General features: G+C 44.5%; 2 protein-coding genes across 12 annotated transcripts; one reads left to right on the top strand and one right to left on the bottom strand.

Moving 5' to 3' along the window:
• Nucleotides 1-21,208: 21,208 nt before the first annotated feature.
• Nucleotides 21,209-24,202, bottom strand: LOC142775135 (heat shock factor protein 5-like). The gene is made up of 2 exons (XM_075876483.1): nt 24,080-24,202; nt 21,209-22,298 (listed from the first exon to the last, which is right to left on the bottom strand). Exon 2 carries the CDS (start codon nt 21,992-21,994, stop codon nt 21,209-21,211), a length of 786 nt encoding a protein of 261 aa, XP_075732598.1. The 5' UTR covers nt 21,995-22,298; nt 24,080-24,202.
• Nucleotides 24,203-24,376: 174 nt separating this feature from the next.
• On the top strand, nt 24,377-88,105 carry LOC119177372 (uncharacterized). Of its 11 annotated transcripts, XM_075878133.1 has the most exons (7): nt 24,377-24,862; nt 24,929-24,992; nt 26,537-26,630; nt 30,630-31,888; nt 32,869-32,925; nt 33,274-33,336; nt 80,395-85,485. In XM_075878133.1, the coding sequence occupies exon 7, from the start codon at nt 83,972-83,974 to the stop codon at nt 84,692-84,694; it is 723 nt and encodes a 240-aa protein (XP_075734248.1). In that variant the 5' UTR covers nt 24,377-24,862; nt 24,929-24,992; nt 26,537-26,630; nt 30,630-31,888; nt 32,869-32,925; nt 33,274-33,336; nt 80,395-83,971; the 3' UTR covers nt 84,695-85,485. The 11 variants fall into 11 exon arrangements, 10 of the variants coding, with proteins under 10 accessions (XP_075734248.1, XP_075734247.1, XP_075734246.1 ...); XM_075878132.1 differs by having other exon boundaries at nt 24,378-24,862; nt 30,630-32,925; XM_075878131.1 differs by having other exon boundaries at nt 24,378-24,862; nt 30,630-33,202.
• Nucleotides 88,106-121,896: the final 33,791 nt, after the last annotated feature.

Genomic DNA, 121,896 nt, shown 5'->3' with positions numbered 1-121,896 from the left:
ACATGGAGGTAATGTGTTCATTTAACTTTAAGTGGAGCTTTGTGGCAGTGGAAATTTCTTCTGAATAAATGTTTTCACTGCCTAACATTTTTTTCCTGCAGTAAAATTATTATTACAGAAGGTTACATATGATAATTAAAATATAATGGACAAATGCTTTCACGGCTTAGCACTTCTTTAATATGGTGGAACCACCTTTACAAGAATTTACATGTGGATTAAGATACACCTATTAGTTTATTTTGAATACTTTGAACTTTTTAATATTTTAAACTTGAATCAAAGTGACTTTGAATACTCTAATATTAGCTCAAATATTTGAAGCATTCAAGTATTCGCCCAAACCTACATAATTTATAACAAAATAAAAACAGATTTTCCACTCTTTGGCCAGAAACAAACAGGCAAGAAATGCATTCTGCAGGATCAACCGAGAAAAAATATAACACATTCGTTAACATTTTGCAAGCACACGGGACGGTTGGAGAGACACCAATCACTGTTACTAAGTCTAATTTCAAATACACACCATGAATAACTGCTGGTCTTTTGCACTCCTTGAAGAACATGTATAAATTGTTGAAGCATTAACAGCATAAGATCAGTCTCGAAGCAAAATACATGCGATAAAATGGCCACCTTAACAAAGTTTTGGGAATTTCCAAGCGGGGCTATTTCAGTTCGAAAATAGCTCAAGCTAATAAGGACAGTAAGGTGATGTGGAAATTTATTGATTAAGCCCCAACAAAGAAACAGTGAATATATTCCAGGGATTATTAATGGTGATAATAATATGGTTAAAACTATCCTTATAAGCAATGTTTTCAATAATCACTTTGGATATGTAGGCACAGCAAGCAACACAATATGATGCCACAACATTAGTGCCTTCATGGCTGGCACAAAAAGCTTGAAATGAAGTTTTGTTATCCAGCAACGAAGAACGAAATTAAATAAGCAATTCTGTCACTAAAAACACCAAGTCGGTTGAAGACGATGGCGTATAGGTTCAAAATATAAAACACTTATCTACACCATTAGCTGAGCCTTTAATATATAGTATATGTCATCAATGATATATATGAAACAGGTTAGAATTGAAAGTCGCCAAAATAATGCCCATGTTTATGAAACATGACAAGATGAAAGCTGCAAACTATTGTCCAACCACTATATTGCGAGCATTGACCAAAGTTGTTGAAAGGGCAATGTACTGAATACCCAACAATTTTTTGCTGAATACCCAACAATATTAAGGGGCCTAACACACTACCTTGTGGCATACCAGAAGAAACACGTAGAGAGCTCAACCTCTGGCCTCAACAAATTGGCCTAATGTTTTTTCAATATGCATGAATCTACCAAACAATACCTGAAGAAAGTGCAATATTTTTTATTTTAAACAAGCTAGCTATAAGTTTCTTTATCAGGTACCTTGTGAAAAACCTTACCAAAATCTAAAAGGAATATGTCAGTCTGCCCAGATATATCTAGAATTTGTGCGAATTCATGCACTTCACACACCAAGCTGAGTTACTAGCTGAGTTACTAGCTGAGTTAGTAGACATATTTCTTCAGAAACCATGTTGACATGACGACGAAAGATTTTTTTCAGATAAAATGTGTTGACATAATTGGCAACAACATGCTCTAGCATTTTACAGCAGCTGCTAGTGATAGAAACAAAACGATAGTTTGACAAGGAATGGCGAACATATTTTTAAATATCGGCACAACACGAGTTGTCTGCCAACGAGCTGGTATTTCACCACACTCGAGTGATGCATTGGAGTGATAACTCATGAAGGAACTCAGTAATTTGTACAGCATAGCATTGTAGGAATGAATTACTAATGCTGTCAGGCCCTGATGATTAAGCTTACGTAATATTTGTAGAACACCTTCATGAGTTATCAGGACATCATCTGAGATCGCAGGTATCAGGCCACACAGTTCGTAATACTGTGGTTAAAGAAAAAACACTTTAAAAGCATTTATTAAAATGATTAGCAATTAGTACCAGAGCTGTTATCATGACCTGCTCAACTAGTATTTTATAAACTTTGTGATTACTTTGTTTAAGGTATTGCCAAAATTTATCTGGATCTGACTTGATGGACTCAGGTAGTGTGTCATTAAAAATTGATGGCTAGCATTACTAACAATCTCTAACAATTTTTCTTTGATTTTGAAAAAATGCTGTGTACTGGTCTTGTATTTTTTTTTTAATTTGCATAATCTCACAGTTTACGCATGGGTGATGGGAACACTCGCATATTCTCTTAAGAGGCACAACGTCTTTTGTGCAGAAGTCCACATTACCACAGAACTGTTGCCAAGTGCTATCAACATCACTAACAGAAGTGGTAAGATGTGTTTTAAATAATCAATTACTGCAACATCATCCTCTCGACTGAAATCTTTTGCTACACTTTCCTTTGGTGTTGTCACTGATCTACATTGACCATACGTATCCCAAACAAATTATATTATACTATAATCAGAAATACCGGTTTCAACAGCGATAGTGGTTCTGGTAAAGAGTTCCATTGTAAATAGCAGATCAAGTATCGGACTTCTCTTGTGGGGTGTTTTTACCAATTTCTCAAGACCAAAGGAAAACACTATGTCTAGAAGTGCGTCCGATGAAGAAGTACCATAATTTATATCATCTCAAATAATGGCTAGAAAGAAACCTTGAGACTTCCATGAAAATAATATTTTTTTGCACAGACATAGCAGTTCATCTTCACAGACATAGCAGTTCATCATTCAAGGTACTCACAAAATAATCCTCAACATTGGGACATCAATATACCACACAGTGGAAAAAATGACGGCAAAAAATGAAAGCTTCAAAAGCAGACTCTACTCTCACTGGAAAACGCTCAGCAATAGGTATATCAATGCTATGCTTGATGATGAAAGCCACTTCACCACCACGAGAACTGCAATCACATCGACAAAGTTGGTAGTTAGGTAGAGCTAACTCAAACCTCGATATAACGAGTACAGATATAACAAAATCCTGGTTTTTGACAAACTAAATGAAAAAGATTCTTAGATACAGTCTTAGGAATATACCTTTATCACAAATTTTCGGATATAATGAACTTAGTTTTGTGTAAGGTGAAACTTTGTTATAAATGAACTTTGAGTGTATATCTATTGCCAATGGCTTGGACTATGCTCCAAGGAAAAGGAGAAGGAATAAACTTTATTATAAAAAACCAGCAGGTTTAGGTAGCCGGGCCTAAGCCTCCCATGACAAATCAATTTTTTTTCCTTCTAAAACCTAAGCTGTGTCTTCTTTCCATGGCCTCTCACAGCAAATGTAGCAAATGTACTCAAATATATTTCTACAGATTTTTTACAGCGAAAGCTGTTATGAGATCCCAACAAGAGTCGCTTGTGCAATAGCCTGCTATTGCCAGTGTCTGTAACCACTATCATGCAAAATAAGAAAAATTCAAGTAAATAAAAAACACCAAGGACACAGTGGTATTCCAACCTGGGTCTTCTGCGTACCAACCCAGTATTCTACCACTAAACCACGACGCCAGTGCTTGAAACTCCGTTGCAAAGGGGCCTTAGACAGGTTTGATGTCAGAAAAATGATCGCGTTAATATGGGTCATAAAGCGTTTTATAACAGCAAAGGACCAAACAGGTGTCAAACAATGCAAATTGCACAACGATTGGGTCATTGTATGCTCCAAATTATTACAAAAACTTGAGGCAATATAATTCTTCATCATTCTCAGCTACAGCATGAAAAAATTGCACAAAATTTCTTACAAGTGTATAGCGGGTACCACGATTCTTCAAAAAAAATGACAAAGGATGACATGGTGAATGCCTCTCTACTATACACAAAGAATGATGGGTCATAGCATAATGGGGGCAGTGAAAGTGCGGTTGTAGAAAATACCCAAAGAGTGTTTAAAAAAAGGCTCTGAAAAGCCTCTCTCTCAGCTTTTGCTGTGACTGTGATGTGCGTACCGCGCAGGCCTCGCCGCTTTCTTTCATTTCATTACCCAAGGAAACTGAACCAATAGTCGAGCCACTGTTTTTCTCGCCACATGCACGCATCAAAGTGCTGTGTAATCGCCATGTCAACTCGGCAATAGCTTATGACTGAAAAGAGTGAGCAAAGAAGAATGATCATTTCATGTTTTGTTTGGAAGAATGAAATCATTCAGGAGTAGGATGGGTTACGATAAAGATCACTCGTGAAGAAGGTTTAATACTGTCGTGGAGATAATTCAAAAGTAGGTGTTGTTGATGGTGCACAGTAACACACGATAGTATATGATAAAACCTTTTGAATGAAAGTAAGGCTAAAGTAATTGATTACATTTCTGTAATTGCTCATTAATTTTGCTGAGGCTATACATAATGTCTTTAATCAGTTACAATTTAAAGAAATTGTAATAGCAATTCGTTACTTGTTTTCTGTGACGTATACCTGTCTGATTTTGACAGGCCCTGAATTATAGGGATAGAATTGAGCATCTTTTCATGATTTCAATAGGATGTGTATCTTTAAATAAAATTTGAGAGAGAGAGATGGTATGAATGAAAGCAGGGAGGTTAACCAGAAAGCAAGTGTCTGGTTTGCTACCGTGCTCTGGGGAAAGAAAAATGGGTGACAGAAAAGTAAGGAAAAGGGAATGAGAGAAAGATAGTGGGATGGAAGTGAAAGCACACAAACACGCTAAACGTCACAAACGTTCGACGAGGCGGGTTGATCGCAGAAACTTCAGAAGGTTAAATGAAGTTTGATTTGCTGTGCTTTTTTTAAAATAGAGTTTGAAAATCACAGCAAATACAATGTGATGTCATCTGGTGCAGAAGCCTTCAAACTAAATTTTGGAGTCATTTTACTGTTGTATCTTGCCTGCCTCCACTCAGACAACTATTAATCAGGCTTAAGATCATGGCTGGTATACACAGGCGCATCGCCATTTTCTCCTTTGTTTACTGCACAGTAATAGAAGTTGTTACTGAGAAGTGGCCCTTTCATCACTTAAAACTTAGTTTAACCGTAATGCATAAATACGGTGCCTCTTAGGTGTTTCGTGCATGTGCTTAGACATGGCAGAATCTGGTGCCAATACACCGAGTGGTTATCAGCTACTGTTTCAGCATGTGATGCTATGTATAAGACTCCATTGGCAACAAATCTTTATATAAAGTGTTTCATTGCCTTTTCCCTGCTGCTTGTATGATTTGCATTGCATTAAAAAACAAAACAAGTACATTAAGTCGGTGGTCGGACTCGGGAAGGTACTGCAAAGACTCCTAGAAATTTTATAAGCAAAAGTATGGCATTTGTAAGAAATGACAAGGCTATTCAAAATCTAAGAACTCTTAGGAAATGGTAATTAATTAATGTACAGCTAGGAAAGTCCTGTTCCTAGAGTAAAGTAGTCAGCCGCGCACTACATAAGCTCTCATGTCTTTTTTGATAATGTGCCAGCTGGGATGCAATGTATCATGCTGTTGAATAAGTAGTCTATTCATTTCAGAGCACTTAACATTTTGAAACATCAGGGAACTATTAAAAAATATTCACTTTTACAAATAATTTGTACTGAATAGAATATATCAGCATTCAATTTGATATGCTAAATCAGTAATCAGTAATCAGTTTTTTCTTATTCAAACTCCTTTCCATTCATAGTCAGGTTTGACACGCGGAAGCACTTTCGGCGGTCCCTCACTTATCATTGTGTTCGTCCAGTCCACTCTGCGAAAAGCTTGACGACACGCATTTACAAGGCTCGTACCTGAGTTACTCCTACCTGAGCTTTTGCGCTCTTTGTATGCCCTAAGAAATGCAGGTATAGGCTACAAAAACGCAGCAACGAGCTCTACGATCCGAGTTTAGGCCATGCAACACAGATATCTGTATTCTTTCAAAGGTGAACATTCAGGGGAACTCTGCTTTGTTTGAATAATGGAGGAGTGGAGAAAACATAAATTTCTCGCCTATATTTATATTAAGAAACCCTATGTTTTGAAGCCTTATCGGCTTTTTCCTTCAGGGGTGAGAAGGCCGGAGATGTTTGCCGCGACTCGTCGCAAGCCCTGGAAGTAGATAGAAGGCAGTGTGCTCGACGTGCGGCTGTTGTCTCCCACTGTCTGTGCCAGGACTCAAAGAAGAGCCGCCAGCGAAGGTTTCTTTCTGTTTAGAAGATCACCGCGCCGTCGGGACTGGTATGGTGGACAACGCGCTTACAGTGTTCTGCCTCTGCGCTCCGTTCACTGCTCATTTGACGGAAGTCGATCCTGTGTTGCCGCATTTCGTCATGGAAGTTCTTGGTTTAGCCAGCGCGCGCGATCCTGCACACGACGCCCGGCGCTCTTCCCGCAGATGCAAGGTCTTCGGGTCAGCGAATGAAGCTAGCGAGGGTAGTGGAAGGCTTGTGGGCAACGTTGACTCCGGCCTTTTAACTTCGCTGGCGCCTACGATGTAAGGGATCGACACGTGGCGCTGTTGCGTCGCGGTTGGTGTCACATTTTTTTTTCTTTTCTCTTACGGAAAGCTCTGCGAATTAACGCCTTTGTCAATAACCGTTGGTGTCGAAGTCACGGATTATTTTTCTCCTCTCCGCCGTTGTGGTGACGAATGGTGTTTGGATAATTGGTATACTTTGGTTCGAGTTTTCACCTTTGTTCAGATTTCTTTATTCTTGTCCAAGAAAGGTGACTTCGAAGATTTTGCTCATGGGAATGATCGTAGATATGTACGTATATGGTTGCTTTTCAGGGGAAGCTTGCAGTAATTGATCTGGGAGGCTGGTGGGATTAGCTGAAATTCGCCTCACCCACAGCTGGCGAGCACAAAACGAAGCCTTGCGGGGTGGTCTTGAGAAGGCATGACGATAGCACAGCAAGATGAAAAGAGAGGATCTTTTTTGTGCAATGGAGCGTTGCTAAAGCCTTTGCGCCAACCATTTAATTTACGACCATCCCCACTTCCAGTCGTACACTACGCCTTAGTTCCCCACCCCCTCTCCTCTCCAACACACTGATAGAGGATAAGAGTGGTGTGCGTCATAAATAGCCCCTATTTTTTGGACTCCATGAGCAAAAGATCACTCACGCAAAAAAATGTAGCATTTTGTTTTTGCAACAGGCAGCTAACAAGCCATGGCCGTAAAGCTCGTTGGCTGGAGCGCGCGATGTTAATTGTCGAAGTCTTGGTTCCACAAAGTGCCGAGTGAGGCGGGACCCAGAGGGGTTTTCCCATAGAGGAAATGAATCGTGGGTTTTCGTGCAAAGCTAACTGGCTAGGTGAACACACAAAACCGCGTGCACGTGAATCACCATGTCGAAAGTCTTTTCAATGAAGGTTTCGTCGGCATTGCTGCGATCTCCTCTCCGGCGTTGTAAATATGCGTGACCCCTTCAAAAAGTGCTGCTGGTGCTCGAACACTACCCTTTGTATTCCCGTACAAGTCTCTCCCTCTTACTGTTGAAATAGTCCGCCAGGAGAGAGTGGCAGCCAACATAAAATTCGTGACGCAGGAGGTGGTTGGTTATTTACCCTAATAATGAAGGCTCAGAATACAACCAACCACTATACACAGCCTTCATAGATTACGACAAGGCGTTTGAATCAGTAGAAATATCAGCAGTCATCCATACACTGCGGAATCAGGGCGTCCACGAGACATATATAAGCATCCTGAAAGAAATATGCAGGGGATCAAGTGCCACCCTAGAGCTCCCTAAAGAAAGCAACAAAATACCAATCAAGAAGGGTGCAAAGCAGGGGGACACAATCTCGTCAATGCTATTTACGGCGCGTTTACAGGAGGTTTTCTGAGGCCTTGAGTGGGAAAAGTTAGAAATAAGAGTTAACAGAGAGTACCTTAGTAACCTGCGCTTTGCAGATGACATTGCATTGCTGAGTAACTCAGGAGGCGAATTGCAACTCATGATTACGGAGTTAGAGAAGGAGAGCAGAAAAGTAGGTCTTAAAATTAATCTGCAGAAAACGAAAGTAATGTACAACAACCTCGAAAAAGAGCAGCGCTTCGAGATATGTAATAGTGCACTTCAAGTTGTAAAAGAGTATGTCTACTTAGGGCAGGTAATAACCGCGGAGCCGAACCACGAGATTGAACTAACTAGAAGAATAAGAATAGGGTGTAGCACATTTGGCAAGCACTCTCAAATTATGACAGGTAGATTACCACTATACCTCAAGAGAAAGGTATATAACAGCTGTATCTTGCCGGTACTTAGCTACGGAGCAGAAACCTGGAGACTTACAAAGAGGGTTCAGCTTAAATTGAGGACGACGCAGCGAGCAATGGAAAGAAAAATGGTAGGTGTAACCTTAAGAGACAAGAAGAGAGCAGAGTGGATTAGGGAACAAACCGGCGTTAAGGATATCATATTTGAAATAAAGAAAAGGAAATGAACATGGGCCGCTCATGCAGCGCGTAGACAGGATAACCGCTGGACATTAAGGGTAACTAACTGGATTCTCAGAGAAGGCAAGCAGGTTAGGGGAAGACAGAAGGTCAGGTGGGCAGATGAGATTAGAAGTTTGCGGGTATAAAGTGGCAGCCGCAAGCACAGGACCGGGTTAACTGGCGGAACATGGGAGAGGCATTTGTCCTGCAGTGGACGTAGTCAGGCTGCTGCTGCTTATGATGATGATGATGATGATTTAGTAAGCCGTAGGGTGACAAGCAATAAAAATTGAAAATAAATCCATTCTGGGCGGCAATATATGTTCATACGTCGTAGATTATGTGTCTGTGTACACCAATATAACTGACAAATTATTTTGCATTCAAAATTTTTGTTTCAGTATTAAGGGAAAGAAAGAGGGAGGGAGTAATGGCCGGTATGAAAATGAAGAGCAGTCTCAGAAACAAAGGAGATTTAAGCACTGTTACCCCCCCCCCCTTCTCGCACCTACTTGCGTCTTTCACGAATGTTGTCTTTGAAAAAAGAAAAAAAAGAAAACAGCGCATGTCTTATATAAATTTCATTCCTTTTGTATTCTTTGTAGCACTTGCATCATAAGTCGCTGAGCGTTGTCTCCTCATGGGAGAAGAATTAGCGCCTTTCTCGTGTGTACCATGAATCACTATATGTCATTGTGACCTCCGTAAATTGCCCACCTGTCTGTTACTCAAAAAAAGCAGTACATAATGCACGAAGGCTTCAAGCTCCGCTTGTACCCACTTACCCGTTGAGAAGAGGCTCCTCTATCATTCATTTCTTTATTGGTAGCCTCAAGGCAGGAAGACATTACAAGGGCAAGTGGTACATTTGATAATAAATAGGAGGTTAACAATTACTTGGAAGTAAAAACAGTACAAAGTGCAAGTTAAAGGGGAATAATACCTGGCAGTTATAGCAGCATCACTCTGAGAGTAAAAATAAATAAAATTTCTTGTGATACAGTGTTAGCAAACGTTGCGAACAAACGGGGCATGCTGAAAGAACATATATTCAATATGTATGCTCAAAAACGAAACATTTAGTAAACGTTTGCCAGCACTCTTACATCTCTATGCTGTTCTCTCAGGCATTACTGTTAAAAGTACTGAATTTCAGCTAAATAAGCAGAGAAGACACAGTAAACAAGCTTTTTTTTTTTTTTGAAACTGTAGTTTCGGTTTCCACGCCGCCGCCGATAATTTTGCCAGGCGTGCGCCGTCGACGGCGCCGCCACCGACTCTGAACGACCCCCACGCCGCCGCCAGTCGACACCGTCTCGGCGCACACCTCTAGTTAGAACACATTGCGAAGAATTTAGCATCACGTGATATAACAGTTAAAATTAATCTTCAAAGCGCAATCAAAAGCGTATAAAGGCTTATTGATGTATGGCAAGTTTCATCATTGCAATTTTATTTTAGGCAAAATAATTGAATCTTCAAAGTTATGATTCTCTAGAATACAATCGGGAAAAACGGCAAATACGGAGAATGGCGAACTTCACTCTTCGGATAAGGTTCCTGAGCGTTGGTTCCTCTTAACTATGAGTGGACTACTTATTTTTTGCGTTTGATGTTTCGTGTTCATCTTATTATTTCGCGCTGTACCTCAGAAGCACGTAATTTCTACCCCCCCCCCCCTGTACAAAACTAGCGAAATAGTTGTTTGCGCTTATTTAAAATTTAAATAGGCCCTGCAACACTTTTTTCTGCCGATCAGCGGCCCATGAGAAGACGCGAGCCAAACATTAACTATAGCGCAGCACGCGGCCTGGACTTTACATTTCAATATTAGTTGTCCAAGTCATCTAAAATCATTCTCTCTAATGACCACGCCATGCACCCAAATTCACGGCCATTGACTGATTTGAGCCATAGAGTTTCCTAATACTCACTGGAGGGGACTTGGCACTGCGATCGTTCAGCCACCATAGGAATAGTAGGTATAGTACACAAATGGACCCAGTGTTCGTGCTCGCGGGCTTCAAACGCACATGTGGCTTTGTTTATTGTTGTGTTTTGGTTTTGTTTGTAATAAAAAACGAACTATCGTGCACTTCATGACCCGATTTGAATTAGTGAGTATAAAAGATTAAGGTGATGCGGTTTGACTGCTAAACATTTGCCAATCTTAATGAAGGAAGGAAACAACTGTGGCTGATTGTAGTCTCGCGATAAATCGGCGTCAAGCCCCATGAATCCAAACGAAGCCTAAAAAACAAATTATAGAAAAATTTGTGTCCTACCCATCATTAAAATGCTGGCTAAAGTGCCGTGCATTGCAGGTCCCATACACTCCATGAAGTAAAGGAGGAAAAGGGGTATTGAGGTTGCTCCTTTAGAGAAGTAACTAACTTGCCACACTCAATGCACCATTTTGAGAGTAACTGCGTAAGAGTAACCACGCTCTCGTGGTTACTCCTTAAAGGAGGAACAGTTAGCAAAAAAGAAATTGCGTTTTGGTTGGCCTAACCACCCTTTCGAAGTGCATGCTGGCATTTTATTATATGTACAATCAATGATCAAGAATCACATTCAGAACTAAATTTTGGAAAATTTGCAGCAAATACACGGCATTTGAACTCACGACCACTCAACCAGCATGCACGTACACTAACCACTACACCACACCACGCTACGGCACCGTCTGAAAGGAAACAGGCTTGCGTAGGCGCTGATGGGTCGTTTGGTCGTTTGCACACTGCGTGAACATTCCTGCAGTTACTCTAAAAACGGGTGCTTTACTCCAAAATGAGAAAAGTGCCCTTTCTTGCCGCGCCATGTGCAATCTTTTGCGCACATTCACTCTTTAGGAGGAAAAAAGAGCCCTTTTCGGGGGTAACCACGTAGATCCTCCACAAAACTTTTTAGAGTGTATAGACATTAGCACCTGAGTTCCCTCTAGTGCATTTACAGAAAACCTATGATTTGAACCTCGTGAGCTGCATAGTTACCGTGGCTGCCGGAAGAGACCACCACGTACCCACGCGCTTAAGTCACTAGAACAAGAAAAGTACCGCAACCATCCAGCCCGCAATTGCGGCGAGATCGGGCTATAGGGGGCAGCACCGTCCCGCGAAAGTGTGGATAGGTGGTCGGCGGCGCGTGTACAAATACACGTAGCGGCATTTTGTTGCACGTGGTCTGAGCCGATTGTCAGCGGATAAAATGCGTTCACTACAGTTTACAGTTATACCATACATTTACTGTTGATATCTACGCTATTCTGTACTGAATCAGTGCACGACGCCTATGCAACGTTAATATTGCCCGCAAGTAGAGCGCATCTCTTTCGCACGATATATAAGTAAATGTCGCCTTTGCTTTTTTGTTTGTACGTGGTTAGTTTGTATTCCGCCTCTTACGCACGGCTGTAGCGTGACTGAACTATTTATTTATCTTTCTCATCTGCATACTACAAAAAAAAGAGAGAAAAATAGTAGAAATCTCGCATATCTGTGCGATTCGTTCAGTACCATTGTTCGCACTTTATACTCATATATATATATATATATATATATATATATATATATATATATATATATATATATATATATATATATATATATATATATATATATATATATATATATATATATATATATATATGTGTGTGTGTGCAAAAAAGAGACGACGAAACTTTCGTGGAAGCGTCTTTACTTAACGTTTTCAGCTGGTGGACCAGCCTTCGTCAGAGTAATGTGACAAGCGTTCATACATGGCTTTAAAAGCTCCTTTCAATAACAGGTCAGCGCCATCTGCTCTGGTTAGCATTACAATGCGCATCTTAAAATGTGAAGTGCTTCAGAAAAAAAGAAAAACAGCCAAAAAATACGAAAACCAGAAGGGTACATACATACTGAAGACATAGTTAAAGATTCCCTTACATGTACTGTGATGTGATACCATGCTTATACATAGTTAAGAGATGTAGAAGTGCAGTGTGTAATGACATTGCTTGGCAGCATAAGAACAATCTAGTGATATGTGAACATATAATGGAAGCCACTGTGAAATAATTGAAGATAAATAAAAAAATAAAAATAAAAAGGGCAGACACAAAAGGCGTGATTTTGGTGGTACAATTTGAAACCAGTGCATCATCGCTCTTAATCTAGTGAAAGACAGGTCAGTTTTCCTTTGTTTTCGTTGATTCCAGCTGAAACAGTGTGAAATTTATGAATGAGATATGATTCGCGCAGTTCACGATCATGGCTGGTGCGGAATCCCGATTCTAGTATCGTGACTTTGAGGTTACTAAATGAGTGGCCGGGCATGTTCACATGCTTTGATAATGGAAGGTTTGGTTGGGTTTTAGCATGCGATCTGTGATTGTTGAAACGTATTCTGAATGGGGTTTCAGTGTGGCCTATGTATTGCATTTGGCAGGTGCCACACTCAAGCAAATACACTAAATTGGATGAATCACAATTAAAGCTTCCCCTAATTGTGAAAATGAATTGGTTAGATGTGCTGGTGGCTGTTAATGACGGTTCTATATGAGGACAAACTTTACAACGGGGTTTGTTGTCACGGCTACAACCTGTACGGTTAGTGGTAGCAATTTTAGATGACGTCAGGATGTCACCTATGTTTTTTGAGCGCCTATACACTACTCGAGGGGGCTCAGGAAAGACCACTTTTAGTATGTCGCTTTGGGTGAGGATGCTGTAATGGTTACGCAGTATACCTTGAACTTTGGGGATGGACGCTGAGTGTGTTAGTACTAAATTGGCTGACTGAAGCCTGTTGCTTTTTATGCTACGTTTTAAACAGTCCATTTGGTCGCGTCCTCTGGCTCGGTGTATCGCGTCGTCAATAAGTTTTTCCGGATATTTTCGCTTAAGAAGCTTCTTTTTCAGATCATGGCAGCAAAAATTGAAATCTTGATCTTCAGAGCATATGCGCCTAAAGCGCTGTGCCTAGCTATATGGAATTCCAGTCTTCCAATGGCGCACGTGGCTACATTCAAAATGAAGAAACTGGTGATTATCGGTTGGCTTTTTAAAAAGATTCGTAATTAGGCGTCCATGGGAAATAGTAATCCTGACGTCGAGAAAGGCTACAGACAAGGGTGAGTAAGTATGGGAGAATGTTATAGCGGGATGTACCTGGTTAAATTTCGCTATAAAGTTTAGAAGTTCTGTTTCACCATGTGTCCAAATAAAAAATATGTCATCGATGTAGCGTTTGAAATGCTCAGGCTTTAGTGGCACACTCTTAAGAAACGAGTCTTCGAGCACTCCCATGAAGATGTTTGCGTATGTAGGGCCTATTTTTGTACCCATCGATGTTCCACTGATCTGTACGTAATGAGAGCCATTGAATTCGAAGTTATTCCACTCGAGAATGAGCTTCAGCAGTGTTTCGAGAGTTGACGTGTCAATTAGTCTGTCAGATTTGGAGTGGTCATATGAATCTAAAACAGCCTGTATACCGTCATTGTGGGGTATGTTAGTGTAGAGGGAGGTGACGTCCATCGTCACCAGAAGCGAACCATCAGGCACTGTTAGGTGTGATATTCCATTGAGAAAATCGTTGGTATCCTTAACAAAGGAAGCGAATGTGGGCGGAAGAAATTTTATCAAACTCTCAGTGTAACGAGATATCTTTTCTGTTACTGTGCGAATGCCCGAAACAATAGGACGGCCTGGATTTCCTGACTTGTGTATCTTTGGGAGCAGGTAAAATCTTCCGGCAACAGGGCTAAGCGGAATGAGGCTGCGTGCTGTCTTATCGTCAACCCTTTTCTTTTTTACTAATGCCTTAATGGTGTCTTTTATGATGACAAGAATGTCAGTGGTAGGATCAGCGGGAAGTCGTTTGTAAAAAGCAGTGTCAGATAACTGTCGTACGGCTTCTTTTATGTAACTTTCCTTGCCCATTATCACAATCGAGCCGCCCTTGTCTGCTGGTTTTATGATAATATCACGTGCATTTAAACTTTTAAGAGCGTCAAATTCACTGGCAGAAAGGTTTTTTTGGAACGGGCTACGCGTTTTGTAAGCTAACTAGTCGCCAGGGCTACGCTGTCGTCGTCGTAGGGGACCGGTGGCTGGATGTGGCGTAGGACCAACCCAGTCGGCCAGAGCTGCGCTGTCGTCGGAGATCGCGAGGGCACAACCGGTCGGCACGGAATCCAGCGAGAGGGGGCCGCAGCTACCGCGCTGTTCGTATTTCTTATGATGGTTTCGGTACATACTAGAATACGTGACGTGGATACAAAAGCGTGCAAAAGTAATAATATCAGAAGCTTTACGTCCCAACACCACGATGTTATTATGAGAGACGCCATAGTGGAGGGCTCCGGAAAGTTGAGCCATCTGTGTTTTAATAATATTAGGAAATAAAAGAGCGGTTACCCTTGTTTCGTCACGTCTTTATTATGCACACACATGACACCATACTCGGGCTTCCAGCATTTCACCTCCACTGAAATTCGAGTGACGCGTAGCAAAGATTAAGTGCGCGACCTTCAGGTCCGCATCCGAACACAGGAAGTAAGTCACGTCACGCAATACGAATATTGGTATACAAAAAGCTTTACAGCCGACTACGAGTGCATTATGACCGTGGCAAGCATATCATGCCGCTAATGCCAGCTATGTCATGATATTTGCGCTACCAACTGTCATTTATGTTCCTCATACAGGAGTGTCAATCAGTATTACTTTTATTGTTTGTGAAACAAGTGAGACGACCGCATGCAAGCACGCATATATAAAAAAATATTTGCACATAAAAAACCTTACCAAAAATCAAAAGCGAACCCAACGGAAAGGAATTGCAGTGGATATGTAGCAGTCAGCTTTCATGACGCACTCAACGCCAAGTGTGAGCCCTGATGCGTATATTGTACGGCAAACTTAAAAGACGGCAATGACATTGCTAATAAACCTCCTCGGCACCTGCGCACAATACACTGCTCTAGCACCAGGCAAAGGCAATCGTTTCCCGAAACAACATTTGCCAATTCTCAATGAGGTGCTTACCTCAGAAAGGCGGGTATGAGCTGTGGGAGGGAACTTTCCCGCCATATTCTGCACAGCCGCACAGCCCGTCGCTTGGCGTCATTTTTTGCGCTGAGAATAGCAAAAAGGCTTTACGCGTTTCCAGCTGGTTGCTGCTTCCGAAAGCGCAGCACCCGGACATATTTTGATGGCTGAACAAGCGTGCGAATAAGTGTGCATACGAATTTAACTGTGTGAAAGTTCCTGAATGCATGCTTTATTGAGGCTATAAAAATAATTTGCCGCCAACGCACTGAACTCCAGTGGCCAGGAAAGATTGGCGAACCAAGCGAGTTGGCCCATTTCGGTGGCGAAGCTCAACGACTGCACGTGGCGGTGAAAAGAAAAGCATGGCGGTGCTTTCCCAGTATACCAGTGACTAACAAGCGCTTGCGATCGCACCGAGTGTAAGCCGCGCTTTCAAAGAGAGACAGAAAAAGTGCTCAAAATCATCACTTGAGCGTGGCGTAACCTTTTTTCTCTGTTGACGTCCCTCCGTGCTGAACTTCCAGCGCGCTCGTCGGGCCCAGAGAAGAGAGGAAGCAATTACAGCGTGTGGTACATCTCAAACTCCACTCGCATACTTATTCTAAAAAGTTTTTATTGCGAAAGCAATTATAGGGACACTCTCGGCTTGGTTCTGTGGCTGGCGTCAGCGTCGCCGTCACTCACCGTCTCTGTAAAGGTACCTCTACATATGAAAATGCAAGAAAGAAAAAAAAATCCAGAAAAAGAGACTCCAACGCGCGGAATCGAACTAGGGTCTTTTGAATAGAGAATGCAGGTGCTAGCCACTGAGCCACAGAGGAGCATGTCCAGAATGGCCCAAAAAGCAACATATTTATAACTACTACTTACCGCTGCCGACGGGCCTCTCGGGAGGGGGGAGGTGACTATCGTGTTTTAAGCAATAAAAGCAAGATGACGCAATGAGCACGCGTAGCAACATTGTCACTACGCGGCGGCCACGCTCTCATCTCCCATAGGCACTCTGCCCCGCAAAGAGCAGGGGATCGACGCTCCTCGCGCTCCCTTATCTCTTGGTAGAGAGGATCGTATACGTCTTCGCTGGCATTCGGCTTTTACCGGAACGAGTTTGCGAAAAGAGCGCGCTTTTAAGACACAACGAAGTAACAACTGAGACGCTTACTCGAAGTTTATCTGTGCCTGAGAGTACATTTCATGCGTCATTTGTGCGTGATAAACGTGAGGCACGTTTCGATCTCCTAGCGATTCTGCGCGCGACATTCCAATGTGTTGCTATAGCGTCCATTGCTTCGCCTTTGCGGCAAAGCTGTGACTTTTTTTGTGGCAGTCAATTTGTAAGGCAAAAACTCAGGCAATGAAGCCATTTGATGTTTACATGAAAAAGATTGGCAGGGTCTTTTAAAAAAGAAAAATACTACGGACAGGTGTGGAGGCGCTGAAGCTTCTCCGTAATCACGAATGCCTATACTTAACTAAACCATTGGTGTCTTCTAATGGTGGTGGCCAAGAGTAGACGAAACTTGCTCCAGGTCACAGCCTTTGTTTCCACGAGGATTACATGTTTTAAGGAAACATTGCGGCTTATATCAGGACTATATAAACAAAATCGGGGACGCATCTTGTAAAAATGAGCATTCAAATACCCAATGTATAAAAGTGAATATAAAAATCTCAAAGAAACCGCGGTGTCATATGTTATAGCTTATGAAAGTTGTTTACTGCCAAAACAATGTACACTGAACTATATTCACAAAAGCACACAACAGCGAGACCAAGTAAAATGTTTGTAAAAATGTAAGCGACCGACAGAAAAAAACGGGAACGGAGTTGTACTTGGAGTTGTAGAAGAGATTGGATGGAAACTTAGTTTTTTACCATGCACTTGCCAAATGGAAGTCAGATAGCATTGTTACAGACAGTTGTAGGCACTGGTCATGCAGGTGCTCATCTTGACTGTTCATGAAGTATAGATTTCAGCTGCTACCATTTCAGAAACATCAAGGTCGGCTCCATGTAGCCGCTCCACCAGGGCTGGGGATGTACGCTGCTGCGGCTGGCTCGACCACATCAATGGAGACGTCCTCGGTTGCGAAGATGCAGCCGAGGCTGCCGATGTCTGTTGTTTCAGCGTCACGGACGTGGTCATTAAGCAAGAATAAATCCTCGATCGGTGGTGTGCGGACAAGCTCCTCATCACGCCCCATGTGGCGCAGCACTACCATAGGTGACTCGTTGGGGTCAAGCAAGGTGTTAATATCCAAGGTGGGCGTCATGGTGTCCTCAGGTTGGATGACAGGACTCACACGTCGCCGCCGCCGCCGCTGCGGTGGCGGCTTTGTCGACGCCGCCGAGTACTCTAGCAACCAGGCCAACGCTGTGGATGCTGGTCGCGGCGGAGCGGAGACAGTGGCAGGAGCCGCGGGAGGCGGTGGAGGTAGGACACATCGCCGATTGTCACCATCGGAGCCTTTCTTATAGGCGTCATTGGCTGTGCAGTTGTTATCGCTGGTAGTCAGGTCATTGGTGGAATCCGGCGAGTTTAAGAATGCGTCCTCCCTCCTGATATCACTGCAGTGGCACGTATTGTCAGTGCAACTCTCCGGTAGTTCAGCGCTTAGGGAAGAGTGAGCGAGTGATGATTTCTCCGGGCTGACTGTCTCCTCGCGGTATTCGTGACGCGGCACCTTGTTGCGACACTGCGGGCACCCCTGCATAGACATTTGAGCCTTATGACTTAATGATTACAAAGTGTGTCGTTTAAACTTTTCTGTGGTCTGGGGCAAGGGTGCAGCTAGGGTATGATTTTGAGGGGGGGGGGCATTGTCGTACTCTCTTTCGCGCCGCCTACCCCGCGACCGGGGCTCACCGGTAGAAAGCATGCACGCGTCAAGAATCAATTAGCTTGTGGTTTCATACCGGTGTCATCTCTGCGATATTGCTCAAACATTCATTATGGTGATGTGAGCCATATAATATACCTCTACTCAATGGAATACAACAATGAGTTCTTATGACCTGCTCAAACCTCGAATTAGAAACGTTGAAGGTTTTTTTTTTATTTTGGTGACATATCATGGTTGACGGAGCGGATAGGAATTAATGAGCGAAAGTGAATTCTGCAGTCAAAGCTCAAGACATGTTTACTTGGAATTCTTAGACTAGGATGACGATTATGCCACGAATTTAAAATCCTAGGAATACAGGGTGTTGCTCGAGCCGCCACTTCGACAGGCTGGCTTGGCTTCTTCGAGGCTGCAACTGTTTTTGCAGCCTCGAAGAAGCAAAGTCCACTTCTCGAACCATTGGTTCCAGTGACACCCCGTGTTCCAAAGATTTTTCACCTCTACAAGGTTTTATGTTCCCCTCAACTTCTTCCAGTATAGATAGTATTTCTCTGAGGAAGCGCTTGAAAGCAGAGAAATGACGTCTCAAGAAGGTACGGCACCACAAAATTCAATGAGCATCAAGCAGGGAGTTTATTGCATTTCTTTAGTTCAGGTTTGTTCATCGAAGGCGCGTGCAAGGTGTGCATCTTCCAGAGGATCTGAATTTCTGTGTGGAAGGAGGTATTAACAGCGGCTGATATAAGCGAGAGGCGTTTACAGGAAGATATTAGTAGGGCCGGAGTCTTTTAACGGCACATCATGGGAAAAAAGAAGACTTGTTTTAAGAAAGAACGGAGAAAAAATAAGTGAAAATAATTAAAAAGAAGTAGTATGCTTGTGTGCTACAAGCATAACACGTTATCCACAGTTTCGCCGCAAGGGTGACGCAACAAGTGCGATAGCAACATATTGCTGGTATACTATGTCATTTAATATGGTGTAACTCAATAGAGTGCTCATCCAGGGGATTACGATCACGCTAGCGAGCGAAGCGGTTTACGTCATGTCTCTCACTTCAACATGATGCAAACGATGGGAGCACAGCACGTAACTACAACGGTATAGGCCATCTTCTAATCTCATACCCCTGTCACACGGCCACCACTAAACTCTGTTGAACACCGTCAACGTAAATCTCCCCTAGGTGGTTAGACGGAGAAGGAGTTGTGGCAGTGCACACGGCAATGAAAAGGTTGTAACAGTTGGCGCGCGGGGGCTCAGCCGGCGCTGTTTGATTTTCGCAAAAGTATTCTAATTTCATCTCTATTGATTTTTTTTTTGTGAATCCTCGTTCCAGGGTTTTTACAAAAAACCACTATTAAGGAGGTAAGAGGCTAACAAACCATAAAAATATTTTCAAAGAAAAACGAATTCGCTAAATGTAGCGATGCTGCTAGTGACGCTGGCCATATTGTGCTTTTAGTTGTTTTGTTGCCTGTGTTCATGTTTGTGTACGAAAGTTCTTGTGCTTCCTTACCTCGTGAGCGCACATTTTGTGTTCTTCAGCCAAGAGTGACACAGCGACGACCACAACCACAGGCATGGACGAAATACTTTTCAATGGCGCCGGCCGGCCCGACTCGCGAGGCACCACGTGCGAGGCACGGAGTGTAGCAACGTTTTTGTAGAGCATCGGTGTTGAGAGTAAGTGAACTCTTGCGGGCATAAATATATGTAAACAAACACGCGTTGTGAATGAGTACTGCAATGAAAGAACGTTTAAGATTGCCAAAATGTATTATTCTTTCACTGCGGCCACTTAGTGCTCGAAATTTTTCTCTGACCTCTAGACTGCTGGGGACGAGAGTACCTCGTTTCGCTGCGAAGGGAGATCGTTGAACGTTTTTTGCGAAACGCTCCGTTTACCTTCGTTTGGGTAAGGGTGGCCGTGTGACACGGACCGCATCTTCGTTGTCGTAAGGACGAGGGAGTTAAACGGTCTTCGCGGGTGCCCGTGTGACAGGGGCACCCGCGAAGACCGTTTAACTCCCTCGTCCCTACGACAACGGAGATGCGGTCCGTGTCACACGGCCACCCTTACCCAAACGAAGGTAAACGGAGCGTTTCGCTAAGGACGTTCAACGATCTCCCTTCGCAGCGAAACGAGGTACTCTCATCCCCAGCAGTCTAGAGGTCAGAGAAAAATTTCGAGCACTAAGTGGCCGCAGTGAAAGAATAATACATTTTGGCAATCTTAAACGTTCTTTCGTTGCAGTACTCATTCACAACGCGTGTTTGTTCACATATATTTACGCCCGCAAGAGTTCACTTACTCTCAACACCGATGCTCTACACTCCGTGCCTCGCACGTGGTGCCTCGCGAGTGGGGCCGGCCGGCGCCATTGAAAAATATTTCGTCCATGCGTGTGGTTGTGGTCGTCGCTGTGTCACTCTTGGCTGAAGAACACAAAATGTGCGCTCACGAGGCAAGGAAGCAAAAGAACTTTCGTACACAAACATGAACACAAGCAACAAAACAATTAAAAGCACAATGTGGCCAGCGTCACTAGCAGCATCGCTACATTTAGCGAATTTGTTTTTTTTAAATATTTTTATGATTTCTTAGCCTCTTACCTCCTTAATAGTGGTTTTTTGTAAAAACCCTAGAACGAGAATTCACAAAAAAATCAATAGAGATGAAATTAGAATACTTTTGCGAAAATCAAACAGCGCCAGCTGAGCCCCCTCGCGCCAACTGTTACAACCTTTTCATTGCCGTGTACACTGCCACAACTCCTTCTCCGTCGAACCACCTAGGAGAGATTTACGTTGACGGTGTTCAACGGAGTTTAGTGGTGGCCGTGTGACAGGGGTATTAGTCGGCGACACACCGAGTGCCTTAACCGCTGACGCGCCTAGCGGTATGAACATGTCGCCGCCGTGAGACATGAATGCTCCCGACATACGTGCTGACCAGGTAATGAGGCAGCACTCACCTGGTATTGCATGATCCCGCAGTTGCAGTTTTGGAAGGCTGCCTTGTACAAGGATTCATGGTGCTTCTTCGCCTTGGACCACAGCTCCACACTCTTGCGATTCACTTCTGGCAGCAAGTCTGGCCGCCCCTTTGCAAACGATCTGTTCCTAAAGTAGTGAAGGCCAGTCTTCTCGCTGTCGAGACTGCAAGGGGGACTGATCTTCTTAAATCCATACATGTTGAGCTGTCTGAGGAAACTTGAGATGTTTTTCGTCTTGAAGATATCGGGGCGATTTTTGAGATAGCCAACCTGGAACTTCATGTAGTCAATCGCTATGGCCGAGCCATCCACGGACCAGGAGATAGCGTCCGATTTGCAATCATTGACGATCATCCACAGTTTTTCAGGAAATCGTAACGGGAGCAGAGGCGGATCCTTGGAAGCAGAAGAGTCTGGTGCCTTCTTGCCGCGCCCCCTCTTCAGAGAAGAGCCCCTCTTTTTCTTCTGGACGTCCTTAGGAGGCATGGCAAGCCGAACGCTTTGTTCTCGACCCCTAGCGATCACGTGCTTCACTGCCTTCTTCGAACGTTCTACGTTCGGCACGAGCACTTGATGAGCTGGACTCTCGTGCCGAGATTTCAACCGTGAGCTCTGCAGCGCCACGTACAGGCGCAATAAAATATTGCCAACCGAGATACAATAATAAATAAAAATAATCGGCATTCTATATGAAGAAAGACGGAGAGAAAATAAAAAAGACACACAAGAAGCCCTCCCAGCATCTCCGCTGGTACCACAATTGGTTTCAATATTTTTTGTTTGACTGTGTGCTTACGGTTTATTCTGCGCGCTTTATGCGTCTGGACACTTCCATCTGAGCACTTTTCGAGACCATTCGCCCTGGTGGCGCTCTGAATGGGCTGGTTGTTATCGGAATGCAAGAAGCAGTAGTGACGTGTCAACGGCGGTTGGGGCCACAATTACAGGGATGGTCCCCACTTGATACGAACATGCTTCCGAGGGCTTCCTGTAATAATAATAATAATAATAATAATAATAATAATAATAATAATAATAATAATAATAATAATAATAATAATAATAATAATAATAATAATAATAATAATAATAATAATAATAATAATAATCCAGGGTCTCTTATGCATTAATTCACGTAAGACAACTCGAAGGCGATAGCCATCTCTTTCTTTTTTCCAATCAGTTGATGTGTTCACCCTGCTGCCCTTCGAAAACTTTCTGCAACTAATGTGGTTATGCATTGCCTCCACGGTTAATGACACCGTTTTGCGTAGCGAATCAGCCAGCCAGCCTTTGGACAAGCTATGATGGGATTGTGTGCGATGTAATGACTTTATCATGTGGCGCTATAATGACACGTCATCTCATGGTGATTACTTTTTGCATGCATCTATCGTTCCCTACATTGCAGGATGCGAGACGCTGCCAACGGTCAAATTTTACTTTTAATGAGGCATCTAAGGCTTGTGATTTCATTAGTAATCAATGATTTATTATTTACTTATCCATGTAGCGTGCCCAGAAACAATTATAAGGTTGTACATGTGCATCTAAAACAACAACAACAACAACAATAATAATAATAATAATAATAATAATAATAATAATAATAATAATAATAATAATAATAATAATAATAATAATAATAATAATAATTATTATTATTATTATTATTATTATTATTATTATTATTATTATTATTGATGATGATGAGATATTCGTGCCAGAAGCGCGATGTGGAGGCAAACTTTACTGAGGCATTCAGGGGTGCTTTCGACCACCTTGCGCGCATAAATTTTGAATATGTATTTAAATCTAACAAGCATAGCGTCGATCGCTTACGCTAAAGCGGTACCCCAAACAGTTGCATAGACGTGCCAATTTGCCATTTGCATGGAGGGAGATGGTTCCATTAGCCGACCAGTGGACACCGATGATTGATTGATTTGTGGGGTTTAACGTCCCAAAACCACGTTATGATTACGAGAGACGCCGTAGTGGAGGGTTCCGGAAATTTCGACCACCTGGGGCTCTTTAACCAAATCTGAGCACACGGGCCTACAACATTTCCGCCTCCATCGAAAATGAAGCCGCCGCTGCCGGGATTCAATCCCGCGACCTGCGGGTTTGCAACCGAGTACCTTAGCCTCTAGACCACCACGGTGGGGCTCAGTGGGCACCGAGGGCAGCACAGGAGATAAACTCATCCTATCGTTGTAGTGAGCATATGAAAGCGTATTTAAATATCAGTCATACTTTTACAACAAAAATATGACTGGGAGCGGCAGCTGCCAAATGTGTGCCCCTCTCCCCCCCCCCCCCCCACCGGTAGGTGGTGGAGAGCGAAGGCGTGATGGAGAGGAAGAGAGAAGTTTTAATGCGCATTCATGCCTCTCACCCCGCCACTGTTTTGCTGTCACAACGCTAGCTGTCACGTAGAGACAGCGGCGTAGATAAAAAAACAAAAAAAAAACAAGGGAGGGTAAGGAAAGGAATCCCTCGTTGATCTCGGGAAGGATGGGAGGGGGGGGGGAGCAGGCGAATAGTCATTTTGCTCTATGTATACCACGCTAAAAAAAAAAAAAAAATCACCCGAAAGACGCGGGGAGTGGGGGGGGGGGGAGAGAAAGGGGTAACGGACTCAATGTGCCGACCCCTAGCTACAGTGTACTAGAATGTACAAAACAGCGCACCAACACCACCAGCGAATGTACAGTGTAGAGACACCACTGCGTAGAGACGTAAAGGAACGGACACCCGGTCAGATACCTGTCTTCTCTGTAGAGCAGGAATGCATGCCATTCATTCTTTTCTGCACACGAACAAAGCCCCTGCTGCAAAAGCATTGCCCTTGAGATCTGCACTTATTGGCATTGTGTTGCAGAGATGGCCATTGCTGTTGACATGAGTTGTGAAACCTTTTTTTTTTGTTATGCAAAACAAAATACAAACAACTGCATAATACACATAATGCAAACTAATAATTAAGAAGGCTTCATTTGGCTTGAAAAGTTATAAATATGTTTCATTGTTATTTTAAAATTATTATATTGTGGTTTGTTAGTGCTGCCACCTGCACACTTATTTTGGTTAAGCTTGTAAATCAGCAGTTGCAACAGGCCTAGTTGTACTGCGGACTTACCACCAGCTTCGTGAATAAACAAGTGCAACAAGTCCGCGGTTGCATAATTGCCGTGTTGATAGATATTGCGTGAAATGTATACTGATCCTCCTTTGGAATTCATCTACGGAATAGTTTCCGCGTGTCGGGAAGTTCTGCTGCTTTGATCGAGTGGCGGACGAAGACTCGCCGTACGTTGCCTGCTCCACGCAGCCACATCGGACGCGTGCCTTCGTGTTCGCTCTGAAAAGCGATTTCTTCCTCCATTTATCGATTACTCGTGTTGTTTGCGTGATTCCGTGATTCAATGTCGAGTGTGCTTCCGAAGACAGTGCTCGACCCCTGGTGTGACAAGCAGTGACTGATGTTATGCGAGAGCGTGAGCTTTTTGACGGGCGACTGAAGAGTGCACAGCCTATGCCAAAACTTCGGTAAGTTGGAGAAAGTCGCTGAACTACGTAGCTGGATTACTTCATTGCGTGACAAATGGTATGCAGGAATCGATGGCCCGGGCGGTTTGTTGGCAAAGCGGGGATGACAAACCAGAGACCAGATAGGCAGGTATGTTTTGAGGTGGCTTATTTTATATCAGCGTAAGAAACAGTCGCTCCGTGCGTTGATTGCATGTTTTAGATTCGCGTTGCGCTGCGTGATCTATCGTTCGGTCATGCAAGCCTCTTGTCGTGCTGTCATTTCTTGGCTGTTTACTGCACGTGATTATCCTTTAATCCCTTGTCGCCCTGTAAAAGTGTCTGCTTTTAAACATACTGGTGTCGCGAGAGCAGTTCACGTTCACCCAACTCGATAGTTTGTGCGTTTTTACGCGCAAAACAATCACACGACTTGGCACGTAGATAGAAAAACGCACAACCCTGTCAAGCACACATGAATGTTTTCGTGGCTGCGCTCCGAATCCTTGTGGCAGAAATCCTTGTAATTTCTCTATGGTTAGAATTTCACCCCAGCTGCCTCATAAATATTTTAAGAGAGCTAACTTGAAGTATACGTATTTCAGTTCTCTACATTATGTGCTAAAACTAATAGTACACTCCTACCGCTGCATTGAAGATATGTTGATATCGAGTGTTAGTAGAAGAATATGGGAATTCAATTTACTTAATTAAGCTAACACATGACACCCTTTGTTGCAATATTTGTGTGAACTTTTGTTAGCTATATAAATCTTTGTTTTTTCCTTGAGGCATACGAGGTGCTTCAAGTTGTATTTCTGTGCTTTATTTTTTACATCAGTGTTGTACTGATATTGCCTACTTGCTTGTGTGACGAGGATGTATAACCTATGTATAGCATTCAGGGATTTAGTATTTATTTTGTTTTGTGAGGCTATAAATTAGAAGCAAAAAGACCTTATTCCTATGTTTCCAGATGTTGACAGAGAGTTTTAGAATATTAATATTTTTCAAAGGGCTTATGTAATAAAAGAAATCCTACAGATAGCTTGTGTGAACAAAAGTCAAACTACATGGTAATTTGCTTCAGAGTACCAACAGTTTGTTTCCTGAATAGCTTACATTTATGATGTAATACAATATATGTAGCTGGTTCTTACACATGGCATGTGCGCATACACCATGCACTCTTTGCAAATATTGTTTTCATCATTTAGATCACCCACACACGTGCATGCTCTGCATAGTGTTATTACGTAGTTTTGTGAATGCGAAACATTCATTGGCACTCTGTCAATTGTCAGCAAGAAGGGGCTAGTCCAATATTGCCTGTTTTGATTGTGCCATGATCCCTTTATTCAAGGATTTACCCTTTAATGTATCAGTATGCCGGGTCCCGCGCAACAGGTTGAGAGTCCTCCAAACAGAGTAAGCTTCACCACTGGGGCGACGCGTCACAGCCCATCGAAGCCGCGTCTACCCTGTTTAGCTACCGGTGGGTAGCCGGCTGGCACTGGGGATCGAACCCCGTACCTCCCGTAGCTGAAACAGACGCATACGTGCAATGCCACAGCTACGGTTAATGTATCAGTATACACTTTGCTAAGACATGTTTGGTACTCGCTATCTGTGTGTGATATAACTTTTGTTGTTCATGAAAGTAATATTTTGTGGTATCTTTTATGTATGTATCAGCGAAGGCAGCTGTTCATGGTCCCGACACAGAGGACAGGTTGCAGTGCGCAATTGGAGCGGTCTTCGTGCAAGCCCTAACGAGCCTTATTAAGTGGTAGGCATTTCTTTTTGTTACCACAGAGCGATATTTCGGACACATAGCACCTATTGAGGTATAGCATACACTGTCTTTTAGCTTAGGTGGGGGAAGCCTATGTCCTGCACTTCAGTGCAAGATTCCTTGGACATGGAACATGCATCATTTGGTTTGTAATCCTTGAACATGGAATGTTGCTGGTGCCAACGTTGTGACACTTGGAGGCGTCTTGATAATGGGAACAGCTGTTCCTTGTCACTGCTGTCTTGAGCAAGGCAAGAGTTCTTGTTAAAGGGTTGCACAAGGAAAAACATTCAGCATTGTTTGTTGAACATTAGGTAATATTTAGCTCAATATAACACAGAAATGAGACCGGTGCACCTAAAACAAAATGGATTATTGCAATGGAAGCACAAAATTTTACGGCATGATGCTTACCCTGTGTTTTTTAGTACTTCGGTTGCAATTAACCATTTATATAAAGTTGGGGCACGTGCTGCGTCCTCTCTCATGGTCTTTGTGTTACATTGTGCTAAATATCACATGAGTTGGAAAGTTGGCTGCAGTGACATTCCCTCTTATAGGATTTGTTGGTCTTTTCAAGTTTCCTCCATCAACATCTATTTTGTTTGGACTGTCGAGAAATTGTGTGCAGTGAAATCTTACTTATAATCATGTTTCGCTTATTGTCGTTATGATTGCTTTTACCTTAAATTTTTTTAGTGGAAATAAAATATTGTTTTAACTAAGTTCTTTTTTTTACAAGTAGAAGTCTCTTTCAATTTTTGTGCTTTTTAAAGATACTGCAAACAACAGTGAAGTCTAAAAATTTAATAAATATAAATAGGCACACTTTTGCTATGTGCACATTCTGCCGCAAGAATTCGGCGAATTCAAGTTCAAGGAAGTAACAGGGGTTGTTGTTTCAGCTCGTTTTCGAATTTTCACGTGTATGAGCAGATTTGTGATATTTTTTAAGTTGTAGTGCAATCTTGTTTAAAGTAACATCGTGCAACATGCAAGTACTTATTCCTTTCCAACAAAGCCTTCTCAAATAATCCTTATGCCTGAAAGTTTGATCATCTGAATTAGGGACAGCTTTTCTTGGGAGGCAGCACATACTCATGTTTGATCACATTGTTTGGAACATGTTCCCACTACAATCTATGACAATACTATGAATGTGTTTATGTAACACAGCTCACAAGATATAGAGGCCTATCATGCAGAGAAGTGTAATCTGTGTGATAGTGCCTTCAATAGCCTTGTTGGACTGCAAAGTTAAATTGTTGAATGAATTCATGCTCTTTTGGAAGTACAGTACTCACGGATCGAAACAGGACACTCGGAGCGTGTGGCCGACGGTACATGTGCCGCCGCTCGTGGGTGCGCGCAGAACCAATGTGTTGCGTTGTGGTATAGGGGGTTACGGGGAAGACCTATGGAGCATGGCTACTCCATCCGATTGCCAAATTGTCGGCCTGTAGTTCACCACGTGTACACTACCAGCGCAGCGCTGCAAGGCTCACGCACATTCGCATGTCTACCAAACTGGCTCGCCACTGCGCACCACTTTTATTGCCACGCCAGGAGACGACCCTCTCATTCTGCGTGCTTAGGCAATGCAGTACGCATGCTGTGCAAGTAAGACGCAGGATTCAGTTAGTAGATTGCGCCTTGTGTGCGTTTGTAGACATGATAAACATCTACACAAAAGCATGAAAAGTTTACTTCGTGGTTTCTGTCTCGAAAAGAAAGAAAATGTGTGGCATGCTTTCCTTCATGCAACATGGAAATAATATCATTTATTAGTGTCGTTAGGGCAAACTCTGGCCTATTGTGGAATAAAAATGTGAGAAGCTCGCTCGTTCTTCTGTGGCCGACAGCTCTACAAATGCTTGCCACGCAAAATAGTCGCACTATGCACTGCTTGGGGCGAGACAGGAAAGTGCTTAGTTATTGTTTTATTGCTGCACGGAAACAGGCCCGTGGCTGGTGCTTTTCTTTTTCGTTGTGACAAAAAAGCTTGAAAAACTTCCTATGCTTTTGTGCAGCTATTTATTATGTCAGCGAGCGCATTTCAGGCGCAACATCTTAGCGGTATCCAATTACTTACTTGCGCAGCCTCTGTGCCCCATCGTCGAAGGGGGCCGATCGAGAGCGTTGTCTGCTAGCGTCACAATATAAATGGTTCGCACAGTCCCCATCGATTCGGGCTGCATGCATGCAAAAAAGCGCGAGCCTTGCAGCACCACGCTGGCAGTGTGCACTTTGCGAACTAAATGCCAATTCTTTAGCGACCGGAAGGAGTAAGCCTGCTCTTTAGCTGTTTTCGCCCTCACTCTATACAACAGTGCAACATCTTGGTTCCGCGAGCACCCATGAGCAGCGGCACATGCATTGGCGACCATGCACTACGAATGTCCTGTTTCAATCCGTGAGTACTGTACATATATGCCGACCATACTGGGCATGTTGGTACGTATTTGGTAGGAAACAAGAGTGCAAGAAAAAACATGGACTGGTGCATCCATTATTCTTTGTGTCGGCGTCTTAGCTCATGATGCTGTTCACTCCTGAGTGTACATTTTATTTCCTTGCTGAGCTCCTACATACACTCTAAATTGTATTATCTTTGTGACGTAAGGGTTCAGGCGATATTTTGGGCATTTGCATGGTCTAAAATAGTCGTGAGTTCAACACTGTGATGTGCTATTTCCTTAAATACTTGAGTAACGCAAGTGTTTGGTTGGGTTGGTAATTCATCGCCTAGAAACTTTTGTAAGGTACGGCAAAATATCAACAGAGAAAAGGGAGCGGACACAAAGTAGTGCTAGCTCGTGTTGTCGCCCGTTTGATTGTGCATGTTTTTTCTGCTGTTGAAAGTTTTCTTTAGAAAGAGTTCCTGTACTTGTCCTATCAAGACATTCAGTAAATGCCAACACACCCCAGTGTAGATTCTTGTGCATATTAATGACCAGCGATCAATTTCATAATTTGCAATACTGGCTAGTGAACATGGGCAACTGTGCACTCTAAAGCATGCAGCTACGTAAAAATATTTCCTTTTTTATAAAGATTTTGTCAGCTCTTCAAGGTACCTAAATACTGTATTTTTAGCTATTGAATTATATGCAAAAATAATCAAGGGTACAAAAATGTTTTGCTTGCTTCCTCCAACCTATTGCTTGTAGAAAGATGTGTAGAAACAACCTGTAACATGTTACAACATGCATATCTGTGTAATATACTGTAGGTCACAAAAAGCACAATTTTTTAATTGTATTCACTAGAGTTGTGTAGCTGTATCACCTAGACTTAGCTCTACATTTCATGTGCCTGTATGTTGCCCAATTTCATCTTGCACATAGGCGTGCGCATAAGAGTGGGGGCAGCCCCCCTCTCCCCCAACTTGTTGACTAAGGGGGGGATACAAAATTGGAAGCTTACTTAACTAAGTAAGGGGGAGTGCCGTGGTGAACATCCCTGCCACCCAAGTGTAGGAAAACCCTGCACACGCCTATGACTTTGCACCTCTGAACATGAGCCCTCAATAGTTCTCGGTTAAAGAAGAATAGTGAGAGCATGAGCCCTCAATAGTTCTCGGTTAATGTGGAAGCTTTGTGTAAAACAATGTTGCGGAATATAGACCCACTGTTGCATGCCGTAGTCATACATTGGGTGCCATTCGAATTGTGAAAGGAAGTTATTCTGCAATATTGCCTTAGAGAAGCTGACTCAGCTGATTCCTCTGTTCGTGATGGCTGGCTTTTCTCCAATTACTGATCAATCAGCAGCCCTCTGAACTGATGTATAGTAGTTAGTTTTTTTTTTCAACGCAGCATGAAGTCAAGGCTATGTGGTTCAATATTGAATCCAGAGGGATTATTTAATATAACTGATAAATGTATATCACTATTTAAAAAAGGCATAACTCATCAATTGTAATGTCTGTTCATGTGCTGCGCTAAAATGTATGCTTCAGTGCCTTCTAAGTTTTTATGTTCTCTCTTGCAGGTTTTAAATACAGCAGCAGTGCCACCACGACGGTGCTAGAAAAGACCCTATCATCAGTGCAAAGTCGAAAATTAAATACAAATGCAGTTGTGATGAGCGATGAAAACGACAACGACGGAAGTGCGGGGCAAGGCGCGTGTAATGCGCGCGTGAGATCAGCCAATCAGCTGATGACCTGTGGTGGCCCATAGAGGTGGCGTGCCACGATTGGGCCACGTGTGACCATTACGTGGCGGTAAGCTTTGTGGCTGGGGATGAGCCGAAGCAGCGGCAGACGGAAGACAGCGGGCCGAAGCGTCGGACACAGGCGATCCAGGTTCCGGCCAGGGAACGCGGCCGTCCACGCTGCTGCCGTCCAACCACCAGCTGAGGCGGCATTGCCGGCACGAGTACTGCATCTCGGGGCGCGGCCTGGCCTGCTGTTCTCTTCCTTGCCGAGGGCATCGCGGATCTCGGTGAGGCGTCTCCACGGTCAGCCGTTTGGCACAGCGATGAACGTGGCCTGGCTAATGGTCACGGTTGCGCCGAGCATCGCGTCTCGACGCAAGCTATTCGCTGGACGGGTTGGCCATTCCCCGCATGGAGCATCGCTTCTCCGATGCGGTTTGACTGCTCCGTAGCCCCACCCATGCCATCGAGCGCCGGTATCACCAGAGCGTCGCACATCCGCAAGGGACGAGCGAGACGTTCTGCCGGGCGAGACGCGGGCGTGTGTACGGAGGACCACGGAGCCGGGCGAGGTTCAGGGTGGCCGAGAATCCAGGTGCCAGGGGAGTTCTGGCTGAATCGAGGATCGCCGAGCGGTGCCGAGCCGTACCGAGCGACGCGCCAGACTCGGACGTGGGCCGCGAGCTCATGAGCTGCAGTGTGCACCCGAGGGTACCTGGCGGTGCCCTGGCCAAGAAGAAAGAACGTGGGAAAAAGAGCTAAAGGGTTGAGGCCACGAAGGCAGACGAAGCGGTGCGCCGCTCGAGAGGACGAGTTCCTGGCAGCGTTCTTGAGCCGGACGTGGGACCTGTACGTGTCGGCCAGGTCGAACCCCCGTGTGTCTGTTCGAGGTCGAGTCTGTCGGCCTGTACAAGGTCCAAGGACGGGGCCTGCAGAACGGCTCCTGCCTGGGTGCAGTGGCCGGGAGCAGGTTCGTGGGCGAGACCTACCGGGTGTGGTCCTCGTGAGCCGTGGCCTGATCCTAGACCTCCGGAGTTGCGACCCTGACTGCTGGGTTGGCCGCGATGTCCGACTCAAGGGCGCTGCACACGGTAGCGTATCCGTGCGCCGTCAGCCATTCCACCCGTGCCATCAAATAAATTGTTCATGTTAATCCTTTCTCGTCCGCTATAAGCAAACATAGTGACGAATGTCCGTGGCCATCACAGCAGTTATTCCTTGAAATGTCTCATTTGGTGTTTCTTTGTTTGTTTGGACTTATAAAACAGGACGTTCGCAAGAATTGTAAACAAGGACGAACTAGTTCCATTTATTGTCCTATCCGAACTGAATTGCTTGACAATATAATTCGTGTTTCCAAATGCAGGCATTATATACTTGCAGCCTTATTTATCGGCTTCGAAAGATTCTGACGTGTAAAAAACTATGATCTGTTCCTTGGTGGAAATGGTCTGATGATATTTCCTTTACAATCCTGTAATTTGTGGACACTTTCATATTAATAATGAAGCGATTTATTGATCTGCTTTTCAGCAAATGTTCTGTTGATGGCATAGGACCTTAGTCTACAACGCGACGTTTGATGTCAACCTAATGCATATGCTCGATAGCACTTCACTAGACAACGACCATCAGAAACTCAGATGTCAGGACTCTATAGACTAACGCTAGTTAATGGTCATCGGAAACTCTCATGTCGGGCCTCTACAGACTTAGGCTAGACTATAGTCATCAGAAACTCTAATGTCATAACTCTATAGACTTACGTTAGACTATAGTCATCAGAAACTATAATGTCATAACTCTTTAGACTAACGGTGGCCAACTACTACTAGACTCACATTAGGTACGCATTAGGAAAGCGCATTAGACTGACATTAGACAGTTTGAAGATTGTGATGTCTAATGACACTAGCCTGTTTATAAAAGTACATTAAATTTTTTCATAAGGGCGTATCCATATAAAAATGATAGTTTTCTTTGTTCTTTCTCGACCAGTGGTGATTAGTGGGGTTCAGTTAATTTATGTGGCATATATACCTGTTATAATGATGATATATTTCTCTGATAGGTGGCACATGACACTTACCCATTTAACGAGAGTTTTCTACGTTCTTTTCTGACAGTGGTAAGTAGTTGGATTTACTCAAATTTCGTGGCATTTCAAATTTCGTGACCTGTTATAATGATGAGATATTTTCTGATAGGCGGCACAATGGTACATGCCCATATTACAGTAATAGTTTTCTTCATTACTTTTGAACTAGGGGTGAGTAGGGCCATTTATTCATTTTCTGTGGCATATATGCCTGTTATAATGATGATATATTTCTCTGATAGGCGGCACAATTGCACAAACCCGTATTACAGTGATAGTTTTCTTCTTTATTCCTAGTGTACCAGTGGTGAGTAGTGGGATTTACTCAATATCTGTAGCAAATATATCTGTTATAATGATGATATATTTCTTTGATAGGTGGAACAATGGCACATACCCGTAAGAAGATGATAGTTTCTTTTCATTTTTTGTGGACCAGTGGTGAGTAGTGGTATTTACCCGATTTCTGTGGCACATACCTGTTTGTGATCATTATAGATTTTTGTTGTGGGATGAACGAGGAATGATTGCTTAATAGATGCAGCCTCAATATATTTACTGCCGGTTTAGTGACCAATTTCCTGTAGAGGGTACGAGCCAAACACAGGCACAAGCAAGCAAGCAAGCATAGCTGTTATAAAACACAAGCAAATGGGAGTGTTAAGTATGCTTTTGCTTTCTCCGCTTTATCCTGTCGCGTTTGCCTCCTCAATCGCAAGTCAAGGTGACATGATGATAATATAGGTGCTTTGCTGATCAGGACCAAAGCCAAAACCTTTTACAGGGAAAGCTGTTATGAGATCGAAACTTGGGTCACTGGCGGCGCCGTAGTTGTCTGTCACCGTCACCGGAGTCCGTAACTACTGTCACACGAAATAAGAAACAAAAGGAGTACCAGGGACACAGTGGGGCTCGAACGCGGGTCCGCTGCGTGCCAGCTCAGTATTCTACCACTGAGCCACGCCGGGGCTTGGGACTTGTTCGCAAACTTGCCTTAGGAAGGCTTCATATCGGGAAAAGAATCGCATTAATATGAGTAATAAAGCGTTTTAAAACATAGAACAACCAGGCGTCGAACAATGCGAATAGCGTAACGAGCAGGTCATACAATGCCCCAACGCACTACAAGAGCTTCTTTTTGATCACCTATTAAGTGTGGTGCATACGCATTTCAGACATAATTCCTGATCGTCATCAGCCACTGCGTGAACAATTGGTGCAAAATTGCTTGCAAGTGTTTAGCGAATACCACGCTTCTCAGAAGAATGACGAAGGAGCATAGCAAATGCTGGCCTAGTACCCATAGGTTATTATTATAATGCCGTAGTGGGTACCCAAAGGTGTGCTTGCAGCAACCAATGAGTGTTTAGAAAAGGATCTGAAAGACCGTTATTCTAGCTTTCGCTGTGACTGTGATGCGCCCTCGACTCAGGCCTGGCGTTTATTTTTATTTTTTTGGGGGGGGGAGGTTGGGAGCGGTGGGTGATTTTGCTGTTCTTGTTTGTGGGTGTGTTTGTATGCGTGATTGTATATGTACACTTGCGAAAACGCAATTGAAAATAAAACTACTGGGATTGGGAAGTGCGCTTCAACACATCCTCCTCACTACGTCAGAGACCCTGCATGGTTAATTTTGATGCCTCTAATTTGCCGATTCTCTACTTCTAATTACATCATGTTCACTTAGTGACTATTTGTCACCACCCTGTTTCAAAAAGAATTCTGAGAGTTTGCATAAAGTTGCGCAAGGCTTGCCAAAGTGAAGCATGAGCCCATCCACCAAAGCCTATACAGCTTCAAGGGTCGCGGCTTCCTCCTCGGGAATACGCAGTTTCTTAGGATGTGCCATGACTGTCTCGGTACGCTGGGGCAAAGCCAGGCTATGCACTTTAACGTTGTGCGATGTCTTGGTCGGGGGCCGTGGCTTAGCTACCTACCTCGCGTGCGCAACTTGGCCAGGTGAACGACATATGGTGCGATGCTTGCTTCTTCATTCTTTTTGTTTTTCTTCATTCTATTTGCTCCCATGGCTTCAAACCTCTATGGGACCCTATGCACGGTGTCTCCATCGGTGGCTATGTGCGGCGATCTCCGTCGCAGAGCGCCCGCTGTGCTCGGCGGTTGTTAGCCAAGGACGCGGGGACTTTTCTGCAACATTACTGTCTTTTTTATTATTTCACTAACAGCTCCGCTATGGAAAAAGGCGCCATTAAAGATAATCGCGGTAATTGAAATGTGGGCGTACTTCTCCACTTACCGTCGAGGTCTCACCACACACATATACAAAAGAGTTGCATCCTCGCGTGAAGGTCAAATTGGCGAAAGGAGGGTCAAACACGAGCATCGCTATGGGCGTCCACGACAGGTAATGTCTAATCATTAAAAAAAAACTGAATGCTGTTTGTGACTGCTGTAAGAGATGCGATACTCAGATGCGTGGTGAACTGCGAAACAGGGCACATAATGAAGCATTTTTTTCGTTAGTATAAATTGAAAACTTGCATGCCCACGGTGACACATGGCATGTGGAAAAAGAAAAACATCAGAAATTACATCTAAGGTCTTGCTTCCTGAAACCAAGATATGATTATGAGGGACACCGTAGGGAAGGGCTCCGCAATGTCGGACCATCTACGTGCACGGGTCTCAAGCACTTAGATTTCACGGCAATGCGACCACCATAAATGGAATTGAACCCCGTGATATGGATCAGCAGGGGAGCACAATATAACAACTATGGGCCACCGTGGCGGGTTCGAAGGACAACATCGATGTTTCATTGACTTCATGATGTAAAATTCGGTAGGATTTCAGTAAGATGTGTTTTCTTTTAGTATCGCCAAAACAAGAGAATGAATTACTCTATTAGGGATTGGGGCCCAGTTGATTTAAAGTATGTATTCAGTCCACCAAAGCCGCATATTTGACTAGAAATTGCGTTTCTGTAATGTGAACACGCCTCATGTCACGCGTGCCAGTTACATATTTACAGACTGTCGATGCCACTGCAATATATTGGGTCCCGTGCAACTCATGTGTGTGCCAGTCTGCTTGCCTTCCTTTTATAAATCTTGGCATCTGTACCGACCTAAACTACGGGTGTTTTTACAAAGTAATTAGATGGGGCAAGTGCTTCATTATACGAAACAGTCAGCCAAAGAAAGATATGCTTGAGTTATACGTGAGAAACAAAAAAAAATACAGCATCTACAATGTAAAGTAGATGATGGGGAGGTGTGCGAAATTTTGGAGGTTTTTTTGGTGATACCGTGAATCCTCCAGAAGCAGTATTCAGGTCCGCTTGGTGCTGCACGCGCTTTGCCACCGCTTCTCGCTCTCATTCCGAGGTCCACTTCTCGTTGCGCACGTTTCGCAGCGGCGCCCACGGCGCGCACCATCTCCGGACACGCCAGGCGCCGCGCTCGCTTGGCGGCAGCATCTTGGGGCACGAAGCGCGATCTGTCACAAACAGCCATGGTCTAGGAGAATGAGAGATAACGCGCACGCCGGCGCAGCCCCACTCAGCAGCCAATTGGAGAGCAGTGGCACCTCAAACGCAATAGAATGTCCACCCAACCACCATATTGCACACGATAATGATAATGATGATGATGACGATGATAGATTGTTCTCCTGCCCTTTGTAACGGGTAGGCAGCTCTCAACTGCCTCAACCAAAAAAGGAGGAAAGAAAGAGGAACAAGCCGAAGTGTGCAAACGCTTCCACTACGGCTCCTGCTTTTTTCAACGTTTTTGCGACACCACTTTGTGATTTCAACGTCATATGAGTGCAACGACTTCCAGAAGACACAAGGACTCTGCCGACACAATTTGGGCGCTGTGAGTGCTTACTTCTTGCATTTTATTTCCCCTCCGTCATCGTCGCTCGCCCACCGACAGCTAGCCCTGACTAGTGTCTTCTTTGCTCTAACGTGGCGCGTGCTTGCTCGCGCGCCCCGTAGCCGCACTGTCTCGCTGAGCGATGGAGTACCAAGTGACAGGGGAAGACATTGACCCTGAAAAAATCACGCCAGACCAAGGCTGGCTGACCGCTTCGTGTCGCCGAGCAAAAAATGAAGGCTCCAAACGTGTGCCGTCGTATAGCGCTTTGAAATGCAACGAGCACAAGCCTTGCAACAAAGAAAATGTGAAGAACAAGATTATTCAAGCAAGCCGAATGCCTCACCTACCAAAGAACGACATCCGCATTATCATTAGGCCCAGAGGGGGTCTTAACATCGCTAGGGTTGGCCCAACGACAATCGCTGAAGCCATTTCGACTTCGGCAGGTATCAGCGCATCGGAACAGCAAGCAGACACGCTCTGCCCCAACATTAAACAGAATATCTTAGTAGCAAGCACGCCAAAAAGAGAAAATGCTAATCGCTACGTACGCGTTAAAGAAATCTGCATCGCTGACAAGACCTATGAAGTTAGTGCTTACGAAGCGGCACCACATTCTACATGCAAAGGTGTCATTAGAGGGATTCCCGTGCAAGACGGTTCGGCGGACATTGATGCGAAGATTGTCAACGACTGCAATCCACTAGCTTTGGCTGCCAAGCGCATCGAAAGTACCACTGCAGTGATCGTGGCCTTCGATGGACATCGTGTGCCCAATTTTGTGCGATACGGATCGGTGCTACTTCAATGTACACTATACCGTAGACAGGTAGATATTTGCTACGCCTGCGGTCGGCTCGGCCATCAAGCGGACGTGTGCCCGAACCCTGGATACGTTATCTGCAGAGGCTGCAGCGTGCCGAACCCCGAAAAAGAACACCGCTGCACACCAACATGCAAGCTTTGTGGAGGAGCCCACCTCACTGCCGACAGGGAATGTAAAGAACGCTACCACATTCCATACGTGGTGCGCCGACGACGATGGGAGCAAGCACACTCGACGCGACACAACAGTTACGAAGCAATGAACGAGTTCAACGCAACCGCTGACGACGACCAGGCCTCGAAGCTTTCTACAGATGGTCGATCCGATGGCAGCCGATCCCGATCCCGGTCCCGATCCCGGAGTCGTCCCAGGAACCGCACCATGCGTGTATCGAGGTCCCGGAGCCACCCTCGGACCCACTCCCGCAGCGCGCGAAGTAGGACCCCAACCAGATCTATATCGCGAGGCTACTCTAGGTCTTGTTCTGATTCACGTCACGGTTCCCGTTCAGGTTCCCGGCCCGGGTCACGCTCCGGCTCCCACTCTGGTTCCGGGCCTCAGGCCGGTTCCAGGCCTCACCCCAGTCTCACCGGGGTCTCGCATCAATGATCGCCTAGCCCATCGGCACCACCATCGCCAGGCAACGCCAACAAGAATAAGCGGGGACCTCTCACTTGGGCGGACGCCGTCCGGTGAAAAGGAAACACTACATCACAGGTAGGGTCGGGTTCACTCCCAGAGCATGATACACACACCACATCTGAGATAGCGATCTTAAAGCACGAAAATGCGATGATGAAAGAGACAATACGCAAACTCACAGTCGCAATTGCCGAACTAAAAACTGACCGAAACGCACGCGCTGCTACGCCCACAACCGACGACGACAATGCAGTCACTCTGTTGCAGCCGCAAACCGTAGGCGCCGGTAACGACGACGGCGAGAGTGCACCCAAGAAACGCACGGTCGCCCACGACCAGCCAGCTTTAAAGGCAGAGTTAGACGACATTAAGAGCATGCTATCGGCGATTAAGGAAAGCCTTCACTTTCTTGGCGAAAGCATGGCTCTCGTGCAGTCTAGTTTCGCGGTACACGGTAATCGTTTGGGCCAAGTGGAGCAATATCTTGATCACATCGTCGCCCCTGCCGTTGCCGCGGGTAAGCCGTTGTCGCAACGTACAGCCGTGCCCAATCCACCGCATCACGCGGCCCTTATGCACCCGCCGGGTGCTCAGGCCAACTCCTAAATGCTTCAAGATGCCCAGGCCAATTGACGAGTTGCGAATCTGTCAATGGAACTGCAGGAGCTTCACCCACAAGAAAGCTCTCCTGCAGCAATACCTCCGTAGCCACGAAGCCAAACCTAACATCATGCTATTACAACCGCCACGTTTTCCGGATACTAGTGGTTGCCCGGTCCCTCGGGAGGACGCGGTATCCCCATCCTGGTCGCTAACAAGATTACCCGCACAGTGCACAGTCTCAATGTGCCCGAAATTGAGCACGTTATGGTCGAAATTCTCCCTGGCAATATATCACAACAAAGCGTATACATGCTCATTGTATACAGTAGTCCCAGCCATCATAGACAAAGATTCACACGCTTGTTCCCAGAAAGCTGTCCGTCTCGCGGGGCCTAACCCGCTAGTGATTGCAGGGGATTTTAACACTGCGCATAGCGTCTAGGGCTACACGTATGACACACCCAAAGGTAACGAGCTTTGGAAAATTGCTAATGACATTGGTCTTATTCTCATTACGGACAAGGCCTTCCCCACTCGCACTGGTACGTCCACGCAAAGAGATACTACGCCGGATCTATGCTTCGTCAAGAATATCTCTGACGCCCGCTGGTCCAATCTCGCGGTAGATCTCGGTAGGGACCACTTCATATTGGCTGTACACCTCCCCACAGTAAGCAGGAAGACCAAGTCGTACACGTGGGTCGACTGGGACTTCCTTCGTAAGACCCGCGCAGAACGACCTCCTCCCGATATCCCACCGAGCCTCGAGACGTGGACGGCCCAGCTCAAAGCTGATGTAAACAAGGCAACCAAAACTATCAGCACAGACCTTCCAACCGAAAAGATGGACAGTCGTCTCGCCCACCTACTAGAGGCCAAACAGTCTCTATTGGCCCAGTGGAAGGGCCAGCGCCTTAATCGGAGGTTACGAAAACGCATATCTCAGCTGAACAAGACCATGATGGATCACTGCCGCATCCTTTCAAAACAGCAGTGGGACGAAATCTGTACACTGCAAATCATTTCACACCCTTAAGGGTTGATTTTTCAATAAATCACCCATGTTACGCCTATTATTTCTGCCAAACTTATCCGCACGGGTGTAAGTACTATAGGTATATGTTAGCAAATTACACCCAAGGGTGTTTCCTTGAACGTTACACCTATCATATATGTATATAGTTTAGAGCATCAATACATATCACATCTCAACGGATGCAATCAAACTGCATGCCAAAAGTCTGGTGAAAAGGTCGATGTTGCGGCATTCGTTTTCATTTGCGGTTTCATTCACCAAAATGTATCTATGTATTATATTTATCAATGTGCTATGTATTATAATGTGCAATGTTTATCAATGTGCTATGTGCAATGTGCTATGTGCAATGTGCAATGTGTCTATCAATGTGCTATGTTTATCAATGTGCAATGTGCTATGTATTATATTTATCAAACCACCCCTATTTACATTATTCAGAAGATTCCTCACATGTTCAATGACTTAATTCGTGGGTTAACTTTTTGGGATTCCTACTAAAACTATTTTGCTGCCGCTCGTGTCCATTCTTCCCTAATTCTCACAGAGACATCAGTAAAAAAGATTATGTTGCACTTAAACATAACATGAAACGATTACACACGGTTTTCGACAGGCTATCGTGCGCGCTTTCTCATTTGAAATCACACGAAGTTTTTCGTACCAGAGGTCCTGGTTTATTAAAGACGATAGTCTTTTTTGGTGACCTTCAACGCAAAAATTTTGGTCTGCCTGCCTGCCTGCCTGCCTGTCTGTCTGTCTGTACATTTGTCTGTTTGTCCACTCTATACGGCATTTGGTACTTGAAATGGCCGACCTCATCCGCAGCGCCCACCAGCGTTGCTCAAGATTGAGCGTTCATGCTTGTGCAATCGTCAATTAAAAAGCAATCATTGCGCATGTCTGCGGCATCATAACAACACGTATAAATTCTTCATATGCGTCTTTTACTAGAAAAAGCATACATTAGTAATTTTAAGGGCCGTAGCGTTTATCACGCTGCGCTGACCATGCAATGCTTGCACGGAACGGGGAGTGTTTCCAATGCTTTGCTAAGACGAGACGGTGGTGGTATCTACCCGTCGCCTTGCGTTCTACACCTTACCACCTCTGAGATGGGCGCACACACCCCTCTCTAAGCCACACGCTTTGTTTTCTAAGAAGACTGCCAGATGGTGCTCATGTTTCACGTGTGACATGATTTGATGTTCTTTTTCGCCTTCCCTGTACGCTCGAGGCCCTCAAACGCAGTGCCTCCAGAATACCACTCACCCACTTTTTTGCGCAGAACACCAAATAAATGTCCTGTTCACTCTCTCCACACGCAAGACTATCGTCTTTTGACGACATTTGCAGAAACATGCAGATACGGGGCCAATTTTTTACAATGGGGGTCCATATATTTCATCACATTGAAGTATTTCGCATCAATACACAGGTCCCGGATTTATTCAGTGAGTTATAGTTAGATCTATGAACATGGATCAGTTCAAATTGAATGTTTGTAGTATTCGCATTGCCATGGAACGAGGCATGTTTACAATTAACAGACTAAGCTTACTCTGATATAGCTGCTTTGCACGCATGCTGCGCCACAGGACAAGTTTGGCGCAGATCCGCTAAGCACGGGTGAACTCTTCCAATGGGTCGCACCACTCTGTGGGCACTTACTGCTCTTTTTATATTTGCTTGATATGCACGCTTGCGCGTCGTATAATATACACGTGAATGATCGTAGACAACACTAGCGCAATGTACCCGTGCCACAAAGATGGAGAGTAGTTGACTAATTGCAGCATTGTAATTGACAGTTGTTACTGTCGCGTTACAATGCACTGATAATCGCACATTAGTATGCTCACACAAAATTTAAGACTTGAAATAAAAGCAAGCGTCCTTCATACTTTGTCGGTAAAAAAAGCATAGCCCCCGGTTCTTGCTGAGTGGCAGAGTGTTATTTAAAAGAAGCTAATAGCACAGCAGGGGTGTTGCTAGGATTTATGCGTGCAAGGGAATAGAAAGAGGAAAAAAGGGGGCCTGACGCAATTTGTATGTGCATTTTTGCCTGTAGTTGCATACGTGCGGATCCAAATCGCAAGCTTTATTTTTTTTTTTGCGAAATTGGCCAAATCCTGACTCGAAAGTAGCTCAAATGACAATCAATACGCTCATACATACGTTCACCTTTCCTCTAAAACAGTAATAATAAAACATTATTTATAATTATTACTGTTCTAGAAGAACGTTGATAGCATGTATATGTCAAGGCAGCATTAGTTGAGCTTGTTTCGGTTCTATATTTGCCCCATTTTGAATAAAAAATGCTCCTCAAACGAACATAAAAGAAAACGACCGAGATGTGTCAAATATGGAACAACCTTCTTGCCACCCTTCCCTAACTTTTTATTTATATCTAAGTTCCACAAGTAACAAATTTTGACTCCAAAATGTCTAAACAACGCGCAATAACGCCTCACCTGGGAAAAGAAAAATGTACATTACGAAGGCTACGCATTTCCCGCCTGCACACGTCAGTGGCAAAAAAAAAAAGACTTTGAGGCTCTGCTAACAAATAAATATGTTGTCAAGCATGAAATATTACACTATATCTTGGAGGCTTGACATAGCTTGGAAATTATATCATAAAACAGTACTGCTACGAGTTTCGGTTTCGGTTTTAGGTCTCGGGGCAACTGCGCATTGCCATCGTCAACAGGCAGACTTTGAATTGGGTGGTAACATGTCGTGTGCGTGTTTGCTGCAGGCTGACGGTGGTTTATTATTTTACTATTCACTTGCTTTGTCCAGGACGCGTACTTATACGGCTTGCACAGTTTAACTCGTGCTTACAGTAGATACAGTATGTGTCACTGCAATCTGTGGCGTGCCGGCAAGTACAGAACAACTTCGGTGCGGCGGAGTGTGTGTCCTCTGTCAACGGCTTTCGTTGAAGCTTGTGCACGCCGCAAGCAGAGTGTTTCTGATCAAGCAATCAACGGAGTGTACGCTGGGAGCTACATGGAGAACGCTTTTGAATTTCGTGCTATATCTGAAAAGGTAAGCTTTCGTGCATGCGAACAACGAAGTGCAGAAGTGCGTGCCTGCCTGCCAACTCCCGATTTGCCCGCGATACTCGTAATTGCAGGAAGCGACCGTCTCTTGGCGCCGGTAGCTTCGTGACCTTTGCTCGCTGTGTGCTTATCAGCAGCGATGTCTCAACAGTCGCAGTGTTCGTGAACCTCGCTGTGGGGCATGGTTAAAGAAAACGGGGGGATGTGCCCCGCGCAGATAAACCTTACGGCATGCGGCAGCGGGTGAGAAAAAAAAGGGGGGGGGCTGAGCGAGCCGAGGTGGGCAAAAGAAATAGCATAATAATAATAATAATAATAACGAAGCAGACCAACGGTAAAGGAGGCGCCAGTTGTCAGTCAGTGGGACTGCAGTGGACAAATAGGGCGCGTTTATTACGTGGGAGAAAAAAAATCCAGATTTCAATGACTGAAGATAGGGGTGCGTTTTTAATGCGAAAAAATACGCTAGCTATTTAAAGCAACAATTGAAAAATACTTAAACTTTGTATCAGTACCCCTTTGATGCCTGCGCTTTGCAGCGGCGTGACATGTGTTTTGTTAAAAATCGTGCAGCTAACCAAAGAATTTATATGTACCTTGTTTGGTCATTGATTTGCGCTTTTTATGCCTTGTTAGGTTTGTTTATATTTATACTAGTATATCCTAAATAATCAGGATATAGAAATATTGATCTGCTTTAATAAGGAATTGAACAGCCACACTGAGTTGCACACATATTTTTGCATTTTTGCACCGTTGTATTGCGGCACATAGAATATTGTAGAATAGAATATTTCTGTATATTTTAGTGTAGGGTTTTGGCGCTGTGGTTACATATAAAAGCTTAGCCAAAGTGTACCAACAAACACCCACACAAAACTTTCAGTTAGACTGATACAGCACAGATGATAATGGTGTAGGCATAGTTAGCCACTAAAGAACACGCTCGTGAAAAACAAAATGAGGATGGCGACACAGGTGGCTGTAAATGAAAGCAGGCAGAACTAACAGCTCTTGTCTGTTTCATGCATTTTGTCTGTGCAGGTTTCATCCGTACGAATGTAAACGCACTGATCCAACTAATAAGCCCTCCATGCATATATTCCTGTTAGCTACTTCTCCAATAAGTTGTGCATTTTCTTAATTATACATATTTATAGTCCAACAGTTCAGAGCTTATTGAGTATATATTTAACTTACTTGTGATACATTATCTGTTGCATGGCTGTTTTTATGAATTAAAAAAAAATTCAACTGCGAATGAGCTGCTTATGCATGCACTCAAAGTATAGGATTAGCACGTCTTATTTATTTTTTAGAGTAGTCAGTTTTACTCGTGGCCTAAAGTAATCATTTTGTTGACCAATAAGCAACCTGTGAAAGACATATTATAAAGTTATCCAGTACACCAAATTTATGTAACTGGAGAAGAAATTTAGAGTTGAGCTTCCACAAATACACAGTGCTGTGTTTCCAGCAGCAGTTGTCATTTTGTAAGTGCTGTTGATCCTTTCAGATTGGGGCTTGCTCGATGTTTTACACTAGTTTCACACAGTAGATTGTACATCTGTGATGTGTACAGGTCTACACAACGATCCTTCAAAGTAAATGATAAATATTGCTACTTTTCTGTCTGAATTGGTTTATATAATTTTTTGTATCACCCATTGTAGTGGCCTATTGGTTAGGGTATTCTAGCTTAGCAAGAAAATTTGGTATAAACGCTAAATTTTGAGCTTCCCAGTATATTTCAAACTTTTTGGTAGGTGCATGATTCAAGAGAGAAGCACTTTTTCACCACCACCATGGTCTATACTCAAACATGGCACTTGCATTCGTACACTAATATGCACAGATGCTTGTAAATGTAAAAGTGAATAGTGGTAAAGCTGAAAGTGGGGAAGCTGGAGCTTTTTATTATATGACACATCATAATGAGGTTCTGATTGTTCCCAGTATTTTTTAAATGCTTAGTTGAATGTTGTGCATCTCTTACATGCAGAATGTTGAAAGGAAAGCACACTACGTCTTCTATGATGGACTGGGTGGTGAAGATGCAGTGCACTCTTCATCACAACCTGAAAGCAGCTGTTCTGGGCTCATGACCCCACTCAAAGGGTCGTAGCAGTGGTGGGCGCTACTCATAGGGTGCACCAAATATCTTGTACATTTTAGGAACATTCCTCTGATGGGAAAGGCTTCATCTCAAGCTATGTGTCCTAAATACCTATTTATTTTTCCAATATGAGTATCAGTTTGCCATCAGATTAACAGCAGTGCATGTAAAAAAACTGTGTACAATGCATAATGTTAGAGTTGTATGATAAGCTGGAGATGGCCTAGATGTCTCCAGCTTAAAAGGTTGATTCACTAATGGGTCATTCGACGCCAAACATCGCAGCTATTTTAACGACCATCTCAAATCTATTCGAAAAAAAATTGTGATTTACTGCATTGAAAACAGTGAAACAGTAAAATATTTTCAAAAGAAAAAAAATTTTTGGTCAGGTAGTTGGCTTATGAACTTACCGGAATGTCGTTTTACTCTTGTTTGTGCAAAATTTTATCTTAAAAGTACTGCTTCTTGCTTCTATACCAAAATTTGTCTACATGTCAAGTACAAGTTCACGTGTAAAGTGTTTGAAGCGCAGTAATATTACTGCAATTTGACTGGCACATACCCCTCCAAGACTAACAAAGTGCTTGATACGGCTGGTTGGTGCTGTATGCTAGACAAAGAAAGTGCTTAACAGCGCAAAGGACAAGAAGGGAAAGAAGAGACGAGAACACATCCCTGAACAAACAACCAAATTTTATTGCAAACCTACTGCAATCTATTGAAAACAGAATCTGCGCATAACCATGCACCATAAGCAGAATCGCACATACATGCACCATACGGCGTACCTTATCAATAACCAGTCATATAAATGGGCCACAGATAACTAACTTCACAGCAGTTAAAAAAGATTGAGGGTACGCTAACACAGTAAGCACAAGTTGTTGAATGTGGAAGGCTTCACTAATCTCGTGATCGCGTCGATTTTTATATCCCCCCATGATCAAACACTTTTCAAGAATTGGCTGACAACAAGACTTATTACAATAGTCTGCCAAGTGGCTAGGAAGAGAACCTTTTAGAGAGTTGGCGTGCTCCCTCAACCGATCATTCATGCATCGCCCTGTTTGGCTAATGTAACTGTGCCCAAAAGTAAAAAAATATCTTGTAGAGCATCGCTAAAACATATTCAACATGGCACGTAGCGTGTTTCTTAGTGCATGCTTCTTTCTTAGGTTCTTCGCTGTTGACCCTGTGACATAGCCTAGCGAGTTTATCGCGTGCACAGAACACAACTCTTACACCTATTTTGCCAGTGACCTCTTTTAGACTTTGGGAAACTTCGTGTACGTAGGGAATAACAGCCTTGCTAGAATGAGGCTTGTTGAGTTAGCTGTTGCTTTGTCTCTTATCAGGCACTCTTAGTGACGTTGCGAGGGTCTCGGCAATAGAAGTCAGCTCGGAATTAAAAAAGCTTGCTTGTTGAAGGCGGTGAACTTGGAGCGAGAAACTGCACTCTATCTGGCGGTGACAAGAGCCAGTTAAAATTGCCTTTAGGCAAGGAAAAGCGATACTTCACTTGACTAACTTAGAATGGGTGGACGTAAAAAGGAGTTTCTTTCTTGAGCATGGCTCGTACTGCCAACATACATGATAAACAAAAAAAAGCATTTATAATTCTAGATATCGTAGCTTGTTGTCAGAAATAAACTCCGACGTTATTTCTAGTTTCTTCATTTCACGCCCGAAAACGTCAAATATCTCATCGGTGGTTCACCGAGGGTCAGATTGATCGATGCGGAAAAACACTAAAAAGTCACGTAGCCCAACACTTTAACTGTACTCGTGTGATCGAAGTTAGCCATGAGACTTCTTTCATACCGCGCGAGTAGAAGGTCACAAAGAATTGGTGCTAAACATGAGCCAATGCGCACATCTGCACCAGTGAGATATTTGACGTTTTTCAGCGTGAAATGAAGCAACTGTAATTAAAGTGGGAGTTTAATTCATGACAACAAGTTACGATGTCTAGACTGAGAAATGCTTTTTGTGGTTGACCATGTATAATGGCGGCACAAACCTTGCTCAAGGAAAAGCCTTCTTTTTACGTCCACCCATTCTAAGCTAGTCAAGTGAAGCATCGCTTTTTCCTGCCTAAAGGCAATTCTAACTGGCTCTTGTCACCACCAGATAGAGTGCAGTTTCTCGCTCTAAGTTAATTAAAAAATTAAAAAAGCCTGCTTGTTGCCTTCAACAAGCAGGCTTTTTTAATGCCCTGTTAACTTCTATTGCCGAGACTCTCGAAACGTTAGTAAGATTGCCTGATAAGACACAAAGCAACAGCTAACTCAACAAGCCTCATTCTAGCAAGGCTGTTATTCCCTACGTACACGAAGTTTCCCATAGGCTAAAGAAGGTCGCTGGAAAAATAGGTGTAAGAGTTGCGTTCTGTGCACATGACAAGCTCGCTGGCCTATGTCGCAGGGTCAACAGCGAAGGACCTAAGAAAGAAGCATGCGCTAAGAAATATGCTATGTGCCATGTTGAATGTGTTTTAGTGATTCTCTACAATAAGTTTTGAACTTTCCCCATTGATGAAAATAGGAAATTTCAAGGCGGCAGCTGTCCTATGACCAAATGGGAAGATAGGCGCCAATGGGAATGCTAAAAAAATATTTTCTTCCTTAAAACAAAAAATATAACGATAGTATATGAAAAGAACTGTTTAATTGTTTTCAATTTATGTATAAAGGTAATTTTTAGTTGAGCCACCGCATGGCAAAAATCGCATCTCAATATGAAGAAAAATTACGATTTTGTAGAATTTATGATTTTTTCTCATAAAGTTTACCAGCTTGAGAGGTCTCAAATATTTTTTTTTCTCAAAATATACCTTGCGTGGAGTAAGTATTCACTACTCAGATATTCATACAAACTGCAGTATTGCAATAAAAAATTGCAAACATAACACATTTTAGATAAATTCTTAGAAGCATATGTGCCAGTATAATTGCAATAATATTACTGAGCTTCAAACACCTTGCACAAGAACCTTTACTCAACATGTAGACCAAGTTTGGTATAGAACATACTTTTAAAATAAATTTTTGCATAAACAACACACAAACGACATTCCGGAAAGTTCTGAAGGCAACCACGTGACCAAACATGTTTTCTCTCCGAAATATCCTACCGTTTCACTGCTTTGAATACAGTTAATCAGCACAATATTTTTCTAGTGCATTTGAGATGGTTGCCAAATTGACTGGGCGTTTGGCATGAAATCACTCTAACAGCGTGTCATGAACACAGAAAAAGGTCCTATGCTTATTAAGCCATTTATTTACCCAGAAATAAATTGAAAGTGCTTCCTCTGAAGCACTGTATAACACTGCTTTTTTCACAGTTCTAAGGCGGCTGCACGTGCTATTGTTGTTTACATGTGCACTAGCGGCATTCATATCTAGTAGAACTCGCTGTTGGGATAGTTGGTGCATGTTTGCATTAAATATTAGTCAATTTTGCGCCAAAATGACGACCACAATGAAGAAAACACATAAACGGGATGGGCACTCATTTACAATTGTTTATTTCTTGAGGAAACAGGCTGATATAAACCCACTTTTCGTCAACGCATGTGCAACCTACTCGGGCCGTCCCTTGCCTAATCCTGCTATAGGACACATAATCGCTAGATACCGTGCTTTCAGCTCATACATGATGAGTGAAGTTTTGCTAACGCAATCGATACCCCGTTTCTTTTGTGAAAGCCCTTCGAAATTTCTCTTGGTGTGAATCCACATGAAGTCACATGCGCTCTTTTACGGGCACCGTCGTCATTCTTTGCCGTAAGGGAGTGTTCCCTCGCTCGATCATTGGCGCAGCGCGTCGTCGTCTGGCTAACATGTCTCTTTCTGCACGATAGGGGTATTTTGTAAACCGCTTCAGTGGCAGACTTCGTGAATGGCCGCGCATGCTTCTTTTTACAGCCTTTCAGCTGCTCAGCATGATTTCCAGCGATGCACCGGCGCAACTTTGCTAGTTTGTTAGGGGCATGAACTCCATCAGTACTTCATGCCGACTAGCCACCTTTTTAAGGTTGTGTGTATGAATATATGGTATATTATGAATATATAGTACAAACAGCTGCTAGTGAGCACCGGTCCTGTCCATGTGTTTTCTTTGTGCGGTCGTGGCTTCGTTGCGAAATTGACTATTCAATTCAGGCATTGATGTCTATTGACAGCACATGTTTAATGTCTGTAGCACAATATTACATGCTATTTTCGTATCCATATTTGCATGTTCAAGCAAACAGCAGCCGTGCCAATTGTGTCAATTGGATACAATTTCCTAATTTTGTGCAAAACCATTATGAAATATCCAACCAGCCTCAATTATTTCTCAGTATTGTTAATTTTATCAAGAAACATAACATTCATTATTCAACGTAAGTTTGCGCATCACCAGCCAATTGATTGATGTGTGCAGTTTAATGTCCTAAAGCCACCATTTGATTATGAGACGCCTTAGGGGAGGGCTCCAGAAATTTCGGCCACCTGGGGTTCTTCTGCACCCAAATCTAAGCAAATGGGCCTACAGCGTTTTCAATTGCATGAAAAATGCAGCTGAGTGCCTTGGCGACTAAACCATTGAGGCGGGGTCATCATCATCCAATCTAATACAGATGTGCCAACCGTAATTATAACTTTTAATTGACTATATTGCAACCTCACAGCAAAAGAAAAGAGTAGAACGGTTTAAAAGGAAGTTCTCCCCCCTTTCAATGACGTCCATAATGCTTTTTAAGTCTCTGGCTTTTGCCAGAGTACGCTTTCGCTCTGCGGAAAAGTGCTTTATGATTTGGAAGTGGCTACTAATACTCGCTGTCAGAGGACACAAAATATTTTTTCCCTATATTACTTTGCCATGCAGATGCCATTCAATAATGAGTACTAGTATGAGTGCTGGACATCTTACAGAGTAATTTATGAGGTTTTTGCAGCCTTAAGCGACGATAAAGAAAATCGTATGCCACTTTTTTTCTTTTCGCCACCCCCTTGAGCTCCTCCTTTACGAATATCTGGAATTTCTGGGTCGCCTGTCAAACAGTTTGACAAGCTGGGCAAATGCTATTGTGAGTTTTACCCCCGTATTTTAGAACATCCCTTCACTAAATGCTTCACCTTGACTTGAGAAAATTGATTCCAGCGTAGTCTCTAGACAGAGCAAATCAACCAATATCAGGGATAATCTGCAGGGATTCTCGAGAAAGGCAGCGTCATTTTTGGACAAGCGGTGGCGCTGTGCTCAGCTAGTTCAAGTGAAGGAGGAGATTCGAGTCGAGGAGCGTTCGTAAATAGGGAGGTTAGCATTGTTTGCACTGTGGGACAGTTCAAGAGTGCTTTTATTGAAATAGCTGCACTCTCATGTATTTTGAATGAATTAGTGGATGTCAAATAATTTCTACATCGATTTTTTCCTTTTGTGTGATTCAGTCTAATTTGTTGTACTACTATAAATTTGGAGCCCAACCGCGGTGGTCTAGGGGCTATGGTACTCGGCTGCTGACCCGCAGGTCGCGGGATCGAATCATGGCTGCGGTGGCTGCACTTCCGATGGAAGCAGAAACGCTGCAGGCCCGTGTGCTCAGATTTGGGTGCATGTTAATGAACCCCAGGTGGTCAAAATTTCTGGAGCCCTCCACTATGACGTTTCTCATAACCATATGGTAGTTTTGGGATGTTAAACTACACATAATAATCGATGCTGTAAATTTGGAATTTCAGGCTCCAAAATGCTGCGTTTGTTTTTCCTGAAACCTGCCCCAAATTTAAATTTTCTCCCTGGAAAAGCAAGATATGATGCTCAAAATATTGCTCCAGATGATAGCTTGGCTGCTCCACCTCTGCTAGCTGTAAGTGGTTACTCTTTCACTCTGCTTTTGTGTGTCCATTTTATGTTCCTTGATGTTGAATTGTTTCAGGGGCACATATTATGTGATGCGCTTGATATTTTACATCTTTAAATCAATTATTCTGCATGGTGAGTATCTAGTGATACTGGTAAGTTATTGTAATTTTGCCTATTTTTTTCACTCCTGTATTATTGTTTCTCCAGTATTCCGAATGTTTTAACACACAAGGGTTATTGTGAAATGAAAATACTATTTTAAGACTGTTTTGTCATTACATTCATTAGAATACCACTAGCTTTGCATAATATTCATAAGGCATGCCACAAAACATGCAAACTGTGGCGTATCATTGTGGCAATTATAGTGTGCATTGATATATTATTTCAGTATATTGGAGAAATAAGGCATGCTGCATTACACTACTCTTCCTGCTGTTTGTATGCTTCACTGCACTGTGCTTTTGTGCTGCATTGAAGCGTGTTAAAATTAGTTCTTCATTTTTAAGTGCAAATAAAGGCTCTTCTGTTGTACTTTGATATGCATGCATTGGTCGTTAGAGCTCAATGCCATACCACTGACGTCTGAATTCTGGTCTTCTTTTGTAGCAAATGGCATTTTGCTCTGCACAATTGAAAAAGGCTTTTGATTAAGGTACAATTTGTCTCTGAAGCCTGTATGTGCTCTGTGTCTACTAAAATAAATCTTATTTCATTTTGCACTATGACATGACCTTGTGAATGTTGTGTTATGTGTGACAGCTCATTTCGAGTGATGCCTTCGCATTCAGTTACGATTACATCTTATATGTGAGAGCCTTATATGCCGTGCTTCATATATGCACCATAAAAGCTGTGCTAGGGCCAGGATTACCACACTGTGGCAGGAGCCACTACAATAGGACATCTGCACATGAATGGTAAAGGGTAAGCTTTCACGTGCTTCCACAGGGGTTTACTGGAAAGAGGTAACACTCGAATTATGGTATTTTTCACATGGGTGTTGGGGCATTATTCAGCATGAACACCCCCACACCCTTTTTGCTGTTAGGGCGAATTATACCCCTACACTATTGTTTTTTTAAGGGTGGTAAGGTGTCATAGCAATATTATACCCTTACGCCCTTAATATTACTTGGGTGTACATTCGCTTTTACACCCTCACTCCCTTAAGGTCATTTGGGTGTACATTTGCTTTTACACCCTAAAAATGTTTGGGCCATAGGGGGTAAATTCGGAAATCCGCCCACTGTAATAGGTGTAGTCCTGCTTGATACACCCATTTCGTGGAGTGTAGGGGTGTGAGTTATACACACTATAAAACGCCTATATGGGTGTAATTTGGTTTACAGTGTAATTCGATTGATGGTCAGGTTCGAAATGGCAAAACGTGGAACTTACTCAAACACCTCCTCAATGAAACCAACACCCGCACAAATCAGCGTCATTCGATCGTGAAGATACTTCGTCAGGCTAAATGGACAGTGTCACTGGAAGATGTTGTCAAGAACCTCGTGGAACAATATCTCCCGCTTCCCACGGGCCCCGTGACCCCTCACCCTGATTACTCTGGCAGCGACAACACTAACTTAGACGCTGACTTCTCTATTGAAGATGTGCCCCGAGCTCTCCATGAGCTCAATGGCCGCTCAGCCCCTGGCCCCGATGGCATCACCAACAAGCTCCTACGCAACCTGGACGATTCCTCCGTCGCTTACCTCACTGACACTATCAACGAGATATGAAAAAAGGGTGAGATACCCGATGCTTGGAAACTAGCTCACACGGTTCTCATACCCAAACCGGGAAAGGCGCCGAGCCTAGATAACCTACGCCCCATATCTCTCACGTCGTGCGTGGGCAAAGTGGCTGAGCACGTCGTCCTCAGGGTTGGTCGATACCTCGAAGATAACGACTGCATCCTGCACCACACGATTGGCTTCTGACCAGGGTTATCCACTCAAGACGCCTTGTTACTCCTAAAGCATCAAATTCTAGATGGCGGAAACACTCGGGACACTCGTGCAATACTCGGTCTCGATTTAGAAAAGGCCTTCGATACAATAACGCACTCGTCAATCTTGAAAGCGATCGCAGCCCTGGGCCTAGGTCATCGATTTTACTACTTTATCCGCTCTTTTCTCACTCGACGCAGAGCCGTCCTCCGCGTAGGAGACCTAGTGTTGGAAGAAGTGGAGCTCAGACAGCGGGGCACTCCTCAGGGATCCGTCCTCTCACCCACGCTCTTCAACCTCGTGATGATCAGGCTTTCCGAACGACTTTCAAAAATAGACGGGCTAAATCACGCTATCTATGCGGATGATGTAATCATATGGTGCTCCACAGGGTCGGATGGCTTCATTGAGTCCGCCCTGCAAGAGGCTATCGACACCACCGAGTCTTACCTCGACCACACCGGTCTCAGGTGCTCACCTGCGGAGTCGGAGCTGTTTATATATTTGCCCAAACGCCGGGGTGCCAAGCCCAAAGGGTGGAAACCTCCGGCGGAACGCAATATCACCCTCCACACCAGAGATGGTCGTACTGTACCCAGGGTAGACACCATCAAAGTCCTCGGCATGATCATCGAGTCCCGCAGAACCAACACCCAAACAGTACACAAGCTCAGGACTAAGACTGAGAATGCCATACGACTCGTACGTAGAGTAGCCAACAGGCACCATGGCCTCAAAGAAGACAACCTGCTACGTCTCGCACACGCGTTTCTTTTGTGCCATTTTACCTACGTTGCCGCTGCACACAAGTGGCTACGTGCTCAGCGCGATCAACTCAATGCGCTTATTCGCAAGGTGGTCAAACGAGCCCTTGGCCTCCCTATCACCACTCCAACGTACAAACTCCTCGAGCTTGGCGTACATAACATGCTAGAAGAGCTCGCCGAAGCTCAGGAACGCGTGCAATTGACCCGACTCACTACCACGAAGGCGGGCTGCCATATTCTGCGCGAGCTCGGCTTCTCCTTGAGGGCCAGGGACTCCCCAGAGTTGACTCTCATTCGCCGTGAAATCCGCGACCTTATCACGATCGCTCCCATACCACGAAATGTACACCCCGAATACAACAGAGGCAGGCGCCTTGCGCGGGTGACCGCCATTTTCAAGCGCATAGACATGGAAGCGGACAACGTCTCGTTCGTGGACGCCGCTGCCTATTGCAACAACCAAGCCTTCGCCGCGGTCGCGGTATCATCCGCACAGCAGACTCTTAACTCAGCCACAGTCCTCACCCGTAACCCCGAAGTAGCGGAGCAAGTAGCTATAGCTATAGCTATGCTCGACAGCAAACGGGAATTCATCTACAGCGACTCCAGGCCGGCCATCAAAGCTTTCGAACGCGGAGTCATCTCCAACCAGGCGTTACGTATCCTGCGCAGTGCGGACCCGAGTGCCCTGAAGCACCACACTGTCATCTGGTTCCCCGCCATCTCGGCCAGGTGCCGGGTGCCCTATCCAACCTCAACGAGATCGCCCATGATGCAGCGCGCGCACTTACCGACCGCACCGCCACAAGGCAACCTAATCTTGCTGGGTTAGATACCAGTCGGGATGCACCAATTACATACATTGAAATTACAAAGCACTTTTACCTGGAACGTCGCATTTTTCCACCCTCACATCCGAAATTTAACCGACCGCAGGCATTAACCCTATGCCTTTGACAGAGACACACGTACCCAAACCTTGCCACGCTTCACGTTTATTGTCCCGATGCATACCCCAGAGACACATGCCCATCATGTGGACACACAGCAACACTCGCACACATGCTCTGGGAGTGTAGAACAACTCCTCCCGACTGTACCTCAAGCAAGTGGGCGAGATCCCCCAGGAGCTCACTTCTCGCCGACCAGCAATGGGCCGTCCAGCAGGCCCACGAAGCGGCCGCCAGGTACTCCTTGTTGGTCCCTACGTGGGAGACACCCGCTATGCGCTAAGCGCGTCCTGCAGGACTGAAATAAAGTTTTTTTCATTCCATTCCAAAGAAAAGGAGGGAGACGTAGAGAGAAAAGAGAGAGACAGAACAACAAAATGTGACACACAGACACAGACACACACACACTCACACACTCACACACACACACACACACACACACACACACACACACACGCACGCACGCACGCACGCACGCACGCACGCACGCACGCACGCACGCACACACACACACACACACACACACACACACACACAAACGAGTTATCACGTTTCCAACAGCCAGCCATTGTCTCCTTGCAGACCGCCTACATTGTCTAAATGTCTACATTGTCTGTGCGTTCTGCGCCACCACTTCACCAATCTCTGTTTTGTGACGTGGACTGCTCTGGCCATCGCTGTGCTCTTCTCTGTATCTCCTCGGAATCTCAGTGCCAGCGGGAAGGTGGTGCCCTCTAGGTGATCGGGGCACAAGTCAGCGCAGCGGAGGACGATGTGTTCTGTGGTCTCCTCTTTAGTTCCGCATATTAGGCATATAGCCCGGGCCACGTCTGCAAATGGGTCGAACCTGCGAGGGTATGCCAACGTATGCAGTGCTCCTGCACCTGCCTCAAAAAGGAGTGCGCTGCCTCCACTGTTATCATAAAGGCGCTCCATGCCACCGTCGGCCTTGTGAGTGCGGTTTGTGAGCAGTGTGGATTTATCCTCCATGGCACGCCGCCACTGCTCTGCCTCCTCCTCACACACCTGCGTCTTCACTACATGGGCCCTCTTGTACATCTTGTCCTCAATCACCGGGTTTGCAGAGAAGCCAATCTTTTCAGGCTGCCCAGGCGCCTGCACCACTGCATTTGTGGGCTGGTTAGACTCGCATATCTGAACAGTCGCCTAGGCCACCATTCGTCGTCCATCAGTTGCAGGCGTGTTTCGTAAGTAGCCTTACTTCTCGCCTCACGCGCCTCAAATGAGGACCATACCAGGTCACCCTGAATGGCCTCTATGGCGACACGCCCGTCGCATCCAAGGGCCATACGGCCCACCTTCCGCTGGCCACGCTCCAGCCATTGCCTGGTTGTCACACATCTTTATGGGACAGTGCCATCTAGGAATCTAGATGAAAAACAACAATGACACAGTATGTGTACAGCGCTATCTAGTATATTGTCACCCAACTGCAATTTGTATGCATCTCTATAGAAAAGTGCCACATATATTTTATGATAAGAAAGATGCTAATGTGTATGCCATGTGAACGAGGGACATCCCCATGTAATAAGGGGCTATAAGAAGCTTCGCCCCTAAAAAAAACGTATGCGAAAACTATTCATTTATGAAGTTTCTTAGGGCTGGTGGCGCTTGGAAGTGCAAATATGCGTGCAACTAAATGAACTTTTTGTTTCGTTTCGAAGTGGGCCTGGTTGAATCCTAGCTTGTACACCTGAACAGGAAGAAAAAAAAAGAACACAAAACAAATTTTACATTGAGCGCTAATATTTTGGATTGACTTCAAGCCCAAAGACTGAGCAAGGTGCGTGACCCAGTCATGTTCCACAGCACCAAAATATGGCTATTTGCTTGCCTCCTTGTTTTGACGTCGATTAAATAAAGGCCTAGGGTGCACCCAGAAATTTTTTGTTGGGTAGGTTTAACCATATACTTTGCGAATGTCTGTGCACACACGCACGCTCGCACGCACACACACACACACACACACACACACATTTTTATTTTAAACACTTATTTGGAAGATTTTCCGAAGACAAAATTACCAATGAGTTAGGTAAATACACAATAAACTGTACTGATGCGTGACTTTATAATGCCAAGGTATACGCATGAAGCAGGCTGGAGGCCATGCAGGGGGAGACTATGCATCAGCTCTTTTTTTGTTGTTGTTGTCATTCTTGATATCTGGTATGTTTTCGTTTCTCTTCTTGTACCATTACTTTTTGTAGCAATATTTATGCACCAAAGTACATAATTCGATTCTTGTATTTTATTATCTACTGCCATTCTATGATAATCAGTGTTTTTTTATCTTGCGTCGCATTTTCGTTAGCAGATGTATAAATATATTTTCTTTGTTACTGTTTGTGCTTCATTACCTACGCTATTGTATTCCCCATTGTAATATTGTTTTTTGTTTTATCTTTCGTTGTATTATACATATTTTTTGCATGTATCGATGTACATTAACCCCTCCCCTCTATAATGCTTCTTGTAAGCCCTGAAGGTATAAATAAATAAATAAATAAATAAATAAATAAATAAATAAATAAAATGTTAAAGTGGAGTTATTAGTATAGTTCGCAGAACATAATCATTTACAGATCTTGAGTACCTTCTACTGAAAACAGGCTAATTGTAAGTGGAGGTGGAGAAGTCCTTATGGCAAATCTGTAAAAATTAAAGAGACTTTATTCTGTGTCGACACTTGGCTATTGTGCAGGATGTAGGAGTAGATCCGATGCAGTGACCATACAATGGTAAGAGCTTGTATTCGGCTGGACTTGAAAAAGGAACGGCAGAAACTGATACGCAAGAAACCAAATAATGAACGAGCGCCGAGAGGTAAATGAAGAGATTCGCGGCTCTAACTGAGAAAACCGACGTTAGCTTTGACACAATGAATGGTAATTTGAGTGATATAATTAAGAAGTGTACAATGGATATCGGGGGTAGAGTCATTAGAGATGACACTGTGGAACTATGCCAGAAGACGAAAAACTTCATTAAGAAATGTCCAATCATGGAAGCCTCCAATGCAACAGACGACATAGAGCAGACGAATATTTCGAAGTTAATCACTAGGATTAAGGTAGCTGACATAAGAAGCGGACACAGAGAATGAGCATGCTGTAATGAGTGGAAGAAGCCTGAAAGCTATGAAGGCAAAACTGTGCATAAACAAAATTCAGATGTATGCATTAAGGGAGAAGAAAGACAAGGTCACAACCAATATGGATAGAATAATTAAGGTGGCGGAGGAGTTTTATAAAGAGCTGTACAGAAGCCAAAACAACCAGGACGATATGATAAGAAGCAATTATAGTCCAGAGGAATTTGACATCCTACCAGCAATGACAGGGGAAGTAATGAAAACTCTAGCGGGAATGGCAAGGGGCAAAGCCTCTGGCGAGGCTATGGTAACATATCAGATATGCTCAAGGATTGCAGAGAGACTGTGTTAAAAGAACTTACCCTTGTATACAACTTGTCTCTTGACGAGGAAGGTACCAGAATCTTGGAATAATGCCAGCATCATCTTATTCTATAAGAAAAGGGACGTAAATGTATACAAAAAATTAAGTGTCAATTAGCTTACTGCCTGTTGTCTACAGGCTATATACAAAAAAACATTGCTAATAGTTTTAAGAACGACGGAGTTTCATCAACCAACAGACTTAGCAGGATTTTGTACAGGCTTCTCCAGAATAGACTATATTCATACTATCAATCAGATAATAGATAAATGCGGGGAATACAACCAACCCCTGTACTAAGTCTCCATAGATTACGAGAAGACATTTGATTCGGTCGAGGTATGTTTCATATGTGAACTGAGGAATCAAAGCGCCGACGTAGCCTATATAAACATACTGAAAGAAATCTACAGCGGATCCACAGCCACCGTATCCTTCATGAAGAAAGTGATAGAAAACCAATAAGTAAGGGTGTAAGGCAGTCAGAGATGATATCTCCAATCATATAGGTCGCATGTTTACAGGGTGTTTTTAGGGCCCCTGGAGGGGGGAAAGTTAGGGACGAGAGGTAGTGTAGAGTATCTCTGTAACCTGCAATTCACTGATGACATTGCACTGATGAGTAACTCCGGGGAATAGTTACAGCTTCTGATTACTGAAGTGGACACGAAAGCAGAATTGTTGGTCTGATGATTAACAGGCATAACACTGAAGTAATGTGCAACTGTATTGGCAGAGCAAAGCGATTCGCGGTAGGTGGCGAGACATTGGAAATTGTAAAAAAGGATGCGTCAACTTAAGACAGATAGTAAGCACTGAACTAAACCATGAGAGTAAAATAACTAAAAGAATTGTCATGGTCTATTCACGAAGTGAATGATGATGAGTGGGTGAAGCAGGGATTGTTCGGCGTTACCGTAAATCACCCGTGACATTGACCACTGACGCAATGTTACGACCGAGGTTTGCAGGCACCGGAGGCCCGGGATGAAGTTGTCGAGGCAGGAGGAACAGAGACTTGAAGAGGGTTTATTAACATTATGCACATAGTGAGCTCTCGTACATGACGAGCTCTTTCTTACATGGCGAGCTCTCGAATCTGGTATTCCTCTACATGGCGCTCCTCCGAATGAGCTGGGTGGCTCATTATAAAGGGTATGTGCTCCGCAAATCCCTAGATCAGAGAACACGGGCAGAGGTTACTGTCCAATGACATATCATACATAGCCGGCGAGGGTGAAGAGCATGCACGGCCCATGTGAACGTCCAATATTGAGGCGTGACTCTTCACTCCAAGGTGGCGCCAGCGGGGCTCTTCACCGTCGTGTGTGTGCAACTAGTCGAGGAGTCCCAAGCCCATGACAGCATACATCAAAGGGTCCGCCGACCTGTTCGCTCAATTGGCGGGGCGATTTGTGGCTGCCGCTGCAGAATCTTTCAAGGAAGCTGCTGTATTTGTTGTCCTCTTTTGAACGGCTTACGGTGTCGTGGCGACACGACGTCTCACCCTCCAGCTAGGAGGAATAATACTGGCGGGCATAGGCAGCCAACTGGTCGGCTACTTGTTGGAAGATCCAGAAAGCGCCGCTCCCTCCTCAGCTCTTGCGCCAGTCAAAATAGGATATAAATGAGTGACAAAGCGGCTTACAGTTATATACAATGCTTATTGGTCATAACTGACATGTAGTGACCGGTAAAAATTCATTTTGCATTCATTAATAATGATTTGTGGTATCGAATGTAGCTTGAAGCTCGCAAAGATGAGGTCTGTGCACGTTCCCCCGGTGGCTGTTCTCGAGGGGTAGCGCTTTGGCGTTTCCTGTCAACTGATGAGTTGCGCGCACTTGTTTTGGGAACTAAGCGGCTACTTCTATGTTATTGTTACGTTGACCGTATACGTCGTGGGTGGTTGGAGTGCAAGCAAATTTAACGCAAAAAGTTTCGAAATACTAAAAAATAGACAGGTGCTGCCTTTAGAGCTGTATCTCATTTTGTTGGCGTTTTGGAGTAGTAAATAAAACCCTGGTAGATAGATATTCAAGTACACATCGACCTTCAGTCGCGAGACATATACGTACGTGTAATTACATCTACGGTCAGCCCAATGTTAAATAGTGAATGAGAAGGTAAGGAGCCAATATTTTTACTTTTAGAAAACGGCAAAAAGCAGGAAACATTGTACGAAAGTGATGACTTGTTTGCATCACTCACCGCAAAGCGTTGTCTTAAATTGCTAAACCCGAACGACTCTCGGCAGGAGACAGAGTATCCGCATTGTTTTTATTCCAAGACAACGTAAAGGGTGAACATATAAAAAGCGCAGAATGAGATGAGTATCGCAAAGAAATGCTTTCCTATACCGCATACGTTGAACAATGTTCTGGTCTTGGCGCCTCATACAGCAGCAAACTGTTTTCAAGCGAAGCTCGCCGTCGTCACAAGCTACAGAAAAAGGTTACAACTGCACGAAGAAGACACCACATAAAAAGCATAGAAACATGCCTTACTCGAAGCGCAATGTGTGTGTGTGTGTTTATGCTTCTTACATGGTGTCTTATTCGCGCAGTTGTAATCGTTTTCTGAATAAATTAACCAACTAGCCTAAACACGTCATTCAATAAGCTTCAATTGAAAACGGGCCTCCCTTGCTTTCCAGCCAACGTTGACGAAACCTTCTTGCTGTTAGCATAGGCGTGTCGCATACTGTTATGGCAGGTTTTTGAATTGGCGCGAATCGTGGGATGTTGTTTATAGCAGTGCGGCTTTACCAAAATAGCTACATAAGGTGTGTTGAATATTGTTTTTATGTATAAATAACATGGCAAATATGGGTGTATAATTTTTTTGCAAAAGAAAAGTCGCAGCTTAGCCGCAAATGTGAACCAATGAACGCGATACAGTCTAAGGCAAAATGGTGTTGAAAGGGTGTGTGGTTCGCCTGTTTGGGGACTGATGGGGCTGCCACAACCATAATTCCCTTTAGGGACTAACGGCACCGGGTCTTACAGTTAGTCTTCACAGACCAGTTTAAGGTGCTAACATTTAGTCCTAACATTTACATCTTTGCGGGTAAACGTTAGTCCCACAAATCACCTCATAGGACTTACATTTGGTCCTCGCATTTACACCTTTTTGGGCAACCGTTAGTGTCCACATTTATACCTTACCGGGGAACCGATAGTTCTAAAAGTTGCACCTCGCTAGACAAACGGTTGGTCCACTCAAATACTCCAATAGGATGAACATTTTATTCCCAGTTCAAATATTGTTTCTATACTTACTCTCCGCGAGGCCTAATACTTTTTTCGCTTGTTTTTCTGCGCAGTGAGGAGAAAATGGTGCAGAAAAGAACACGCGAAAAATGACTTAGCCACTTGTGTGTCACTGTTTTCGCAGTCACTGCAACAATGAAACACAAAAGTGAGACATTCAAATGTTTATTTTGCTTATACACATGAGGTTTGTCCATTATTTAGGAGAATTTATGGGGAAACGTACAAGCCAAGCTTCATTGTCACATCTCTTACAATCCTTCTGATGCTGCTCCGACGAAAGCGATAGAGGGCAGGCATTGCTGACGCCAGCGGTTCGCCTGTTTGGGGACAGTGACTGGACGGAAGTGGTGGTAGAGGTCGGACGTGTTTTTGGAGAGCTCCGGAATGACAGCTACAGATAAGTGTTTTTGCATGTTTCCAGATTGCCTCTGTATGTAGCGTTATGAGAACGTAAGACGCTAGCGTAAAGCTTGATTAGGTCTAGTACGGTGTACGTTTTTTTTTAGTATTTTGTACTGTGTCTTTTTTTTCTCCAGCCACCACGTGGCTGAGGCCTGAGCGTAGACCGACCACGTGCATGCGCAGGTGCTGTGAAGTGTAGCGTATTTATTTATTTATTATTGTGGTTCTTTTTGGCTTAGACCAGTGTATTTTAGTACAGTTTTCTAACACGTGGGCATCGGTAAACTGAGCTAGCCATGGTCAAAAAGACCGTAAAGTGTTCAGAGTGCGGGGTAGGGTGGAAGGTGGAAATTAGTGCGGAGGAGAAAGCAGAAGATGACGCCAAGTGTAGACAGTGCGAGTTCGAGGAGAAAATGAAAAATATGATGGCGGTCCAGAGTGGGCTCATGGAGAAAATCGCAGAGCTGGAGAATGCATTGGCGAAGGAGCGAGAGAAAACGTCAGCCATGGAAGAAAGGCTCCGGGCAGCCGAGAAGGGCCTATCGAAGGTCGTGAAAGGGAACGAAGACGCAGGTGACGGCGGAAGCAATATGGCGACGACCCCCCGTGCGGGAGAGATGAAGGAAACAGGCAGATACATTGGCCACAGGGCCCAGCTACCGGGAAGTAGTTTTGAGGGGAGGGAGGGAGCAAACCAGCAGCCGTGACTCACGCTAGTCACCTAGTCAGCAGCCAGGTGCAGGTTTCAGAAGGAATGTCTGAACAGGTCATCATCGCCGGTGACTCAAATTTAGTCCGATGCGCAGCGGCAATCAAAGAAAGGGTGAAAGGCGACAAGAGAGTTGCGATAGGGACGTTCCCAGGACAAACGCTGGGGACAGTAATGAGTCAAGCGGGTGAACAACTCGCAGCTAAAGCTAACAATCGTAACCTCGTTGTAATTGCGGGAGGGTTAAATGACGTCCTGAAAAAAGAATCGTCAGGACTAGCGACGACCTTGGCGAAAGGGGTGGATGACATGCGCACCGTGTCCCCCCAGGTGCAAATTGTAGTATGCACAGTACCGGAAGTACCAGTACGCAACGTCAACCTGCAAAGAGCGGTTGTCGACGCAAACAAAGAGATATGGCGAATTAGTCGAGAGAAGGGTTTCGAGGTAGTGGATTTAAACAGGGAAGTGCACAGGTGGGGTGGATTCCAAAGAGACAAGATTCATTTCGATAAGAGGCTTGGACACGAGGTGGGCTGGCGACTGGCAGGACGCGCAGTAGCTTTTTTGGGGGGCTCACGGGCCCTTCGGAGTCCGGGGTAGCTCGTAACAGGGAAAACAACCAGGAGGACGCTTTGACAGGTAGAATTGCGAAAAACCAGAAAAAAGGTAAAAGAAAAAGGAAAAAGGCGCGTGTTGCAATTAGTTACATAAACATGCAGGGTGGCAGAAAGAAGGCAAAATGGTTAGAGATTGAGGAGCAGTTAAACAAAGAACAGATAGGCGTGTATGCGGTTACAGAAACACACCTTAGAGACTTGGAAGAGCCACCACATATTAAAAATTATGTTTGGGAAGGGTGTAACAGGACCATATCGGAAAGGAAAGGTGGGGGTGTAGGAATGCTAATTCACCGCGGAGCCAAATGGGTTAGAGTGAAACAGACGTGTTCAGAGCACCTCTGGGTTCTGGGCACAGTAGGTGGAAAGGAAACGTGGCTAGGGGTAGCCTACTTGTGGACGGGGAATAACTGCAGAGAAAAGAATCAGGAGATAGTGGATTGCATGAGTGCGGATATTACGGAATTTGGTAATGGGGCCGAAATCATCCTTCTAGGGGACATGAATGCCCACATACATGACCTTGACGGATATTCAGACACCAATGGGAAGTTATTACTAGATCTTTGCGAGCAACATAGTCTGGAGATAGTTAACACGGGGCCTAAATGTGACGGCCAGATCACATGGGAAGTCGGAAACAAGCAATCAAGTATTGATTATTGTCTCATGACTGAAGGAATTTACCACAAACTGACAGAAATGAGGATAGACGAGGAAGGCATTAACAGCTTGGGTAGTGATCATAAACGAATAACATTACAAATGGGATACGAAACTGAAAATATGAGCATGGAATCAAAGTCTGGCAGCTCGTATTTAAATGACAAACAAATAATAAATATAGCCGCAAGAGTCGAGGAAGAAGTAGGCGAAATACCAGGCAAGGACTGGGAGTATAGTGAGCTGTTACATCTAATGACGAAGGAGATAGGGAAAGAGAAGAAAACTGTTTGCTGGAAAGGAAAAAGGAAGCCAAAAAGTTGGTGGAACAAGGAAATCCGGGAGGCGATCGAGAAGCGACGCGAAGCATCACGGGAGCATAGAAAGGCAAAAAAGGAGAAGCGGCCGCAGGACGAAGTCAAAAAAATATGGGAAATATATTTAGAGAAAAAATCCCTTGTACAGAAATTGGTAGAGGCAAAAATTAAAGGTGAAAGTGAACGCTGGATGACAGAGATACACGAAAAAAAGGAGGCCGCGCCTAGGATTTTTTGGAGCCACATAAAGGCGCTAGGTAGGAAGTCTGTCACAACGCAACAACATATTCTAGATGAAGGAGGAAATCAATTGGAAGGGTACGAAGCGCTAGGTTACATCCAAAAGGTAACAGCCGATTCGTTTCAAAAGAGCGTCCAGGGGATCTCCCCGGTGAGTAAAAGTGTGGCGGAGAAAGCAACAGAGGAAGAGCTAGTACTTGATAATTTCAACTGGAAAAAGGCCGAAGGAAAAATTCCAAAGCGCACTGCCGCGGGTTTAGATGGGATTCCCGTTAGCCTCATTAACGAACTAGGACATAACACTAAAGAAGCATTGTTAAAAGCAGTAGAAAAAAGCTTAAAGGACGGACAAATACCGGACAGTTGGCGACAAAGTAGAATGAACTTAATCTATAAAGGCAAGGGAGAAAAGGACAAGATTCGCTCGTATAGACCACTAACCATTACATCGGTACTATACAGGTTGGCGATGCAAGCAGTAAAAATGAAAATAGAAACATGGGCCGAACATAACGATATTTTGGGAGAACTTCAGAACGGATTTCGAGTCGACAGGCGGTTAGACGATAACCTGTTTGTTCTCAGTCAGTGTATAGAAATATCTAAAATAGAGAATAGGCCCTTGTACGTGGCTTTTCTAGACATCACTGGGGCATACGACAACGTTAACCAGGAAATTTTGTGGGATATATTGAAAGGAATGGGCATGGGCGACGACTGTATACAGCTTTTGAGGGAGATATACCGAGAAAATACAGTTTGCATAGAGTGGGAAGGAATGCGTAGCAAAGAGAACGTTGAGGTTAGCAGGGGTCTGAGACAGGGATGTCCTTTGTCCCCGCTGTTATTCATGCTGTACATGGTGAGTATGGAAAAAGCGCTAGAAGGTAGCAACATTGGTTTTAATCTGTCACACAAACAGGGCGGCATGATGATTGAGCAGAAGCTTCCAGGTTTATTTTATGCGGACGATATCGTCTTATTTGCGGACAGTCGAGATGATATACAGCAGCTGGCGAATATATGCGGAAGGGAAGGTGAAGCTCTTGGACTAGGATTCAGTGTAACGAAGTGTGGATTGATGGTATTCAATGATCCCTGTGATCAGACGGTGTCCATACAAGGCCAAGAAATACCGAGGGTAAGTGAATACAAGTACCTTGGAGTATGGGTAAATGAGAGTGATAGATACATGGAGGTACAGGAAAAAGCCTCGGCAGCAAAAGGAAAGAGGAATGCGGCAATAATGAAGCACAGAACGTTGTGGGGATACAATAGGTATGAGGTGCTTCGAGGTCTGTGGAAGGGTGTAATGGTTCCAGGGCTTACTTTTGGGAACTCAGTGGTGTGCATGAGGGCAGAGGTGCAATCGGGAATGGATGTAAATCAAAGGACTGTGGGACGCCTCGCGTTGGGTGCTCACGGGAAGACGACAAACGAGGCTGTAAAGGGCGATATGGGGTGGGCAGGTTTTGAGGCGAGGGAAGCGCAGAGCAAAATAAGGTTCGAGGAAAGGCTAAGAAATATGAAGGAGAGTAGATGGGCAGAGAAGGTGTTCCGTTATTTGTATAGGAAGAGCGTGGACACACAGTGGAGAAAAAGAACTAGAAGACTCACTAGTAAATATACGGCTGGTATTGTAAGCCATATGTCAACAAAGAGCGTTAAGGGAAAAGTCAGGGAGGCGGAGAGGATTTACTGGATGGCAGCTATGGAGAAAAAACCGGCTTTGAGTAACTACCGAAAGGGCAAAAATGAAATAAGGAGGGAGGCATTTTACGATAATTCAAGGGGAAGCGCTTTACTGTTTGAAGCGAGATCGGGTTGCCTTAGAACGCGTAGTTATAAAGCAAGATTCAGTAAAGAAGAAGAACAATGCACATGCTGCGGGAAAGATAAGGAAACGGCGGAGCATGTTCTGATTGAATGTGGAGATATCCACCCAGGTGTACGTTTGGGCACGAGCCTACAGGAAGCCTTGGGTTTTAGGGACAACAATGGAAAGCTGAACACACCCGCGATTGAAATAAGTAAGAGACGGTTAGAGTATTGGTGGCAGAAAATTAGAGAAAAAGGACAAAAATAAATATTGGAAAAATAAAATATGGACAGTGTGCCGTAAATGGCAGAGAACTTAAGCTGAAAATTTACCTTTTTTTCCATTAAGATAGAATTTATCGAAGTAGAGGCATTAGGCCAACATAAAAAAAGAAAAAAAGGTTTTTTTTTTGTCGAGCCTGGTGGCATACTTGTCACCACCCCGTTATAAAGGGGACGCTCATAGCATCCATCCATCCATCCATCCAGCGCACACAGCCACATTCCTCTCCACGGTGTGTGCCCACGGCTGTGCAATAAGATTGCAAAAATAGTCATTCACCCGTGACAGAGGATGAATATGCATGAATATGGCAAATACGTGCAATTTGAGATAAAAACATACGTGTAAAATAGAACATGTAAATAATTGCACCGTGATGTCACACATCTTTGAAGGCATATTTCGATCCCCGTAGCGCACAACAGCTTAAGTGCGGTAGTCGCAGTCATAACTCGGAGTCGCCGTGAATCACCGTGTCGCCAGCGAGGCAGCGAGTTCTAAGCGAACGCCGCTGTTCAGCTCGAGCAAACGAACTAGAGACCAAACACGGTGTTGCACGCGGAGCGTATGCTCCCAGCGAACCTCGAACAGGAAAGCGACCGTAGGCTGGGCCGCCGCCATGAACAGTGCTGAGTTGGTTTGGAGCGAGCGCCTAAAAACAGACGGTAATAAGGACCTTTTCTTCAAAACAGAGTGAGTGCGAGTGCAGCAAGCAAACGCGAGTCCACCGCCATGGTAGCCGCCAGCAAACAGCGCGAGCTGCTTGCGACCGATTGGCGGGGAAGCCAACTGTAATGGCGACCAATTTTCACAGACTCGGTTCCGACGCTAGCGAACGCCTCGCCAGCCCGTGCACCTACAGCAAGCGATATACTACAACCAAGCTCGTTACGAGTAGCGGTTTTGAAAGAGTAAAAAGAAGAAAAAAGCGCAGTCCCGTTACTGCCTCTCTCAATCGAGGGCACCTCCACAGTTATGCGCAGGGAAGTGGGGATTGGGAATTAAGGAGACAGAAGAGAAGAGGTAAGAGAAGGGTAGTGAAAAGCATTCGCACCGCAGCACATAGCGTGCGTCTGAAACCGCTGGGATGATCCGCAACCATCAGGAAAAGCCGCCGGGAAGGCCGGGGAAATAAATCACCGAATAAGAAGAAGATAAGCCGAAGAGGCGCATCAAATGTTGGGGAAAACACCCGCGTGAACACAGAGCACAAGTACGAGAGTAAAAAAAAAAAGAAACAAAAAAACCCGTATGGTTCCAATTCAACCAGAAGAAAAAGAAAAAAAAATCAGTTGAACGCGCAGATTGGTGTCATGTTGGAAAACACTTGCGTGAGCGGGTTGCGCAAGCACGAGAAAAGAAAAAAAAGGGAAAAAAGAGTGAATTCAACGAGAAGGGAAAGAAAAAATAAAAAAAATCAGTTGAACTAACTGATGGGAAAGACTCGCGTGGGCACGTAGTACAAGCGCGAGAGGGAAAAAATGTTCCAGTTGAACGAAAAGTGAAAAAAAACGACTTGAACTTACAGATTAGTGTCCTGTTGGCCTCGGGAAAATAATCCAGCGGGTTCACAGAACACTGGCAAGGGCGCATAACCCAAACACGAGAAAGAAGGAAAAAAATGGGGAAAAAGGGTTCAGTTCAGCCAAAAAAAGGAAAAAAAAAGAAATGATGTTTAGCTGAACACAGAGATGAGAGTTACAAGCAACCGCAACGTGTTTTGGACGACTCACAATACAGCGACAAAGTCTCCGCCCAATATCGTCCGCTCGGAGCTCATCATGGCGGCTAAGACAGGCGAGCACTCGGTGAGCAAGCGTCCGGGCGGCCGTGCGCAATGGCGGTCAATTTCCGGGCGGTCAAATAGCACAGGCAAACTACAGACGCCGAAGCCAATATTAGCGGTGCATTTCGTCCGTGCGATATACAAAACGACCGAGCCCATGGCCGGCAAGCGCGATCCATATCGCACACCCGACAAGTACGGCAGAATTGAGAGTGATTACCTACTTGTGAAAGAATCAAGCGCGGATTTCTGCCCTCAGTCAGACTGAAGTATTGGTTCGATAGGCCTGCTGCCTTCTCGCCACCATGTTGGCCTTCATCCTCAAACGGTGGTGTCGTGAGTTGGTCGTCACAATCTTGACTAAGCCAGAGATATACAGCGTGGCGTGGCGACGTGTCGACAGCTTCTCCAGACTTCATGGGTGCGGCAAAACGTATAAGCAGCAGCTCACGCTCAACCAAACGTGCACACAGAGCACCTGTGCGCAATTCCTAGATTGTCAAGTTCTCCTAGCGCGACGAAACGTCAACTGTCACCAGCAAAATAACGGGAATTCAGAAGCAAGAGAAAGGAGGCAGCTAGTTTCCTCGACAGTGGTTTGAGCACGGCCCGCACCTCCCATGCGATTAATCTTTTTGGTGACTAAGTGGTTTGCACGTGGCACGAATCTGTCTGTGGTTATTTCTCAGTGGTCTATCCGTTCATCCCGAGCGCATATTGGGCTCCGTTACTCCTTTTTCGGGTAATTTTGCCTTAGAGTGTAGCAAAAAATTAGAAGGTCACTAGCAGAATGGAAAGCAGATTGAAACGAGCGCCGCGTTTCTCACTCACAAATACGCGTCTCAGGTGTTACTTCGCTGTGTCAGAAAAGTGCGTGCTTTTCGCAAACTGAGACTGCAATAGTAGCAGGGACCTTTGTGCACCCTGTAACTCCAACTTAATTGTTTCAGGTAAATACTGAGGCCAGCTAAGACGTAGGATCCCCCCTCCTCCCCACCGCGAGATAAGGACGCGCGAGGGACCGTCGCTCACCTCTTCTAAGCGGGGCAAAGTATGCGTGTCATGGGAGATTAGAACGCGCGCCGCCGCGGGATGTGGTGATACGCGCTCATTGCGCCCTTTTGCTGGTAATGCTGCAAACGTGATAATTCTCCACAAGATGCCTGTAAGCCGCGGTAAGTGGTAGATATAAATACCTTGCCGTTTGAACGTTAGAGGACGTTTTCTTCCATGGCTCATTTGTTAACGCCTCGTACTCTCGATTCGGAGGAGTCAAGTTGAATTTCATGATTGATGACAACTTTTTTTGTTTTTTGCACTTGCGTCCCCTGGCGTTTGGTGAGAGCACTAGTTTTTTGTGTAGTCATGACGTACTTGCGCATCCAAATTTCGCGGAGTGTCCTCTCTTAATTTTTTTATTATCTATCGGGGAACGGCGTATGAATGCAGGCAAGGTCTGCGCAGGCGTGGTCTAGCTAACGAGCAAATTTATATCTCCCTAGTGCATCTGGATTCGCGTTGTCTTGCTACAAAAGGATAGCGCTGAGTGCTCTTCAGCTTCAGCGATACGACAACGAGCACTGGACGGATAGGAGACTTTAGCATGCCGTGCTCATAATTCATAAATATAAAAGCCAGTCCATTCTTTGCGGCGTGCTCTCGCGATTATTTGCATCCATACTGGGAGACTGCATGAGAGTAAGGTGGCAAGGCCAGGCCCAGGAAAATCATCACTACTTTCGGTTTCAAGGAACATGCATACTCGTAGTGGTTGCCGTCCATCGTAATGCTTGCCTCCACTCCTACTCGCCCCTCACTCAGCGATATCAGAAGTTTGATGGTTAGATCGCGCTAAGTTATCTCACTCGGTTTGCGTGTCGACTACGGGAAAAAGAAAGACAGCAAGTTGTGGCGGGCAGAGAATGGCAGCCGCAGTGAGCTACGCCGAACAAGTCAACCATGCATTCCTCTAAGATGGATTAATCAGTGACTGAATGAAGGAACAGCGCAACCTAGAAGTAGTTACTTCGTAACTACGGAAGCAAAAAAACAAGGCCAGAAAAGACCACTGACTTTCAACAAAGATTTAATGCCGGACTGGTGTACATACATAGGCGAAAAATGAGAAAAACGGGCATGCGTAGAAGGGTGCAGGAACAACTACTGCGATACAATGTCAGCAAAACTCTTGTCTCTTGTTGAATGGGCTGAAAAAACAAATACATGTGTAACTTAAAAAAGATCGAGATACGCAATCAATCTCCTTTTGCAACAACGCAACCGATGGGCAACTTACACATTTACCGTCAAACTTGTTTATTTGATAAGCTTGAATTATCTCACGTGTGGCCTGCGAGTTGTGCTTGCTTAATACCTCGCAACGCTCAAAAACTGGCACGCAGCCGCAGTCTCGGCCGTGGATTCCGAGGTGTCCTTGAACTACGTTGTGTACATTGTTATTGTGCTCTCTTAAACGGTCATTAAGGCACCTTCCGGTTTGCCCTATGTATACCATTCCGCACGAAAGCGGAATGAGATATACGACACCAATAACACAAGGTACAAAGCGCGTTCTGTGTTTCACAGTGCATCTTCCTTTAATAGCAGCTGGATTATTCACCAGCTTACAAAGCTTTGTAAGCTTTTCTGGGGCGGAAAAAATAACAGTGACACCAGCGCGTTTACCCATTTTTTTCAGCCGATGTGACATGTTATGCAGATACAGAACTGCAACATATTTCATGGGAACAGACGCGCTTTGAAGCTGAGATCGCCCTCCTCGATTTTTAATTTGCTTCAAAAGTTTTTTCGCAAGAGCAGAAATCAGGGGGCTCGAGTAACCGGCGCTTAAGAGGCGCTCTACCTGTGCTTTGAAACTGCATTACATCGGGTGCGGGCATGACCTCTTGAGAGCGTTTACCTGGCAACCTTTAATGATACCCCTTTTCACCAATTTTGAATGAGCTGAGTGGAAAGGTAAAAGGGTTTTACCACTTCTCGGTGAAAACAGCCAGCACAAATGATTACTTTTCAGACAGAGTGTTAGGTCTAAGAACCTAATCAAATTTCCAGACGGTAACTCATGCGTTCAAGAGGATACAAGTGCTTCTTAAACAAATCTAGAAGACCAAGGACAACAACTTCAAAAACAGTATCCAAACAATCAATAAATACAACGAAATCATCAACAAACCTACAGACCTTCACAACGAGAGACAAGTCGAGATCTTTTTGAATGTGGCGATCCTTATGCGCGAGAAAGATGTCACTCAGGGCTGGTGCCAAACAGGAACCTATGCAAACGCCGCTTTTTTGAATTAAATGTTGATCATTCCAAGATGCAACCGTTAACTTTAAATAAAATGAAAGCAATTCCAGAAAACCTCGAACTGGCATACCTGATGCATTCTGGAAGTTTATCGACCCAAACGAATCAATGCATTCTTCTAAGCACTGGAGCAGTTCGTTATGTGGAAGTGAATAATATAGATCTTTCACGTCTATTGAGAAAGCCTTCAGTCCTTTGTCATTAGACCTTAAAAACGTAATAACCGCCTCAGAGTCTTTTACCAGGAAAGGATCGTCAATAGTTAAAAGGTTAAGCGGTTCTTTTAAAAACAAGGTGACCTGTTTTTGCCAGGTCCCGTTCTCAGAAACTATAACCCGTAGTGGGCAGTCAATCTTATGCGTCTTAGCGGTAAAAAATATCTCAAGACTTAGCTTCTTTGATTTGTCAATACATTTAGCAACTTTTTCTAGGCCGAGAAAGCTGCAAAGCCTTTTCGCTTTCAACTTAGCTTTTGCTAAAGAAGAGTGGCTGGGTTCAAAAACAGAGTTTATAGCCATGGTGGCTTTGTCCTTAAACAAAAGGGAAGGCAAAACAGCAAAGCCACCTTCTTTGTCCGATGGTAAAAGAGCTAAAGACTGGGCTTTTAAGAAATATACAACATTTCTAGTGGGCACTGCACATCTAGGTGGTTTACAGCGTGTTAAAACGTCCACACCATCAGAAACACACCTGTTCATCTCGCTGTCCGGGGTGCGTCGAGAAACTTGTCGTACGAGTGTCAGTAGCTCTTGTGGCGTTTTTTGAGGTTCAATAGCAAACTTTGGTCCAAGTCCCAAGACATCATGCACTTTTTCAGGGAGTTCAACATCACCAACGATGTGTACCCGGTTCTTCGGCAAAACTGGCTTCTTTGAAGGGACAGCTCGTAGGCTAAGGAGTGTGTGTTGCCACATAAACTCCGTCGTGCTGTCAGCCAAGGCAGAGAACTCGCGCCATTTCTTCTTGGCTGTAGATGGCCTTTCTGAACGTTGTAGCTGCAGATAGAAGCTCTCGCGGCAAAGGCGAGCCTGGCGCAACCATTCTGAACGCAAAATCTTGCAAATGCGAGCACCATGTCCAAGCGAAGGAGTGAAGCCAGCACAAAGGATCGCCACCTCTGCAGGCAAGACTTTGACACGGATGCAGTAGGCGAAGGACCTGGCTTTGCAAACAGCCATGGCAATACGACCTATTAAAACACTTGGAGGAACAAAGGAGCAAGAAAAAGGGCCCGTTGTACTTGAAATGAAGTCATGAAGCGTGGAAGCTTGGGCAAGTTGGTAGGACATAACTGAATGCAGGAACAGCGCAACCTAGAAGTAGTTACTTCGTAACTACGGAAGCGAAAAAACAAGGATAGAAAAGAGCGCTGACTTTCAACAAAGATTTAATGCCGGAGCGGTGTACACATATAGGCGAAAAATGAGAAAAACGGGCATGCGTAGAAGGGTGCAGGAACAACTACTGCGATACAAAGCTAAGTTGAAAGCGAAAAGGCTTTGCAGCTCTCTCGGCCTAGAAAAAGTTGCTAAATGTATTGAAAAATCAAAGAAGCTAAGTCTTGACATATTTTTTACCGCTAAGACGCATAAGATTGACTGCCCACTACGGGTTATAGTTTCTGAGAACGGGACCTGGCAAAAACAGGTCGCCTTGTTTTTAAAAGAACAGCTTAACCTTTTAACTATTGACGATCCTTTCCTGGTAAAAGACTCTGAGGCGGTTATTACGTTTTTAAGGTCTAATGGCAAAGGACTGAAGGCTTTCTCAATAGACGTGAAAGATCTATATTATTCACTTCCACATAACGAACTGCTCCAGTGCTTAGAAGAATGCATTGATTCGTTTGGGTCGATAAACTTCCAGAATGCGTCAGGTATGACAGTTCATGGTTTTCTGGAATTGCTTTCATTTTATTTAAAGTCAACGGTTGCATCTTAGAATGATGAACATTTAATTAAAAAAAGCGGCGTTTGCATAGGTTCCTGTTTGGCACCAGTCCTGAGTGACATCTTTCTCGCGCATAAGGATCGCCACATTCAAAAAGATCTCGACTTGTCTCTCGTAGTGAAGGTCTGTAGGTTTGTTGATGATTTTGTTGTATTTATTGATTGTTTGGATGCTGTTTTTGAAGTTGTTGTCCTTGGTCTTCTAGATTTGTTTAAGAAGCACTTGTATCCTCTTGAACGCATGAGTTACCGTCTGGAAATTTGATTAGGTTCTTAGACCTAACACTCTGTCTGAAAAGTAATCATTTGTGCTGGCTGTTTTCACCGAGAAGTGGTAAACCCCTTTTACTTTTCCACTCAGCTCATTCAAAATTGGGGAAAAGGGGTATCATTAAAGGTTGCCTGGTAAACGCTCTCAAGAGGTCATGCCCGCACTCGATGGAATGCAGTTTCAAAGCACAGGTAAAGCGCCTCTTAAGCGCCGGTTACTCGAGCCCCCTGATTTCTGCTGTTGCGGAAAAACTTTTGAAGCAAATTAAAAATCGAGGAGGGCGATCTCAGCTTCAAAGCGCGTCTGTTCCCATGAAATAATTTGCAGTTCCGCATCTGCATAACGTGTCACATCGGCTGAAAAAAATCGGTAAACGCGCTGGTGTCACTGTTATTTTTTCCGCCCCAGAAAAGCTTACAAAGCTTTGTAAGCTGGTGAATAATCCAGCTGCTAATAAAGGAAGATGCACTGTGAAACACTGAACGCGCTTTGTACTTTGTGTTATTCGTGTCGTATATCTCATTCCGCTTTCGTGCGGAATGGTATACATAGGGCAAACCAGAAGATGCCTTAATGACCGTTTAAGAGAGCACAATAACAATGTACACAACGTAGTTCAAGGACACCTCGGAATCCACTGCCGAAACTGCGGCTGCGTGCCAGTTTTTGAGCGTTGCGAGGTATTAAGCAAGCACAACTCGCAGGCCACACGTGAGATAATTGAAGCTTATCAAATAAACAAGTTTGACGGTAAATGTGTAAGTTGCCCATCGGTTGCGTTGTTGCAAAAGAAGATTGCGTATCTCGATCTTTTTTAAGTTACACATGTATTTGTTTGTATTTGTAAGACAAGAGTTTTGCTGACATTGTATCGCAGTAGTTGTTCCTGCACCCTTCTACGCATGCCCGTTTTTCTCATTTTTCGCCTATATATGTACACCACTCCGGCATTAAATCTTTGTTGAAAGTCAGCGCTTTTTTCTGTCCTTGTTTTTTCGCTTCCGTAGTTACGAAGTAACTACTTCTAGGTTGCGCTGTTCCTGCATTCAGTTATGTCCTACCAACTTGCCCAAGCTTCCACGCTTCAGGATTAATCAGGCAACGCATGTTTTTCACGGTTCTGGGGTGTGCTAACCCGAGGTTTTTCAGCATTTACTAAAGGAAACGGGTGAGTGCAAAAGTATGGAGCCATTATTCGAGCAGGTATTGATATGGCATGAGTACATATGAGTAAACCCAGTTCTCCGCAGGCCTGACTGGATTGAGAGAAGTGAAGTGTCACTTGACTAATTGAAGAAGATGGCAGCCAAGCTCTTGTCGAGAAAATGCATTAGTTGAAAGGCTTGAATTCGAGTTGGTTTTTCTAAATAGTTTTAGTTTCTTTTACTTTCGGCGTGTAGTTCCAGTGATGTCAAGTAATTTTAGGCTGTTTCCAGCTCGTGAAATTCTTGTAGCCGTGGTTAAAATTTGTGAAATTTCACTTCAGTAGTGTCACTAAAGTTCACTTGACGGGCTAAATGCTTTTAAAAATTATCACGGAGAATGTCAATGGAGCGTTCTGACAAGTGAATTTTTCTTCGTCAAGGCAACGCTTGCGCCCTGACGAAGACAAGTGAACTTCCCGGAACAATGTTTCCAGTGATGTTCTTTCTCGAAAAACTTGTGATCGCTTCAAGCCTCTACGTGCCTCTGAACTTTGTTCGATCAGTCTCGTTTGGTACGCAAGTTCTGTAAAAAAAAAAAAAAAAAAAAAAACTATTCGCGACGTCATACTCGCGTTCTATTCGCGATTGTTGATAATGTTCGAATTGGTTTGAACATTTTAGGTTTAACGTTTGCTCATTATGTCTTCATGTCAGCTGTGAGTTTGACCTGCGTTTATCGATTTATGCTCTCACATCACTTGTATATATCTGTTTTTTAAACAAAACATGCAATAAAAAGGGCATTTCAATTGTGTCGATGGATTTTCGTCTTAATGAAAAATAAGCGAAGTTAACTTTCGCCTCTTTCAAAAACACGAACAAAATAAAAAAACGAAGTTTTACAAACGGCCCCATCACCCAAGCGGCCAGTGGATCTTAAAGAAGCCACGAGCGCAATCCGCTTGCACGCGAAGTTGGAAAAGAGGGCTTCCCCGGTAACCCCTGCTCTTGATGTTTCGTTCTTTGGCTCTATTTCGAAACTTCACCAGTGATGTCATAAAAACTTTTTTCTGTTCGTAATTAATTTCCTGTAGGATGCCCTGCAAACACCAGTGGTACAAGCGGCGCTGCCGAGAGCGAATACATGGGAGGTGCAGGGAGTTTCCGTCCTCTGGCATAGCTACAACAGCATCGCTGCTTCATTTAAACCGCCTGAGTGTGCTTTGTGCAGTATTGGTTCTTGCTTCAATTACCTCGCAATCCGTGCTTCTACTAGCTCGGTTACACAAAGAAAGTTTGAACTATTACACAATCCCTCTACTGGTGTGTCTTTGGCTAGTGCCAATAAGACATTTCAGAAAATTAAATATTGTGGCTTGTTTGTCAAAGCTAATTTGAGGTACAGGGACTGATTGTGGTTGGCCTTTCTTTGTGCACTAATCAATTACGGAATCTGGGTACTTGGTAACGAGTATTTTTACGTTTAGATAGGGTGTCGTCCTTTGTTACCACAGTTCGTAGTCTTTTGGCTCAGAGGTAGTACATATGCCAGACAGCGACAGTTTGTCTAGGTTAAATGCAAAATAACTAGCATCCCAGTAGATATATATAACGTGATAGCATTAAAGGGCTCGTTTCGCAGAATTCCGACGTTGGCATCCTTGGTTTTGAGTGAAAAATCATCATCTTCTGAGTCACCTAAAAGTTGAGAAAGATGCATGGAAATAAATGAGTAATAAAAAATTCTGGGACTAGGTAGAGATCAAACCAGGGTCACTTGTGTGGCAATTTGGTGTTCTCCTACGCAGCCAGGAGTTTTTTGTTTAAACATGCTAATAGATAGACTGCGTATACAAAAAAATTGGTGCCGTATGTGCAAATGTCACCGAAGAGAGAGTGAATAAAACGTTTACTGGATGTTTTGCGCGAGAAGATTGGTGAATGAGATAAGAGGGCTATCTGGCAGTTATCTTGGAAAACAAAAGGACATCCTCCAGTGCACCGATCGCGTGGCGTGTGCGCGCAATCTCGAAGGCCATAATATGTAGAATTCAAGGCGACGGGTAGGTGCCAACATCGTATCGTCCTAGCAAAACGCAGGAAATACTCATTTTTCTTGCATAGCGTTGCATCCTCATCGCAGCGTAACAAACGCTACGTTCCTTAGAATTACTTATGTATGCCTTTATTAGCATAGAACACGCCACAGATATTGACATGGTGAGGTTGTGCCTCAAATACGTGCGATATTTTCTTTTATTAGACAATACGCACAAGTATCAGTATAGAAGGTATGCAGTATAGAAAAGCATTTCTGTGTGATGCTCTCCTCATTTTGTGCTTTTTATATGCTCAGCCCCTACCTTGCCTTGGAATAAAACCAATGCGGATACTCTGTCTCTGGTGTTCTGATTGATATATCGATTGACCGCTTGTTCCAAGAGAAAAACAAGTGCGATGAATAAAGCCGTGGTGAATTATGATTACTTGCAACTCTTTCAATTGTATATAACTTTGTCGAAATAAAAGTTATGCCATGACCTCAATTCACACGAACAATTCTGAGCTACACAGAAAATAAGGAATCGCTAATTGAAAACGACAAGCAATAGCCTTGCCATTTAGGTAGAAAAAAGCGGTCTGAACTCATTATACTGCTCAATAGCTAAACATCGGTTGCGCACAGTAATCCAGAATTTGCGCCAGTGAAACCGAAACTCGAAGCTCAGGGCAGCTGCTGGCACCAACCACCAGGTGCGCTAGGATTGATTGGGCTGCCGAGGTGTATGCGAGTGTCCTCTCTTAACATGTTTTTTATTTCTTTTTGCTGAAAGTTACATTCATGATTTACAAACACGCACGTCCTCTATACATGCTTCACAAATAACATGAAATCTTGCAGTAATAATGCGTTGAACAAGCGTACAGCCGTCAGCACCTTTAACACGAACACTTCAATGCATGGCCAGGGCTAGTTTGATTGATGCCAGCCACGACGGGCTGGTCGCTTTTGCCGAGATAATACCTCGGTAGGCTTGGATAGTATGTCGGCATGTATGGTTAACATCTTGGCAACAGAACTTAAACGTACGTGGTGTCAGCGTCAATCAAACTGCTGCAGGACACGCGGCGGGGCGTTTGTGTCAAAGGTGCTGACGGCTGTACATTGCCATTGGTGGTCAGAAAATTTCAATATGATAACATCTCAGTATGAATATTAACTTTGTGAATGTAATTGTCACGACACGTTTTGTTAAGTAAGGGCCCTGTATGATGCCTAAACCAAACTCTACTTCACCAGCCGCGTATTAAATGAAACTTCATGTGAGCATATCATTTGGACCCTAACAATGTGGTGCATTTGATAATAAAATTTGGATATCGCGGTACATAGACAAGAAAATGCGGAAATACATACTCGCGTATTGTATGTGGATCATAGACAACCGAACACTAGCATTTGCTTCAATGTGGCCAAACATTTTTGGCCACAGTGTGAGAACAATGTGCGTGATTAAGTGCTCTATCGGAGGTTTACATTATTATTATTATTATTATTATTATTATTATTATTATTATTATTATTATTATTATTATTATTATTATTATTATTATTATTATTATTATCAAAGCACTGCCATGCCAGGCCTTCTTATTCTCGGCTGTGTTGGCAGAATCTCTCGACAATTCAGTTATCGTACAGCCTTCCACAATTTGTACACCGCAATATGTCTTCCTAAACATCAGTATATATACATCTCTGATCTGTGATTGCCTTGCTAAGTCTAGCAGTAATGCAGTGAGTGAGTCCAGAGAAAATTCATAAGCATTTACACCCATTGTTTCGCTAGAAATGAAAGTGGATCTCCTTCCAACACTGCTAGATGATTATCAGTGGCATCATTTCAATGCCGAGGTAATGACGCTGAGCTGTTATTTTTCTTCAAGCTAGTCCACAGTAATACATCCTGCATTTTAATTCTCAGTTGTATTGCTATTCTAAGTCCGCGTAAGTTAGCCAGAGAGCATCGACCATTGCGCGTACCTGCCACCTTCTTCCGACGCCCTACCATCCACGACATACAAAGTCTCTATAACGTCATCTTTCTTGATTAGTTGTGTTTTTCATGACCCACTGTATTTTTTTATCTGAGCTTTGCGCTGTACTAATATAATTTTGTACATATACAGATTCTTCCCTTTTAGGTTTTTAAGGACGCCTTTCGAACAATTCTGTATATTTCGCAGTATTTTTACTCATAATATATGATTAACGTCTTGTCTTCTGATGTTCACGATTGTGCGTTGATTTCTTTTTGTCAGTGCGTTTTTATTTTTATTTTCATGTCTTTTTCTGAAGATTCTGCATTCTTTTGTTTCTTAATATAGTTTATTCTTGCTTGAGCAGTCTAAATAACCTATGATTTTTTGGGCACTTTATATAAATGATTGAATAATTTCTTTATTGAGTAATATCATTGTTACTGTTATAAATGCATGAGAAGTAAGACGAACATGTGTCGGGAACGCATCCAGGCAGCCAGCGTACACGAAGTAGATATTGCAGCATCGCGGAATGCCTTTCTCAAACGTCATTCACCTACAGCTCTCTGCGGACTGTGCAGACAGCTTGGGTACATTGTCCCCGACACCCGCCTGTCTGCAGGCTGCCGCTTGAAATTGGTGGGGATAGTAAAGAACGTAAACATGTGTCAGTAAAAAGCGTGAAAACTTCAGGGAACGTTTTCTGTAGGTAGCAGTCAATCAGCACACCAGAAAAGAAAGCTTCGCGGCCCATTTACAGTAAAGGTGAAAAATGTAGCTCGCGAGAACATTCACTCGTGAAGTATTATTATTGCGTCAATACTTGTGAAAATACGAAACTTTGTTCGCCAATAAGCTGAGAAAATTTTACATGCAGGGACAAGCACGTTAATTGTTAATCTCACGGATAATTCAGGATACACGGTCAAGTCTCTAGAGTATACATCCGCAACATTGTTGCTTTTTCTCTACGCTGGAGTCATGCGTGCGGATTGTGCTCTTCACTTTTTATCCCTATTGTTTGCATTTCGTGATGAATTACTGCTGCGATTTACACCAGATACCAACGCAGCTCTCAGGAATCTACTTTGCTGCACGTCCTGCAATTGTGGAGCCACATGGAAGAGTTGGTGTTTGTGTGAGAGTATCGAGGCTGCCGAATGGCCATCGTAAACTTCTCATGCGCAAAACAAAATGCGCACTTTAGCTTGCGTGTAAGCATTTTCTCAGAACCTCTTTTTTCAAAGCTTTGCGAATGGACATAGTGTTAAGGTATGAGTAGGTTATCTGGATTAAAAGGTTCTGTGAAACACAATCTTGGTTACACGTTAAGGTAAGTTGGCTATTTCGATTACCTTAACACGCAGTTCTCGAATCTTATAACTAAGAAAAAAAGCGCATTGCACGCTATGTGAGTAAAAAACTTCGTAATAATTGTGGCTACGTTATAGGGCTCTTTTGCTCTAGCGATAAGACAGCACCATTTTGTTCTATTTCTTCCAGACATGGCTCTACTTCACCGGAAAGATACCGTACACCAACAAAGTGTGGCTTCATTTTGATGAAGGTTTTGTAAAACAAAAAAAAAAAAAACTGTTGCAAAGGTATTTGTTTTTTTCTCACTTCACAGCTTGAAGAAAGACCAAGGCTAAATTACGACCTTACAAATAACAAATGAAAAACAGCTGGCACACTCCATCCTACACGGTGTCCTAGGATTTGTGTGCAAGTGTCTTAATTTGTCTCTTTTCGCCCACTTTCCCCTTGTTTTTAGAATTACGCGTGTCTTGATAAGTGCACGCAGCGAAAACTTTTTTTGCTCATGTGGTTTTTCAAACCAGAGCAGCGCTCACAGATGTAAACAAGGCAATTTAGGAATAGCACACAATTTTAACGCGATAGAGTTTAATTGCGTTTAGGAGTTCGTTTCGCAGAAACTCTGGTGCCTGCATCGTTGGTTGTGAGCGAAAATTCATCATCTTATGCATGACCGAATAATTGAGAACGATGAAAACAAAAGAAGTTAACTAAAAACTCTGTAGCAGAGTGGGGGTTCAACCAGGTTTGTTCAGGTCCACATAGAGAGTGAACGCGGGTCGCTTGCGTGGCAATCGGATGTTCTACCACACGGCCATGCCTCTGCTTGTGAAGACAGTGAAAATAACTTTCTTTGCTTGGAAACGCAGTGAAAGTAGATTTCATGGTTTACAAACACATGCGTCCTGTATACATGGTTCACAATGCAACACGACATATTGCAGTACTAAAGCGCGGAACAGGCCTCCATTGCCAACAAGCGTCAGAATATATCAATATCAAATGACTCCGTGGATGAAAGAGGGTACTCAACTACAAAAGGCACACACGTACTGCGCCTATTCCCATAAGGTGGTATATTAGGTGCACAGTAAAATCGAAAAGATTTCATGCACTAAATGCTTCAAGTACGCACTGGCATCAGGGTGTCACCATTGTAATTAACTCCTGAAGACGAAGCTTCCGCATCTCCTAATTTTTGTTTCTACCATCTACAGTTCGAGTGATACCTGTTAACTTCAGCTTGGACGCGTACACCAGAGCCCCCACTATCTTTACAGAGCAGATTCGTTGCAACAGCACGTGGTTATCTTGAGGAACTGCACATGCCCATCTTGACCTTAAAATGAGATGTAAAGTTTTAATCCGTGGGCACTGTAGACAAATTTATGCAAGCCAAGAAACCAAACTCGACTGATCCGCATTAGGGCTTGCTACTATTTCGAAAAATTTGGGGACGATTAAGCTCCACTTTTCAGAGTTGAAGGTTATATTGATATCCTTCTGCTTGTGCGTATTTGAACCACTTCATGCGTTTTTCATTGTATGATGTTACTTGAAAAAATTAATTGCGAAATACTATAGTATAATTGATAAAGTTCAAAATGTCTTGTCTCAATGAAGCTTTCGCACATGATTGAATTTTGTATAAACAAGTGTAGCATATTTTAAAGAATGAGTGAGTATGTGCGCGAGATGTTTTCTTACTTGCTATGAACCCACTATGTTGTCTTAAGAAAACACGTGCAATGACGCTTTTGCCTTTTACAGTGGTTGGCTAAGTTTAAAGCGCAAATCGCATTGGAAATCACATAATGTTATGCCCGATGTTATATACGTTTTTACCGTGCAATAGTACTGCCATATTACAAGTTGTGCTCTAAAGTCTGTATACAATATGTGTGTAGCATGAAAAATATTTTCCCTGCATTTCCAACCAGAGGAAGTTATTGTCACTTTAATTTCAATCAGACGCGTGACCTTGTGGTAGGATAGTTCCTTGCCATGCAAATGGCCTGCATTAGAATTGAAGCTTAAACATTAGCACACCCATGGTGGGGTATCGGTCAAAAATCTGTAGTTTTGGGGAGAAATTCCTAGTTATTTGAATAAATGTCGTCAAGTTCAAGATGAAAGAAGTAGTGAAGACACAAAATCGCAAATACTTCAAACAGATGAATACTAACATAGGGAGTAACTCTGAGCTGCGTAATTTAGAAAACAGTGCTTAGAAATTTACACGCAATTTAGAAAAAAAGGATCTAAATCTCTTATAACATTTATTGAACTCCTACAACGTATCGGCGACGTTCACGGCACAGTGGCCCAGGGACAAAGCCTCGAATGAAATTTGGTACATTTAAGTCTAGTCTAAGAAGTTGGCAAATGTTACTTAAAGTATTGTTATTATCTTGTGTCGTTAAAGGAACGAAGAATATCTGTTGCAGGAAATGAAAAATGTTCATTGTCTTATGTATTCCAAAAAATAACAGTTAGAAGAAGCTGTCAGACAAGCTTTGTGTAAAGAAATATTAGGATATGAAGTCTGGAAACGTGCTCAAGCTATTGCGACTTCAAGTTCATTTGTAGGATACCCTTTTGCTGTTCCACTGGTGTCAAGGGTGCTGAAATTCTAATGTGGTTGGCAATAATGGACAAGAAAATTATTCTAACGACATTTTCTCCTTATTTTAGCATCTATTATCAATGTGGACACCAGCAATGCATGAGCAACCGGGCCATTCAAAGGTACCTTTGCTAGTGCATCCGCCATTTTTTTTAGAAATAGACCTTTTTGTCATCGAAGCCCAATCAACCAAATCAAGTTTTTAGGATAGAAATAACGATTTCAGTGATGCAGAATATGTGACTGCTAATTTGGTGAGAGGGAAAAACACACGTTTAATAAATCCTTCAGGGTCCTGCAGAAATTGTTCATGAGGTTCAATTGTGGAGCGCTTGAATGATCGCCAAAAGTTCTTCAAGAACGACGGGCACAAAATCTGAAAGGCCATGGCCAAAGAGCAATCTGGAGTTGATGATAATGATGATGGTGCTCCTTGAATAATTGGCACCTTCCCACTCTTGAGGATGGGCCTTGAGTGGGGCGGATCATACATAATGAATTTTTGATTAATATTTAGTAAGAGCAAAAATGATTCAGAGATGACTTCTTTAACTTGACGTTAATTATGAATAATTGTATTTTTCAATCGCAATAATCTGTGTATTATCCCAGAGACTAAAGATTTTTTGACTAGAAAGGCTGAATAAAGAATTGTTCGTTGTTGATACTCCTACCAAATCTATTCGAGTCGCATATAAACTTTTTGACAGCTTTGAAAATATTCCTGTCCGATTGCTGCAGCGCAAATGTCCCAAATGATAGCAGAATGAACGACGTAACCGGCAGACTACATTGTCGCTATATAAATTTTCAATACGTTTTCTGTAAAAGAAGAAACATTGGCAGCTCAATAAGAAGCGTTTGATAGTTTCGAGTTCGTTGCAATAAAAGCAATAAGGAGAGACTACCAAACCCGCTCTGTGCATGTAAAAAATTAGATTTGAAATTTTTTAACGTATTCTGGTTACTCTGGAATAGGATAATTTAGTTGTATACAAGTGGTCATCTTTTTCTTCTATACGCGTTCATGTTTTGGCCAGCGCACCTCACGCGCTAGCCCAGCTGGCGCTTGCACCTGCGCACGTAGTGCACGCTCAGAAGCTCGGCGTCATTCCGCAGCAACGAAGCAGAATCGTCATGGGTGACCGCTGTCAAAGATTGCAGCTCATGCCGCTCACGGATGGCCCTCAACCGCGGAGGCGCTTTTTTCATGGCAGATACCCGCACCCGCCGCCACGATTTGAAGGACTGATGGTCGCCGCTAACGTGCAGCAGTGGTTGGGCCTTCCCTCAACGTTTCCTTGGACAGCGGGGCCCACACTGCCCACGGAACCGTCGCCGTACTACTTCGTCCAGCGGCCCTACTGTGTAGTCACGCGGTTTCCATCATTGCCACCGTTGATGGTTCCTGTGTTTTCTTCCGAACACGGCACACCATGGCCACAAGATCGGAGCCCTGGTGCTAGCCCGGATGTCACCACGAACGGCACCCCGCCACGTCTGGCAGAGAGGCAGCTTGTCAAGAGCCGCGGGTCGCAGGCACCTGTCGAAAAAGGCACCGAGGTGGTGGGATCCCAGGCTACCAGGGTGCGGACTCCCAAAAGCGCCACCCCTTTAGGAAGCAAGACATCGCGAAGCAGCCCGTCGAAAGAAGAAGAGGAATACATCGAGCTGGTGCTCTCCCGACTGCTGCGCACTGTGGCTGACCTCGGGCTCGGCGTGCCCGCAAAGAAAGAAGAGCCAAGGTGCTCCACAAGTAGGTTAGTCTACAGCGCCGCGATGCTGAGAAGCCTCAACGTGTCCAACCGGGTTCCAACGCCTGCCTCGAAATCGGAGCCCCGAAACAAAAACCCGGAGTAGAGCACCACATCAGCCAGCAGGATTCGTGAATAACCCGTGGAGAGGATGGATCGCGACAGGTCAAAGACCCTGGACGTCGTTTACTGGTTTGGCGCCGCTGACGCTCCCGTTGACAGCTTAGACAAACCCTGGTACTTGTGACAATAAAGGCTTTTTTGACAGGCATGTAGGTTCATGATTAATCAGCAGACGTTGCAGCAATGTCTTGGCACGCTTGATAAGATTGTAATGAATGGAGGTTTTTTGTTCCAAAACGACTAAATGATGATAAGACATACCGTAGTGATTGGCTCCAGAAAATGAAGGCGACTTGGGTAGCCAAATGTACATTATCAAGCATTTCGATCTGCTTCGAAAATATGGATGCTGTGGCGGCGGTTTGATATCATCTTCGAGACCCATAACCCTTAGACGACCACGCATTCGTTTGAGTCGTTTCCTAGAAGATTGGAAATGCCAACACGCGGGGAACGTAGCAAGACCAATGGGTGCTCTTGTATATCTTACTCCTTGTATCCCATGTCCCATCTGCTTGTACACGTAAATTTTTTTCGTAATGCAATAATAATACCAGCGCGGTGGAAATAAACACAAGGCTTGCGAATTTAAATGTAGTTTTAGAAGAAAAGAAGTATCCACATATATGGATGCCGAGTACACCAGCTACAATATGTCCATCATCTTTTCTTATCGCTCATGAAAACAATGTCCGCTAAAGGCACTTTTTCAGCCGATTAGTCGTTACGATCATCACTGCATAAAAATAAACAATGCGTTGATCATGAATTGAACGAGTTCGTCATTACTGTCATCAACATCATCGTAAACGTTCTCGTGACCACTCGCTAACTGCCTGATTCAACACTCTCAGATCCTTCGTTCATTATCGTTATTATCAACACGCTAATACTTATGTTCAACGCTTTCCCCATCACCATCAATGTTACCATTCAAGGCCCATTTTCTTGCAAGAAAGCTATATTTTAGTTCTTGTTCACCAAGTAACTGTGGCTCATGCAATCTGTGAGGGATTCGCCAAGAATCAAGTCGTTTTAAAAAACAGTGGGATATTTCAGAATAGTGAAGTTTATATAATAAAAAGATAGCAGATGACTAAGGAGATATTGATGCTTGATCTAATGTATGTATATCTTAAAAAACAAAACATTGTTTTGTTTACTAATAGCTTATGCATAAACCAGGACATACCTCTACTTTTGCACTTGTCTAATGGTGTCGACACATTGCAAAATAAATACTGATAATTTAGTTATTCAAATTGTTGTTATGGTATATGACAGCCACGCATACATTTGCATCTGAGAAAAGAGAAATATTAGCCCAAAAAGACGAAATGGCAGGCACAGATAAAAGCAGTTGATTACCTAAAAGGGTAATAGGAGGGTTATGCGTACTGTAGTAAACCGTCAGCAGCTCACAAAGAAATTTGTTGTTTCCAGTTTACCACAGAATGCACATAGAGGCAAAAGTGCGTGAGAAGATCTGTGTTTGTATAACTTTATATTCTATACCCGGCATCGCAGCCCCGTGATAGCTACTTCAAATTTACAGGTTTCAGAAAAGGCCTTCCACCGGGGATATTAAGAGGGCTGATATTCGGTGGAGTTTATCAGTGGCGTGTCTCCTTAGGCTTCCTCAATTGCACACCCGTGTAATCGAGCAGCAGTCTCCTGTAAACCCCATTCGTTTTAAACGGGTTACCAAAACGCTTTGAATGAAACTCGTGTTTTGCAGACCAAATGGGAAATAACAATTTATAATTGTAAAAGAGAGGTCTTCGGGCGGACAAAGTCCAATGCTACCATTTCACAATCGGAGTCTCACATTCCGAGTTATCAGACTTGGGTTCATAATAAATAGCCCCAGTTGGTGTAAATATCCGGAGCCTTCCAATATTGCGTCTCTCATAATCATATGGTGAATTTGGGACCTTAAACCTACATATCAATCAATCAAATAAACATTATGAATAACATTTTGCCGTATGGCATGAGTAATCTGATACAACTGGATCATAAGCTACCACCACGTGTTTGGAGATCTGTTCGAAAAGAACGAAAACCTGCGAAATAAGAAGTAAAAAGTGATCTATTATGAGGTACAGTGTGGCCAATCCCCCATGGGGGTATGAGCCAAGATCTCCCAGGAGACAAGACAAGACAAGAAGTTTTATCTGAAGTAAGCCATGTATGTTCTAGAATCATGATGTCAAGGGCAAATTGATTGTAAAAGTAATGTAAATTGGTGTTGGGCGAGAATGAAGATTGGCAGTTCCATTGAAGTACCCTCAGCTTACCAATTGTGTTGATGGCACCTCTCTATTACAATGTGTTCGTTATTGTCTTTCTCACCGCTGATCACGTTCACCACTGCTTTTTCGGTTACGTTTAATCGTAGTGCTTTCATCATCGGAAGTGGCACTGTTCAAGATTCTTTTGCTTGTTTTGGCTCTCCTCGTACACACTGCTAATCTAATCTGTAGAAAACAGAGCATGCGTGTCCACAAGTCCGCTTTAAAATATGGCAAATATATCTTTGCCCGACGTCCCGAATAGACCAAATTAATCCTAAACATAACTCATGAATTGCGTATACAGCTATTGAAGAGAAAATGTTTTTTGCTTATCCATACGGCAATAAAGCGGATCCTGCTATCATGCGGCATTCTACCAGCTCATCACACGAACTCGGCATGCCAAGCATCCAGAAGCGTGAACGCTGAAGGATCAAATAGACTTACCAAATTTCAGGCCGCTCACCATAAAATAAAACGCACACAAAGCAAAAGTAATCCCTTCTTTTCCTCCGAGTGAAGAGTTGGCGTTTCTGTGAGAGTATCGAGGCTGCCTGAACGTCCATTGTAAACTTCTTATGCACAAAAAGAAAATGCGCACTTTAGCTTGCGTGCAAGCATTTTCTCAGAACGTCTTTTTTCAAAGCTTTGCGAATGGACATAGTGTTAAGGTATGATTAGGTTATCTGGGTTAACAGGCTCTGTGAAACACAATCTTGGTTACACGTTAAGGTAAGTTGGCCATTTCCATTACCTTAGCACGCTGTTCTCGAATCTTATAACTAAGAAAAAAAAGCGCATACACGCTCTGTGAGTAAGTACCTTCGTAATTATTGTGACTAATTTATAGGGCTCTTTTGTTCAATAGCGATACGAGAGCACCATTTTGTTCTATTTCTTCCAGACATGGCTCTACTTCACTGGAAAGATACCGTACACCAACAAAGTATGGCTTCATGTTGATGAAGGTTTCGTAAAACAAAAAAAACTGTTGTGAAGCTATTTGCTTTTTCTCACTTCAAATCTTGAAGAAAGACCAAGGCTAAATTACGACCTTACAAATAACAAATGAAAAACAGCTTGCACGCGCCATCTTACACGGTGTCCCAGGATTTGTGTGCATGTGTGTTAATTTGTCTCTTTAGCCCACTTTCCTCTTGATTTTAGAATTACGCGTGTCTTGATGAGTGCACGCAGTGAAAACTTTTTTTTTTGCTCATGTGGTCCTTCAAACCAGTGCAGCGCTCACAGATGTAAACAGGGCAATTTAGGAATAGCACACAATTTTAACGCGATAGAGTTTAATTGCGTTTAGGAGTTCGTTTCGCAGAAACTCTGGTGCCTGCATCGTTGGTTGTGAGCAAAAATTCATCATCTTATGCATGACCGAATAATTGAGAACGATGAAAACAAAAGAAGTTAACTAAAAACTCTGTAGCAGAGTGGGGGTTCAACCAGGTTTGTTCAGGTCCACATAGAGAGTGAACGCGGGTCGCTTGCGTGGCAATCGGATGTTCTACCACACGGCCATGCCTCTGCTTGTGAAGACAGTGAAAAGAACTTTCTTTGCTTGGAAACGCAGTGAAAGTAGATTTCATGGTTTACAAACACATGCGTCCTGTATACATGGTTCACAATGCAACACGACATATTGCAGTACTAAAGCGCGGAACAGGCCTCCATTGCCAACAAGCGTCAGAATATATCAATATCAAATGACTCCGTGGATGAAAGAGGGTACTCAACTACAAAAGGCACACACGTACTGCGCCTATTTTCATAAGGTGGTGTATTAGGTGCACAGTAAAATCGAAAAGATTTCATGCACTAAATGCTTCAAGTACGCACTAGCAACAGGATGTCACCATTGTAATCAACTCCTGAAGACGAAGCTTCCGCATCTCCTAATTTTTGTTTCTACCATCTACAGTTCGAGTGATACCTGTTAACTTCAGCTTGGACGCGTACACCAGAGCCCCCACTATCTTTACAGAGCAGATTCGTTGCAACAGCACGTGGTTATCTTGAGGAACTGCACATGCCCATCTTGACCTTAAAATGAGATGTAAAGTTTTAATCCGTGGGCACTGTAGACACATTTATGCAAGCCAAGAAACGAAACTCGACTGATCCGCATTAGGGCTTGCTACTATTTCGAAAAATTTGGGGACGATTAAGCTCCACTTTTCAGAGTTGAAGGTTATATTGATATCCTTCTGCTTGTGCGTATTTGAACCACTTCATGCGTTTTTCATTGTATGATGTTACTTGAAAAAATTAATTGCGAAATACTATAGTATAATTGATAAAGTTCAAAATGTCTTGTCTCAATGAAGCTTTCGCACATGATTGAATTTTGTATAAACAAGTGTAGCATATTTTAAAGAATGAGTGAGTATGTGCGCGAGATGTTTTCTTACTTGCTATGAACCCACTATGTTGTCTTAAGAAAACACGTGCAATGACGCTTTTGCCTTTTACAGTGGTTGGCTAAGTTTAAAGCGCAAATCGCATTGGAAATCACATAATGTTATGCCCGATGTTATATACGTTTTTACCGTGCAATAGTACTGCCATATTACAAGTTGTGCTCTAAAGTCTGTATACAATATGTGTGTAGCATGACAAATATTTTCCCTGCATTTCCAACCAGAGGAAGTTATTGTCACTTTAATTTCAATCAGACGCGTGACCTTGTGGTAGGATAGTTCCTTGCCATGCAAATGGCCTGCATTAGAATTGAAGCTTAAACATTAGCACACCCATGGTGGGGTATCGGTCAAAAATCTGTAGTTTTGGGGAGAAATTCCTAGTTATTTGAATAAATGTCGTCAAGTTCAAGATGAAAGAAGTAGTGAAGACACATAATCGCAAATACTTCTAACAGATGAATACTAACATAGGGAGTAACTCTGAGCTGCGTAATTTAGAAAACAATGCTTAGAAATTTACACGCAATTTAGAAAAAAAGGATCTAAATCTCTTATAACATTTATTGAACTCCTACAAGGTATCGGCGACGTTCACGGCACAGTGGCCCAGGGACAAAGCCTCGAATGAAATTTGGTACATTTAAGTCTAGTCTTAGAAGTTGGCAAATGTTACTTAAAGTATTGTTATTATCTTGTGTCGTTAAAGGAACGAAGAATATCTGTTGCAGGAAATGAAAAATGTTCATTGTCTTATGTATTCCAAAAAATAACAGTTAGAAGAAGCTGTCAGACAAGCTTTGTGTAAAGAAATATTAGGATATGAAGTCTGGAAACGTGCTCAAGCTATTGCAACTTCAAGTTCATTTGTAGGATACCCTTTTGCTGTTCCACTGGTGTCAAGGGTGCTGAAATTCTAATGTGGTTGGCAATAATGGACAAGAAAATTATTCTAACGACATTTTCTCCTTATTTTAGCATCTATTATCAATGTGGACACCAGCAATGCATGAGCAACCGGGCCATTCAAAGGTACCTTTGCTAGTGCATCCGCCATTGTTTTTAGAAATAGACCTTTTTGTCATCGAAGCCCAATCAACCAAATCAAGTTTTTAGGATAGAAATAACGATTTCAGTGATGCAGAATATGTGACTGCTAATTTGGTGAGAGGGAAAAACACACGTTTAATAAATCCTTCAGGGTCCTGCAGAAATTGTACATGAGGTTCAATTGTGGAGCGCTTGAATGATCGCCAAAAGTTCTTCAAGAACGACGGGCACAAAATCTGAAAGGCCATGGCCAAAGAGCAATCTGGAGTTGATGATAATGATGATGGTGCTCCTTGAATAATTGGCACCTTCCCACTCTTGAGGATGGGCCTTGAGTGGGGCGGATCATAAATAATGAATTTTTGATTAATATTTAGTAAGAGCAAAAATGATTCAGAGATGACTTCTTTAACTTAACGTTAATTATGAATAATTGTATTTTTCAATCGCAATAATCTGTGTATTATCCCAGAGACTAAAGATCTTTTGACTAGAAAGGCTGAATAAAAAATTGTTCGTTTTGATACTCCTACCAAATCTATTCGAGTCGCATATAAACTTTTCGACAGCTTTGAACATATTCCTGTCCGATTGCTGCAGCGCAAATGTCCCAAATGATAGCAGAATGAACGACGTAACCGGCAGACTACATTGTCGCTATATAAATTTTCAATACGTTTTCTGTAAAAGAAGAAACATTGGCAGCTCAATAAGAAGCGTTTGATAGTTTCGAGTTCGTTGCAATAAAAGCAATAAGGAGAGACTACCAAACCCGCTCTGTGCATGTAAAAAATTAGATTTGAAATTTTTTAACGTATTCTGGTTACTCTGGAATAGGATAATTTAGTTGTATACAAGTGGTCATCTTTTTCTTCTATACGCGTTCATGTTTTGGCCAGCGCACCTCACGCGCTAGCCCAGCTGGCGCTTGCACCTGCGCACGTAGTGCACGCTCAGAAGCTCGGCGTCATTCCGCAGCAACGAAGCAGAATCGTCATGGGTGACCGCTGTCAAAGATTGCAGCTCATGCCGCTCACGGATGGCCCTCAACCGCGGAGGCGCTTTTTTCATGGCAGATACCCGCACCCGCCGCCACGATTTGAAGGACTGATGGTCGCCGCTAACGTGCAGCAGTGGTTGGGCCTTCCCTCAACGTTTCCTTGGACAGCGGGGCCCACACTGCCCACGGAACCGTCGCCGTACTACTTCGTCCAGCGGCCCTACTGTGTAGTCACGCGGTTTCCATTGTTGTCACCGTTGATGGTTCCTGTGTTTTCTTCCGAACACGGCACACCATGGCCACAAGATCGGAGCCCTGGTGCTAGCCCGGATGTCACCACGAACGGCACCCCGCCACGTCTGGCAGAGAGGCAGCTTGTCAAGAGCCGCGGGTCGCAGGCACCTGTCGAAAAAGGCACCGAGGTGGTGGGATCCCAGGCTACCAGGGTGCGGACTCCCAAAAGCGCCACCCCTTTAGGAAGCAAGACATCGCGAAGCAGCCCGTCGAAAGAAGAAGAGGAATACATCGAGCTGGTGCTCTCCCGACTGCTGCGCACTGTGGCTGACCTCGGGCTCGGCGTGCCCGCAAAGAAAGAAGAGCCAAGGTGCTCCACAAGTAGGTTAGTCTACAGCGCCGCGATGCTGAGAAGCCTCAACGTGTCCAACCGGGCTCCAACGCCTGCCTCGAAATCGGAGCCCCGAAACAAAAACCCGGAGTAGAGCACCACATCAGCCAGCAGGATTCGTGAATAACCCGTGGAGAGGATGGCTCGCGACAGGTCAAAGACCCTGGACGTCGTTTACTGGTTTGGCGCCGCTGACGCTCCCGTTGACAACTTAGACAAACCCTGGTACTTGTGACAATAAAGGCTTTTTTGACAGGCATGTAGGTTCATGATTAATCAGCAGACGTTGCAGCAATGTCTTGGCACGCTTGATAAGATTGTAATGAATGGAGGTTTTTTGTTCCAAAACGACTAAATGATGATAAGACATACCGTAGTGATTGGCTCCAGAAAATGAAGGCGACTTGGGTAGCCAAATGTACATTATCAAGCATTTCGATCTGCTTCGAAAATATGGATGCTGTGGCGGCGGTTTGATATCATCTTCGAGACCCATAACCCTTAGACGACCACGCATTCGTTTGAGTCGTTTCCTAGAAGATTGGAAATGCCAACACGCGGGGAACGTAGCAAGACCAATGGGTGCTCTTGTATATCTTACTCCTTGTATCCCATGTCCCATCTGCTTGTACACGTAAATTTTTTTTCGTAATGCAATAATAATACCAGCGCGGTGGAAATAAACACAAGGCTTGCGAATTTAAATGTAGTTTTAGAAGAAAAGAAGTATCCACATATATGGATGCCGAGTACACCAGCTACAATATGTCCATCATCTTTTCTTATCGCTCATGAAAACAATGTCCGCTAAAGGCACTTTTTCAGCCGATTAGTCGTTACGATCATCACTGCATAAAAAATAAACAATGCGTTGATCATCAAATGAACGAGTTCGTCATTACTGTCATCAACATCATCGTAAACGTTCTCGTGACCACTCGCTAACTGCCTGATTCAACACTGTCAGATCCTTCGTTCATTATCGTTATTATCAACACGCTAATACTTATGTTCAACGCTTTCCCCATCACCATCAATGTTACCATTCAAGGCCCATTTTCTTGCAAGAAAGCTATATTTTAGTTCTTGTTCACCAAGTAACTGTGGCTCATGCAATCTGTGAGGGATTCGCCAAGAATCAAGTCGTTTTAAAAAACAGTGGGATATTTCAGAATAGTGAAGTTTATATAATAAAAAGATAGCAGATGACTAAGGAGATATTGATGCTTGATCTAATGTATGTATATCTTAAAAAACAAAACATTGTTTTGTTTACTAATAGCTTATGCATAAACCAGGACATACCTCTACTTTTGCACTTGTCTAATGGTGTCGACACATTGCAAAATAAATACTGATAATTTAGTTATTCAAATTGTTGTTATGGTATATGACAGCCACGCATACATTTGCATCTGAGAAAAGAGAAATATTAGCCCAAAAAGACGAAATGGCAGGCACAGATAAAAGCAGTTGATTACCTAAAAGGGTAATAGGAGGGTTATGCGTACTGTAGTAAACCGTCAGCAGCTCACAAAGAAATTTGTTGTTTCCAATTTACCACAGAATGCACATAGAGGCAAAAGTGCGTGAGAAGATCTGTGTTTGTATAACTTTATATTCTATACCCGGCATCGCAGCCCCGTGATAGCTAATTCAAATTTACAGGTTTCAGAAAAGGCCTTCCACCGGGGATATTAACAGGGCTGATATTCGGTGGAGTTTATCAGTGGCGTGTCTCCTTAGGCTTCCTCAATTGCACACCCGTGTAATCGAGCAGCAGTCTCCTGTAAACCCCATTCGTTTTAAACGGGTTACCAAAACGCTTTGAATGAAACTCGTGTTTTGCAGACCAAATGGGAAATAACAATTTATAATTGTAAAAGAGAGGTCTTCGGGCGGACAAAGTCCAATGCTACCATTTCACAATCGGAGTCTCACATTCCGAGTTATCAGACTTGGGTTCATAATAAATAGCCCCAGTTGGTGTAAATATCCGGAGCCTTCCAATATTGCGTCTCTTATAATCATATGGTGAATTTGGGACCTTAAACCTACATATCAATCAATCAAATAAACATTAAGAATAACATTTTGCCGTATGGCATGAGTAATCTGATACAACTGGATCATAAGCTACCACCACGTGTTTGGAGATCTGTTCGAAAAGAACGAAAACCTGCGAAATAAGAAGTAAAAAGTGATCTATTATGAGGTACAGTGTGGCCAATCCCCCATGGGGGTATGAGCCAAGATCTCCCAGGAGACAAGACAAGACAAGAAGTTTTATCTGAAGTAAGCCATGTATGTTCTAGAATCATGATGTCAAGGGCAAATTGATTGTAAAAGTAATGTAAATTGGTGTTGGGCGAGAATGAAGATTGGCAGTTCCATTGAAGTACCCTCAGCTTACCAATTGTGTTGATGGCACCTCTCTATTACAATGTGTTCGTTATTGTCTTTCTCACCGCTGATCACGTTCACCACTGCTTTTTCGGTTACGTTTAATCGTAGTGCTTTCATCATCGGAAGTGGCACTGTTCAAGATGCTTTTGCTTGTTTTGGCTCTCCTCGTACACACTGCTAATCTAATCTGTAGAAAACAGAGCATGCGTGTCCACAAGTCCGCTTTAAAATATGGCAAATATATCTTTGCCCGACGTCCCGAATAGACCAAATTAATCCTAAACATAACTCATGAATTGCGTATTCAGCTATTGAAGAGAAAATGTTTTTTGCTTATCCATACGGCAATAAAGCGGATCCTGCTATCATGCGGCATTCTACCAGCTCATCACACGAACTCGGCATGCCAAGCATCCAGAAGCGTGAACGCTGAAGGATCAAATAGACTTACCAAATTTCAGGCCGCTCACCATAAAATAAAACGCACACAAAGCAAAAGTAATCCCTTCTTTTCCTCCGAGTGAAGAGTTGGCGTTTCTGTGAGAGTATCGAGGCTGCCTGAACGTCCATTGTAAACTTCTTATGCACAAAAAGAAAATGCGCACTTTAGCTTGCGTGCAAGCATTTTCTCAGAACGTCTTTTTTCAAAGCTTTGCGAATGGACATAGTGTTAAGGTATGATTAGGTTATCTGGGTTAACAGGCTCTGTGAAACACAATCTTGGTTACACGTTAAGGTAAGTTGGCCATTTCGATTACCTTAGCACGCTGTTCTCGAATCTTATAACTAAGAAAAAAAAGCGCATACACGCTCTGTGAGTAAGTACCTTCGTAATTATTGTGACTAATTTATAGGGCTCTTTTGTTCAATAGCGATACGAGAGCACCATTTTGTTCTATTTCTTCCAGACATGGCTCTACTTCACTGGAAAGATACCGTACACCAACAAAGTATGGCTTCATGTTGATGAAGGTTTCGTAAAACAAAAAAAACTGTTGTGAAGCTATTTGCTTTTTCTCACTTCAAATCTTGAAGAAAGACCAAGGCTAAATTACGACCTTACAAATAACAAATGAAAAACAGCTTGCACGCGCCATCTTACACGGTGTCCCAGGATTTGTGTGCATGTGTGTTAATTTGTCTCTTTCGCCCACTTTCCTCTTGATTTTAGAATTACGCGTGTCTTGATAAGTGCACGCAGTGAAAACTTTTTTTTTTGCTCATGTGGTCCTTCAAACCAGTGCAGCGCTCACAGATGTAAACAGGGCAATTTAGGAATAGCACACAATTTTAACGCGATAGAGTTTAATTGCGTTTAGGAGTTCGTTTCGCAGAAACTCTGGTGCCTGCATCGTTGGTTGTGAGCAAAAATTCATCATCTTATGCATGACCGAATAATTGAGAACGATGGAAACAAAAGAAGTTAACTAAAAACTCTGTAGCAGAGTGGGGGTTCAACCAGGTTTGTTCAGGTCCACATAGAGAGTGAACGCGGGTCGCTTGCGTGGCAATCGGATGTTCTACCACACGGCCATGCCTCTGCTTGTGAAGACAGTGAAAAGAACTTTCTTTGCTTGGAAACGCAGTGAAAGTAGATTTCATGGTTTACAAACACATGCGTCCTGTATACATGGTTCACAATGCAACACGACATATTGCAGTACTAAAGCGCGGAACAGGCCTCCATTGCCAACAAGCGTCAGAATATATCAATATCAAATGACTCCGTGGATGAAAGAGGGTACTCAACTACAAAAGGCACACACGTACTGCGCCTATTTTCATAAGGTGGTGTATTAGGTGCACAGTAAAATCGAAAAGATTTCATGCACTAAATGCTTCAAGTACGCACTAGCAACAGGATGTCACCATTGTAATCAACTCCTGAAGACGAAGCTTCCGCATCTCCTAATTTTTGTTTCTACCATCTACAGTTCGAGTGATACCTGTTAACTTCAGCTTGGACGCGTACACCAGAGCCCCCACTATCTTTACAGAGCAGATTCGTTGCAACAGCACGTGGTTATCTTGAGGAACTGCACATGCCCATCTTGACCTTAAAATGAGATGTAAAGTTTTAATCCGTGGGCACTGTAGACACATTTATGCAAGCCAAGAAACGAAACTCGACTGATCCGCATTAGGGCTTGCTACTATTTCGAAAAATTTGGGGACGATTAAGCTCCACTTTTCAGAGTTGAAGGTTATATTGATATCCTTCTCCTTGTGCGAACTTCAACCACTTCATTGTTTTTCATTGTATGATGTTACTTGAAAAAATAAATTGTGAAATACTGTAGTATAATAGATAAAGTTTAAAATGTCTTGTCTCAATGAAGTTTTCGCAAATGGTTGCATTTTGTATAAACATGGGTAGCATATTTTGAAGAATGAGTAAGTATGTGCGCGAGATGTTTTCTTACTTGCTATGCACCCACTATGTTGTCTTAAGAAAAGACGTGCAATGACGCTTTTGCCTTTTACAGCGATTGGCTAAATTTGAAGCGTAAATCGCATTGGAAATCACATAATGTTATGCCCGATGTTATATACGTTTTTCCATTGCTCGCTTCGTCGTCCTCAATTTAAGCTGAACCCTCTTTGTAAGTCTCCAGGTTTCTGCTCCGTAGCTAAGTACCGGCAAGATACAGCTGTTATATACCTTCCTCTTGAGAAATAGTGGCAATCTACCTGTCATAATTTGAGAGTGCTTGCCGAATGTGCTCCACCCCATTATTATTCTTCTAGTTACTTAAATCTCGTGGTTCGGCTCTGCGGTTATTACCTGCCCTAAGTAGACATAGTCTTTTACAACTTCAAGTGCACTATCACCTATCTCGAAGCGCTGCTCCTTGCCGAGGTTGTTGTACATTACTTTCGTTTTCTGCAGATTAATTTTAAGACCCACCTTTCTGCTCTCCTTGTCTAACTCCGTAATCATGAGTTGCAATTCGTCCCCCGAGTTACTCAGCAATGCAATGTCATCGGCTAAGCGCAGGTTACTATGGTATTCTCCATTGACTCTAATCCCTAACTGTTCCCATTCTAGGCTTCTGAAAACCTCCTGTAAGCACGCGTAAATAGCATTGGGGAGATTGTGTCCCCCTGCCTTACACCCTTCTTGATTGGTATTCTGTTGCTTTCTTTATGAAGCACTATGGTAGCAGTTGATCCCCTGTAGATTTCTTCCAGAATGTTTATATATACTTCATCTATGCCCTGATTCCGCAGTGTTTGTATGACGGCTGATATTTCTACTGAATCAAACGCCTTCTCGTAATCTATGAAGGCTATGTATAGTGGTTGGTTATACTCTGAACATTTCTCTATTACCTGATTGATAGTATGAATGTGGTCAATTGTTGAGTAGCCTGTTCGAAATCCTGCTTGTTCCTTTGGTTGATTGAATTCTAATGTTTTCTATACTCTGTTAGCAATTACCTTTGTAAATAGCTTGTATACTACAGAGAGCAAGCTGATCGGCCTGTAATTATTCAAGTCCTTGTCATCTCCTTTCTTATGTATTAAGATGATGTTAGCGTTCTTCCAAGACTCTGGTACTCTTCCCGTCAGGAGACACCTCGTAAACAGGGTGGCTAGTTTTTCTAACACAATCTGTCCTCCATCTTTCAGCAGATCTGATGTTACCTTATCTTCACCAGCAGCTTTGCCCCTTTGCATGCTCTCCAAAGCTTTTCTGACTTCTTCTATCATTACTGGTGGGGTGTAATCTAGGTTACTGCTAGTTCTTATAGTATTAAGGTCGTGGTTGCCTCGGCTACTGTACAGATCTCTGTAAAACTCCTCCGCTATTTTAACTATCCTATCCCTATTGGTAGTTATTTTGCCTTCTTTGTCCCTTAGTGCATACATCCGACTTTTGCCTATCCCAAGTTTCCTCTTCAATGCTTTGACACTTCCTCCGTTTTTCAGAGCGTGTTCAATTCTCTCCTTGTTATACCTTCTTACATCGCATACCTTACGTCTATTAATCAACTTCGAAAGCTCTGCCAGTTCTATTTTGTCTGTTGTACTTGACACTTTCATGATTTGACGCTTCTTAATTAGGTTCTTCGTTTCCTGGGAAAGCTTGCCAGTGTCCTGTCTAACTATCCTGCCTCCAACTTCCACTGCACACTCCGTAATGATACTCGTCAGATTATCATTCATTGTATCTACGCTAAGGTTGGTTTCCTCACTAGGAGCCGAGTACCTGTTCTGCAGCGACACTCTGAATTCCTGTACTTTCCCTCTCAGTGCTAGCTGATTGATTGGCTTCTTGCGTATCAGTTTCTGTCGTTCCTTCTTCAAGTCTAGGCGAATTCGAGACCGTACCATTCTATGGTCCCTGCATCGTACCTTGCCAATCACTTCCACATCATGCACAATTCCAGGGTGTGCACTCATTATAAAGTCTATTTCGTTCTTATTTTCGCCATTAGGGCTCCTCCATGTCCACTTGCGGTTTTCTGGAAAGAAAAATGGTAGGTGTAACCTTAAGAGACAAGAAGAGAGCAGAGTAGATTAGGGAACAAACGGGGGTTTAGGATATCATAGCTGAAATCAAGAAGAAGAAATGGACATGGGCAGGGCATGTAGCGCGTAGACAGGATAACCGCTAGTCTTAAGGGTAACTGACTGGATTCCCAGAGAAGGGAAGCGGGTTAGGGGGAGACAGAAGGTTAGGTGGGCAGATGAGATTAAGAAGTTTGCGGGTATAAATTGGCAGCAGCAAGCACAGGACCGGGTTAACTGGCGGAACATGGGAGAGGCCTTTGTCCTGCAGTGGACCTAGTCAGGCTGATGATGATGATGATGATGATGATATACGTTTTTACCATGCAATATTACTGCAATATTACAAGTTGTGCTCTGAAGTCTGTATACAATATGTGTGTAGCATGAAAAATATTTTCTCTGCATTTCCAACCAGAGGAACCTAATGTCACTTTATTTTCAATCAGACGCGTGACCATGTGGTAGGACAGTTCCTTGCCACGCAAATGGCCTGCAATAGAATTGAACCTTGCACATTAGCACACCCATGCTGGAGTGTCGGCCAAGAATCGGGTAGTTTTCGGGAGAAATTCCTAGTTATTTGGTGAAATATCGTCACGTTCAAGATAAAAGAAGTAGTGCAGCAACATAATTGCAAATACTTCCAACAGTTGAATACTAACATAGGTAGTAACTCTGAGCTGCGTAATTTAGAAAACAATGTTTAGAAATTTACATGCAATTTAGAAAAAAAAGATATAAATCTCTTAGAACATTCATTGAACTCTAACAAGGCATCGGCGACATTCACGTCATAGTGGCCCAGGGACAAAGCCTCGCACGAAATTTGGTACATTTAAATCTAGTTTAAAACGTCGGCAAACGCTGCCTAAAGTATTGTTATTATCTTGTATCGTTAAAGGAACGGGGAATATCTGTTGCAGGTAATGAAAAACGTTCAGTTGTCTTATGTACTCCAAAAAATAACAGTTATGTTGAATTCCAATGGCGGAGAGCAAGTTTTAGATGCGGAAGCATCTTATACTCGCGCCTTGTAGTGCGCCGTCCGCGCCGTCCGCACCGCTTCTCGAACATTCGACAGCTGACGCGCGCGCATGCGCCGTCGCGCCGTCGCCCACTCTTCCACCATCTGTGCATCCCTTCCTCCTCTACACACCGCGCGCGCTTCACTCCTCCACCATCTGTGCACCCTTCCTCCTCTACACACCGCGTTCGACATCTACAATTCTCCTGATTCTCCAGTGGACGCGCATGTGGCGTCGCGCTTCGAGAACATTCAACAGCTGACAGTGCAGGCGCCGTCGCGCTGTATATATACTCAAGGTCGGCGCTCGCTCGCTCAGTTGCCGCTCGTCGGTTGGTTTGTACGGCGCGTCGACGTCCAAGGTCGCGGTGAAATGAATTCCAACGAATCCACAAACACAATGATCGACGTCCCTTCGACCAGCGCCGCCCTTTCGCATACGTGTGTACGTGTTCACTCATTTAACACCCCCTCCTACAACCACGTTAACCAATTTAGCCATCGACCCAAGTAAGTCGCAATTTAACACCCCATTTCACAACCACGTTAACCAATTTAGCCATCGACCCAAGTAAGTTGTACTTTAACACCCCGTTAACCAATTATATGCTCCGCATCCTCCTCAGTGTTCCCCCGAGGGAAGCTGCGGGCAATTTTTTTTCTGCTCCTTTCAGAGCAAGTGTGTTCCAATGACAGAGTGAGAGCGAGAGTCAAAAGTTCCAATGAGAGAGCCGGAGGGGATTCAGAGCGGGAGTCCCTCCGTGGAGCAGGAAAAACTGCTCCGCCGAAATCGGTGGAGTGGACCGGAACTCAGCGTGACGCATTTCCTTTAACACGTTTGCCTGCTTGGGGGCGCGGCTGGCGCGGCGCGAGTTGTGTTGATAATGGCGGACGGCATAGACGGCTCGGCTACCTCGACAAAGTGTGCAGCAATGCTTCTGCTACTCGATAGCAACAGCAGACATCGTGGACAATAGCTGTTGCACGCTTGACGTGATATCCATTTCACACAGGTGAATAGCGCTGAACAAGCAAACGAACGATGCGGCGATTCTGGTAAACCACGTGGGAAACAGACAGCGGAAAAGACCACGCGCAAGGTATCCTGTGTAACCCGGCAGCTTCCGCCTTGCTCCAGCAGGGCGGGTTGTGTTCCGATGGTGGATTTGGAGGATTTGCTCTACGCCAGAGTCGAGTGCTCGCTCGCGAAGTCGGTCGGCTGCACCGACTCCGCCATTGGAATTCAACATTAGAAGAAGCTGTCAGACAAGCTTTGTGTAAAGAAATATTAGGACATGAAGTCTGGAAACGTACTCAAGCTATTGCAACTTCAAGTTCATTTGTAGGATACAGTTTGCTGTTCCGCTGGCGTCAAGGGTGCTGAAATTCTAATGTGGTTGGCAATAATGGACAAGAAAATTATTCTAACGACATCTTCTCCTTAATTTAGCCCCTATAATGAATGTGGACACCAGCAAAGCATGAGTAACCGGGCCTTTCAGAGATACCTTTTCTAGTGCATCCACCATTTCTTTTAGAATTAGGCCCTTTTGTCATCGAAGCCCAATCAACCAAATCAAGTTTTTAGGAGAGAAACAACGATTTCTGTGATGCAGAAGATGTGATTGCTAATTTGGTGAGAGGGAAAAACACACGTTTAATAAATCCCTCAGGGTCCTGCAGAACTTGTACATGAGGTTAAATTGTGGAGCGCTTGAATGATCGCCAAAAGTTCTTCAAGAAAGACGGGCACAAAATCTGGAAGGCCAAGGCCAAAGAGCAATCTGGAGTTGACGATGATGAAGATGGTGCTCCTTGGATAATTGGCACCTACCTACTCTTGAGGATGGGCCTTGAGTCGGGCGGATCATACATGCTGAATTTTTGATGAATATTTAGTCAGAGCAAAAATAGTTCAGAGATGACTTTTTTAATGTAACGTTAATTATGAATATTTGCATTTTTCAATCGCAATATACTGTGTATTATCGCAGAGACTAAAGATCTCTTGACTAGAAAGGCTGAATAAAAAATCGTTCGTTGTTGATACTCCTACCAAATCTATTCGAGTCGCATATAAACTTTTCGACAGATTTGAAAACATTTCTGTCCGAGTGCCGCAGAGCAAAGGTCCCAAATGATAGGAGAACGAACGACGTAACCGGTAGACTACATTGTCGCTATATAAATTTTCAATACATTTTCTGTATAACAAAAAAACATTGGCAGCTCAACAAGAAGCATTTGATAGTTTCGAGTTCGTTGTAATAGGAGCAATAAGGGGAGACTACCGAACTCGCTCTGTGCATGTAAGAATTAAAATTTGAAATTTTATAACGCATTCTGGTTACTCTGGAATTGGATAATTTAGTATATACAAGTAGTCATCTTTTTTTTCTATACGCGTTCATGTTTTGGCCAGCGCACCTCACGTGCTAGCCCAACTGGTGCTTGCAGCTGCGCACGTAGTGCACGCTCATCCGCAGCAACGCAGCAGGACCATCATGGGTGACCGCTGTCAAAGACCGCAGCTCATGCCGCTCAAGGATGGCCCTCAACCGTGGAGGCACTTTTTTCATGGCAGATACCCGCACCCGCCGCCGCGGTTTGAGGGACTTATGGTCGCCGGTAACGTGCAGCAGTGGTTGGGCCTTCCCTCCACGTTTCCTTGGACAGCGGGGCCCACACTGCCCACGGAACCCTCGCCGTACTACTTCATCCAGCGGCCGTACTCTGTAGTCACGCGGTTTCCATCGTTGCCACCGTGGATGGTTCCTGCGGTTTCTTACGAACACGGCATACCATGGCCACCAGATCCGAGCCCTGATGCTAGCCCGGATGTCACCACGATCAGCACCCCGCCACGTCTGGCAGAGAGGCAGCTTGTCAAGAGCCGCGAGTCGCAGCCACCTGTTGAAAAAGACACCGAGGTGGTGCGATCCCAGGCTACCAGGGTGCGGACTCCCAAAAGCGCCACCCTTCAAGAAGCAAGACATTGCGAAGCAGCCCGTCGAAAGTAGAGGAGGAATACATCGAGCTGGTGCTCTCCCGACTGCTGCGCACTGTGGCTGACCTCGGGCTCGGCGTGCCCGCAAAGAAAGAAGAGCCAAGGTGCTCCACAAGTAGGTTAGTCTACAGCGCTGCGATGCTGAGAAGCCTCAACGTGTGCAGCCGGATTCCGACGCCTGCCTCAAAATCGGAGCCCCGAGACAAAAACCCATCGTTGCCACCATTGATGGTTCCTGAGGTTTCTTCCGAACACGGCACACCATGGCCACGAGATCGGAGCCCTGATGCTAGCCCGGATGTCACCACGAACGGCACCCCACCACGTCTGGCAGAGAGGCAGCTTGTCAAGAGCCGCGGGTCGCAGTCACCTGTTGAAAAAAAATTGCCCGCAGCTTCCCTCGGGGGAACACTGAGGAGGATGCGGAGCATATAATTGGTTAACGGGGTGTTAAAGTGCGACGTACTTGGGTCGATGGCTAAATTGGTTAACTTGGTTGTGAAATGGGGTGTTAAATTGCGACTTACTTGGGTCGATGGCTAAATTGGTTAACGTGGTTGTAGGAGGGGGTGTTAAATGAGTGAACACGTACACACGTATGCGAAAGGGCGGCGCTGGTCGAAGGGACGTCGATCATTGTGTTTGTGGATTCGTTGGAATTCATTTCACGCGACCTTGGACGTCGACGCGCCGTACAAACCAACCGACGAGCGGCAACTGAGCGAGCGAGCGCCGACCTTGAGTATATATACAGCGCGACGGCGCATGCACTGTCAGCTGTTGAATGTTCTCGAAGCGCGACGCCAAATGCGCGTCCACTGGAGAATCAGAAGAATCGTAGATGTCGAACGCGGTGTGTAGAGGAGGAAGGGTGCACAGATGGTGGAGGAGTGAAGCGCGCGCGGTGTGTAGAGGAGGAAGGGATGCACAGATGGTGGAAGAGTGGGCGACGGCACGACGGCGCATGCGCGCGCGTCAGCTGTCGATTGTTCGAGAAGCGGTGCGGCCAGCGCACTACAAGGCGCGAGTATAAGATGCTTCCGCATCTAAAAGGCACCGAGGTGGTGCGATCCCAGGCTACCAGGGTGCGGACTCTCAAAAGCGCCGCCCCTTCAAAAAGCATCCCATCGCGAAGCAGCCCGTCGAAAGAAGAAGAGGAATACATCGAGCTTGTGCTCTCCCGACTGCTGCGCACTCTGGCTGACCTCGGGCTCGGCGTGCCCGCAAAGAATGAAGAGCCAAGGTGCTCCACAAGTAGGTTAGTCTACAGCGCTGCGATGCTGAGAAGCCTCAACGTGTGCAGCCGGATTCCGACGCCTGCCTCAAAATCGGAGCCCCGAGACGAAAACCCGAAGTAGAGCACCACGTCAGCCAGCAGAATTTCGTGAATAACCCGTGGAGAGGATGGCTCGCGACAGGTCAAAGACTCTGGACCTCGTTTACTGGTTTTGCGCCGCTGACGCTCCCGTTGACAGCTTGGACCAACCCTGGTACTTGGCACAATAAAGGCATTTTTGACAGGCATGTAGGTTTATGATTAATATGCAGACATTGCAGCAATGTCCTAGCACGCTTGATAAGATTGTAATGAATGGAGTTTTTTTGTTCCAAAACCACTAAATGATGATAAGACATTCCGTAGTGAATGGCTCCACAAAATGAAGGCCACATGTGCAGCCTCATGTACGATATCAAGCATTCCGATCTGCTTCGAAAATATGGATGCCGTGGCAGCGGTTTGGTATCAACGTCGAGAACCATAACCCTTAGACGACCACGCATTCGTTTGAGTCGTTTCCTAGAAGATTGGAAATGGCAACACGCGGGTGACATAGCGAGACCAATGGGTGCTCTTATATTTCTTACTCCTTGTATCCCATGTCCCATCTGGTTGTACACGTAATTTTTTTTCGTAATGCAATAATTCTACCAGCGAAGTGAAAATAAACCAAAGGGTTACGAATATAAATGTAGCTTTAGAAGAACAGAAGTATCCACATATATGGATGCCGAGTACACCAACTACAATAGGTCCATCATCCTTTCTTATTGCTCATAAGAACAATATTCGCTAAAGGCTGTTTTTCAGCCCATTAGTCGTTACGATCATCACTGCATAAAAAAAAAACATTGCGTTGATCATCAATTGAACGAGTTCGTCATTACTGTCATCAACATCATCGTAAGCGTTCTCGTGACCGCTCGCTAACTGCCTGATTCAACACTGTCAGATCCTTCGTTCATTATCGTTATCATCAACACGCTAATACTTATGTTCAACGCTTTCCCCATCACCATCAATGTTGCCATTCAAGGCCCATTTTCTTGCTAGAAAGCTCTATTTTTAGTTCTTGTTCACCAAGTAACTGTGGCTCATGCAATCTGTGAGGGATTCGCCAAGAATCGAGTCATTTTATAAAACAGTGGGATATTTCAGAATAGTGGAGTTTATTTAATGAAAAGATGGCAGATGTTTAAGGAGATATGGATGCTTGATCTAATGTATGTATATCTGAAAAAACAAAACATGGTTTTGTTTAACTTATAGCTAATGCATAAACCAAGAGATACCTTAACTTTTATACTTATATAATGGTGTCGACACATTGAAAAATAAATACTGATAATTTAGTTATTCAAATAGTTTTTATGGTATCTGACAGCCACGCATACATTGGCCTCTGAGAAAACAGAAATATTGGCCCAAAAAGACGAAATGCCAGGCACAGATAAAAGCAGTTGAATACCTAAAAGGGTAATAGGAGGGTTATGCGTACTTTAGTAACCCATCAGCAGCTCACAAAGAAATTTGTTGTTTCCAGTTCACCACAGAATGCACATAGAGGCAAAAGTGCGTGATAAGATCTGTGTTTTGGATAATTTTATATTCAATACCCGGCAACGCGACCCCGTGATAGCTACTTTAAATTTACAGGTTTCACAAAAGGCTTTCCACCGGGGATATTAACAGGGCTGATATTCGGTGGAGTTTATCAGTGGCGTGTCTCCTTAGGCATCCTCAATTGCACACCTGTGTAATTGAGCAGCAGTCTCCTGTAAGTCCGATTTGTTTGATACGGGTTACCAAAACGCTTTGATTGAAACTCGTGCTTTGCGGACCAAAGGGGAAATAACAATTTATAATTGCAAAAGGAAGGTCTTCGGGCGGACAAAGTCCAATACTACCATTTCACAATCGGAGGCTCACATTGCGAGTTATCAGATTTGGGTGCATAATAAATAACCCCAGTTGGTGTAAATTTCCGGAGCCCTCCAATACTACATCTCTCATAATAATATGGTGATTTTGGGACGTTAAACTTACATATCAATGAATCAAATGAACATTTTGAATAACATTTTGCGTATGACATGAGTAATCTGATACAATTGGATCATAAGCTACCACCACCTGTTTGGAGATCTGTTCGAAAAGAACGAAAACCTGCAAAATAAGAAGTTATGTCTGAAGTAAGCCATGTATGTTCCAGAATCATGATGTCAAGGGCAAATTGGTTGTAAAAGTAATGTAAATCGGTGTTGGGCGAGAATGAATATTGGCAGTTCCACTGAAGTACCCTCAGCTGACCAATTGTGTTGATGGCACCTCTCTATTACAATGTGTTCGTTATCATCTTTCTCACCACTGATCACGTTCACCATTGCTTTTTCTGTTACGTTTAATCATAGTGCTTTCATCATCAGAAGTAGCACTGTTCAAGAGGCTTTTGCTTGTTTTGGGCTCTCCTCGCACACACTGCTAATCTAATCTGTAGAAAACGGAGCATTCGTGTCCACAAGTCCGCTTTTAAATTATGGCAAATATATCTTTGTGCGACGTCCCGAATAGATCAAAGTAATCCTGAACATAAGTCATGAATTGCGTATTCAGCTATAGAAGAGAAAATGTTTTTTGCTTATCCATACTCCAATTAAGCGGACCTTGCTATCATGCGGCATTCTACCAGCTCCTCACACGAACTGGGCTTGCCTAGCATCCAGAAGCGTGAACGCTGAAGGATCAAATAAACTTACCAAATTTCAGGCTGCTCACCATAAAATAAAGCGCACACAAAGCAAAAGCAAGCCATTCTTTTCCTCCGAGTGAAGGCGCTAAATTTAAAAACTATTCGGAACCTAAAGTGAACTTAGAGGAAAAAGTATTTGATTGATTTGTGGTGTTTAACGTCCCGAAGCCACCATATGATTATGAGACACGTCCTATTGGAGGGCTCCGAAAATTTCTACCACCGGGGGTTCTTTAACGTGCACCCAAATCTGAGCACACGGGCCTACAATATTTCCGCCTCCATCGGAAATGCAGCCGCCACAGACGGGATTTGATCCCGCGACCTGCGTGTCAGCCGCTGAGTACCTTAGCCTCTAGACCACTGCGGCGGGGCGAGGAAAAAGGAGTGGCATGCAGGGAATGGTTTTAAGGTCTCTGCTTTACACTAGCCTTTCATCTTAGACATTCATTTGACAATTCACCGTCACCCTCGAAGACTTATTTAAGGCACTTCAATACGAGCATCTTGTGGGTTCACGCTAACCAATGAACACAACACACTAGAAATATCATAGCGAAACAGATTCGGTAATATATTGTGCAAGAGATGCAAAGGCAATCTACGTAAATTTGATGTTCTCGCTGAAGACAGCTGTCACTGGGCCGAACAGAATGCTACCTCAGTGCTTCCTGATAATCTACTAATTCTAACTGTAAGCGGGCGCTTGACGAGCAACCTAAACATTATGTCGAGCTTCGCACGCGCTATTTGATAAGCTTAACTATAAGTTTACGCGAGAAATTGCTTGGCGCTACGTCGAAAGGTACTACTGTTTCTTCCGCGTCATAGACGTACAGTCGGCCACAACTTAAGCTATAGTGCGCAGTGGCCCCTTTTCTGTCTGTCAATGCATTATATGGGACGAATTTACAAATAGTTGCTTTGGGGACTTGTGTTTTGTGGACAAGAGCTTGTCATCACTTTTTTTTTCAAACTTGGTTGAGTCGCATGGCAAAGATAGACAGAAAAAACAGCCACTCATGCACGATAGCTGAAGATTTGGCTGACTACACTTCACATCGACAGTTTCCATCCTCTTGACAAAACAGTCTCCCGAAAGTATACGACCACGCACATCACATCGCTGAAACCGTAGCAGAGAATATTCGCTGCTCTCTGCTGCGTCGCAGTTTACGGTGAAGTGTTCAATTCTTCGCTGGTCTTCCGCGTTTCAAAGTACCTACAAGACGACGTATATCAGACAAAGCCGGGTGTAGTGCCGCATGGCGCTCATCTTGAATTTGAGCGTGTTTGACGTGTACGAGGGCACGTTAAACTTGCCTGTAAAGTACACCTCGCGGTGGTTTTGTGCTACTAGCTGGTTATCAGTCAGCTTGCCAAGGTATAGCGCTTCATAAAAATTTTAGGCGCACTTGTAGGAAGGGTTGGCACGCCACCTCGGCCGCTCTGGCATACCATACCAAGAGGGGTATTGCATAAAATCGGTGTGTTATGCGCGTAAGTGATAGTCATTATATCAAAATCATGACATATATGATATGAATATCGTGATTTTGCTGTTCGACGTGTACGAGAACACGTTAAACGTGCCTGTAAAGTACACCTCGTGGTGGTTATGTGCTACTAGCTGGTTATCAGTCAGCTTGCCAAGGTACAGCGCTTCATAAAAGTTTTAGGCGCACTTGTAGGAAGGGTTGGCATGCCACCTCGGCCACTCTGGCATACCATACCAAGAGGGGTATTGCATAAAATCGGTGTGTTATGCGCGTAAGCGATAGTCATTATATCAAAATCATGACATATATGATATGAATATCGTGATTTTCCTGTCATGCTTTTGCTGCTGTCGCGGTGGTTTCCTTCATATGACATTTTGTAAAACTGGTATGGTTTGACATACTGCAATGCGAACCTAAGTGACAGGCCTTAACGTGGAAATCTTTACACGCATGTCATGTAAGTCATGGCTATATACCACGTTCATAGTGGGCTAGCGGTCGTTTTGCTAGCTTCACAAATACCAAATTTGGTATTATGTAACGTAAATGAATGACGAAGCTAATTGACTGCTGCCAACATGATAACCACGACAGGCGTGTGATCTGGGTGCTTTATTGTACACCACGCTTATGATGCGCTTGAGGTCGTTTGTCTAGCTTCGTATATACCAAGGTTGGTATTACGTGACGTGAATGGATGACGAAGGTTGTAGGGGTATTCGAAGCTGCTCAACCCTGAACACCGCAGGGAGGACGTGGAGCCCGACCAGCAACCTTCTTTATTGACCGGAACCCGGGCCGCAACAGCCCGCTGCCAGCGGCGGCCGCGTGGCACTCAGCGCACACCCGATCGTCGTCTTCCTCTTCCTTCTGTCATTGGCAACCTCGCGGCCACCGCTCCCATAATGCCCCCTCCCCTTCAGCGAAAGTGGAGAGATTGACGTGATGCGACAGCGGCTAGCCCTCGCTACGACGGGCTGCACGTGGTGCACAAGCCCGCATGCCAGCGCAGTCAGTCCACAACTTCATGTGGGACCTCAGTAGCTGCCAGCCTCTCGTGCTGTACTTGTATGTCCATCCGCCTTTACAGCTGGCCTGCTGCTTTGTGCGTGAGGTGGAAGTGCCAGAAGGTACACTCTTGCCATCATCCTTTGAACCTTTGCCTCCAGCACCATTATTGTCTGGCTTTAGCTTTCTTTGTCTGGTGAATTCTTAGACCTTCACTTAATGCTTTTTACCCTTGAAGTGCCTCTCGAGCTCGTTGCCGTGAATTAGCACTGACATTTTGCAAATGCCATTTACCGTGGTCGCCACATTGCTTTCGTTATCAGTGCCATCAGCCTGGGCACCGTCTTTCACGCTTTAGTCCTGTGTATCACGCACCATCTCGTCTTGCGCTGTGGGGTTGTTTGGGACGTCATGCTCACATCTACCACCGTCAGCGCACTCCTGGCACATGCTTTCAGCATTATGCACATCATGAACGACATCTGCATCATCGGCGTCTAGGCATTTCATGTCGTGTTACCACTGGGCGTATTGCGGCGGGAAGTCGCGCTCCATGAAAGAGTCGACTTCACCGTCGGCTGCTGCTGGGACGTCATGCTCCCATCTACCACCGTCAGCGCACTCCTGGCACATGCTTTCAGCATTATGCACATCATGAACGACATCTGCATCATCGGCGTCTAGGCATTTCATGTCGTGTTACCACTGGGCGTCTTGCGGCGGGAAGTCGCGCTCCATGAAAGAGTCGACTTCACCGTCGGCTGCTGCTTCCCAGTTTTCAGCGGCTTCTTCCTCCTCGCAGTGTTCCCCGGCGTCTGCATCAGTGACCTCCTCCTCACGATCCCGAACTCTACGGCCTCTGTCAGGTCCTACGACTCGTCGATAGCTTCATTGCCGTGATCATCAACCTCTTTATCGCAATGCTGCGACTCTTCGGGCTCTGCTTCGCCTTCCTGGGACTCTTCGGCCGTCGGCGCACCCTTCGTCGTACTCCGTAGTCGCCTCATCGCCCACCTCCTCCGAATACAAAGCACCGTCCAAGTTTCCTTCAGCGTGTTTCTCGGTCTCAGCAGCCATGGAGTTCTCCTGATCGGCAGCGCTGTTGCGGTACTCACCCGCCACCGCCCCATCAATGTGCCGCACGTAATATTATTTTCTGTTCCTTTTCTCCTTCTTTTTCTGAACGTCATCATTAGCGAGATCGTCAGCCCTTGCTCTGGATGCAGCGCCGGCTCACCTCCCGTTGTTCTTTGATGTGAAGTTCACTGCTTCGCCTACTGCGGTGGCTCGCTGCGGCGGTTCTGCTCGCTGGTCCGACCCTCAGCGGTCTCTTTATTAACTCCCCTGGAAGTCGACGCCCTCCTTGGTGACGATCGCCATGGCCAAAGAAAATGCCTCAGTACTCAGGCACCTGACAGCTTGCTTGTAACATGCTCGTAACAGCTCGTACCGGGGGTCGTTCGCTCGTAGTCGTCAGGCCGAGAAAGATGGCTAGGCACAAGGGGGCCCGAGAGCAACGTCAAGAGGTGGTGCCTGGTGCCCCCGAAAGACGGCCTCCTCAACTTTCAGAGCAAAACGGGCAAGCTCCTCGAGGGAAGAGAAGGAGCGACCGAACAGATGCAGCTGGAAACTGGGGTGGCATCGCTGCATTACGTGCGAGACCTTAAGACCTCAGGTGCAATGGAGTCCGCCCGACGGAAGAGCTTCTGCATGGTCCGAACATATCTCCCAGATTCTCCTCTGGGAGGGATCTACAACAAGAAAGAAGGCAGGGAGGTTAACCAGGCACATGCCCTATTTGCTACCCTACGCTGGGGGAATGAGAAGGGGGGCATAGAGATGAGAGAGAGAGAAAATAGAAGAGAAAGAGAGAAAAAAGAGGATTGTCAGTCAATGGGCTGACGCGTATGCATTGGTGGCACTACACAAAAGTTAAAGGTGGTCACGTAGGCCTGTATTCCTCAAAAAGCACAAGACAGCTTTGACTGCTTTTTGAGCCGAGGAAAGGCGAGGACGGTGTTCCAGGAGCATCTTCATAGAGAGTGGCCGATCGTCCAATTGTCGCAGTGCGTCCGAAAGCTTCTGTCTTTCAGAGGCAAATCGAGGGAAATGGCATATCAGAGGGTCGATGTCTTCTTTGGGGCAGCAGACGTCGCATTCCGCATTGTTGGTCAATCCGATGAGGGTTGAATATGCTTTTGTGAAGGCAACCCTCAACCAAAGGCGACAAAGAAGCGAAGCTTCACGTCGATGAAGTCTGGATGGAGGTCGAAGTTCCAGACGAGGGTTCATTTGGTAGAGTCTCGTATGTCTCATGCTTGGGGTGTTCCACTCCAGCCGACACAGACTACGTTCCAGGTGAAGAAGTTGCTTTGCAGCTTCAGTCCTTGACAAAGGAATCGGAAGGGTGTGCTCTTCTTGGTGCAATGTGCAAGCCGCGTTGACTGCGAAATCTTTGCCACTGATCCCAAATTGGCCAGGAAGCCACTGAAACTTGACGTCGTGGCCTGTTTCTGTGACGTGGTGAAGAATCTTGACAACCTTGTAAGTTAACTGTTCATGGCAACCTTGTTGAAGGACTGGCTGCATGGTCTGTAGAGGTGGTTTCGAGTCGGAAAACGCAGCCCATTTACTCGGTCTCTTGGATTTGATGTACTCTAGGGCGCCACGTAAAGCCGCAAGTTCTGCCGCCGTAGACGTAGGGACGTGTGACAGCTTGATTCGCAGAGTCATTCCTCTAGCTGGAATCACCACCGCACCGCCAGAACCAGACGCTGTGGTTGAACCATCGGTGTATATGTGCACGTGGTTATTGTACATTTCGTGCAGAAGGTGCAAGCTCAATTTTTTAGGGCTGATGAAGGCAAATTTGATTTTTTTCTGTATTCCTGGAATTGAAACATGTACTTCCGGAAGTGTCAGTTACCACGGAGGACACACCAGTTTTTCAGCAGGCGTAAAACCTGAGCTAAACGACGCACGATGTGCACAGACAATTGCACTAAATTTCGTGCGGGGCCTCTCAGTAGCGAGGGCTGCCAAGTGGCGGGAAGCATTCCTAGCCTGTTTACTGACGTACGTAAGCATCGTTTCAATGGTGATGTGCGTCATGATCGAGTAGTCCTGTGCAATGGAAATTGTTTCAACTGTCGATGCGCAGCGGGTAAACCAAGGCATATCTTAAGCGCCTGGGCTTGAATATTTTGGATTGTGCGCAGGTTCGTTTTGCACGTGTTAGATATAACAGGTAAACTGTACCGCAGGAATCCAATAAATAATACCTTGTACAGCTGTAACATAGACTCGACAGACATTCCCCAACTTTTCCCGGCAAGAAACCTGTCAAATGGAGGTCAGCCGTTTTTTCCCGTAGTTTGCATGTGAGGTCCAAGGCAGGTTTCGGTCGATTACGACTCCCAAGAACCTGTGACTCTGGGTGCATGACACGAACTGTCCGTTAATTGATATGCCGTAAGCGGACTTTGGTTTTCTGGGGAAAGCCATGACTGCACACTTTCCACTTGCGATTTCGAGCCCTTGTTTGCGTAGATGGTGCGATATCACTGTTGCTGCCTTCTGAAGTCGAGCGCGAAGCTGAAGTCGAGTCACACCTGATGTCCACACACAGATGTCATCAGCATAAATAGAAAGTCGTACACTGCTTGGTTGCTTGCCAAATAGTCCAATGAGTGTTAGGTTGAACAGCGTTGGGCTTAGCACTCCGCCTTGCGGGACTCCTCGGCTATAGTAATACTCGGGTGTCGGGCCATTCTCTGTCTGCACGTGAAATGATCTATTCTGTAGGTAGCTCTGAACCTACCTATATATCTTGCCACTGAGTCCTACTCCTTCTAGTGCGCTGAGAATGGCTTCGTGGGTGACATTGTCGTATGCCCCTTTAACATCAAGAAACAGAGCAGCAGATAACCGTTTGCAGGCCTTCTGGTCCTCTACATATGTCACCAAGTCAACTACATTGACAATTGATGAGCGGCCTCGTCTAAACCCGGACATGGCATCTGGATACAATTTGTAGAACTCTAAGTACCATTCCAGACACGTTAAAATCATCCTTTCCATAACTTTTCCCACACAGCTCGCGAGGGCAATCGTGCGGCAAGAGGAAATGTCCAAACGTGACTAGCCGGCTTTGAGAACTGTAATCAGGCGACTTGACTTCCATTCCTGTGGAACCATGTCAGTTTGCCAGGAGTCGTTGTACAGCAGCAAGAGTGCCTTCCAAGCTTGATCTCCTAGGTGACACAGAGCGCAGTAAGTGATGCCGTCAGGTACTGGCGCTGAAGAACGTCTACACAAAGCAAGCGCAGCCTTTAGTTCGTCCGTTGAAAACGAAATCTCCATTCGGGGATCACGTGAGGATACCGAAAAGTCGGGCGTATTCGTCCCAATTGAATTTGCCCCGCAGGCAAGCCTTCGACAGAAAGAATCTGCGACATCAATCTCTTCGCAGCGTAAGTGAAGTGCCAGAGATTTTAATGGGTAGCGCTGAGTGATGGTTGTACGAAGACCCCGGACAGTTTTCCAGATTAGTGACAGAGGCTTTCTGGGATCCAAAGACTCTCAAAAAGATACCCATCGTTGCTTTTCCAACTTGTCCATATGACGCTGTATTTTCTTTTGTGTGCGTCTGGCCACTCTGAGATCATCAAGTGACTTCGTGCATCTATAACGTCGTTCTGCACGAGGACGAATCGCTCGGAGTTTATTGAGATCAATGTCCATATCAGTGCAAGATGAGCTCACCGGAAGCGAACGCGTGGTTGACTGTAGGGCACTCTTTATTGCGTCCTCTAGGCTGAAGGGTGAGCCGCCAACATAGTCTTCCATGATTAACCTGTATTTTTGCCAATCGGTGCACTGGACGGCTCTGGAGGACTTGAGACTTGGAAAGCCGTCAATCTTCAGGTATGTTGGGATGTGGTCACTTCCCCTTGTTTCCAAATCCGAAAACCAGTGCACTTTGCTGGCAAATGAGCGTGACATAAAAGTGAGGTCCAGGCAACTGCTATAGGCCGATCCGCGCAGATAAGTAGGGCTGCTGTCATTCACGAGGACAAGTTCACATTCAGAAGCGAAAGACACTAACTGTCTACCTCTAGTGTTGACCCTGGAGCTTCCCCATACGTAGTGGTGGGCATGCCTCCAGTTATCACCCACGGCTTGAGAGTCGAATTCAAAATTCCGCGCAAGCGCTCATGTTCTAGACGACTTGATGGAGGTAAGTAGGCTCCGATGATTGTGAATGTGGTCTTCTTGTTTTTTGCTGTTAGGCAAACGTACTGGTTTTCTTCATCAGGGGGTACAGGGTGATGAACATAAGTTAAGTCGCGCCGTATGAACACAATGACCTTGCTGCGCTCTCCGTGGGTACAAGACATAAAGCACTCATATCCAGACAGTCTCATGTGAGCTGACAGGTTGAGTTCTCAAACCACAATTATGGAGAACTGGTTCGTGAATACATATTGCCGGAAATCGTACATACGCGCCCTAAGTCCTCTGGCATTCCACTGAAGGACAGATGGAATCTTGACCTCCTCTCTTAAGGATAACATGTTGCGGGCTAACGTTTTACCTTAGAGCTGCAAGCACCGGACTCAAAGTGTCACGCACCTAGAGTGCGCTCTGCGCTGACGGGGTGTTCATGTTGGTTAGGAGCTTGAGCATTGAGCTCATATGGGTCTGCAACATGCTAATGATTTGACAATCCTCAGTTGTCTTTTCATCAGTGGTTCGTGATGGCATCGAGGTAGGCGGGATTCGATGCACCTCTGGAACAGGCTGTGTGCGTGGAAGTGATGGCCACTCTTGACGAGGTGGGAGTCTTGACCCTGATTTTGTTTTTGGTGTATCCACCTTCGCAGAGATTGATGAGGGGGGGGGGGCAGTTGTTCTTGCTTGAGATTTGTCTCTATCGGCAGATGTCACATTCCGTGATGATCTTCTGTGGTGACGCCGACGTCTCCTGACAGTAGCAGCGGCATCTCTGTGCGTTGAATTGTCGCGCACCATGCGTTTCAGCACCACGTGTTCATTTCGCACTCGTGGGCAATCTTTAGACGACGTTTTGTGAGCGCCGTGGCAGTTGGAGCATTTCAACGCAGTTGCGTGGCAGGTGTCTTCTTAATGAGGTTCAGCAGACCACGGGCACACGACATTGCTGGTACATATCCCTCTTACTTGTCCCATCTTGAAACACCTGAAGCATTGTAGGGGCTTTGGTATTTATGGACGGACCTGGTGGCAAACCTGGCCAATTTTGACGTGTGGGGGAAGACTGTCTCCCTCAAAAACTATCTTCAGGCAACGTGACTGACCAAGCCGTGCGATGTGCTTGATGAGGATGCCGTCTATAGTCGGCTTTATCAAGATTGGAAAATCGTCAGCGGGAATGGAAGTGTCCACGTCATAAATGACGCCAACACTGCCCTTACAGTCAGTGGGGATCACTGATTTAACTGTGACTCTGTCAATTTCCGAGATGTTCTCTAGGCTTTGCAGCGCACTACGGTGTAGAACATCAACTGCCAGAACATTCTTCCGCGAGTTAATCCCGACGTCTTTAATCTCATTTGGCGCGAGTCCTTCGAGGTGTGCAGAAAGGACTTGCCTGTGAAGCCGCCGTAGGTTGACTGAAGGGTCCACAGCCATGAAGAGATATAGTGTGTGGCCAACGCTGCGTGGTAGCCTGCACAGAGGATAAACTCGCCGTCGACGATGTTCGTAGCAGTCTCCTTTTTGCACTGCGGCTCATGACGACTGTGTAGTTGTCATCCAATGACTCGAAGCCGTCGGAGTAGAGCTCCGTTGCCTCGCTGTCTGTGCCACTTGAGGTGGTCCCACGTTTCCTAGCTGCTGTCAGACGTATCGGTTGTGCACCTCGAAAATCCTGAGAGGCTTTTTCATCCATTCTCGCAAGGAGGGAGCGGTAGCTCTCCGAATTTGCGGAAAAACAAATAGAAACTTTGAGACAAGGATACAAGCGTTCTATGAAATAGACACTTTGTCGCCGTCCCCTCCTCCTCGGGGTGTTGCGTTAAAGTCTCGAGCTCACGCGTGATACGGTATTCGTAAGCGACGGGTAGGAACTCTTCCCGGAATGCCACGACGAACTGGTTTCAGGACTGAAAGGGTGGTTGAAGGCACCGCCATCGTTCAGCGGTACCACGCAGAGACACTAGGAGGACCCACCGGAGAACGTCGAACTCTGGGCAACCGCTAACGGTCGAGTACATGAAAAATTGTCAATGAAGTCGAGGACGGATTCACTCGCGTCTTGACCGGAAAAAGTGGGTACTGTCAGTGGCGTCGTCAAGGCCATGGTCACGGACTGCCAGGTACCTCGATGTCCGTGCCCAGGAGCAGGGTTCTTCCTGTTGGGTGCCAAATGTTGGGGGTTTCGAGTCATTGGCAGGGTAGCGGCCGCCGCTCCCATAAGGTATATGACTGATGCAAATATGGTGTTCATGACATGCGTGTCATGTTAGCACATGACTAAATACGACACTCACAGTGCGCTGGCGGCCTTTTCGCTAGCTTAATTTATACTAAATTCAGTATTGTGTGACGTGAATAAATGTCCAATACAATGCCAGGTGCAAAAAATATAACCATGACATGGAAGTTATGTACCGCAAAATTTACGTCCGTCTCGTACTGTTCTGCTGATTTGAGAGTGACATATCAACCTTTCTCATTCGTACTTCGCATATCATCAATTCCTCTATGCGCTCGTAGGTGAGATCTGCCACTTTTGCATAAATCCGGCAGAAACACTTACTCGGGCACAAAGTTCTGCAATACTCGGGGCACGACGCACGTACGGCGTCGTCTAGGCATAAAAACACTAAATAATCTGTAGAAACCACAAGTGCACGAATAAGCAGAGCTAATTCGAACTCACCGCTGCTGCGTCTTTACTGCGAATAAAAGAAATTCTTTCTCCTTCGCTGATGACCTTTGTGCCACGTAAGCTTGGTGACCAACGGCAAATTCAGCCTTAGTCGCGATCTGGGCTTGGATATATAGCGAACATCTGAAAAAGCATGAGAAAAACACAGATAGTTTAAGGGCTTATATGGCTGGTGAAGCATCGACATTATTCTCTTAATAAATTACAAGCGTTATTTGTGAAATATTGAGTTTGATAAAGGAGAACGGTCACTTGAACGTAGGAGTTCTCGCTTTGAAAGGCGCCATCTTCTTACCACACACCTAAACTTCCTAGTGTGATGTAGCGTTGAACGCTACATACACTATACGGAAATAGCCTGCATGCGTAGGAGATCGCGCAGCGTTTACGTTTTGCGTATGTGCAGAATCAATCACGCAATATTAGCGTTAGACGTCCACTGTTGCATTTGCTGCTTTCCGCTGGACGAACACTCCACACTGACATATAAAGCCGGTCAGTATATGTGTTATTGCCTGTGATACAGCCAATGTGTATGCAGTATGTGTTACTCATCGATGTTGACTGCAGAAAGGCCACCTAAATACGCACTGGCATGGCGTTTACGGAAACGAGGCGAGTTTCATCGCATGAAAATGTCATCTTGCGCTTGAATGCTGGCTTCCACCGTCCACACACAGCGGACATGACACTCAATTATGTTAATACATGTACTCTGTTCAAATCAAGCCACTTGACGGGAGTCTGTCCTTGCGGTGTCCTTGACGCGTTAATAACCATTGCGGTACCGCGAGTCACTCTACTATGCCCCCTGTATCCGGTATTTTTGTGTGCCTAGCATACATTATTTTTTGGAGAACAGGTAAGAGTACAGGGTCACCTAAAATTTAGAGGATGGTTTCTCTTGTTCTGGATGATCTGGATAAGATAGGGTTAGCCTTTTATTTACCAGTTTAATCTACATCGAAGACGAATAAATGCCTGGGTATCGTGATAAATTTGAATTAGTGGTTCCTGACAAGAAGCAACCATGTTCGCCACTTTGCTTTACAGAGAGCAATGCAACGTACCTGTGCGCACCCATAGCAGCACCGGTACGTGCATGAAGGGGGTCCTGCATCGCAGTGAAAGACCATCGCAGCTGACCGTCGTGTAGTCGGCTGGGGAAAAGAACCAATGGCGAAATAAACGTGAGTCCTCTTACTCTGGCTGCTATGGCTTGGTGGACACTCGTCCAAATGTGCGGTCATCTACGTGTGTGGTTTGTTTATTGAAATGTACTTAGTGACATGTATTCCAACTGCGTTCGAGTGAATATTTTAGATCTTTTTTTTCAATAATCGCGCTTCGAAGCAGCTTACTAATAATGACAGTGTGATTGCTTCAGCTTTCACGTATATTTCAGAAATAAAAATGCCTAACAGATGTCGCTTTGCAGGTGCTTCATCGAAAGTACGAACATTGAAGCTTTCGTCACCTGCAAACACATAGGGTACTTCTGTCCGAGACTCAGTTACGAAGTTATTACTTGTTTTTCACTCCCGTAAAAACGACGCACCTCTTGTTATCTTCAGAGCTTTACCTGCATCCTTTGTTTAGGTTTTGTCTATATTATTACGCGTGATTCCTGTTTTAACTACTTTTACAAATGTCGATGCCATAGGCTGAATCAGAAACGTCACTTGTAACACGCCAAAAAATATCTTACAGAATAATTCAATACACTCAACGAACATAAAAACAAACGCGAACCAACGCAAAGGCGTGTCGCCGACGTTCGGTTATTTTAGGGGACACGCGGGAGACGACCCGCGGCTGGCGTATCCAGGTGGAGCTCCGATCAGGAGACAACCACGATGATGTTGATGGGGAACTCGCGCGAGCGTGCGCCACCTACCACTCGACGAATGTTAAACTTGAATGCGCGCGACGATGAGCAAACGACTTCACAGGAGATGAATGCACCCTCAGATTATGTATAAAAGACACCAAAAAATAAGTCAGACGAAAAAATTGGGAAGCGCGCTGCAGTAAATCGCACCCGCGATCACTCGAAGTGCAGCGTACCACATTAGAAAACCTGACTACGCCACATTATTTTTTAGGATATTATCAGTGAGTTATTTTTACACAATTTAACCTCAGACACAACAAGCCCGAAAATACACGCAAGAGCGATGAGGGACGCAACGTTGATCGCCTTCGCGCAAACAGTCGTTTGCGCCGGCAAACCTCTTCCCGCGAAGGCTTCAGCGAGAGAACTACACTATTGCTGGCATGCGACTATTCACGCGAAGTGGCTTTGAAAGAAAAGTGAAGAAATAAGTGCGGCATCGTAACTGTCTGTGCCTTTGGAGGTCACCTCAACAACACCGTGCTGTGGATGGCGGATTAGAAATGAAAGATATAGAGGTAGATGATAAGAAGAGACAAGGGTATAGAAAAAAAGGGCATTAGATATGTGTCCTGCAAGCACGCACGAACCCTCATGTGCAACGCAGAGTCGACCTGGAAAATTGCCGAAAATGTCGGGGAAAAACTGCTGTGTATAACATAACATGGCCAAAGGAACATGAGCGGGGTTTTCCAAATTGACATGGTGAGTCCGGCTGGCCCCGATGGTAGCGCAGCTTCAGAGTATCCGAAGGTGGGATGTGGGGTGGCGCCTTGAACGAGCAGGGCCGCTGCACATATTCCGTGCACCGGAGGGGGGATACCAGCTGGTAAGATAGGGAGCACTGGACGATTTGCCGCAGATGGCGGAAGCCGCCGGAATCGAAGAAGAGGGTGATGTGGTCGTTGAACCCGAGCAGACAGCGAGCTGACGACCGCATTTGAGGTAAGCTACAAGGTCATTTCCGAGGTCGTTCTGCCAGGCGACTGTATCCAGGATCCTGTGGCCCTTCACGTCCACCGCACTGCTCCGCTTATAGATTTTGTGACAACTGTACTGGCTTGCCGGAATGCTAGGTTTCTGCTTTCGCGCTGCAGTAGAAGGTGTGCTACACTATAAGCAAAAATTAGCCGTGATGAGAGTTTTTCCGGCATATGAGCTCCTAAAACTCTCCTGCCCCAATTGTTTACTCAGTGTTGCGGAGTGAACTCGGCACATGTCCTCGTAGGACGCCCCTAGCTTAATGACGTTGTTTACGAACGACATGACCTTGATAATCTCTCCCATGAAGTTTCAGGTCACGTGATGAGAATCTCCCTATTGGAGTTTTAGAAACCATTTTCGGTCATGACGAGCGTGAATGTGTGTGTGTGTGTGTGTGTGTGTGCGTACACGGGTATCTTTTAGCACGTCGGTGTGAAACTCCAGTGCCTGGTGTGGGTCACCGTGGGAGCATCTGTTGACAGACAATGAAATTATTAGTGCCCTGAAGATATTCAACGGCCGGTTGGTGTTTACTGTGAATGGTTGAAGTTACTTAATACCATTGAACAGCGCTGGACATCGGCGCGATTTTTAACCAAACGCCACAAATTACTCGCGTGTGCCAAGTTACGAAGAATAATTTCGATGGTAACAAAAGTAAGCTGTTGAGATCGTCAGCGCGGCTGCTTATTTAGTTTACCGTCTAAAACTTCGAAGCCATCTGGTGTAGGCTTCACTCGACAGCTTGCAAGCTGCTCAGCGGCTGGTGTGAGAGCTGCGCTGGAGACGCGCGTGCCCCGACCGCTGCTGTTGCGATCGTAAGCGGCTGCTTTCGAAGTTTCACCGTCTAAAACTTTGAAGCGATCTGAAGTACGCTTCGAGGAACCTCAGGAGCTTCTAAGCTGGCCAGCCGCCGGTGCGAGAGCTGCGCTGGTGACGTGCTTGCCCGACCGCTGGCGACGGGCCATGGCTTCTTGTGTCTACGGTATTTCACCCGCTGCAGCTTATAAGCGGTAAGTAGACCTCGCCTGCCGTTGGTGTCAAACCGGCGGCGTAGCGAGCTTGCACGGCCGCCGTGGCGAGCTAACACCGGCGAAGCAAACAATGTGTTTCACAAAGAATAAAGGCTGCTAGAATGAATAACAGTTTATAGTCTCTGCTGCACCATGGGACTGCCGCTGTCAAATGACTAATGACAAAGCGAGCACCGAACGGGTCACAGGCACACACAAACGGGGTACGGCACGTCCATGCACAGCGATCAACAAGATCCGCGACTGCGAACCGTCTCGTTCGTTTAAGTTTATCGCTCCGTAGCTTCACATGCGTGGATAGCAGACACCTACTTCTGTGCGTGTGAAAAATAACAATGACAGAAACTGCACAGGCGCAAGCATTTTGTGATCGCCAGCTGTCATTCATCGTATAGGCGTGCCGCACTCATGAGTGAGGCCTTGCGGTAGAACGCGGAAGCGGCGGT

Source organism: Rhipicephalus microplus, chromosome X (assembly GCF_043290135.1).
Source record: "Rhipicephalus microplus isolate Deutch F79 chromosome X, USDA_Rmic, whole genome shotgun sequence".
NCBI lineage: Eukaryota > Metazoa > Arthropoda > Arachnida > Ixodida > Ixodidae > Rhipicephalus > Rhipicephalus microplus.
The sequence above is the reverse complement of the archived record's forward strand: the minus strand, read 5'-3'. Positions and strand labels throughout refer to the sequence as shown.

Coding starts and splice junctions, on each gene's coding strand:
- LOC119177372 (XM_075878128.1), top strand. CDS start 36,877: ATGGAGTACCAAGTGACAGGGGAAGACATTGACCCTGAAAAAATCACG.
- LOC142775135 (XM_075876483.1), bottom strand. CDS start 21,994: ATGCCGATTATTTTTATTTATTATTGTATCTCGGTTGGCAATATTTTA.